Source organism: Homarus americanus, unplaced genomic scaffold, assembly GCF_018991925.1.
Source record: "Homarus americanus isolate GMGI-L3 unplaced genomic scaffold, GMGI_Hamer_2.0 scaffold5831, whole genome shotgun sequence".
In the NCBI taxonomy this organism is placed as follows: Eukaryota; Metazoa; Arthropoda; class Malacostraca; order Decapoda; family Nephropidae; genus Homarus; species Homarus americanus.
In genome coordinates this window covers 1708189-1830214 of record NW_024719604.1, presented here as the reverse complement: position 1 = coordinate 1830214, position 122026 = coordinate 1708189, and the positions used below count along the sequence as shown (strand labels likewise).

Here is a 122026-nt window from a genome sequence, read left to right as displayed (position 1 = left end):
TTTTTTTTTTTTTTGAACGTGGCCTCCAGCCTCCCACAATAGCCACACCTTCGCCACCATTTAATTACCTTAATATTAAATATCCTAATACATAAGTAGCTACCCTATCTGTGTTAAATTAGTTGAGCCGCAGATCTATGCGGCATTCAGTGACAGTAGCCTCATAGTCAATATCTGCAGCAGTTGTCGGAGTTGGGGCAGAAGCTCTCGTTCCCCTGAGGCAGAGCAAAGCCGACTGAAGGAGAGAGAAAGACAGTCGACATCTCATCCAGGCTGTAATATAACTTCTGGGCTGCTGCTTCTGTTCGGAGATCACCTCCGCGAGTCTGGCGTAGAAACATCTTACACTTGGTCCCATCCCACCAGAGGTTGTGAACACTAAAGGAGTGAAGCTGCCTTGAACAACGTTTTGAATTCTCTCCCCATATGCCCTTCTCTTGTCGTTCTCGTTCCTCCTATGTGCAGCATCGAGAGCTAGGTTACGGTGACATGGGGCCATGGGATCAAAAATCCTGATGTCGAAGAAAGCTCGCTGTCAACGGGTGCCGGAATCCTCGAGCACTGACGTCCACACGGGCTTCCTTAGATGTGTTTGAAGTCCTGTGTTGGAAAATCTCACCATCCAATGGAAGGAGGGTCGGTACTACCATGACATCCCGGCAGATTTCCTTCAACATATTTGCTGTGAGGTCCCTTACCTCAACATGCCTCATGCATATGAAGCCCCCTTTCTTGCACACCGTGGCGTGATCGCCATCATAGGAAGAGCCACACACGCATTGGGAGGGCAAACCTTCTACTGGCCGACCGTACCTTAGAGCAGTGGCATCTGTAAATTCTTGCTTATTAAGACTGAAACCATTTGCCCTTATCGGTAACGTTGTTAACCAGTTCGAGGCGCCCACCTCCTGCGCTATAGCTACTTTTTTTTTCAAATTTTCTGGTACCTGCAGCAACAGTTGCTGCAACTTATCATTTTGGCAGTGCTGTCAATTTGTCGTAATGGACCTACGAATCTTATTTACCTCACTGGTATCCACTTCCCCTGTTGCATTCTGGGCAATTATGTGGTCCTTGAGGGCTGCCGTGAGCTTAAGTGAATTTTGATGTTCAGTGGCAGCAAACTCCTCTGGATTTGTTAGTCCCATCCCTCCCAGTCTTGATGGAAGTGCATGAAGTGCTCTTTCTGCTGGGGTTAAGTCAGGGTGTTTCACTAATTTAAGAATGAAATTTACACTGATAACTTCTTCCAGAGGGTGGAGGAGGGGTCCGATATCAGGGATAGTACGCATCAGGTAGTTCCAACGATGCTTGACTCCATGGTTGAATGCAGCAAAGACTGCATGTGGCTCTGTGTTAGCAATCTCAGACAGAGTTTGGATTTCACTAACCCACTCATTCACCTTTCCCGCTACGTACTCGGTCTTGAAGTCAGCAGTGCCAATTACTGCACCTAGATGTCTTTGGCGGTCCTTAGTTATTTTGACCTCACTTCCGCCAAAAACCTCCATTGCCCGTTCATAATGTTCTGGGTTCACGATGAGGAAGGACTTGCTGGTGTTTGGGTGGTACCTTATTTGTGGACCTCGCTATGTTACCAAGTCCCACCAATTTTTGATGCCCTCCACTTTTCCTGGTCCTGTAAGGTCATCAGCATATGCCACTTGTTTGACCCCAATTGTTTCAAATTTTATTTCTTGTTGGAGCACTGATAGGCCAATTGCATACATTGCCATTGCAACAGGGTCCCCCTGTGTTGCTCCCTCGGTTGACTGTAAGATGTAATCACCTCTTAGAGCCTTGTTGTTTACTATATAGAGGTTTGATGGATTCCTATACGAATTTTCAACATACATTGCAAAGCTTGGACACTTGAACTTGATGTTGTGCAGTGCAGCCGTGCTGTTAAGTATGTTGAATGCGTTTGAAGCATCCACCAGGAGAATGGCCTCACAATCACACTGCTCAAATATCAATCTCATGGCGTGAATGGCAGCCTCCCCGCCAGCCTGGTGGCCAGCACACACTTGTAGGTTCCCTGCTGCTGCCCTGACGTCATCCTTTACCACCTTGTTACGAGTTGGGGACATCGTCCTTTACCACCTCCATTATGCACTTTCCGATAATCCGCCTCAGCACTTCCCCCACCCCTATAGGTCTACATCCTGGTTTCTTTTCCAGAGGAATAAGGCGGCAGGCCGTCAGGGCCTGGAGGTGATGGCAGCAAGAGGATGCAAGCTTTCTTGCAAGGGCGGCAATGGCAGTGCAGAGATCGCTTGCTACAGGGCCAAACTTGTTTGTGCTGAGGATGACTCTCCAACCGTTTGCATCTAGACCTGAAGGGCCGGCTCCTCCTCGAGTCTTCAGTGCCTTTTTCCACACCATCTCTCCTGTTATTTTCTCGAACAGGACAGCATTTGGTGGGATATAGTCACCCTGGAACCTGATGCCTTCGTCTTCGCTTGCAGGGGGATGTTTCTCTTTCAATAGTTTTAATGTCTCTCTGTTTATTGGCATCACCCCACCGGAGGATTCCTCTGTGAGAGATCTTACCGCGAAAGACACTTTTCCCACACGCATTTTGTTTCCAAATTTTCTTGCCACGTCATCGGTGTTTTGCTTTCCGTCACCCGTAATTTTTAGTCTCTCCTGCAGTGTTCTTGCTTCACATAGGAGATCATCTAGGGCCCCAGTCTGCCACATTGTCAATCTTCTCTTCATTGCTGCCACATTTTCTTTGTGCTTAGCCTTTGTGTGTGTCCTCTGACAAAATAGATGTGGTATTATTGCCAGTATTTGAAGAGCTAGGGGGGCGAGGAAGCGGTCCTGAGTGTAATCAGTCATGAAGTGAGTCATCTCCCGAATCATTTCTTTGGTGGCCGCACACTTGGGTGGTTCAAATAAGTTAGCAGGCGACCACTTGATAATTTCTGAGTAGGTTTCTTTGACCCATATGTCTGCATTTTCCATCGACATGCCATTCCACTGAGGTGGCTGTCTCTCATTCTCCTCGTGGACACCTGCTACTAAGGGAGCAGCATTTGTTAGTACTACATTTTCGGGTTGAGTAGACTCACTGCTATCATTTCGGATATCATCGGGTGGTTGGGTCCCGGCGATATCCACTGTGGCCGCCTGTGTCGGCTCCCTGCGACGTGGGTTCCGACACTGGTCTAGCTTCTTGCATGGTCTCGCTTCTTGCAGTCCACACATGGTCGGTTGTTTCTCGCACAAACACAATTTGTGCAGTTTTGGTTCGGGTTAGCACAGACGCAGCAATGATTGTTGCCAGGCATAGTGAACAGCACCTTGCGCGACAGTTACGTCCGCCTCCGAACAACTGATTTAGTTCCAGGCACAAGATAATACTGGTTCTAATGAGGGAAGGGCGGAGAGGTGACAGGCTGGACTGCTGTGTCCAGGTAGTAGGGGCATACGTGCGCGCGTCGGTGTGTAGGCTACCCCCCCTAATGGCGACCATCCATACATCAGAATGATACACTGTGGACAAGAGTTTGTCACACCAAGCACTTGTTTATATATCCTTGGCACAAATAACCACTATTTATATGGTCTCACTGGTGTAATATCAGTTATATATACTCACTTGGTTCGTCGAGACCCTACATTAAGTGTCCGTTACTATGGTGGGAGGGGGCGACCGCATGGGCAGCACTCTCGGCCCCATAGGGGCGATAGTCTCGGGACCACCCCTGTCAAAGTAGGCCTAACGACACTGACCTTGGCGCCGAGCCTTCTCATTATCCCACCACCGACCCAGCACAGGTCACCACTCGCTTGGTGATCGCCGGTGAACACACGGAATATTTACAATTTATGCCGTAAGGGATGAGAAGAAACCTTGGGTGGCAATGCTTAGGGTGACATCCGATATTCACCGACACATTGTTAAATTCCCGCTCCCACACAGCGAGTATGTCCCCACCAATAACACTTTAGATCAGGGAGGACGTTCCACCACACCCACGCCACGCTACCACTACTACCACTACTCAGTTGTGAATTGATACTTAACTTTACGTTTGGGGAAAGTGAATGTTTAATGAGTGCCGCCCGACCATGTAAGGGGCTGACAGGCTTACAGTACCTACTCACTTTTTCACACTTGCATCCATATCAAGAATGATTAATGTACTGAAACTTAAATCGTTCCATTTCAACGGGATCGTCTCCTTCGCCCTCTTTTCACCCCGTACTTTTACTTTACTGTACTTCATTTTAATTTATCCTCTTCGCCACTGATCGGCTTGTTCGGCGGTCGTTCCCGGTCTTTACACACTGTTGGCAGGTACTAGAAATGTACTGTACTTGCTCGCAGAATGTGTAATCTGTACCTGCGTCAGTGTTGATAAAGGTTTTCACTTTGCCCTCACTTAGGATTTTGAGCTAAGTGAGCTATCGCGGCAGACTTAAGTCAGACGTCAGTACATCCCTCCCCTGGCCTTAAATGAGCTCACACTCGGTGTCGTCACCACACTCTCTGGTTCATCTCAAACACCAAAGATTAAAGGTAAGGGGTCGGAAAGTTAATAAATTAAAGAGTTAGTTGAGGCACATCCCACCTCTAACCTTCTGCTCACTCTACCACGAAACTCGCCAAAGCAAATATGATGAACGTGGCTTTCCCTTCCCCAGACCTACCTCATGACCTGCCCAGCCCAAGACCCACAAAAACTGGTCATGCCGACAGCCACACACGGAAATTTCAATGACGTCACGTATATAATAGTGTACAATGTTGCACCCCGTTACGATGATATAGAAAAAAATAACAAAACAGTTTTCAAGGAGGTACTGTTATTTATATTACTATATAATTCAGGCCCGGCCCCTTATGGCCCCTGAAACATGGGTCTGACAGTACAGTATTGTTTTATTTACTTACTTTTATCCTCTTCACTTCTGATCGACTCGTTAGCCGCTTTGGCAATCGGTCCACATAATTTAATCGTCCAGGTATCATAGACGATAGGCAATATTAGACATTATAATTCACTGCCTATCCCAAGACAAATTTGTACCGACGTGTGGCAGGGCGGTCTGACTGGATATTACCAAACAAATCAATAATTATTTTTGCGATAGTTATGTGTGTAGGTGGGTGTGTTTCTTCATATAATTGTTTGTTGTGGTACCTGATAGTCCAGATATTTTTTTAGTTGATATTTGTATGTGTACAGTGTAATGTTTAAGTGTTTGAACAAGGTCAGTTATAGTAAAATCTTTGTTTATTTACTATAATGTCAACTTATCAAGCCTATAACTAGGCCATTGATCACGTTAGTGACACTTGGACACAGAAACTGTTGCCTTACTGAATCAGTTGATTCCCCTAACTTAAACCAACCCCAACTCGTACAAACAGAGGACAAATTAATAGATCTAAATCATGTCACATGCCAGCAATTTCCCATAAAACATATTTCCATCGTACCATGACAATTCCTTTCGTTCACCATTTGCTCTGTTAACTCCAAGCTCATTTCTCGCCAGCTCAACAACATGCTCTTCTGGGGCTCTCTCTTATACTATATATATTGATGAATGACTCAGAATGGAGGAAAAAGGTTATGAAGTACAAAGAAGTTAAATGGTCAGTTATCTTCCTTCACCAGTGTTGAAATAACTTAGAGTATTGGCAGAAGAAATAGAATGCTTGGGTGCGTCTCTCTCAAACAGCTACACTCTAACCAAATTTCCTTTTATTTTATTTAAACATGTACAGTATATATATTATACTCCAAGTCAATGCCACCTTACTAGTCACTTCATGGGACTGCGGGTGTTCTTTCAGTTACCTGCGCACTACAGTGAAACATGACATTAAATGGTAGAAATAAAGTGACCACTAACTTAACTCGAGGTCAACCAAGGCGGATGGAGTTAGTTGATATTTTGGGTGATTAAACAGCGTCAGCCAGTGTATGGTTTCTTTATATTAGTATATACAGTAATTAAACTAATCCAGAATAGAGATTATTACATTCCATTGATTTGGTGTTAAATTTTGTGGTTCGGAGTGTTTTTATGATGAGTGCAATGTACAGGTATACAGCATTAATAGTTTATCTTATAAATATTAATATAAGACCAGTTCTTTGTTTTCTGTATTATTATATGATTATCACATCCTATAAAACTTGTTAATTACTTTAAATTAAAAATTTCTGAACTGTGTTACTCTATATGCACACTTGATGCCCCCCCCCCGACTACCCTCTCTATATATACAGTATGTAAAGTATCGTACAATCTTTAAGCCTTGTCGTAAAGGAAATACTTGAGCTGCAATTTTAAGATTAGTTAAGAATAAGTCTGCTTCGGCTTTTCTTGGTAGTCGTCCTCTTCCCGGACAGTTTATTGGCTCAACTAAAAATAACACAACAGATGGCTCTGAAGAACTTAGAAAACCATATTTTTTATGGCCATCATATTACCCAGTATACGATAAATGAAATGTCATAAATGCCTCAAACTACTAATCTTTCACATCTTCGAATGCTTAATTACTGGACAAAAATTCAGTAACCAGTGTTCAGGGATTGAGTTACTCCCATCACCCCTATAATGACGAAAAACAATGACGATTATTTAAAGCTTTTACGTCCATAATTCACATAACACTGACCTATAGTCCCGGAAATTGCAGAAGAATTTGTGAATCAATTTATCAGATAATTTCATAATAGTTCGTTTGTTTCCACCGAAAGAACGAATATTTCAGAACATTGCAGAGAAACTTAAACGCACCCAAGTCACTTTATCTCGGAAAATTCATGGATCGATTCTGTTGATGAAGCTCTTCCCTCGAGTATACTATGACAACTAAACCTTAAGTTTATGCGTCAGACAACTAAACCTGCTGTCATGTCTCTTAAGTAACAAATAAGATAATAGGCTTTTAGGCTATAATGACCATTGACAGAATCAATAGCGAATGTATACAAGGACTTAATATTATAGTCACTAATATGAACTAAGGAGGCACTGTGTGGAATAACTAACATGTACACAATTACGTTTATGTTAAGGTTCCATTGATAATAATTTAATTTGTGGAGGAGAACTTGTTGCCGACACTGCACTCGACCATCCTCACTCCTTCATTTGTTAAGCATTCATTCACAGTCGGGTGGACAGTCAAGATCCTCCTGATAGTGTTCCAAAACCTCATATGGGATTTCTACCTCCTCCCTATTGACAGCATCAACTATCATCTTCTCTATGCCAAGGACGACGGCAAAACCCTTCTGTTCAAAACGCCTTGACAGTTCACTTTGAACAGTGTCCAATACTTCAAAGTGCTGATGGCGGTAGTACTCGTCAACATTTGTGTATTTGTGGCTTTCGTGTCATCATCAGTCTTCTTTACTGGGGAGAAAAGGCCCCGTGGTCTGTAAAATCAGTTGCCAAGGCTTTCGACAGCGTACCCCATAAAAGGCTGAAAATCAAACTGGAGGGGTACGGGATTCGGGGAAATGTCCTAGCGTGAATCGAAGACTTTCTTCTACCTGACCGCAAGCAGTGTGTGATGATCAATGGCATGAAATCACCATGTGTACCCGTCACAAGCGGGGGTACCACAGGGCAGTGTATTGGTCCCGCTGTTGTTTTTTTGCTTCATAAATGACATGCCGGAAGCTGTACATTCCTCCATACAAATGTTTGCGGACGACACCAAGTTATTTCGGGAAATTAAGAACCAAGCAGACTGTGAAGAGGTGCAGAAGGATCTCTGTGAGCTCCAAGAATGGTCGAAGAAATGGCTGCTGAGATTCAATGTCACGAAGTGTAAGAGGATGCACCTGGGACTTACCAACGGTAGGGTGGCATGTCATATGTCCCAACGGGATGAAGAGACTACATTATATGAGACGGAATGTGAGAAGGACCTAGGTGTGTACGTTGACAATGAACTGAAGTTCTCGTGCCACTGCAAGAAGGAGGTAAACCAGGCAACTAAGTTATTAGGTCTTATAAGAAGGTCGTTCAGATATCTAGACGGTCCATCCTTCGTAACGATCTTCAAGGGTGAAGTGCTTCCCCGTCTGGAGTAATGTCACCCCGTCTGATCCCCAAGATATGCTAGGGACTTTTTTTTTTACGGGCATTAGCCCACCCGGGCACAGGTAATGACCCACATCAGGGCCTGGGGGGCGAAAATATAATAATAAATAATTATTATAATGATAATAATAATAATATCTATTATTATTATTATTATTACAACAATTAATAAAATGAATAGCAAATTAATACAAATACAATAATAAAACTAATAAAAAATAATAACCATAAAAAATACAAAATTGAAAAAATAAATCAAGAGTGAGAAATTATATACATTATATATGTTGTGTTGTCCAAGTAAGAGAAACAATTGAGACCCTGCAATTGTGTGTAAATGAGGCAGAAAGTCAGATCAGCAACCTGGGACTTGGTCACAATTTTCGTGATGCCATATGGCAGCAGAGTCTACCATCAGACAACACATTATGCTTCCCATATCTTCCCAGGCGGTAGTACTTCCCTGTTTGGCTGTCAGTTCAGCTACCCTGAGAGATTGGAACGCCTGAACTTGCCTAGCTTATACTACAGACGGGCAAGGGGTGACCTAATTGAGGTGTACAAGCATCTCAAAGGGCACTACTCTGTCGAGTGTCCTTACCTGGAGCTGGCGGACGTTCGCCCCACAAGGGGTCACAGCTCAAGGTTGAAGAAGCCGCAAGCTCAGAAAACTGTGAGGGGTAACTTTATCGGAGTTAGAGTTGTGAACTCTTGGAACAATCTGCCAGAGAGTGTTGTGACGGCACCGAGTGTGAGCTCTTTCAAGACAAGACTTGACCAACACTGGAGCAGGTTCAGATACATTCAAGAGTCGGTGCATGCCCAGTACTTGCCAACAGTGCGCAACAGAGACGTGGCCGATCGCCCAAGCGGCTAACGAGCCGATCAGTGGTGAAGAAGATAAAATTAAAATTTAAAAAGTGTATCCTCAACAGCCTTCCCATAAAACTCCTTCAAGTTTCTTATGTTCGCTGACGCTGCAGGTGCTCTCGTGGAATCCTCTGCAGTGTAATGAACATCTGTTCGACGGCAGAGGAAACACTGCAAGATCAAGATTTAAGAAGGGGCGGAATTCTTCCATCAAATCTCCGGGAATATTCGTCCTTGATGGTGGTCAAGGTGTCAAAGGGAGTGTCTTAATTCTTCGCGTCCTCAAAAAGTGGTTACCGCTTGGGAAAATATTTAAGAGTTGGATCAACTTCGTGGAGAAGTGTAGGGCGTCTCTAGACTGACTTACATTGCCCGGCCTTGTATTGATGACTCGGGTAAGGACAGTAAACATTTTGACCCAAGTTGTCTGAACAAAAATTACTGGGTTGAACCTTATCGAGCCTACCCCCCCCCATCCGTTTCCGACGCCTAGGCTTTATATCGACACAGGCGCCTCACCGTATAGAGCTAAGAATACATATAAACCTAAATGCTCACTTGTTTGTCCTGTGTTAACCTAATTCCATATGAGCAAACAATATCAAAAGCCTAATTTGGACTAACTAGGTTTTACAGAACTGTATGTCTTGCTAGGCGTGAGAGAAACATTCGTGAGCGCTGATATTAGACACTGGTATCCTCAGCTGAACACGGACGGGGAACAGGACCCAACTGACTCACTGTGGTGATATACTGTACGTGTGTGTTCCGAGAACGTCCCACTCACCTCTCCACCCCATCACCAGCTCTGCTTATCTATTATATGCCCTCTCATCACATTCTCTCATACTTTATGGCTTTGTCATCCACTCATAAACTGTACTATATACATTAATTACTCTACTACAGTATACGCTAATACGCGAACCTACCGAGAAAGTGTGTGAGTCTTTCTTCGGTAAAATATCATAAAAGTGTAGGATAAAAGACAAGAAAACGTCAAAGAATACCATTAAATTAGAGTGACTGGTGTGCATTAGATTATTTCATATATATTTTTTCTAGCGGATTTACCTGACAGCTCGGCTCAGTCCGCTGCTCTATCAGGGAAGTTCAAGGTCAAGGCTGAATCTTGTTAACGGTGTGTGTTGGGCTTCCTCTGTTTCCACATATTATACGATAGCTTTCGGGCTGAACTTTTATTATATTTTACAATACTGAACAGCTTAGTTTTTTCTTCAGCTCGAGTCTTGCCTGTTGTTCGTCTCTCTCGTCTAGTCCTCTTATGAATGCACATTATATGACAAAGACTGACCACTAATATGTAATTTGTTCCTTGTGAAAAGTTTAGTGTGTGTGTGTGAGTGTGTTTAGACTATTAGATAACTGTGTAATAGTTTTATGTAAATATATTTCCATACATTTAGCTTAGGATATGTATGTATGTATGTAATAATAATAGTAACTAAGTGAAATTGTCATACAGATTTATAATTGGATAGACATGTTCATCAACTATGCAGTTATACAGTTCAGCATGTATGTATGTATCATGTGTGTATAAACTTGGTCTACGTCACTGGCTGCTATAAATACACTGCCACACTGACCAGGCTACCACCACCTCCACCTTCCTGTTCACAGAATGGTTCACACTGACGTCACACGGATGAGGCGGCTGTGAGGAACTGTGAGACATTTCTATACATAACTTGGCAAGGGATCCGTCACTATATTGGAATGACTCTACCTGTACGTCTTGCCTGTACATGGGTTATTTCTCAATAAACTTTTTGGTTCTATATGTATATGGAAGTGTGTAAACTTGTGTGTTCTTGTGATTGTGAATTAATGTGCGTTTTCACTAATGTAGACATGCATATTTATTTATTTCTTTTATCTACCTTTCTATCACTTACCAGCCTACTAGCCGTTCATTGTTAGTGCAGGAGGTAGCCGGTGTACAGTACTCAGAGGACTCCTGTGATGTTTTGTAATCACAATGAATAACACTCTTCCTACATTTGTTCCGGGTCAAGACTCGAGCCCAGAACACTATCGTGAAAGATACGCGCGTTAGTGCTGTCTTTATGTATACAGTACAAGTTCAGGTAGCTGCCTTCATATGTGAAAACCTAATTGGCAACACACACACACACACATTGCTCCATCATCAATGCTTCCCTCAGCCAAGCAAGATGCCCAGCTAACTGGAAGACCTTACTTGGAGCTGGCGGACGCTCGCCCCACAAGGGGTCACAGCTCAAGATTAACAACTGGGCATCCACTCTACAAACTGAATTAGTTGCCATACTCACAGCTATTAAGTTCATTGAAACCACTGTTACTGACAGTCTCATCATCACTGACTCTCTATCCTCACTACTTGCCCTTGGCACCCTCGACTCGGGTTGTCACGCTCTTGTCTCTGAAGCCAGACACAAATATGCGTACCTTGTTGACCGGGGTGTCAAGGTCAAACTGTTGTGGATCCCCTCTCACATAGGCCTCATAAAACATGACAGAGTTGATGCCCTCGCCAAATTCGCGTCTAACAAAGACACCGTTGAATACAATTTGGGTCTGTCAAAAAGAACCCTTAAAACTGTAATTAGGAAAGAACTTATTGATGAGTGTGACGCTAGTAGACAAGTGCAAACAGACACTAGTCGATCCATAGGTTACCATGATGAGATGTATCAAGTGAAACATGTATATGGAGCAAGTAACAAGATCACTAGATTACAAGATGTTGTAACCGATAGATTAAGGTTAGGATATAAGTACCTCTGGCAGTATGTTCCTCAAGCAGATGTAAACAAAACTAAATGTAAAGTGTGTGGCCAGACATATGGCCACACACTGGCAGTATGTCCCTCAAGCAGATGTGAACAAGACTATATGTAGAGTGTGTGGCCAGACATATGGCCACACACTTGAACACTACGTCCTCGACTGTGTGAAGATAGAACCTTTTAGGGACAGGTCCAAGCACACTGTGTGTGAAATGGTACAACACTTCATCTCTAATGGCAAGATAGCCGACATATTAAGATTGTATCTACTTTTTTGCACTTAGTAACTATATCAATTCTCATGTACAGAACCAAATACGCAATGTGCTTGAATACCTCCCACGTAAATGTGAATAACAAAGTGTGAGGCCAGACATACTGCCTCACACTCCTGCGGCCAGACATACTGCCTCACACTCCTGCAGCCAGACATACTGCCTCACACTCCTGCGGCCAGACATACTGCCTCACACTCCTGCAGCCAGACATACTGCCTCACACTCCTGCAACTACTGCATCACACTCCTGCAGCCAGACATACTACCCCACCAGACATGCTGCCACCTCCTGCAAACATACTGCCTCACACTCCTGCAGCCAGACATACTGCCTCCACTCCTGCAGCCAGACATAGCTACTGCCTCACACTCCTGCAGCCAGACATACTGCCTCACTCCCGCAGCCAGACATACCTCCACACTCCTGCGGCCAGACATACTGCCTCCACCTCCTGCAGCCAGACATGCCTCACACTCCTGCAGCCAGACAGCACTGCCTCACCTCCTGCAGCCAGACATACTGCCTCCTCCCTGCAGCCAGACATACTGCCTCCACACTCCTGCGGCCAGACATGACTCCTGCTACTGCCTCCACACTCCCAGACATACTGCCTCACACTCCTGCCAGACATACTGCCTCACACTCCTGCAGCCAGACATACTGCCTCACACTCCTGCAGCCAGACATACTGCCTCACCTCCTGCGGCCAGACATACTGCCTCACACTCCTGCAGCCAGACATACTGCCTCACACTCCTGCGGCCAGACATACTGCCTCACACTCCTGCGGCCAGACATACTGCCTCACACGCCTGTTCTCACGCATTTGTGAATAAGTTACCCTTTATGTATAGAACTAAACAAATAATGTAAATGAAATACTGTGTAACATTCAGTGCCATAATATCCTGACAACGGGGGTTAATTATTATGACCCTTTGTGACCTCTACTCTGTAATCCTTTTGTGCTACCGCTCACAGGATGAGTGTGGGGTGCACAATAAAGTAGCCGCTGTAAGTGGCAAAATAAAAAATCAAATCAAGATTGAAGAAGCCGCCAGTCCAGAAAACTGTGAGGGCAAACTTTTTCGGAGTGAGAGTTGTAAACTCTTGGAACAATCTACCAGAGTGTTGTGACGGCACCGAGTGTGAGCTCTTTCAAGACCAGACTTGACCAGCACTGGAGCAGGTTCAGGTACATTCAGGAGCCGGTGAATTACACGAAAGCGCTTGGGAACTTCTTGTTTTCTTCTTTCCTTGTGGTTATCAGCATATACCTAGATCACGCGCACCTACAGTGATTTACTTGCATATATATATATTAAAATGGATTTGGGGAATTTTGATCCAATCTAGGGAATTTTTGATCCAATCTAGGGAATTTTCAACCTTAGTCTAGGGAATTTTCAACCTTAGTCTAGGGAATTTTCAACCTTAGTCTAGGGAATTGTTCACCTGCACTGGGAACACTGATAGTCACTCACCTACACAGTCACTCAGATACAGTGGTGATGAGCGACTGGGTTGACGTCCAGGTGAGTCTACTTACATTACCTCTTCTACCATGTATTGACAACTATCCTGAGTCTAACAAATAGTTTAATTAAATATTGATAGTTATCTATATATTCCTTAAATTTGTTAAACCATGTAATTATCTCTTGATGTATACTAATGTTTGAGTCATCCATATCTAAAAATATTATACTGTTACCTGTTTGGAATTATTAATCTAGATTCTGGAAATTTTTTGTGTCGTTGCCGTCTTATGTATTGATAAAACCACCAGGAGAAGAGTTAATGTATAAAGGAAGGTAGAGATGTGACTAGAGTATTAGAACACCGGCTACCACTTGATCTCTTGCCCTTGAAGTGTAACCGAGATCAAGGCTGAAGAATTATCTCAATGGTCTGCTTATACATGTCATGCTGCCTCTACACTCTAAACCAGGGTGTCATGTTATTAAGTCCCATTTTTTGCTAGAATTATGATGATTGGGTAGTTTAGAAACACCCACTTTCCTCGAGACTAAATTTTAGTAGATGAAGGTCGAGAGGGAAGGATCACAAATTTATTCACATTTGTATTATTTTTATGATTTTCACCTTCATGTTTGTTTGGTTAAGTGATGTAGGTAATAGTTAATGACCTGTATTTAGGCGGCTCATTATAATTTGTTAGTGCAATGTCTTAATGTTTGTGGTAAATATCGAGAATGAATGTTGGATCTAAAAATCTGGTACTGTTTCTTGCTTTGATAGTTTTGTGCTACAGTATTTATTTATGCAATACATAGTACAGCCTGTGTTCCATAATATTAATAACCAGAGTACAGTATGAATACACCTGGTAATACTTAAGGACAGGTGCCCTGGTTACCCAGCCACCCGACAAAAAATATATACATGAGAAAACTTGTTTTGTATCTCAAAACTGAAGTAAATTACATGGAGGAATGGCACTTTCTTTAAGATTTTGTCCCTTGTTTTTCCTGTAAAGATGCTGATGTCACCCGCCCACTTCGCGGAAAATGCCATGTTGCGCTTAACAAATGACCAATGCAACGCACACCAACCAAACAACCCCGAACTTTTAATTGACTCGGCCAGCCAGCAAATAATGACCGACCTTCATTCTTTTCCAAACCTTGTTTAAGTTACAAATCTACCTAACAAAACCTAACCTAACATACGTTAAGAACAACATAAGAATGGAGGAAACTGCAGTGGGCCTATTATGGCCCATACTGGGCAGTCCCATTTATACCCAACCCCTATCCTCATATATCCATCCAACCTACTGTATGTTTGAAGCTATCCAGAGTATTCGAGTTAATGATGATGTTTGGTAACTTGTTCCACTCATCCACTACTCTATTTCCAAACCAGTGTTTACCTATTTCGCACCTAATTCTTAATTTGTTTAATTTAAAACCTTTGTTACGAGTTCGCTGCTGGTTGGATAGTTTAAATACCTTTGTTTAGCCCTGACTTCCATTTATAAACCTTGATCATATTGCCCCTCACTCTACGTCTCTCGAGGGAGTGTAAATTAAGATGCCTTAACCTGTCTCTGTACTCAAGGTTCCTAATGCCCGGAATTAGTCTTGTCATTTTCCTCTGAACTCTTTCTAGGGATTCTATATCCATTATGTAGTACGGTGACCAGAATTGAACTGCGTAATCCAAGCGAGGTCTCACAAGCGCAAGATATAGTTTTAGGATGCCCTCGCTAGTCTTGCAACTAACACTCCTTTGTATGGACCCAAGTACTTTGTTAGCCTTGTTTAGAGCAAATACACATTGTTTACTTGGTTTAAGATTCCGACTTATCATTACATCCAAGGAGAGTTAGGTTAGGCAAGTTTTGTTGGTTCATTTTCCCAAAGGTAAATCACAATATAGAACTGGAAATATTATAAGATAACATTCGCTGCAAGTGTATGGCAAGTACAGGGATATTGCTGCTGGGAAGCCTATGCTGCCATTGCCAGTGTGTTCAGAATGTAGTACAGTATTGTTAGGAAAATTGCAAATCCTACTGTCATTAATAATAACTTGACCTTTTTGGAGAAATTAATATATTATTATTCTTAATGGTAGACAGAATAATTTATCATCCACAGAATTTTTGGGGGGGTAAAGTTGCTGCTGCTTATGTTGTTATTCCTCAGTGAGGAAACGGAGTGGCATTATTGGTAAATATTTGGAAGTTGCCAACACCTGCTTATATATTGAGTTCTTATGTAGGGGGGAAAGAGAAAAAACTAAAATAATTTATTCTATAGCTTTTCCATCAGAAATTTATATTTTTCGAGTATTTTAACTGATAAAATTACCAACAATATTACTTGTTCAAAGTGGGCAGGGCTTTGTTAGAGGCAGGGGGAACATGTGGGGTAAAATACTCAAAATTAAACACGAAACAAACTTTTGAAAACCTTACTTAACCTTTCATAACCTTTAAAAATCTTAAAACTATAAAAAGTTTACCTTATTCATGTTTTCAGAGTTTAGTAGGTGATGGTGTTGTTTTTGGTGCTCAGATGAGGAGGGATCCATAAACTCAATAGTGATTCTTCAAATTTTTACAAGTTAGGAAGGGTTAGGTAAGGTTTCCAAAGGCTTGTTTGGCATAATTTTTAGTATTTTACTGCACATATTTCCTTCTACTTAAAGCGCAGTCCACTTTGAACAACTAATATTAAGGGAAATTTTTTCGGTTAATGTACTCCCAGAATATAAATTTCCAATGGAACCGCTGTAGAATAAATTATTTTAACTTTTTACTCGTTCTCCATATTACAGTATAATACTCAGGTAGGTGTTGGTAACTTCTAAATATTAACCGTGTAGTTATTAATGTGTGAAATATTAGGATTCCTCCTCCTGATGTTCATGTTAACAAAGATGGTGACTTCGTGCAGGCAGTGTGTTTGTTTACATGAACAACTGGGGACAAAACCTGAATAGGATTGTGCTAGTCCTCCTCATTTGCTTCATTCTTGAGGTAAGAAATAAGTTTTTTCTATGCAGGTACTCCCCGACTTATGATGGGGTTAGGGACCGACATCCAGGTCGTAAGTCGGAAATGCTTAAATAACACATAGAAAATCGAAAAATGGGTGTCTCTTTTTCTTCTCAGCACCACAAAACACTCACTTTTAAGCTTGCCAGCCATTTTAAAGTGAATTACAGATGAAAATTTTGTCTGTGTACTGACTTTGGGACTCAAAAATACTGTACATAATTTGACCACATTTTGGTACGACTGAGGCGGTTGTAAGTGCGGGTGGACGTAAGTCGAGTCGGTCGTAAGTCGGGGACTACCTGTAGTTGGTTTTGTTAAGCTGTTAGATAACTTCGATCATTGTTCTTAATATTACTTCCAGCATTATATCATACTTTGTGGCACTTCAGGGTTGGTAAGGTTAAACTCCTTGATACATATACCGGTAATACCTTGATTGTGTAAATAAGTACAGTCGGCCCTTAACATACGCGGGTTTATAATACACGGATTTGCAAATACGCGGATTGCCCCGCCGGAGGAATATTCTGTACATTGAAGTAATTGAAGTACATTCAAATCGCGCGCGGCACCGAACACGGGACACCGCCCGCTCCCGCAACCTCTCACACACACACACACGCATAGCTCTCCCTCACTCAGTCAGTCTCGCTGTAACCACGCTTGTGTTGAGATCAGCATTGTAGTTACAAAAATATTACATTTCCGTGAATGTATTATATCAAGCACAGTATGAATAGAATATCACTAATATAACAGTATTTTAACCGAAAACTACTAAAAAACGAGTAACATATCTTGAGCATCGGAAGGCTAGGTAAAGTCTTTTGTTTTCATGTAGTTTATCCTAATTTACATTGAAATGCATTACGTTTCAGCAAAACTACTATTTATTTCTGAGAATATGGAAATGTAATATTTTGCTGAAATGACGTACGTATTACAGTGGAAAGTGACGAAAGCAATGACTCGCTTTCTTTCGTTCAAAAGATGTTACCGTAATCGCTTTTCGAATGGTTTTCAGTTAAAAAACTGTTGTATTACAATAATATTCTATCCTAATTCACTTGTGATGCAACAGTTTTTTTAACTGAAAACCATTCGAAAAGCGATTACGGTAACATCTTTTGAACGAAAGAAAGCGAAAGTCATTGTTTTCGTCACGATTTCCACTTTCCACTAATACGTACGTCATTTCAGCAAAAATATTACATTTCCGTGAATGTAGTATATCAAGCACAGTATGAATATAATATCATTGTAATATAACAGTATTTTAACCGAAAACTATTAAAAAAACGAGTAACATCTCTTGAACATTGGAAGGTTAGGTAAAGTCTTTTGTTTTCGTCATGTATTTTATCCTATTTTACATTGAAATACATCACGTTTCAGCAAAACTACTATTTATTTCTGAGAATATATTCATTCAGGCACAGTTTAGGTAAAATATACATGTGCTGTAACATTTTTTTAATTGAAAACGATTCGAAAAACACGTACCCTCTAGCCCTGTTCAAGGAGAAGACTGGGAGGAGCTGTTTGGTGCTTAAGACGATGACAAGGAAAATGATTTTGATGGATTTTAATGAAAATATTCAGAAAGACCCTGGCACTGTCAAGGAAAGTGGCTGCTGAAGGCTTCCAGGACATGGCAGAGGACGAGATTAGGGAGCTAATTGAAGAGCACGACACTGAGCTGACCGAGGAGGATCTACAGGAGTTAGTAGACTCAGGCAAGGAAGAGGAAGCGAAAGGGAAAGAGGATGAGGAAGAGCACCAAGAAATAACGTTGGAGAAGTTGGGGGAGATGACCAGGAATATTGAGGCACTGAAAAACCTGGCCTATAGTATGGACCCCTCCATGGTGCGTGCCCTGAAATTCATGCGAGGGATGGATGACGTTTTCGCTCCATACAAAAACATCATGGAAGAAATGAAAGAAAGAGACGACAACTCCTCATCACCATGTTCTTTGATCACCGAAGGAGAGATTTAACACCATCAATCACTGGCGGCAGTGAGGAAGCAGCTGAATCCACCGTCGCCCCCACTTCACCACCCGTTATGGAATTGAGTGACGATGAGCCCGATGACCCCCGTCCTGTCGCCGAGGATAGGTACTGTACAGTAAAGTGAAATTTTTATCTCTTTTTTTTAATAGCTTTTCTTGCCATGTTTATTGTTTGTAAAAATGCACAGCACAGTACAGTTCAGTACTGTACATAGGAAGTGGAGGTGCAGTTATTCACAAAACATTTGTGTTCGTTGTCGGCAGTAGTGACGGGGAGGAGGCAGAGGGGGTGGAGGAGCAGAGGGAGCGAGTTGGGAGGAGTGGTGACCTTGGACGCGGGAGCAGGGACGAGTGGAGATGCCAGCCAGTACATTACGGGTGTATTAATTGTTTTTATAGCTATTTTTGCATTTTAATATTAAATATTGTACATTACGTTTCAACAAAACTACCATTTATTTCTGAGAACATGGAAATGTAATATTTTTGCTGAAATGATGTACGTATTACAGTGGAAAGTGGGATAAAATTGTGACGAAAGCAATGACTTTCTCTTTCTTTCGTTCAAAAGATGTTACCGTAATCGCTTTTCGAATGGTTTTCAGTTGTGGGATTATAAGGCTAATGATAGGATAGAATATTATTGTAATACAGTACGAGTACAACAGTTTTTTAACTGAAAACCATTCGAAAAGCGATTACGGTAAAATCTTTTGAATAACGAAAGAAAGCGAAAGTCATTGTTTTCGTCTTTCCACTGTAATATGTACGTCATTCCAGCAAAAATATTATATTTCCATATTTATTTCTGAGAATACCTATATTCATTCAGTCACAGTTAAGGTAAAATATACTTGTGATGTAATATTTTAATGAAAATACCAGGTATTTAGAAATACGGTATCGTAGTTTTCTTTTGTTTCAAATTTAATTAACAAAGATTGATGTTTCAAATGTAATGAACAAAAATTTATGTACAGTATCTATAAATAAACTTTAAAAAATGAATACTTTATGTTTTACATCGTCCTGTGCATACCATACCATGCATTTGGCTACTTTGGGCTTGCTATGATGACGCAAGAGATCTGCCCTAGCAACTGTACCGACACTCACAGCTGGTGGTGCGTCGTTTCCATTGTTTACTGGTAGTTACTGGTAAATATTTTTCAACCTAACGAAACTATTACCCGTTTAGAGGTCGACCCCCAATTTTTTGCCAAATAATTTGGTCTTAAAAACTTGAACTACACACAGGTATATACGGTAAATAAGGACATGGGGGGACCAGGTTTTTTTTTCGGGGGGGGAGGGGGCAGCCCATATACGCGGATTTTTAACATCCACGGGTATCTCTGTTACGTAACCCCAGCGTATGTTAAGGGCCGACTGTACAGTAGTGCGACTGGTGGAAGATGTACTGCTACTTGGGCACTTAGAGCTTGTGGTTGCATCATGCCTCCTTACTCTAACTTGCTTTTGTATACTGCAGCTACATGAGTCGCCTGAGACCAGCACTTTGTTACAAATGAAGGATTGATCTTGAAATCCTGTTTTCTCACTGAGTCAGGTTCAGGTGACATTGATTGTCTTGATCCCTCTGAGGTGGCAGAGTGGGTAGGAACTGATTCAGGTGATTAATCTTGCATTGTTCTTTGTGTTTAACTTAAACAGAAGAGGATTGAAGAGTGCACTTGTTTACCTGGTGTTGAAAACTTGCCCTCCTTCATCGAGGGAGAACGGCCATGAGCGTCTCTATTTGAGGTTTTCAGTGTTGTCGGGAAACTTGATTTAATTTTGTAATATTATTTGATTTTTAGACTCAAAGCACAAATTTTGAGTCCTGGAAAACTTGATTTGCAATCCTCTAGACTTGTTGACTCATTAAACAGGATTTCAGGATGAGTCACTTGAGGTGCACACCAAAACATGTCATACAAGACTGGTGAAAAACACTTCCAAGAGCAGACAGTATTCACAGCTTTTACTGTATATGTATGGTATGCCTCCGTTGATTAAATGTTGAAGTTAAAGATTGGTTTTGGCCATCTTTACCCAGGTTAGGATATACAGTAGTCATATTTACTTGAGAATTTGACAACAAATATTGATAGTCTCTCATAGTATAAGACAGGCGTGTGAGTATTACGAACCATCACATAAAATAATTTTATTATCTGCAACAAACATTTATTCATCTACTGAATGTCTGTTGTATAAAGGGACCTAATATCTCTGCTTAAACTGTTTAAGACAAGTTTTCACCCGGTCATCAGCAGGCACCCCTTCAGTGACCCAAACACATGAAACTTGTCAATAGCCAAGATTTAACTGTAAGTAACTGTAAGAGAACTTTACAGTCAAGATTCTTCAGTTTGTGATGGGCCGCTTGAGAGCATTCATTACCTGGTCGAAATGATATGTTCAAGTGGCATAATCAGGGCCGGGAGGTTCTTCCTCACCACTCCACACATTCTAAACTTGGCTCATAAATTATACCTGTTTTCAAGCCAGTAACGGAATGACTAGATGGGCGGTGATTCTAATTGACAAAGTTGAAGACCCATGTCCTCAAATGATTCAGGCAGAGGAACAGTTATTACTACACTACTGGCATTCAGTTGCATGTACAGGTAGTTCTGCTATAACGCGATAATTGTGTTCTTGTAAAATATCGTGTTATAGAAAATCGCGTAATAGAAATAACAGGGCTTATGGAGAAAATAGGGTTAGGTGCAGATTACTCGAAATCGAAAAAATTTAGTAGTTAGCCTAACACAAAGGATAGCACAGTCTAAATAAATGTTACATTCATATCTAATAATGAAATCATACAGTAAATTTAACACTTTACCTTGAAAAAATATGAATGTAACTTGATGGGGGAGAAGGGTGATTTTGAGGTTGATAACATCAAGCTTCTCTTCAAGTGTTATATCCTTTCTTTTACGATAATCACCGGGAATTCTATCATCAGAATGCTTTTTGGAGATATTCTTCTTTACCATATTCACAGTTAATACCACAAAATTGGAGAAATAGTAAGCAAAAATCGCGTTATAGCAAACAAGCGATCGAGTTATACAAATATTGTTCCGAATTCATAAATCGCGTTAGAGCAAATTCGCGTTATCAAAACACGCGTTATAGCAGAACTCACTGTAGTACAGTACAGTACAGTACTGCACATTGATGGGACGACAGTTGCATTACTGAACAGAGGAAATGTAAAGAAATTGGGGAAGGTTTGTAGCTTTATAACTGACTTGTTTAAACAAGAGTCTGAAGATGGTTCTGGAGTACAGTACAGTACAGTACTCTCAACCTCTACAGGTATTCATAGTACAATACTTGCCGACAATTACGCTTTTTCATTCTCTTGGTACAATTTGGCTCTCGCTTCAATCCAGCCAAAGATTTTATTAATCACACTTGTATGATGACACTTTGAATGATAGAAACTCTAAAAGACTTAATTATTAAGAAGCATATCATTTGTTAGTTCACATAATAGTGCATTATTAATATGTCTTGAATATTTTAGGTTGTGGCGTAATTGAGTTGGAAAACTGCTATTTCTTAAGACCTACAAAATGGATCATGTCAAGGTATGATTGGTGTGGCTTGGTTTAGCACTGAATCAGTAATTAATGCTTGTTGTTTCTCTAGTGAAAAGAGAAAGTATTTTAGTTGACAATAATCCAAGTTTTAATGGAATGAAACCTGCTTGTCTTTGGTTTGGCTCCAGTTTTCACAGGAATGAAACTCGTTTAACCCCAGTTTTAAAGGAGTAAACTTTGTTTTGCTTTGGTTGAAAGGAGTGTTAATGATTAACAGGTTTCCATTTTTACTTGGCAACCCATTTAATTATTGTATTCACTACTGACTAGTCTCATGTCAGAGCCTGATTATCTTTCTTTAAACATAATTGTCATATAAATAACCAATAAGGCAGTGTTTCTCTAACGCCACCATAAACAGTGACAAGATTATCACCAACTGGTAGATGGGAACACTACTTCTTGACCTGCTTCTCTCATTTCCATCATTGACTCATCTTTTTATTAATATCAAGTCCGCAGATACTTGGTAATCTGTCACATTTTCTCATTATTTTTGTAAAACTACATCAATTTCTCAATAACTTACTACAGTATTGTCTTTTTTCATGCTTCTCTGATTTCTTTAAAATGTAACAGTAACATTTAATGTTGCTCATTGAATTGATTTGCTTTATGTATTTAAAACAATACAGTAGTACTTTATCTTGTTTCTGACAATGCAAGCTTAGTGGAAGTAATTAATTTATCAAACTAGAACAAAATTCATCAAATGGGTAAATGATGTTAGGAATGCCTAAGTGTTTTATGATAATTAGCCAAGAATAATCCAGCTTTAAATATTAGTTGTCTTTTCCTTTGCTCTTCTCTTAAGAAGTGGAGAGAGACATTTTTGTATGCCACCTGCTGTTGTCTTGTGCCTCCACTATCTTACTTGGGTTAACACTAGAGACAAGGTGTATTATCAGTTAGTACAGTACCGGTGTACATGGTGTCTTGAGTAATGCATTTTATAAGATTGTGTACTTGAGGCACAATAGTACTGTACAATATAGTTATTAAGGTACAGTATTGTATTCAGAACACATGAGAGAAAGGTCATAGGCCATTAAACCAATTATATCTAGAGTATTAACCTAAAAAAATATAAATGGAAGAAACAAATAATACTGTAGTGACATCCGGCATGTTACATACTGTACTGCTATACTGTATTAGGTTTGAGAATGTGTGACAGACCACCAGCATTGAACTCGGTCTAAGTTAGTGTTATGACGTACATTAGTTAAAATAAACACTTGCTGCTGTAATTTCTGAGAGTTGTCAGTGTTCTCCTGCCACTGACATAATTCACTTAAGTTGTTGCTAAGTGATTGGAGATGAATAAGTTGAAGAGATGATGCTGTGTCATTACCACACGTTGAGAGGGAACTTTCTGTATGATGAGCAAAACTCTACATGTATTTGCATAGACTTGAACTAACCATATACAGTACAGTATAAAATTTACAGTACTGTAGTGTGTGAATAACATTTTCCTGTTTTAAGAGCTTTAAATATAACAGATAATCTTGCTAACTAAACCTTATATACGTATTATGCAGAATAATGTTATACTAATTAGGATTTTATTTAAGCTACTGGGCATTTGTTTATGAAGGGAAACCTCTATTTAATGGACTAATATATTGAGAGGAAAGTGTGTTATATTGGGGGTCTGTTTGATGTGGAAACCCCATCTCACAGATCATATGAAGAGATATGTCCATTATGTGGAGGTTTCACTATAATTCGAAATTTTTTTAAATACTGTACTGAATTTCATTAATTTTTAGTTTAACTTTGATTTATGTTAATTTACTGTTGCTACAATATATTGTTTAGAAACTTGTATTAGTACAGTGTTTGGTGATGCTTGTGATGTTGTCTTGCATTCATGGAGTGTATCCAGGCAGGGGACTTGAATTTAAAGGATAGTGAATCTGTCCTCATTAATTATGTATTGTACAGCTCTTCGTTACTTTCCATAATGCTTAACACTTCATGTGTAAAGTATGGTATGTAAATTAAGCGAAAGTAGTGCAAGGGAGAGTTGGTTATACAGTACTGGAATTTGTTTTGTACTGTTAATCTTGTTAATTGCAAAGAAAGTATGTTGTGGGGTCTAGGACAGTAAACAAACCCCTAACTGGCAACTGGGACCAATCTATGCCCATCACTCAACCATCTCCCCTAAAATGGAGGCTAGGAAACTGTTTATCTTTCTGAGACAAAAGGTCTAAAAATAGCTATGTCTTTTAAGTCTGTATAGACACCATACCAGTTTCAGCCACCATCTTCATTTCAAAGTCAATTTGCCATTTTGGATTCGGTCCCCAGCTGCCTACGTTTAAGAGCAGTCATCCCTCTCCAAGCTTTACCTGCTGAGTTGAGCAGTGTCATGGTGGGTAGTGGGAGGTTACTGCAGTTCTTGGTGTTATTGTGTCCCTGAGGTTAGGCTGAAAGTCCAGGTTGGGACATTGGCATTTGGACTAACCGTGACAACTATGACAATAGCTGCACCAGTCAAGCAGTACCTCAGGCCACACTATTTTGTAGTTTTGTTGTGATTTAGTGAGGCTGCAGAGAGCTGGCTTATGGTTTCAGAAAGCTGTGTACTGTACAGTGCTAGTATTGGTCCATGTGGGTGCAGCACAACATTGCCTGCATGTGATTTCACTCTTCCTGTAACCAAGAAGATATTATGTGTTTGTGTAATTTATTTGGTTAGATCATGATTACACCCTTGAGGAGGATCTGCAACAGGACCTGGATAGATCAAATCTCTTCAGTAAGTGGAATTTTGTTTACAGGGAAATTTAAATCTATTATTTACACTAACAGGTTATCCTTCCAGATACAACACCAGGCTTGGTTTAAAGTACAGTACAGTGTATTTGTTTGTACAGTACAGTACTTGGTATGCTCAAGTATGTACCAGTTTTTAGGTACAGTACTTATGTTTATACTTGAATTTCACAATAATCTGAACTTGTACTAAATGAAATGTTTCTGAAAAATTCAAGTACTGTACACTACAATATTTGATAATGAAAATCTAGGTTACTCAGGCCAATGTTTCCACTTACAAGGGAATTTCCATGAACTACGGTAAGTAAATTTAGTAGGTACGCAAAAGGATATTGTCGAGAAAATGATACATCTATGGAAATCAAAAGTTGGGAGTGAAATAAGGCCAATTTTATTTTATTTTTCGTCAAGGTGTATGGAATCAGGTAATGAAAACAGAAAAGAGAAACTGTAATAATTGTGGTCAAGTTCTTCCTGTCCATGAGGACAGTATAAAGTACACTATGGTGGAAGACTCGGCCATACAGAAAGAGGCACAGGCAGTAGTGTCTACAGTCAAATCCAGCATCAGTATAGCTTCAGGACATCTGGAGAAAGTCAGTGCATCCCACCAAACCTTTGGGAAGGAAGAGAAAGCTGGTGGAAGAATTTATTGGACCACTTAACACTGGAGACAGAAACAAGCTCTGTATTAATCCTAGACCAGATGACTCACCTGGTGAGAAACTGTCGTATGCCCTGAACCCCAAGGTGTGGAATATATCCCTGAAATTTGATTCAGGAATGTTAGAATACCCAAAACAGTATAACTCCCGTGGAAAAAAAGATTTTTGACCTTTTTGGAAAATTTACATTTACACATTCAACAATCGCCAGGTTTCATAGACCTGATCATCTGTTGACACACAGGTATGAATATCTAGTGGCACACCGTCTCCTCTTTGAAACCAGAGACCACTGATCTGCTCTCAGAAAATGTGGTCACAACATTCTCCTGTCACCAAACACTTTTTGCACAGTATATCTAATGACATAGTCACCCCCTTTAAAAAATAGGTCACTGGATTGTCTTAGGTTTTACAGTAATATAACCTGTTGGTCACCAAACTTATGGGTATGATCCAGTAGTGGTACTGAAGTTGTTTATTCACCTGACTGAAAAGCTGGTTGGTGTGACCTGTTTCTGGAGATTTTACAGTATATTTAGGCCACATGTTTTTTTTCAACTCAAATTCTATACTATATCTCCTTATAGTCACTATTCTTCACATACATGATCATCTAATAACATTTATGTACAGTAACCTGACTTGATGGGCATACAGTACTGTAGTGATAAATGGTCAGTCCTCTGAAGAACAGGGCACTGTGACTCTTTAATTAGGTCTCACCATGCTATAGTTACTAAACTTCATGTACAGTACACAGCAATAAATTTGTCACCTAAAATCTATTTAACAAAATTTAAGAGTACAGAATGATTTACTTTAATTTTCAACAAATTGAAAAAGTGAAAGTGGGTACCATGTGCATGATTGCTCATTAGGGACAGTGGATACAGCACATTGTATACGGAGTCTTCGGTACTGCCAAACCATAAATTACTTTTACCCCTTTGGTGTTGAACTATATAACACACCAGTTAAATTTTCCTTACTAAGCCCTGGCATCTGGGTTGACATAGATAGTCCTGCTGTCCTTATAGGGAGGTATGTGGAGCCGCCAGTGTCACTATTGCTGTCATAATGTAATATCCTTTTCTGTGTAAACCTAAAATGGTTAAGTTTATTGTTAATTAAAGAATATAGATTGGATGTAAACAGCATATCCTGAGAACATTGTGGACTTCTTACATTATCAGTTTGAGGAACATGTAGTACAGTATTTCAGTGTATGTTTATTATTATATCAGTACAGTACATGCAAACAATAACAGAGACGATGGCATTAATTGCTGTCATGACCTGACCTCGGTATGAAGACTTCTGAGACAACCAGAGCAGCTCTCCACAGGTGTGTACAAGTCCACAATAGTTCTGTGGTTTAAGTGTTCTTAAAACACTGGCGCATCACCACTGATGATCAGCCAAGGTAATGGAGACTGGAGGTACTTATACAAAATATTAATTAAATATAACTGATGATTGAATATTGTCTGCCTATCCAAGAAGTGAATAAAGACCGATCAGAAATACTGAAACAATACTGTAAATATAAAACATAATTTTAATTTCTTTGATTTTTCATCTTCAGAGAAACCAGAAGTACTAGTAAGCCTTGAAAACCTGCCTGGCAACTATAGATGCACAATACTGTTGCCAGGTCCTGAAATTTCATTCTGACTTTTTCCACTTCATTTCATGCCACTATAATCATACCAGTATTAATGTTTGTTTGTTAAACATTCACAAAGAATTTTGTATTTGTTGTTTAATAATGTGACCAATAGCAAAGATAAGTAAAAATTGACAATACTGTATAACAGAATTTATTACGAAGACAAACTTCACTCCTGAAATTTTTTTAATAAATTGATCTTGTGATTTTTTGGGTGTTGAATTTGCCTTATTTAGAATTGAACTCATTTTATGTTCTGAAATATGATTAGACTATTTTATCTAACAAGGATAAGGGAATTGATGTCTTAATCATGCCTACCAACCCTAATGAGAAGACAGGTGAGGTATTGTTAACTTTGAAATCCCTGACACCCAGGGATGAAAGTAATTAATGGTCTGGTTCATCAGCACAAGGAGGCAGCATGGCTGGTACTGCACTCAACCATTTTCACTTTACCAAGTTGTAAACTTAGGTACCCATTTACAGCTGAGTGAACTGGGGATTGAACCACTGACCCATGGAACAGGAGGCAAGTGTTGTATCCACTCAACTGCTGCACTACTCCTATATATTACATGAGAGTAAATGAGGAGAAATTGAAGTCCGGCAACTGGCTGAGTGACTGTGTGTGGCGGTGTGGGTGACAAGTCTACGTGTGTTTAAGATGATTGTTGGAGAAGGACGACAATGACAGCTTATTTGTAGACTTACCATAATAACATTGTGGGTGTTAGAGAATAAGTTAGTGTACAGGTTCAGTATATGAAGGAAATGATGATAACCAAACTTAACAAGTACAGTACTATGGTTTATTACATGCTTCCCTTGGTCACATGTTCATGATAGTATCCACTTCACTGTACTGTGTAATTATCCATTTTACAGAAGCCTCTTGGTCCCTGACTTCTCGGTTGACAGATACTTTGCTGTACAGTAATGACTTTGAAAATATAAATATATATATATTTTTACTGGTACCAACATTTTGGGTTTTGTGTGGTATTAAAGCAGAACATAGTTACCAGGCATTATGGATTTCATCAACTATGGTACGGTATCTAGTCACCTCTCTTAACACACAAGATCGCTCATCACTGACTGTTGTACAATAATGCATCATGTTAGTCACCAAATTTCATGTGAAGGAAATGCATCCATGGCCAAGATTTATTGTCTTCAGATAACTCTTATTAGAGAATATAACAGAAGAGTATTTTTTAGATACATTTTATTTATCCAGGCCTCACTATACAGGAGGGTACTGGATGAATACATACTTCTTCCAAAATCATTGTACAATATTAAATAGTGCTTCATTCCCCTGGTGCAGGCCATCCCCCTGGTGGTGGGGCTGGTGATAGTGGTGGGTACAGCTGTTCTTACCAAACTCTACCTCTCCAAAAAGCGAGGTCCTCCTCGTACCCTCCAGGACCCTGGTGTCAAGTACCCACTAGAGCTGACTGAACGAGAAGAGATATCCCACGACACAAGGCGCTTCCGCTTCAAGCTGCCATCTCCTGACCATATTTTAGGTAAACTTTGTATTTTATATTTTTTATACTGTAGTATATGTATGTGTAAATGGACAGGTTGCCCATCTTTTTCTCTTCTTTTATCTTATTGCCATAGAATAGATCCTCCTCCAGCCATTCTTACAACATAATCACACCGCCACAGTTCTCTGGCTCTTACTTAAGGATCTTTCCGGCCACAAAGTTTTATAGTGACATTATTTTTTTAATCCTGTTTTCTCCCTTGGCACAAGTTTTAAGACAGTCCATCATATAGGATTAGGATCTCCTAGCCATTTAAGTACTCATAACTGTTCCAGCAAGCTTGACCATAATTATTTCCCATTTATTTCATCTTTTTATTACTTGTTAGGGTGAGGGAGCAAATCATCTTCCAAGAGCTGGTCACATCCCTCTCCCCAGACATGAGATTGGTCACCCCTTGTTCTTGTGTTCGGTCGTCTCATAAGAAAATTGGTGATTGAAATAATGATGAGGGAAGGAACTTATATGGAGTGTGTGTGGTGAGGCCGAGTGTTCTAGTTTTTATCTCTCCTTCCCCTCCCCGTTTTTCTCATTCTTTCTGCCCACAGTTATATTTTCCAAGATAACGATCATGAACTGTTTCCATTGTTCATCTACCTCTTCTCCTTTCAACTCTCTCTTTTTCACTTTCCATGTTCTACCTTGACTCAATCTCTTCTTTTAAGTCTTTAAGTTAAACTATCTTTACTTATATCCTCACATTTTATAACCTTCTTCCCACTTTGAATCTTGGTCTGTACAGTCACCTACACTTACACCTGGTACAGTGGCTATCACATTTTGTGAGATGTGGCAGCTCTGTGGAATGCTTTTCTAACATCCTTAGTCTGGCTACTATTGTGAGGTTCCTTAGGGGTTATTCCAGGAGTTTTAATACCATGTAAAATGGACACATTCCATGTACGATCTCTTTAATTCCATTCCTTTTTACCTCTACATTTTCTCTACATTCTCCTCCACTACCCCATTCCCCCCAACATCACCTCATTATCTGTCATACTGAAAATATCAGTGCAGTTAATCAGGTCGTCTCAGAACCTCTCTCTCGTCCATCTTAGTGTATTTGTTCTCCCTACAACCCGCCCTTCATTCACTAATAGTTTGTCTCGTCCATAATACTTTAGGACTGACTCTGTTATGTTCTATCATACAGCAAGAGTTCCATCATTCAGAAACACCGGGACACCATCTGGTCTCATGTTTGGTGATACTCTGTACTGTACTTTGCTCCCATAACACTTACCAACTCCTGTGCTCTTCAACTTGGCTCTATACAAAATAGGGACATCCGGGTTTCTTCCCGTCGCCACAGTTTGATCCCAATTTTTTGTTTTGATGTAATGAGTTTCAAACACCTCATTATTGTTGGGGATTCTTTTTTCCCTTTTTTTTTTAAATAACTACAAAAATATGAGATAACTAGGAGGGGAGGGAGAGGCTGTGTTATTATTCATTATATGTATAGCTAATGTGGGGGCCGAGTGTGGAAGAGGAGCATCAGTGATAAGGCAGTTGGAGGGATAGAATGATAGCAGATGAGGAGCAGAGTTGTGTTTGATTATGGTCTTCCTGTGCCCTAGTGGGAAGAACTTGGCATGAAGGAATAAAAGTTATATCTATTATACTACATTGAGTAAAATATAGACTTTTATAGATTTATTTTTTACTTTGAACTCACTCAGGCTTGCCCATTGGTCAGCACATCTACCTCTCAGCCCGCGTCGACGGCCAGCTGGTGGTGCGTCCATACACTCCAGTCTCTAGTGATGAGGACAAGGGACACATGGATCTTGTTGTGAAGGTAAACCAACTTAAATTTTGATTACCTTTAGCTACATAATGGATAATCAGTTCTCACAACCACATAAATGCTGTCCAATGTGTAGCACTGTTGTGAAAACTTTAAAGGATGCATAAACGAATTTCAGTTAACACGTGAACCTCAGGTAATGCATCGCTGACCTTCAAATGATATATTAATTTACAGCATGCCCTCAAATTTGGCAAGGGTTAGGTTCTCAAAATGCCCACCAATAGCCAAATCCGCGAATAACATATTTACGCATGTGCAAAGAAATACTGTATATATTTGTGTTTGTCCTTAGGACGATTATTTCTTTTACCTGTATTGTATATATGTGTGTGTGTGTGTGTGTGTGTGTGTGTGTGTGTGTGTGTGTGTGTGCGGCAGTGCAAGTGCGTCTCGGCGACCTAAGGTCAACTTTTCTCAGGATCCAGGTACAGTAGTGACCTTAGGTGACACATCTCTCCCACCTGAACCCAAACTTGAGTAAAAATTTGAGACCACAGATGTCCAAGGCTTAAGACCAAAGCACCTGAGACCTAGTGTTGCAAATTAGAGGCATTTTTTATACTAAAATTAGAGTCCAGTTACTATATGCCAAATTGAATAGGCTCACATTTCTTTTGTCTAAGAACTCTGTGCAAGATATTCCATCAATCTAGTACAAGAATGTGTGTTGCTGTCTTTTGGACGATAACTTACATTTCTGCTGCATTCTGGCGACAAAAACAAAACACCCTCTTGGTCCCAAGAACATGCTGATGAGGAAAAGTTTCACACCTTTCCTCTGTTGGGTGAAAAAATTCCTTTAAGGGAACTCCTGGATGAAGTAAATCAACAATGAAGACTAAATCACATGGCACACAATCTTCCCACCACTTGTGTTCCACCTGAGAAATCGTCTCTTGGGAGGCTCAGAAAGACCTCTGAGGCCACTGACATGCTTATGAGATAAGTAGTGGTGAGGACTCCAACAATGTCTGTACAGGAGCAGAAATAAACAAGACCTCAACCTCCTTCAAGATGTGTCGGAACGAACCGTTCACCACCGACTAAAAAAGGAACTGAACATGTTATTTCATGCCACCAAAAATAAGCTGTCCTCAAGAAGCAATGCAAAAATATTCAAGTGCTAGAGGAGCTTGGAAGCTCAGTGCGCCTGACAGAGAATGCATGGTACGAGATGGAACACAAACTGTCAACAGAGCATCAGTACCTCACCTTCAGGAGGAGGTCAAGTAGATCAGGATAATGGAGATGGGTTTTGATTTGTTTCCAAGCACCTACTGGATCCACGCCAAATCAACTTCATCTGGTGTTAAAATCAAAGGAAAATGTGAACAAATATTAGATATGGAAATAAAAGTTTGTACTGGTATGTTATATTCATCCTGGATTTGTTTTTTGCTGGAATTCATGCCAAAAAAGGGTTATAAAGCTCAGTATTTTTTTGGCAGACACATTAAGGTCTCCATAATCCAAGTTGCTTTCGACAAATTGTGTTTGGATTCTGGAGGCCCATAAGAGGTACAGTGTCAAGGAACAATGCAATAAACAATGAGTTATATTCTTGAAAATAACTAAATTACCTGGTAAGTACAGCACAGTTTAGTGCCGAAGTCCTAGAACATTTCCCTAAAGAAACTTTTTACCATAAATTTCCTATAATAATGGTAGACTGTGAAATATGAACACAGGAACTTAAATTAGTGAACAGATACCATACAGAAGGTATATTATGTACACAAGAGACAAAGGAACTGTTATTTTAGACGTGAAAGTATGGCTGTGTTGAGTTATTTTGACGGGGAATGAGCTGTAGGTATCAACAAAGTCCTAGGCTCAGCGATTAACATAATTTCTTGATGTTTTCATATTTTTTCATCTGATTTTTTTCCCCGTTCAAAAGAAAAGCACAATGTTTTATTTGAAGTACGGTACTGGTAAATCTCGACGTTTCTCAGTGTTTGACATAATCCCCCCCACCAAAAAAAGAAGCTTCATTTAAATTAACTCGACGGTTATCTACAATTATTATTATTTTACCATTTACAGGAAATAAATTCTATACAGTATTCAAAGTTTCATGTGTTTTTATATGCAGTGCAGAACACAACCAAATATGAAAGAAAAATGTCATAAAAAATAACCCCCCAGGAGTGTTAACACCTACTGAGCATTAATAAGGTTCTCGGGCCACAGTAACAGCCCAACTGAGATACATTCCTGAATATTCTCCCCTTTATCTTTTTCTCCTTTTTTATCAATAACACTTAATAATTTTGCCTCCCAAATGATTCCTACCAACTCTACATTAAGCAGACATGTATTGAGATATCTTGGTTCCTTACCTTAAATTATTGTATCCACTTGCATAATGAAATTGAGGAGTACAGTACCCAGTAGTTACAGATGGAAAGATAAATTATTGCTAAGAAGGGCAGCTCTCAGCGGGGACTATTATGGTGATCATTTTTTCCTCAAAAGCTCCGTCTCTCTTGCTCTCCTTTCTCCTTTTTTGCTTGTAGTACTGGAGGGTGCAAGAAAAACTGTAAACACTCGTTGTCAAGCGATGAATACAGTTCTGTAGTTCCTTTTCTGTTTAGTTAAATTTTTTCTGGGGTTACACCTTGTAGTAAAGGAGTTTGATCTCGAAGTACAGAAAATGGGAATAATTTAGGGAACCTTGAAATAACAAAAGGGAAGTCTTGAATCACAATATATCGAGGACCTGCTGTGTAGGGGGGGGGGTGGTACATGCTTGTGTGTGTATACTTACTTTTATTTAATTCTTTCTGGTTATTAAGAAGGATAAATAATCAGTCTGGACAGATGTATGTCTTCAGTTGTCATGATTACTGTAATTATTATCAATTCATGCTAAGTGCTGTTGATGCCCTACAGTCTACACAGTATCGGGCCAAGGGGACATTCCAAAGGTACTCAAACTATCCAACCAGGAGCGAACTCGTACCAATTGTTATAAATTAGACAAATTTAGATTTAGGTGCATAAGTGGGTAAACATTGGTTTGGAAATAGAGTAGTGGATCAATGGAACAAGTTACCAAACCTCATCATTAACTCAAATATGCTGGATAACTTCAAACATAGGTTGGGTGGATATATGAGCAAAAGTGGTCGGGTGTAAATAGGACTGCCCAGTATGGGCCAATAGGCCCGCTGCAGTTTCCTCCATTCTTATGTTCTAATATTATATAGTTTGTTTGTAGTGTCTGCCATCTAATTCCATTTTATTATTACTAGATACATATTGTCTCTTTGTGGATAAAGTGCAGCACTTGAGTTACAAAGAGTTGAATCTGGATTATTGAGAGGTCCCTAGTACTCAAATAAGCCCCAAGACCTAGTGAGTTAATCTATTCATACAAAATATAAATGGCAAGTTCAGATAAGCTTCCACAGCAGTTATTACTCTACGAATGTGACTGATGGACACCAACTCTGTCTCCCTGCGGCCATGTAACCTCCTCTGTTATTGGATGGTAATTATTTTAACTGTCATATTCATTTCTTAGAAGCTTGTACAGTACAGTATATAGTTTCCTTCATTTTTTCTTCATATATTAAATGTAAACTGTCAGTAGTCTGATCGTTAATTTTGTAGGCACATATAATTGGTACTGTATTAATGATAAATTAGTTACTCTTATCTTAGGTTTGTCAATTTGTACAGAATAATAAATGTGATGTACAGTATCTTCCCTTTATACCTGTACAGTAATAGAAAAGGAATGTAATGTGTCTGTATCCTCTGCTGCACATCATAGCTGTGAGACCTGTACTGTAACCCAATGCATCTTACCAGCATACTTACTTGTGCACCTGTCTTGTATAGTATCACTTTTCCTAACCACACAAATTATACCCAACAGACTGTGATTTTATCCAATAATATAACTACTTCCCCAAAATTACACATAATTAGTTTACAAAAAGACTCGCCACGCACACGAGTATCAAGACCCGATAGCGAGAGTATTATTTTAGAGGTGAGCCCAGATATTAATAAGTCACTTGAGCTTAAAGGAACAGAAGTTGACAGAGAGAACATGTACACACTTTTCTACATGTCATTATTACCATAACTTATGTAATTCTTGTGATGGTGGGTACTGTAGTCTTGTGGTGGAGTCTTGTGGTGGTGGGTACTGTAGTCTTGTGGTGGTGGGTACTGTAGTCTTGTGATGGTGGGTACTGTAGTCTTGTGATGGTGGGTACTGTAGTCTTGTGGTGGAGTCTTGTGGTGGTGGGTACTGTAGTCTTGTGGTGGTGGGTACTGTAGTCTTGTGATGGTGGGTACTGTAGTCTTGTGGTGGTGGGTACTGTAGTCTTGTGGTGGTGGGTAGTCAGTTGATAAATAGGCATGAAATGATAAACATCCCTTTCAGTTGTACATGAGTTTATAATGTATACCATTTCATGTATTTTGTTATGTATTTCATGTATTTTTAAATGTTTCCCGTGGGGTTAATATAAAAGTGTTTGAGGACGACTGTTTTTACAAGAATTATCAAATTAACCTGAAATATTGAGTTATGAACATTGAATTAGTGTTTTGAGTGGTATAGGGTGGGAGGTCGGTGCAGTTACCGACTTGCACTGTTACCACCTTACACAGTTATGGCCCACAGTGAGGTGACATTCACACCATTTGTTTGATTAATACAGTTTCATTGAATAAAGTAAAGTATTTGTGGAGTTTCTTGTATATAGTGAGGTCTTGTTTTGAGTATACAGTATAACCTGAAAAATACACCTCAGTTGGTATACATGTACAAGAACTACTGTAATTGTGTTGATGTTTGGCTCATTGTTGCCAACTTACTGTGCTAGATGGCTGCTGATACGTGCTGCTAAGTCTTAGGTGATCACAGCTAGTCTTACTTAGTGACCACATGACTGCCCGAAGAAGGGTACAGGACGGTGAATATTATGGTATGTTAGAATTCTTAATCCACCCAGTCTCAGTGTTACAGTTCATCAGTGCACAGTTTTTATATTTACATTAAAGCTTTACTGCTTTAATACAGTACAGTACTGTTTTAAACCCGGCTGGCACATGACATCCACTAAACAGGCCTGGTAGGATGTCAGAGATGGCCGTCAAAATGAAATAGTTTGAACTATTCTTTGGGGTGCAGTACTGTATGGCAAATTTTACTTATATTTGAACAATTCTATGCTGCCTGTAGTTTAAGGTTAAACTGCACTGTACTAGTAGGGAGGAGATAACAGCAAAAGCTTTGTTATACAGTATTGGAGTTTGTGCTGTTCCAGACCATTATTGTCCAATAATGAAGCAGGTAAAAGAACCAACTAGTCACTGTACTGTGTATGAAAGTATAACAAAAATGCACACAGCAGAAACAACAAACTGCACTTGTTGGCCATGAGCGATCCTCTGAGGTAAACATCACCAATGATAGGCTTGAATGCTGATTCTCTAGGTTCTTATGATGAATATTTCTTGTACTGAAGATGTAACAATGTATTAATACCAAAATTACATGTAGAGACTATCTTAACTAGATAACACTAATTAAGAAGGTAGCATTAATATTTGGAGCCTTGAGAAAGATCCTCCTGCACAACACAGACTCTCTTCTCCTCCATCAGTGAGAGGGTGAGCTGTGATGAAGTGAGCACCAAACTCTATCTCTCTACTCTGCTTTGTTTTCTGCTGCTTCACTACAGGTTATTTCTTTATGGCCTTCAGTCCTCACTAATGACACTTGACGTACAGTACTATGACGCGACAGAGGTATGGTTTTTTTATCCTTGGTTTATCATCACTTCTTCTTATCCTTTATCTGGCACCTTTTGACCTTGCCTTGTTTCCTCCTCGGCTCACTCTCCCATCATGTGGCATCATTGCACCTCATCCTTGCCTTACAATCCACTCACCCTTGACAAATTCTCCTTTTGATTTTATTTTGGCTGAGGTGATGAACAACCTAATTTGTTATTTATTATTTTTATATCAACAGGTCTACTTCAAGAATGTCCATCCCAAATTTCCCGATGGTGGTAAGATGAGCCAACACTTGGAGGCAATGAAGATAGGGGAGACAATTGATGTACGTGGACCTTCAGGCCTGCTGGAGTACCGAGGACGTGGCGTGTTTGCCATAAAACCAGACAAGAAGTCGCCACCGAATTTGATCACAAGCAAAAAAGTCAATATGATTGCTGGTAAGACTGTTAATCACTGTAGTATGTTGGAGTAACTTGCTACTATGTACAGTAGCTACTTCTCTCGTATCACAAATTATCAGCCTCTACCACCTACCGGTTTCTCTTCTCTTTTCTTCCTTTTATCTTAATCTCTGTGTTCTTCTTCCCCCTTTCACCTCCATCTTATTCTCAGTCTTCCTTTTCTCTGTTTCTTTATTATTTTGTTCATTTCTCCTTATTCACCCTATTAATTTAGGAAGGCAAGACTATAGCATAAGAAACATCAAAAGTGTGTAAAAAGAGAGCGAGGAAGAGGCATCAGTACAGTATACAGGTATTCTTAACATGATAGCTATACAGTGAACCCTCAAAGGTCCGGGCTAAAAGGGGGGGACCATCTGTCCGGAAAAGCCGATTGTCCGAATTTTCCGGCGAATAATAAATTATATAAGAAACGCCAAAAATACAGTACTAATGTAGTGATAAACAAATTACTGTATATAAACCATGTATTTACCTATGATAACATAATAAGAAACATTGTATCATTACTAGAGTCAATGAAATAATATTGCCACAAACAACAATTGTCAACTCTGTTTCCCACCTCCTCGGGCACCTGTGTCCAAGCAACTGACGGGTCAAGCAGCGCCCACTGACCTAAAATGTTCTTTGCTCTGGTTTGGGGATGTTTCTTCGGCAAACTTCTAGGAAGCTTCTTAGCCCAGAACCCCCAAAATTTTTGTCCGGATCTTCCGAAATCCGGATTTCCTGGGTCCGGATCTTTCAGGGTTTACCGTGTTTTTAAAAAGTATCATGCTAACCAAAGACAAGTAAATTGAAAATACTAATCCTATAGGCAAACATGTGATAGGTAAGAGAGAGAAAGATATTCGTATATGTAAACAAATAGTTACACTTTATATCATCCACACAGTAATGTATGTATGCTTAAGGTAAATGAAATAAAATGAAAAATAATTCTAATGCAGCCAAAGCTAATAATCAAACATCTTGGGACCAGATAGAACTTTAAAGGACCAGATAGAACTTTAAAACTTCAGTACTTTTGAGTAGTAAATGCATCCTTATAGCCTCATGTTGGACTGTTCTGTTGGATAATTAGAAGTTCTCTGTACTGTACTGTTTTGTCATCCTCTCCCAGTTTATGTGAAGAAAACTGGAGATGAAGGAATTTTATGGGAACAATATTTCAAATTGTAGCAAGTACAGTATGGCAGAATATTAGATAAGGTAGTGCCTCATCTACAGTGTTTAATGGACATACTGGATAGAACAGCAACCTGTGGCATAGGTAAATGTGGTATGTTGAATGTAAATGTAGTTCTGCTGAGTACAGTTTCAGGAAATGCTGACTGTTTTTGGTGTTTGCAGGTGGTACAGGGATCACCCCCATGCTTCAGTTGATGCGTCAGGTGGCCCGTGATGAGGGAGACAAGACACAGTTGGCTCTCATTTTTGCCAACCAAACTGAGGCTGACATCCTACTGAGACATGAGCTGGAGGAAGTACTAGCTCAGCACCCAGACAAATTCAAGCTCTGGTACACTGTGGATCGTCCAGAAGAAGGTGGGATTAATGATTTAGTTCAGTAAAATGTTCTTACATATGTTTCTCAGGTGAGCTTTTGGAGTTATTAAATGAACTATACTGTGTCCTTCACTGATCTGGATTTACAGTTTCCATATTTTAATGTAGTTTAGATGAGAGAAGACTTTTATCTTCTGAGGGGTAACTGTACTATATTGTGCATGTTTCTGGGAAATGTATTTTTATGCCCCTGCAAGAGAGGGCATGCAGCATTACTTCTGTTTATGGTCATACAAGAATATAATAATGAATCATTAATAAAATTCTTGTTCTTTTCATAAGAAAATTATATAATTTTATCCATTTTTTAAAACCCTCATCTTTCCCCGTCAGAGCAAATAGTCTGAGTCAAAAGTTTGCCGTCATTTAAGGGTTAAGATAGTACATACTACAACCAGTAAACAGGATAGAACAGGACTTACTGTCTGTCTTGGTCACTACCGCTCATGGGTGACAAGCACAGGAAGATGTGTTGCCATTATCACCATTTATTGTGGGTTTTCTTTGTCTTCCATAATTAGTTTGTACAGATTTTTGAGATGATATTTAATAGTTTTTCAAAAGAGTAAATGTTTAAGTCTGGCTTGAAGATGGTAATTAGAATAAGACACAACCCTAAAGTCCCAAGGGCATTGTATTTGGGTCTTTGTACTGTACAATATTTTACTCTGGGACCCAGTGTGTCAAATGGGGGAGTCTTTTTCTATACATATGTAGTATTTTCTCGATTTAACGAACTAATTCGATCCACCCCTTTCTGTTAAATAAATATTTCCACTAAATCGAACTTTCCGTTATTTTTGCTCGATTCGGTGAACTAGTTCACTAAATTGAGCGTGATTGTTAAATTCTGCGTCAAATGTGCTGCTTGGTGCGTGTGGTTTGTTTACATCTGCTCGGTCTGTGTCCTGCCGCCACCGTGTGTGTTGTTCACTGTTACCTCTTGGTCTACATCTCAGTCAACTAACTACTGTGCTGAGACATCATGCTGAAAGTCTCTCAGAAGTCTCAGAAAGGAAGTGGAGTGGGGTAGAAAATCAAAAGAGTGCGACTATCAATTGGAAGAAAGTTTAAAAAAAAATGAAAATAAACCGTGAATAATGTTTCTATGTACACATCATGTGTTGGAGGTGTCTTCGTAGGTGGAAGCATATTAACAGAATTAATCTCGATTTAGCGAACTAGTTCACAACACAAATCAAGCAAAAAAAAAAAAAAAAATTCCTTCAGCTAAATTGAAAGTTCATTATGTCGGATTCCGTTAAATCGAGAGTATACTGTATACAGTGAACCCTCGCTTTACGCGGTTTCACTTTACGCGTTTCTACATTTACGCGGTACCCTGCCAGAACCGGAATTCCCACTTTACGCGGTGCATCTACTCATATACGCAGGTGAAGTATAATTTTTTTATTTAGCTCATAAAATTCATACAAATTATCCGGCCAGAATATAATTTCCATTGCTGGAATTCTTACAATTTGATGATCATTTTGAATATAAGCATCATAGATTTTGCATTAGACATAAATTTTAGATCTACTTTAAGTATTTTGTTTACTCTGAGTAAATATGTTATCTTTTGTGCAAAATAATATATGACATTTATATTCAAAATATTCCTGGTCTTACAAGGAATCCAGCAATGTCAATTATATTATCCTAACTTTAGTTTGAGGTATTATTTGTTACTATACCTTAAAATCTAGTGGTTTTCCCCCAAACATTTCTCAGAGAGGGAAGAGCCAGGAGTGTGAGAAGAGGGGGAGGGAGTCGAGTCCATTATTTGAATCGACATTAACTTGGCGACTGTATTTCTCTATTTCTCTTTAGTATTAATTGTGTGCATGTACCATCATAAAATTAAGATGTTATTTTTACTAGAACATAGGTATTGTCGGAAAAAGTGGAGTTTGGGGGTCAGCCGGTCTCTATTTCATTTAATCCCATATGTTATGTTGTTCACTTTATGCGTTTCTCGCCTTACGCGGGCCTCCGTGGGTTCAATTGATCGCGTAAAGTGAGGGTTCACTGTACCATACTTGATTTAGAAAGTCAGACCGTCAGCAACTAATCCCCTTCCCTCCCTCCCCTCAGTTAGTCTGAACAACCAAGGGTTTACTTGAAGGAAAAGGGCAGTAATATAGTCAGGCGTGAAATGAAAAGTCGCAACAATAATTGATGCACTTGTATATTAATTACAAAGTCATCAATAGTACTATACAATATTTGACTATTGATGTAAATAACCTGATTTATCTTTTATAAGTACAATATTTAAATGTATATTGTATTTAACCCTACAGCACCATAGCATTTATCAAATACTGTACATTACGGTCCATTTCTGGGGATTTACTGATGAAACTTATTTCATTTAAAGGATGGAAATACAGCAGTGGATTTTTGAGTGCAGATATGATCTCAGAGCATCTATACCCTCCCTCTGATGACACCTTGATCCTGATGTGTGGGCCACCTCCCATGATCAACTTTGCCTGCCTCCCCAATCTGGATAAACTGGGTTACTCGCCCAGTATGAGGTTTGCTTACTAGACATAGTAGAAAAGATTCTCAGTACTGTGTGCTCAAGTGAGCCCAATGACTATAGATGCTAACCCTTCAAGATCCAGCAACTGACAGCTTATTTTGAAGAGTGTTAAGTTAATAATTTTATTTGCAGTAAAACTATTTATTGAATGCATTTAAATGCATAATAATATAAATATATACAGTATATATATATATATATATATATTGAAAAGATTCATATAACAAGAACATATAGAATTTTTTTTAGGTAAACCCATTAAATTAAAGAACAGGGTAAAATATAAGTAAAGCACCAGGCTAACCCCTCCAAAAGGTTACTCAATCAGGTGAAAGTTACAAAACACTGGCAATTGGACCTGCATCAGTTTTGCACTCTGGTTGTGTGGCAAGTCTTCACAAAGTTAACGGTGTTGAATATCATTAAATTTACCAGTTGTAGTTAGTTTGATTTATTGTGGTAAAAAGCATGAGGTGATTAGGTAAATGCAAGAGTTTGTTCATTATTTTAGTGTGATTTTTAAGTACATGTGTTTGTGAATAACTTAATATGTCAGCATTGTTCCGTTTAGGAGTTCCCTATCCTGAGTGTTGTCATCTGCATACTAGTTTGGCTCTTATAAAGTGAAACAGTCATCACTTGTATAAAAACAAAAAACAAAAACAGTGCAATAAAGAATTACAGTAATTGAAAGGAAGGAGAAAAAAAAAGAATGAATAGAAATAAGACAGAATAGAAGACAATGAATAACTAAACAGAGTACAATGGAGATCAAGCAAAGAGGCATTTGAGGGTTGTTGTGTGAATATGGTCTAGAAGAGAAAGGACACTCCTCATTGTAGAACTAACCAAGTCAACCAATCTTATGTTATTTATAGCAGATATAAATGTAAAATTAAAGTATCGGTAATATATATGTCTCGGGTGAAAAATACTCTTAATATATATTGAAGTCAGATCATATATTGGAAAGATTACTGTACTGTACTGTATATAGTCTTGACCTGGGTGTTGTGGGGTAGGAGAAGAAATTGTTTTAACAAGAAGTATTTTATCTAAAATTGTTTGATAGTTAAGGTTTGAAGCGAGTTTGTTCATGTTTTTCAGACGTGTGTGCTGTACAGGGTATTATAATATAACTGTGTGGAAGCTTTATGCTTTTTATATTTTAAGTAGAAGTACTTAGGAGCATTATCTGATCTGCTTTGGAATATACGTTTTCATAGTCTGTAGTACAAGTATGAGCATTGTTATGTCTTGATTTTGTCATTTTTCACACACTTAAAACATATCCGGGTTTGTAACTATATTAAATCGATCCGATATGAGACTTCCTTTCTTGGTTCTTCCCTAACCCTTACATTAAGATCCTTTGTGGTTTTTAAGAATGAGTTACTTGGTTTGACTTACAACCTAGCAAAATTTAACTTAAGCCTTATGATATTAGTTTATTTTTAATAAATTTCACTACTGTATATGTTTACTGGGTAATATATATTAGGCATTAGAGACCTTATTTATCTACTGTACTTGTATTGCCCTGGTGACAGTGTAGGCCATAGTTAAACTAGGTTGACTAGTGTGAAGCTTCGACAAACACTAATCACTAATTATCAGAGGCTCTGCAAATCAGTGCTTGAACCACTGTGAGCTATGCTGTACAATGGTCTTGATCAGTAGCTTCAGTAACATAATTCTTGAAGGAATGAAGTTAAAAGACCCACTAAGGTAAATGTGATAAGTGCTTTTACAGTGCATCAGGTTATACAGTAACTAATGCTTCCATTTTTCTCAGATAGCAAGACATAAAATATGACTTGAGGAAATACTGGATTCTTATAGCATTAACTGTTATTATGATGCACTGCCACCTCATCTTTGACTCAGAAGTTCCTAAAGGAGTTCCCATTTCTTGAGGGAATGCCTTTCTGAAAACCACTTCCTTGAGTAGTTAACCATAGATAAGATCTCACTCCATGACTAATTTCACATCGCAAGTCATATGTCAGCACCTCGAGAAACATTTACTGAAAAATTTCACCTGCTGTTAAACTATCACATATGAGATATACTTCCCTCTTTCCAGTGATGCTCTCATATATACAAAGCACTCGTCACCTGTAATACTCTTGTCTCTTGTTTGTTAAGCCATCACATGTAAAACACTTGCTACTCCTGCACTGACAAACATGAATTTTCGGAAAGGTTCAAGCAAGCCTCCTCAAGCATATACATTTTCACAAGTAGAATAAGAAAAAAAAATCAACAAATTACTGAACGTAAGAGAATATTGTTTAAACTAATACAGTGTAACGAGATGTCTAAGGTGTTGTATACTACTGTACGCTAATGTGACTGTGGCCCCCAGATAGTGGCACCAGATTACTTCTCTCATGACAAAGCCTTCATGCAGTAGGTAGCTGAGCTAAGCAGTTTATGTAGTTTAATTTGGGTTTTTACTGATTTTGTTTTGGTTTAGAAAAATGCTCTTGTTAAAGTTACTGTATGTATCTTGAAAGTTCTCATCATTACTGCCAAACAAGATACAACTTGGCTACATCATAATTTGTCATGCAATTTTCACTTGATTACTCCCAGAAGGTTACTATACTGTAGTAAGTTATAAAAATCTGTCCTCTTCGAAGTCTTACAGTTTTACCTTAAATTTTTATCATTAAAATAAAAGAAAATAAATATTTTTCCTTGACAGGTTTGGTATTCAACTTTATAAGATTGTTATGTATTTTAGAAAAAAATAAATATGAATATTTTCTTCATAAGTACCATAACCTAAGTAAAATAATGGTGTGCATAATATTCATATTAAACTCTGTAAAGTACTACTTGGACCAATTCCAAGGTGAGAATAATCCAATCTGATATTAAAACTGTACGGAAATTATGTGAAATTAATTTGTTAGAAATAAATATTTGTTCAGATAATGTTTTTCTTTACAAAATCTCCTTGAATGTTACAACATAAAAATCATGAACATGGGAAACTGAAATCTGGATTCATCTGGTATATAAATAAAGTTTATAAAGCTTTGCCATTATCTTTAAGCTTTGTAGCTGTTATAACTCCAACCTGTTTGAGATAAATTATTAGTATAGTTTGGATGGATGACCCAACGGTGAGCAGATATTACATCAGCTCAGTGTGTTCTGTAATACTGTGGTGGTTATGCATACATTACCATAGTACAGTACCATATAACAAGTGGCGAGTACAGTACTGTACATATGTGTACCTGATGAACATAAACTTACCAAATACTGTAAAGATTTATATCTAAATACAGTACAAACATACATTGATTATGAGAAGGTTCTGCTCCTAATAACCATTCATAAATTTTGTGTACTGAATGTGATATTTCCATTGACATCCATTATATAATTAGAGGTACATTGTTACAAAAAATATCTGCCCCAAACCTTACTCATAATGACATCTCAGGCAATTTTAAGGATGTATTTCATGGGAAACAAGAATTATATTATGAATAAATAATAATATGGGCACAAAACTTTATTTACTGATAATTAAAGTACAGCGTAGTAGAGAGATGATCGTGCTAAACTCCTCTACAAAGGCTGATAACTCCAATGTTATTGTAATTTTGGATAAAAGCGACTATAAAGATAAAATGAATTCCTTACTAAGAGATGAAAGCACTTATTGTGAGCTTAGAGAAGATCCCCTGGAAAATGTTAATAAGTTATATAATCCTAAAATGAAGGAGTTATTGAAAGAGAACCCAGATCTCATTAAACAGTTCTCTCAAATCAATCCCACTTTACCTTGTATGTATGGATTGATCAAAACACACAAGCCTAATAATCCATTATGCCCTATCGTGAGTTCTGTGGGTTCTGTTACGTACAAATTATCCAAGTGGTTAGGATGCTATCCCCTCTTACAGGCCAGTATATCTAATTCACATACAGTACTGTATACACAACAGCAGTGATTTAATTGATAAATACAAGAAACACAATTAACCATGTGAATTAATAAGTTTTGATGTCAATTCATTTTTCACTAGAGTACCAGTGAATGATACTTTCATTCCTTAAAGATAAATTGCATCGGTTAGATTTGACAATTGAACATGATACATTTCTCAAATTGATAAAGTTATGTATTACTGACAATGTTTTTAGAGCAAATGGAAAGTCTTACAAACAAATATTTGGCATGATCATGGGTAATTGTCTTTCTGCTCCAGTAGCCTGTATTTATATGGAGTTTTTTGAAGCTAGATTACTACCCAACAAAAGTGACTTTATTCCTTAATGGTATAGATATGTAGGTGATGTTCTTTGTCTTTGGCCGAGAAACAGGGACCCACTGGAATTTTTGGACAAGCTTAGTGATCTTGTCCCTAATATTACCTTCAAAACTTAAAGAGAAACAAATGGATCCCTTCCATTTCTTGATATGCTTATCATGAGTGAAGGTCATAGCAATAAATTTAAGGTGTACAGAAAGCCGACACAGGTTGACAGCTTCATAGATTTTTTATCGAGTCACCATGAGTCTACCAAAATGTCATTTTTTTCTGCCATGTTGATGAGATGTTTACGTATTTGTGACAATTTATTGAAGAAGAACTGCAACACATTCAGTCCATTGTGCAAAATCTTGGCTACCCTTCATTGTTTGTTTACCATTGTCTTAAAAGGGCTAAAACATCCCTTTATTGTACTCATACTAGACAAGTTCCTACATTTAAGAATATTTTGACTACCTTATCGCAATGAATTTGTTCCGCTAGTTCGGTCCCTTAAATTACTAAACATTAATGTTGTTTTTAAGTATGACTCAACTATTACTAGTACTGTGTGTTAATTAAGAATAGCCCAACCTTGAATGTAAATGGAAGTGTTTACTGCATTCCATGTAGCAATTGTAATGGTAATCATGTCGTTCAGACTGGGAAATCATTACAACTTAGAACAAAACAACATAAGTACAATATTAGAACAGCATCTGAAAGCAGTGCACTGTTTGTTCATATAAGAAACAATAATCATCTCATATATATTGGGAAAACAGTTTAGAAGTATATAAATAAAAAATGTGTCACAGAAAGACTTATGGTTGAAGCAAGTTTAATTAGGGAAATGAATTCTATAAACCCTAGTGATGGTCAGTACAAAACTGATAATATATTACACAAATATATTTGTCAATGGCCCAAGGTTAAAAATGCTTTGAAAGCATTTGAGGTGGATGAATAGTGGGTTGTAGGGTTTTGTGATATAATGTTGTCTAGCACTCAGGATGGATGGAAACTCTAAGGTGGTTTTCTTATATAATATAAGTTATATGGTAGACAGTCTGGTGCTGGAGGTGCCGTGTGGTGAGGAGCTGCTCAGTAGACACGTTCGGTGAGTAGCGTGTTGAAGGAGGTAGATGTGCAGGAGCTTCGTTAGGGAAGATGTTGCCTGTTGCTGGCCTCCAGGTTGAATGAGAACGGGACAGCGAGGAGCTTGCTTGGAGGAGGTGTTGCGTGTTCAGGAAGAGAGGCCAGAATGAATCTCAATGGAGAGACAGAGCTTATATACACAGCAGCCGTGAGTCAGCCGTGAGTCATGGTGGGAAACCCCTGGAAGTAGCCGGTCTTTTGGCTCCGTTGCTAGGATACTGTGGCATCTGGTGACGCCCCCCCGGGCCGCTCGTTTGGTTGCTAGGGAAGACGTAGCAGGTGGCATGCAGCTACGCAGTTGTAGGGGAGACGTCCACTACAATACTCCCCCTCCCCTCCCAGCGCGGCGGGAGGCTGGATGTTGTCCGGGTTGTGTCTCACACATAACACATACCGGGCAAGTGTACGTACGACTCGGCCGCTACGTGTAACAACTCCGTCTAGTGACACAAAACCTGTGGGAGAATTAGGAGGAGATAGAGGGTTTGGGATTAGAGGAGGTTGTACAAGCAATGGTGGTTGTGCTCCTGCTGCTGCAGGGGCTGCGTCAGGAGGAGGGTCCATGGCAGGAGCAGGTTCTATGATAGAAGGGAGGTCTATTACAGGTTCAGGTTCTATGACAGGAGCAGGTTCTACAGCAGGAACAGGGTGTACATGAGGGTGAAAAGAGGGTGCCCAGAAATGTCATGGGCGTGGTGTTGCTGCCGGTGGTAACTGCGGGTAGACTGGTGCAGGCGTAGTTTGTTGATGGTGCTGCTGGGCTGGGGGCCCGACGGGTAAGGTGGCCGGTTTGACTCGGTCTATGCTGACGGTGTCATGTCTGCCATTCCGGATAATTGTCAGGAACTTTGCTGAACGGGTAACCACCTGGAAGGGTCCATCGTAGGGGTGTTGTAATGGGTTGCGGTGAGCATCATGCCTGACGAAAACATACTCGGCTGTGAGTAGTGCAGGAGGGATGTGTTCAGGGCGCCGAGTAGGCTGGCGTGGAGCAGTAGTTCTGAATGCAGAAACTGCTTGTCGTAGCTTTTGGAGTAAGTCGTGACGAACGGCTTGAGTGGTTTGGTTGGGATCAGGAGGAAGTGAGAAATCCCCGGGTAGCCGAAGGGGCTCGCCTAGTGTCAGATCTGCTGGGCTACAGTCCATATCCTCCTTGTGTGAGGCACGGATGCCGAGGAGCACTAAGGGAAGCGCATCAGTCCAGCTGTAAGAGTCGTGCTGTGCCTTGAGTGCGTCCTTCAGCTGCCGGTGAAAACGTTCTACCATGCATTGGAATACGGCTATGCAGTTGTAGGGGAGAGATCCACTACAGGGTTTTGTGTAGTTACTGGTGGTCGACAGGTTATAAAATGTTCAGTATTTATGTATAATTGGAATGCCATACCGTAGTTGAAATAAATAAATAATATTTGTAATTTATAATCTGGCGCCTCTACCTCTGATAAGATAAACTCAATATCTTATCACTTGTAACCACCACACAGGCTCAATCTTTCTCCAAGGTTCGTCCATTTGTGATATTTATGGTCTCATTTATGGGAAAATATATGTATGTTAAATAATGATAAGGTAAATAACAAACAAACGGGGAGATTTGTGTCAGATTATTATATACTACAGTTATAGTATACTGTAAATAAGAGTATAATACTTGTACTATTATTTACAAAAAATGTTTGGGTTACAATTGATATATTTTTAAATAATATCATAAGAAAGGGGAACATAAAACATTTCTAAACAATTGCATAGTTATCCTATAGTTAATAAGAGTTTAAATACTTCATAGAGGAACAATCCTTCCTTCTGTGGGGGGGGGAGGCCTAAGAGCTAGTGTTAAAATAATACCACAAACATAATCACCATTCACGTAAATATTTATTCTATTAGTATTTCCAACCATATAAACAAAAAACAAAACTAGATTAATAATTATTTTTATGATAATTAAGTTAAATATCATTAAATTTAGATAATAATAGATTAAAACTTGAAAAGTATATCGGTTTTGTTCGTGGTAGATTTTCAAGATCAGTGGTCTTGTTAAGGCAACATTATCTGTAGTGAAAGTTGAGCAACACGTGAGTTTTTGTGTGAGTTTTTTTCTCGTTTCCAGGTTATTTTCAGGCTACTGTCATGTTCAGCTTATGAGCACTCCATTTAGACAAAGTAATATCGCTCCTACAGTAACAAGAGGTTAAGAATATGAATACATTGTGAAGTACAGTACAGTATTGGTGAAGGACACAACTGGACATGCTAAGTGTACTTGTAGGAGGTCTTATCCTCAGTAACAAACTAAACAACCAAATATTTTACCTGAATATTGTTAGTGGACAACCTATATTATCTACGGGATGCAGTTCACTAATTACATATCTTATTTTATTGATGTTTTTCAAATAATATACAAGTTGGTTCAGTAAGTAGGCTGTGGCGTCCCTCAACAGCCTCCTCCCTGCTACTGCAACTCAGCGGCGGATCCAGGAATATCAAAAGGGGGGATCCAAGAAGTGGTACATTTATAGCAGTTCACACAATTATGTTAGAAAGTACAAACTATGTTTTTCTACATAAGAACATAAGAATGGAGGAAACTGCAGCGGGCCTATTGACCCATACTGGGCAGTCCCGTTTACACCCAACCCCTATTGCTCATATAAGCATCCAACCTGTGTTTGAAGCTATTCATCGTATTCGAGTTAATGATGATATTTGGTAACTTGTTCCATTCATCCACTACTCTGTTTCCAAACCAGTGTTTACCTATTTCACGCCTAAATCTAAATTTGTCTAATTTAAAACCATTGTTACGAGTTCGCTCCTGGTTGGATAGTTTGAGTACCTTAGTAATGTCCCCTTTGTTTAGCCCTGACTTCCACTTATACACCTCTATCAGGTCGCCCCTCGCTCTACATCTCTCGAGGGAGTGCAAATTAAGATGCTTTAACCTGTCTCTATACTCAAGGTTCCTAATGCCCGGGATTAGTCTTGTCATTCTCCTCTGAATTCTTTCCAAGGATTCTACTGTATATCCATTCTGTAATACGGTGACCAGAACTGAACTGCGTAATCCAGGTGTGGTCTCACAAGAGCAAGATACAGTTTTAGGATGACCTCGCTAGTCTTGTAACTAACACTCCTTTGTATGAACCCAAGTACTTTATTAGCCTTGTTACGAGCAAAAACAAGGCTAATAAAGTACTTGGGTATGTGTTTTTTTTTTGATTGGTTCTGACCTTGATGTCTGTCGGAAATTGCCTGGTTTTTTTTAGTTATCGCCCCCTCCTACCCCTAACAAGATAGGTCCTGTTGGTAACTAGGGTTTGGGGTTGGGGAGAGAAACAAGCATTTTCCAACAAAGATGATGGCCAAGTGAATACAAAACACACCAAAAAACACGAGAAAAACATATAAACCTCATACCAATTATGAATGACCTAACCTAACCTGACGTATCCTAACCTAACCCAACCTAACTCAACTCATGGTGTTTTTATGTTACCAGACTCTGACAACACCATAAGATCTAAAAAATGCTATTGCTTGTTTGTGTTTTCCCCCCCAAAATGCTCAATTAACTCCATATACTGTAATTGAAGTGACACCCATCGCGGACTTCAGTGGTCAGAAATGAATTTAAATTTCGGAGCATTGAGACCCAAAATCACAATCGAATCTGATTGGATAAAAAATACCGTGAATTCTAAAGGCAGAAATCACAATTCATTTTAATTGGTGAAAAAAAAAATGAATGCTTTTGATTGGCTGCGTGACATGTACGGGAACTCACGCGCATGGCGATTTATGAAAGGAACACCCTGAGTGGGAGGTCGGGTAGTTGATAATGGCTGAAGATTAATGGAGTTAAATAGAGAAAGATTGGCATGTGGGATCTCTTGTTACTCTACATTCCCGAGAGTAATGTAATAGAAGAAAATTATCTTAAAATTAGACGTCTTTTTCGAATATGATAATAGATCTGGGGTAGGAATGGTGTGTGAACTACAGGTACTATAAAAATACCCAAGAAGTTGTGGGTGAGGGAACATAGCGAGCACAGAGGGTGCACCCGCCTGGGGGGGGGGGGTGCATTTTGAGGCCATTTTGAAGCCATGTTCATTTTATATTAGAAGATATTCTTAGGTCAATAGTAATTACTTTTTACTATATAAAAAATGCCTGAACACAATACTGGGTTAATATTGATGAATGACCTGCTGACGTGTTATATGTTTTGATGATTATTTTCTTACTATATTTTCATCTGTGAGTTCTGATATGATGATAATTTCTTGTGCAAGTGCTTCGTTTGGTAGACATTTAGGCGGCTATGTGCGCACTAATTTGTCTTCTGAGGGTAATGCGGCGGTGACGTCTCATCCCAGGATGTAAGCGGCCAATCATATCGACGTATTTCAAAACACTCTACTGCTTGGGCCAGATCAACGCCAATGCTCAGTGTATGCTTTATGAACCTTTCTGTAAAGTTACACCATATCATAGTAAGTCCAGCTCCCGATTACCATAGGAAGTTAGGTAGGTTTGATTTAGAAATAACTTCTTTTTAAGACATTTGCTCCAAATACGAGCGTCCACTATAAAACACAGTGAAATTGCATCATTTTTATAATAATTTTCTATGAAAAATCGGACGCGGGTCAGTCTTCAATAATTATCGTGCATTTTACCCATAACTGAGATATCGGTAGTTGAAAATCACAAAACTAGTATTGTAAATGTAACACTTTACCTTGAAAAAATATGAATATAACTTGATGGGGGAGAAGGGTGATTTTGAGGTTGATAACATCGAGCTTTTCTTCAAGTGTTATAGCCTTTCTTTTACGATCACCGCCGGGAATGCGATCACCAGAATGCTTCTTGGAGATATTCTTCTTTTCCATATTCACAGTTAATACCACGAACTTGGAGAAATAGTAAGCAAAAATATCTGAGGACGCTTCAAAACAACCCACGTGTTTGAACTGATCATGTGATGGAAACAGAGCGCAGGTGTAAAACGCTATTAGTCCACACTGCGAAACATTATTTTTATTTATTTTTTTCATGCAGTATTTATGGGAACAGCTAAATTTGCAAATAAAGGATGAAATTTATAGTCCTTATCAAATAACACTTCACAAACAAAACACATGAATCAATTGAACATGTGATGTCGAACGCAAACTGTAAACACTGCATAACCCCGCGACAGTACACTTAAAACGTTCGAGTGGAATCGCGTTACAGCCAACACGCGTTTTACAAATATTGTTCTTCTATTCATCAATCGTGTTATAGCCAATTCGCGTTGACAAAACACGCGTTGTAGCAGACATGACTGTACCTCCATTGTAAGTCGTTCGGGGAGGGAAACATCATAGAAGATAAGTGTCTCGGAATCTTTTATATATTTGTCAATCATTTGCTTGACAACAATTATTTCAAGTTCTGGAATAATCAGAGACCATGCACTCCTCTCAGTCTCAGACCTCCATAAAATATCATGGTGTGAAGGTGTGGAACAACTTACCCCCACCCATCCGAGCAAAGACTACGCTCCCTTCCTTTAAATCATCTCTTAAAAAATATCTATTGTCTAAGTACAATATGAATATTTTTTTAATACAGGCATCCCCCCCGTTACGGAACCCAGGGTTGCGGAATTTCGCTCGTATGGGATTTGTAAATTATGACCAATAATTTTGCGATACGGCCCGCAAATCCGCCCTTACGGAAATTGGGGTAAATTTTAACAATTAAAAAAAAAATCTATATAAAAATAAATTTTTTTGTTAAAAACTAGAATTTGTTTGGTGTGGATTTCTTGGTGTTTGCTACCGCCAAATGTGGCGTCGCCATGCGAAGTGACTCCATTGTTTACATCCAGTGTGCGCGCATGTTTCTCGCCCCAGCAGTTGGATTTAACTTTTACAAACATACAAGAAGTGCAGTACAGTGCAGTACAGTACAGTGCATTACCCTTATTCAAGATGACTGGAAAGAGGCCATCAAGTGGAAGTGACCACAGTAGTGCAAAAAGAAGCCACAAAGGCATTACATTGGATATTAAACTTGATGTTTTAAGAAGATATATCATAAATTATTTAATGTACTGTATTGTATGTATTTATAAATGTTTATTTTCATTCATAAAAGTGCTTGAATTACTTTTTGGGGGCCGAAAAAAATTCCTTAGGAACGCATCTCCAGTTTTATAATGGAAGTCAGTGGGAAAATAGGTTTCTCGTTACGGAATTTCGCGATACGGTCAATTTTCCGGGGACGCAACCCTTCCGTAACGCTGGGGATGCCTGTACCTACTTTATATTCCTGCTTTTATTATACAGTAAGATCTCATATTTCGCGCGATTTCATTTTACGTTTTGAATTTTACCATCATTACCTAATGTAACCAAGTCTTATATTTGGTGAAAAATATCGTGAGTTTCATGAGATCCAGCCAGCTGAATGCTGGCCACCGTCTTGAATGACGTCACAGCCTTCATACCAGTTACAGTCATTTCTGCTACAACGCGTGTTTTGTCAACGCAAATTGGTTATAATGCAATTGATGAATAGGGGAACGCTTTTGTAAAATGCGAACTTTTGCATACGAATGTTGGCTATAGCGTGACTCCATCCTCAATGTTTTGATTCCATCCTCAACGTTATAATCGTGGCGCGGGGTTATGCAATGTTTCCATTTTACGTTCGACATCACATGTTCAATTGATTCGTGTCTTTTGTTTGTGAAGTGTTTTTTGCCAGCAGCACCTTAAGGTGTTAATGCAACCCAGATATCAACTCCTTTGTAAAATATGCACTATATTGTATATATTCTAATATAAATGTAAAAAAATACTGTAAATAAATAACGAAGTGATACCGTGGTAACTTTCTGGCATGTTATACTACCACCATGTAATGTGTACTATTCCAGATGATACTAAATGTTACATAATACTTCCTTGAGATAAATGTATAGTATATATGAGGCACCTTCAAGAGAGCTTAGGCTCTCAACTGGCTCAGCCATGTTAATATTGTTATTATTATCCACTCTAACTATTTCTTTCTGGCTAAAAAATAAACTGTTTCAATATCAGTACCTTTAGTTTTGTACAGTATATTTCTTAGCCAGTGTTTACATTCATAACCTCTTTTCTTTTTACTTATTTACAATTTTTTCTTGTGTTTCAGATGAAATGTTCACTCAAAATGAAACTAGTTTTACTTCAGTGTCCAAACTTCAAAGGTCATGGGTGCCAGTAGAAGCCCGTCAAGCATGGAAGAACCTCCGGATCTGTTGGGTCAGTGAGCTTTGTCATGTACAATACTGTTGTGTCGCTTCTTACGTGCATTTAACTTAAGAGCTCGACTTAGGGAAAAAAGAACACAGTGAGTGTAGGAGCGTATGACTATCGACCCTTAGCAACAGTTGCTGAGGGTTGGTAGGCAGAAGCAGAACATCACAGCTGTGCTGCAATGCAGTGTGTGCACTATCATGTATAATTTTTGCTTTTGTATGCTTTCATTATTTTTCCTAAATATTCTCTGCTGAACTCAACTTGACAATCAGTGGCAAAGAGGATAGAGTAAACTTACAGTGCAGTGTATTGGGTCCATTGTTGCTTGTTTTATGAATGACATGCCAGAAGCTATACACTCTTCCATGCAAATGTTGCGGACGATGCCAAGTTATTCAGGGAAATTAAGAACCAAACTGACTGTGAGGAGCTACAGAAAGATCTCTGTGGGCTTCAAGAATGGTCAAAGAAATGGCTGCTAAGATTCAATGTCACGAAGTGTAAGAGGATGTACCTGGGACATACCAACTGTAAGGAGGCGTATCATGTCCCAACAAGACGAAGATACTGCATTAATTGAGACTGAATGTGAAAAGGACCAAGGTGTGTATGGTGACAATGAGCTGAAGTTCTCGGCCATTGTGAGAAGGTGAATCGAGCATTAAAGCTATGCTATGTCTGCGCTAACCTGGCCCATAAGCAAAGCTGTTACTCTCAAAAATCATGTTAAATATCTAGACTATCAAAATTCAAATGTTTTCAAGGCATTAGCACTTCAGAGAGGATGTTAGAAAATTTTAAATATTTATCATAAAGGGTCGAAGTCAAAGATGAAATTCGCTTTCGATTGAAGTCATTTCATTATTTCTTTGTTTTGTACCAAACATAACCAACAGAAACAAATGACACCAGACATAACACAATAGGTAATGTACTACAGTGTGTATGGCTGGATGTATCCCCAATCATTTGTATAACTGATAAAACTCTATATAAATATGTGCAGTCTGGGGGGAGGTAAAACTCTCAGGGGAACAGCCACTGGATTTGGCAGGAATTTTGCTCATCTTGAGGCACAACAGCCACCAGATGTCAGCTGTCAACAGATGAATATAGAAGGAAAGATAAAGCATTTGACCACCAAGATAAAGTTTTGTTATAAGCATTGATGATGACAATAATGATTCAGACAGTGTTACTAGTAAGCCTACACTTATCACCTTACTAGCTGTTTGGGTGCCCTATTTAGTGTTAGTAACTGGGAAACCTGTGGTGTTTGTTAGTGAGGGTCACACTGGATAACACCCTTCTCACGTGTGTCTGGGCAGAGGCTCAAACCCTTGACATATTGGTGAGAGATAAGTGTGTTGCCAATATTATTTGTATTCATTTACCATCTGTATTTATTGTAATATTACATAGGATATTTCTATAATAAAAAGAGAGAAAAAAGAGAGGAAAACGTTGGCTCTTAAAACTTCTTTTCTTTTAATGATAAAAACAAAACAAAACTATTTACACCCACAGTTCTCAAAACCTTTAATAATAATAACAACATAATTACCACTGATAAGTTATGTTTCATTACCTTATTTACCAATTGGCCACCCAATAAAGATGGCTACTGCCGAGGGAAGGGGGCCAGTAGCCTGTGCAGGATCCCTCCATTAGTTTTGATAATTATGTCAAGGGCTGGTTTGAAGTCCAGGGCAGCGTTCATTTATAACACTAAGCAATGGACTATCTAAGCAAATGCAACCTGAGAAAAACACTTTTTTTGCCTTAAATAAAGTGGTTTAAACCCAGTTAGTCTGGGTGGGGTTTTAAAAGTTTGTAAGAAAAAAGTATTGGCTAAATAACTTTTGAAAAGCTCTTAAATTAAACTTTTTACTTCTATATTTTTATCCTTTATCGATCCAATTTTGCTGTGATATATTTTAACTTGCAATAAGAGATTAATCTATGTACTGTACTGCTTAATTACCATCAGTTGTTCCTTGGTGGAATGAGGCTACTTTTGAAGAGCATCAGAGATCATTGTCTGAAGAGTTACAGTATTATTTCTCTTGAGCCACAAATTATATTTTATAAGCTCATCTTGTGTTATCTATTGCTTGAGTAAATGTATTTTATAAATAACTAGTGAATTAATTTACAACTCATGAAATACTGTTGAATGCTTGTACTAAAAACATGCTGTTTTTTCAGGTAGAAGATGCTGGCACACTGTGGGTTCGAGAAGCTCCCTCGGAGTCATTGTCTCGAGAGATGTTGGTATTTCAACAGATGGAAAAGGATATGAACAGTTTTTTTAACAAGAAACAAAATGGACATTCATATTTGCAGTTTTCAGCCAGAGCTGGAGATGTGAGTCTCAGTTAAGGCTGTTGTCATGACTATACAGTACAGTAGGGTCGGGATATATTGCGAGATGGGGTCCAACGATGTTCGCTATACAGTATACTAAATTGCAATATATAATTACATGTAATCAATGGGGAAAATAGGGTTAGGTTCTGGAGGCCAATAAAGGTGATTAAACTTGACTTATGAGTTTATTTTCTTACTAACTAAAGCACCAATGATCACTAGACTCGAGAACAACAGGCTGTTTCAATGTCAGTATCAAGGAACACCAGACTCGGCAGCTGACACACCATCCTGGGAACACCGGACTCGGCAGTAGACGCCACACTGCCACCCTCACTTGACAATCCCACACCTACATAAACGAACACCAAAAATATTAGTTACTGTATTAAATCTTTTCTCCATTAAGCTTTCCATTATCTTCAGTTCACTTTTCACGTCACCAGCAACCCATTTACACTCACCTTAGAAGTTGTAATCTGCAGCAGAGTTGGCTGCTGACTCATCGCTCACTCAGAAAGACTGAGCGGGTGAGCGTGAATGCGTGAGTGAGCAGCCACGGTGGTGCCTCTGGTGACCAAATAATGCATTTGTTTGCCATGGCGGTACATTTGAAATATTTCCTGCCCGATTTTCCTCGCGAAATAAAAAAAAATTATCTCTTAATAAAGTCGCAATGTATCCCGACCCTACAACAGAATTATTTATTTATACAGTAGATTAATTTACGCGTATTTTTCTTATGCAGTTTCAACTATACGCGGATTACCCCGGGGGTTAGGCTACAATTTCCAATTTCAAACTCAAAATTTTCATGTCTAGTGCAAACTATAGCATGTTTATATTCAAATTAATTACTATCTTGTAAGAATCCCAGCAATGTAAATTATATTCTCCCAGGTCAGTTCAGTGACATGTTCAAGAAATTTTTGTGGGCACTTGATGGAAAATCTCTACAGTAAACACCTGTATGATGCAAATTACACAAAACATCATATCATGGCAACAGTGCAAGGCAAAATTACTACAGTATATTATTGCTTCCAAGTAGAAATGAACTTATGTATTGATATCGGTGGAACACCAATTACCCCATTAACGTCGCTTCGTTATAGTGTCGTTAAAAAAGAAAAGAAAATATATATGAAAATGATAAATGTGCTAAAAGTGGTACTTCATTATCTGTTACAAAGTTTACTGGTAACAGAAGTGGTATTATGGAATATATGGAAAGAATGCTGAATATGTGAATCGAGGATCAACATCAACAAAACTTTCCGTGTTTATTGCTCTCCATACAGGTGAAAGCTTCAAGTTTATTTGACACTTTAAAACAAAAAAAGGTGATAATGCTGAAAGGGAAACAATTGTGGCAAGTTGTAAGAAACGTACCCAAGGAACATAACTCCTATTTATGTCATCGTGTCTTTGGTACAAAAAATTTCACCTAACTTCGTTTCACTTGAAGTCGTGGTTTTCAGGAACCTGACAAGGACATTAATGGGAGAATTGGTGCAAAGATTTGGGGAAATTCTCAACATGGAGGAAACCTTAGAAGACTGACCCTCATTTGTTATGTTAACTCTTCCTTCTTGACTAATACAACTGTTTACCATGGAACCTTTTCAAAGACTGGTTAAGCTCGGGTATCGGTGAAGCAAAACCAACAAATGAAATAACAGTATAACTAAACTATTTACAATACATACAAGAAACAATAATGACAAAATAACTAAATAGGAAGTTTGTTCAGTTGGAGAATTTAGCCATTGACAAAATAACACTATTAAACCTACAATTAAATCGGTTACAATATACAGTACTTAACCTAACCGGAGCAGGAACACTTATAAGTGATGACAGTTGACATAATACAAATAACAATTTTCTCATCACTATGGAGGAGGTGAGACCCACAGCCGGCAACCGTACTATCCACCATCTGACTGACTGTTCTCGTGTGGTTGATCCAACACCAAACCTCGAATGAATGAGTCGAAGCATTAAGACAGTCCAGTGTGGTGACTCTTGGTAATCCTCACTCGTGCCTTACTTGTGACTCTTTGTTTCAGTATATATGATTTTTGTGTGTACTTTATTCACTTTGTAAAGCAACTGACAATAAGAAGAGAAAAGTGCCGAACCTTACGAAAATTTCATATTTTGCGGGTTTGCCAAAAATTCATGTCCGGACCTTACGAAAAATGCTTTTTTGGCCGGTTCGCCAAAAGTGCCGGAACGACAGGTCCGGACCTTAAGAAAATTTCATTTTTTGCGGGGTCGACAAAAATGACAAAAATTCATGTACGGACCTTACGAGAAATGCTTTTTTGGCCGGTTCGCCAAAAGTGCCGGAACGACAGGTCCGGACCTTAAGAAAATTTCATTTTTTGCGCCAAAAATGAAAAAAATTCATGTCTGGACCTTGAAAATGGTTTTTGGCGGGGAACAGGTCCGGACCTTAAAAATTTCATTTTGCACAAAATTCCGGACCTTACGAAAATGGTTTTGGCGGTTGCCAAAAGTGCCGACAGGTCCGGACCTTAAGAAAATTTCATTTTTTGCGGGGTCGCCAAAAATGAAAAAAATTCATGTCTGGACCTTACGAAAAATGCTTTCTTGGCCGGTTTCGCCAAAAGTGCCGAAACGACAGGTCCGGACCTTACGAAAATTTCATTTTTTGCGGGGTCGCCAAAAATGACAAAAATTCATGTCCTGACCTTACGAAAAATGCTTTTTTGGCTGGTTTCGCCAAAAGTGCCGAAACGACAGGTCCGAACCTTATGAAATTTTCATTTTTTGCGGGTTCGCCAAAAATGACAAAAATTCATGTCCGGACCTTACGAAAAATGCTTTTTTGGCCGGTTTCGCCAAAAGTGCCGAAACGACAGGTCCGGACCTTATGAAAATTTCATTTTTTCGGGATCGCCAAAAATGACAAAAATTCATGTCCGGACCGTACGAAAGTGGATTTCTTGAATTAGTTAATGAGACGTGAGAGTTTGGCTTCTGTTGGATGCCATTACCATGAGGTACACAAAAAAGTGAAGAGATAATAAAGTAAGTGGTGGTGCAAGCCTCCATGATCCATCCTTGGAGAGAAGGAGATATTACTTATTGTTGGGGTTGAGGAGTAGAGTGAGTGAGAACTGAAGATGAAACCAAACAAACATTTATATTGTAGTTATCAAGTTTTGTGTCATTATTAATATACAGTACAGTACTTTCTTTCAGGTAATTTATTTACTTTTATCAGGATAATGTAATAAGTATCACGAAAACAATGCTCTAATATTTTAATTGAAGTGTACAGTTTGGCAATAAGTTGAAGTCCCATACATATTTTTCACCATTACCACATAAGGTTTGCACTTGATGGCTTTGGGGTTTCTAGGGATTTTTAAGAGCCTCTCCCCTGCTAGTGGTAATAACCTGCTGTATTAACTAAGTTCACCTTTCTGACCAACAGACTGTGGCTGTCCACCATAAAGCCAACTGGTTCAGAGGGAGAGTGAAGAATGTGATAAAGACTATGAAGGACCAGAAAGTTGAGGTGTTTCTCCTTGACTATGGAGTTACAGTTATTGCTGATGTAAGTCAATACCATAATGGACTCGGTGAAATTTTTACTGAACTTAATATAAATGGTTTTAATCAATGTGGAGGCTAAAAAAACATTTTTGTATGCAGTATAATATTATGATATTTGAGGATATGAGCAACTGTATGTAGACTTGACTATTTTTGTTTTCCATTGCCTTCCAATTTCTACACTTGTCTTGCACCTTTCTGATGGCAGCTCTCCATGCCGTACAATATCTCGTAGTCTCTCTTATTAGGTTCTTAATTCTGATTTAATTTCTTGTAAAATTTCCTCATGTCATTTTTAGTCTACTGTCCCTGGCTCTCCTTCCCTTCATATTTAGGCTCTTGTACCTCTTGACTCAGCTGGTGTCATCTGTTCTCTCCACATACCCAACCTATCTCAGCCTGCTAATATACCTTCAATACCCAGCTGCCCCCTCAGATCTGAATAAGGTTTCCTATTTTTCTGTGTCACTTTACACATCCATCTTACCATTCTCATTTCAGCTCACTCAAGTCTACTAATGTTATCCTCTGTAACTGCCCATGATTCACTGCTATATAACATCAGTGTCACACTTCTCACACTAACAGCACACATCTTTCTTTTCTTATGAAGAGAAGGTCCTCTTGCCACCAGTAAAAGCAGCAGCTCCCTAAACTTCCTTCAGCCACTTCTGTCTCTTGCAACTGAGTTAGTTTCAGCTCCACCTTCAGCACTGATCATGTCACCCAGGTAACAGAACTTATTGACACTGTCCAGGGATATATCCCCAATGTTGAGTTTCTACAACCTTGCTAAGGCCACATGATTACCTGCTTATACAGAGCAATTTAAATCAGCAACATCCTGCAGTCTACCATTTACATCACTGTACCTCTTGTATACCCATCTTCCACAATCGCTGCATCACAAATCTAAACTCATTTCTTGGACCATTCTTGAAGCTGACAGATCTTTACAGTATGCAGCTCTTTACATTCCATTTTGTTCTTAATTTTCCTGAATAACTTGGCATAATCTGCAAACATTTGTATGGAGAAGTGGATAGTTTCTGGCATGTCATTTATGAAACAAACAAAAAACAATGGGCCCAATACACTGCCTTGTGGTACACATGACAGTTTTGTGCCATTAATTACTACACACTGCTTTTGGTCATTAAGAAAGTCTCCGATCCTGGCTAGGACAATTCCCCGAATCCCGTACCCTTTCAGTTTAATTCTCAGCCTTTTGTGGGTTATGCTGTTGAAAGCTCTGGCAAAATCCAGGTATATATATATATATATATATATATATATATATATATATATATATATATATATATATATATATATATATATATATATATATATATATATATATATATATATATATATATATATATATATATATATATATATATATATATATATATATATATATATATAGATTGCCACCCTGTTCCAGAATTTGAGTCCAAACATCCAGCACCTTGAGTAATTGTTAAAGCATGATTGTCCCGGCATAAATCCATGTTGGCAATCCTTCACAAGGCACCCCTGTCCTTTTAATTGTGAGCTATTCATGGGTGATTGAACCAGAGGAGAAAGTCAGTTAAGTATGATTTCACATTTCATATTTTTTTAAACAGCGTTATATACAGTACAGCTATCCCTCGTTTAACGATCGTTCACTTAGCAAATTTTCAGTTTAATAATTTAAAATTTATAACACCCTTTCTCATTTAACAATCGTAAATTTTTGGTTTAGCGATCTTCGACTCGCTTGGGAAAATTCGGGAGAGGTCGTAAAAACTGGGGATTCTGTGCTCCTTGTGCACATCTTTACAATACTGTACTGTGATGTGGCTTAGAAATAAAAAAAAATACTGTACTGTACAATATTTTATATACTGTAGTAGTTTTATACAGTATACTGTACTGTACAATATTTTATATACTGTAGTAGTTTTATACAGTATACTGTACTGTACCATAGTACTGTACTATAAAATAAAAAAAATGAAGATCATGGGTGTGTATGTGTGGGAAGTGAACATATGTATTGAGGTAGTGAACTGTAACTGTGGCCAGCTGCACTCTCCCTCCCCCCACCCTATGTGATGTCACAGCATACAGCCACACACGTTTCTTGAGTCAGCTTGGTGACTGCCCGGATCAACTGTGTTACGTGTACAGTACTGTATACTGTACCAGTGAATGCAGTAAATGTCAGAAATAAAAAAAAATAAATAAATAAAAAAAAATAAATAAATAAAAAAAAATTTCTTGGAAGTTCCAGAAATTGCCCATTACATCATCTCTCGCACCCGGAAAAATATCCCTCATCTCCGGAATTTTCCGGGTACCTGGAAAATTTTATCAATTTTTTGGAAAATGTGCTCCTCAGAAAATCGTTCCCAAAGCCAGAATTTTCCGGAAAATTGGCTTTGGGAAAGATTTTCCGAGAAAATTTCATTTCCGGCTATTGGAGAGTTCCGGGTTTGAGGGATTCCGGCTATTGAAGATATTACTGGATGTGATCTTTGTTTCCTAGACCTATGTCCTGTGTGCTACTTGTGTACAAGAGTTAAGTATTTGTTTTTCTCTCACAATAGGTTTCTTCTATTGTTTGTCTGAGTCCTGAAGAATGGACAAGTGTTCCCTACCAAGCTAGAAAAGTCCGTTTATTTGGCGTTACACCTTTGTCACTCGGCTACTCATTAACTCCCTTCACCTTGAAAGTTATGCCCAAGTAAGTTTCTTATATTTTGTCATTTAAATTGTGTGGTGAATGTGAACGTGCATATGGCAGTGTTCTAATAAGGATAATTGATATCTTAGTAAATCAGTACATTGAGATGTATAATTTGTACTCTTATCACCTCTTCATCATCATGTCATTTTCATTATCTATCACAGCAAAGAATAGTAATAAGAATAACACCAGATTGGACATAAATGTTAGTGTAATAATTTTATCTGATGGTAGTTTGGAAGTGAAGTATAACCTGAAGGATTGTTTAAAAGTTCAATTATTCACAGAAAAACAATAATGTTGGGAATTAACTTTGCAACTAGGGTGAAGGAAAATAATATACGACATGGTGTCATTTAAATGTTGACATCTTTAAATTAAACTGTATTTTACACAAATCTGAATGGTCATTTATTTCTCTGGATCTGACAATACAGGCATGAAGGTCAGCTCCAGACTCTGTCCTCAGTGTCCATATATGCTCCAAACATCAACACTTGCCTCATTGTCTTATATCAGTTTTCGTGGCATCCGTATGTTAGACACGAGTCCTTCATCCTTCCTCCATTTTGCCCACCCAATCCCTCACATCTTCTTCACCTTTCCATCTTTGTCATCATCTCCTTTCTCATGTCCACAGTCCTAGTCTCATCCTGTCCCATCTTACCACTAGGGATGCACTGGAGCTTAGTTCCGGCCAGTGCCTTGATTTTAATGAAGTTTTTGGTCCGGCCAGAACTTTGGTAAGATAATGGTCATGAACCAGAACATTATATAGTGGTATAGGAAAGCCTCCGATAATGACGGTTCTACTAATGACGGTTCTACTAATGACGATTCATATTTAAGACCCTGGTTGATTTAGGATCCAATTCAATTTACACCATTATTTTCTTCGTATTTACGGCAAAAATATAATAAAAAATAAAGTAAAATTACATTTTCATATAAATAATAACTAAATCCTGATACGTATTGTACACAAAAAAAACACGCTTTGCGCACGGAGGCTTCCGGGCTTGTGAGTGGTGATACCAGCATCACTAGTATAAACTTTCGCAGCTTGGCGGGCCTTTTGTTTTCACGCATCTGCACAGGAAAAGTAGAAACTTTCTCAGGTTTCTTATGGCATTTTTGTTTCTCTATTCAACATAAACAAGTGATGTTAGTGCTGGTTCAAAAGCTAAAAGAAAGTGTATAAGCTTAGCTGAGAAACTAGATGTGAGAGGTCTGTGGATGTTATATGGAGCAAGCAATGAACATATTTTCTGAAGTGGATTCATTCACAGAACAAAGCATTAAAATTAACAGGGACGTGGAAAATGCATATGACCCCTACATTAGGGTGTGACCGCTGCTCTCCAAAAATAAAAAAATGGTCCTACAATGCTGTTCAAAGTTTTAGTGTTGTGTATTTATCTAGGAAACACCCCTGTAAATTTTCTTGGGGATCGGTGCATGTTTGAGCTAGCACCGTCGGCTTTACAAAATAACAAGGAATATTATTATCTAATGAACAAATTTAGTGGAATTTCTTTTATTAGACTTATAAGATATACTAACACCAAGCAAATGATCGATCATATCAATCTTAATACCCCTAAAACAATATTATATGCCTGGAGTGTTTGAGGAGCGCCAGCAGGAGATGGCTGACTTCTTCCGTGAATCTCTAGCCCAACCATTTACACGTGGCGACTACAAGGAGCTGGTAGAGCTTTGTCTGCTGCTTGTAACTAAAGGATCCGAGCCAGTGAACTTCACGATGGTCTACCCCGGCGCACTTCACAAAGCAAGGTGGATGGCTAAACTGCTCTATACCCTCAAGATTGTTCTTTTGTCAGGCCAGATCAAAGAGCAGTTTCCCAAAGCCGAGTTGTGACTAAAAGTCAAATCAGCAAGTTAGAACGGTTTGCTGTGTTCACAGTCGCTGTTTATGTCCCATGGTGGATTGTTTGCCCCGTTCCAGCAAGTGCGCCACTGAATGACTTGAATTTGGTCGAAACCTTGGCTGAATTTGCCCCATATGACGCCACAATAGTTGACAAAGCACGTGTGGCACTCGGTAGACACACTTGGTACCTAACTGAGGAGTTGGCCCCACTGGCTTTGTTCTCATCCCAAGTACAAGAAAGGACAAAAGAGGAGATGAGGAAGGCCCTTCTTTGCCATGAAGGCACTGAAGTTACTAAGAGAGTGGGGCTCAATCATGGGGGCTATGGAAAGCCATATCTTCCCCCTGTCCCAGAAAGTGGCACTGCCATGGTGGACCTAATTGGACCTGACTCAAGCCGGTTCTTCACCATTTTAGGCATGCCCTATCAGTTTCTCCACAGTCCAGCCAGTGAATGGGCGGATCATGACGACTACCTGAACATGAAACGGGTTGTGGACAGGCTTCAGGTCGTCAATGAGGCTGCAGAGCGTGGTGTAAAACTTTGCCATGACTTTCTTAATGTTGTCAGGGATGAGGAGCACTTTCAAGAAGTCCTTCAAGTAGTTGAAAATGACAGACTCCGCGTTGGTAATCGGCGAAAATGATCATCTGTTTCCCAACAGAAATCATGGTTTCTTGCTCTAGAGAAATAATACCTTGTGAATATATGATAAAACCCCTTAATGTACCATGAGAGAATAAGAATGATTAACTTTTTTGTGTTAGTGATAACAGCTTTTTATTAAGACAGGCAAATGATTTGTGTTAATATCCCTTATGATGGTTGTGTAATCCCATATATAGGCGCATATGCCGTATAAGCAAAATCGCTATTTTTCAAATTGCTTGTGCTCACTCAAATATGTATGAATCTTCAAAAAATTGCACTTGGGTATTTTTTATGTCAATATGCAACACCAAAATTTTGAACAGCATTGTAGGACAAAGTTGGGGCAACTGTCACACCCTACCCTACATAGAGATGTATAATGAGAAAAGAAAGCAGTTGTGCAAGGTTCTTTAGACAGTTTTATTATTCATTATTGAAAGGCCTAAACCATCAACTTCAGCTACACCACCAAATTTGGCATCATAAGCAGCTTCAGTAAAAACTTCAGGTTCAGTAACAATTTCAGCAACAACTATGACATCTGCATGGAAAGCTTGAGCCAGAGTTGAACCTATAGCTTGAGTCAGAGTTGAACCTGATGACTTCGTCATCTGAGTAAGAACTCGCACAGCATTCATTGACTGTCCTTATGTTTTAGACTTTACCACTATTGGTGAGTAAAATTTTTGTTTTACATTCGTAAGTATTATAAGCAACATATATGAACAGTAATAAGTAATGCTTTCATATTCTTATGGAGATAAATGACGATGTTTTCACATGTACGCACTTACATCCGATGGCGTTCACAATCCATTTACTTTTTCTTTTATCCTCTTCACCACTCATCGACTCGTCAGCCACTTGGGTGATCGGTCATGTCTCTGTTACGCACTGTAGGCAAGTACTGGGCATGCACCGGCTCCTGAATGTACCTGAACCCGCTCCAGTGTTGGTCAAGTCTGGTCTTGAAAGAGCTCACACTCGGTGCCGTCACAACACTTTCTAGTAGATTGTTCCAAGAGTTCACAACTCTCACTTCGAAAATGTTACCCCTGACAGTTTTCTGGACTTGCGGCTTCTTCAGTCTTGAGCTGTGACCCCTTGTGGGATGAGAGTCCGCCAGCTCCAAGTAAGGACACTCGACTGAGTAGTGGCCCCTGAGATGCTTATACACCTCAATCAGATCTTCCCTTACCCGTCTGTAGTATAAGCTAGGCAAGTTGATGCACTCCAATCTCTCAGGGTAGCTGAGGAGCCGAAGTGCAGGCACCAGTCTGGTGGCCCTCCTTTGAACATTTTCAACCAACTGACAGTCCCTAGCATATCTCGGGGACCAGACGGGGTGACAGTACTCCAGATGGGGAAGCACTTCACTCTTGAAGATCTTTACTAGGGACTGACAGTCTAGATATCTGAACGACCTTCTTATAAGACCCAATAATTTATTTGCCTGATTTACCTTCTCGCAATGACCCGAGAACTTCAGCTCATTGTCAACATACACACCTAGGTCCTTCTCACATTCAGTCTCAAATAGTGCAGTTTCTTCATCCCGTTGGGACATATGATACGCCTCCTTACCGTTGGTACCCCCCAGGTGCATCCTCTTACACTTCGTGACATTGAATCTCAGCAGCCATTCCTTCGACCATTCCTGGAGCCCACAGAGGTCCTTCTGCAGCTCTTCACAGTCAGCTTGGTTCTTAATTTCCAGAAATAACTTAGCGTTCATCGGCAAACATTTGTATGGAGGAGTGTACAACGTCAGGCATGTCATTTATGAAACAAACAAACAAACAGCGGGTCCAATACACTGCCCTGTGGTACCGCACTTGTGACAGGTACGGATGACGATTTCGTGCCATTAATCACCACACACTGTTTGCGGTCATGTAGAAAGTCTTCTATCCATGCTAGGACATTTCCCCGAATTCCGTATCCTTCCAGTTTGATTTTCAGCCTTTTATGGGGTACGCTGTCGAACGCCTTGGCAAAATCTAGGTAAATATTGTCGATATTACCACCCTGTTCCAGAATAAGGGTCCAAATATCCAATACCTTGAGCAATTGTGTTAAGCAGGAGCGCCCCAGCATAAAACCGTGTTGGCAATCCTTTACAAGGTTGTTTCGTATTAGATATTCCATTGCGGCATCTCTAATAATACTCTCAAGTACTTTACATATTATGCTGGTCAGGCTCACCGGTCTATAGTTGCTCGTGGAGTGACGATCGCCCTTCTTGAAGATTGGGCTCACATAAGCCACTTTCCATTCACTTGGGACCTTTTGTTCATCCAGGCATTTACAAAACAGGATTTTCAGGGTTCGTCAAGCTCGTTGCACAACTCTCTTAGCACTCTAGGATGCACCATGTCAGGGCCGGGACTCTTATGGACCTTTAGCCTGGACAGTTTATTTCTAATACCCTCTTCTGTGAACACAATGTGGGTCAGTGTTGTGTCGAACCGTCTATCCTCAAACGCAGGAAGGTTAGTTGCATCCTCTCTTGTGAACACCAAGGAAAAGAAGCTGTTTAATGCCTCAGCTTTATCCTGGTCAGAATCTGCGTAACTACCATCTTCAAGCCTCAGGTCTGATACTCCTACTCGAGTTTTCAATTTGGACTTTGCATAGCGGTAAAACGCCTTTGGGTTTGACTTGGCCTCGCTTGCAACCAGCCTCTGGAACTCCTTTTCAGCCCTTCTACACTCTATCTTTGCTTGGTTTCTGGCTCTTGCATACACTGTCTTGCTCATCGTTTGACCCAACCCAAGTATTGAATTTCTGGGTTTTCTTCTTAATTCTGTCGACCGTCGCATGGTTCATGTGTAGGGATCCCCTCATATTCCTAGAGGCACTGGGTTTGGTCTTGGGTATATATTTATCGATCAAATGGGTCACATTACAAGTTATGATATTCAGCGTAGTGTCAGCGTTCTTGTGCCTTAATGAGTCAGGCCAGTTAATACCTCTCGTCTCTTCCCTCATCCCATTGTAATTTCCCTTGTAATATTTGCACCTTGGCCTGACCTTATCCTGAACTAGGTAACAGTTAAATCTGAATGACAACACTATATGGTGACTGGTGCCAACTGGGGCAAGGTGTTCCAGTTTGGCCACCATACCCTCCTCGTTTGTTATGATGAGGTCAAGTGGCTTGGGTGTTTGCTCCCCTCTGTATTGTGTCGGGTCTCTCACATGTTGGAACAGAAAATTATCTCTCAGAGTTTCTACAAAAAGAGTAGCAGGGTTATTCAAGTCATTTGGGGTGGACTCGTTTCTCCAGTCGATGTCGCCATAGTTAAAGTCCCCCATGATAAGGAGGTGGCTAGGGTTGAGCATCGCCGCATTGTTTATTAAGGTTCTTAAGTTCCTTTGATTTAGTGGGCCACAGTTTGGGGATCTGTAGATACACCCGACGATAAGTAAGTCCCCTCCCTTTAATTTAATTTTACACCACTTGGACTCTTCAAAAACATCCTCTCCCTGTACCCTCGCCTGGCTGGCTCTAAGGTCTTGCCTAGCATAGATAACCACACCCCTCTTGCAAGTTTCTTGAGAAAGGTTCGTAAATGAGTCATATCCAGCAATACTGAACTCACATTCCTCTGGGTCGATTCTCCTGTTCTTGTACAACAGTTCTACAACTCCTACAATATCTGGTTGGTGTACTCTTAGTAGTGTTTCAAACTCCTCTCTCTTATCAAGGAACGTGTCAGTATTAGTGTACATGACATTCAAGCCAGAATTTGTTCTCGGTAACGTCTCTGCTCTTAGTAATAAACCCGCTCCACCCACATTCTCAGAAGCTGCAGCATTTGCTAAGTACACTGTATTTTGCAGGGTGTGGTTAGAAATGTCATTGTTTACACGGCGCTCGTTCCCTCCTGTCCGGTAGGCTGAGCTGGTGCCGCCTCCCGGGTGGGGGGTTGAGTGGGTGGAGGGTGCACTGCTGCCCCCTGGCCCTGTGTCGGCACACTTGTTTCCACTACCCTCCCCCTGAGTATAACCCATGTACACCTGTCCCCGTTCCTCCTCGACTCCTCCCTCTTCTGCTTCAAGTCCTGCAGGAGCTTCTTGTGCTGTTCCCTCTGCATTACCGTGCGATCTGGGTGAATGAATACATCCCGAAATGCCTCGCTCCTTGCTAAGTTTTTTGCCTGCCGAATAACCTGCCATTTCTCCTCCTCACTCACTAGTGTGATCCTGAGGGGGCGAGGCTTAGCCCCCTGCTTTTGTCCCAGCCTCCTCACATCCTGAGGGGTTGATGGAATCTTCAGAACCTCTGTACAAATATTTTGAAACAGCACCTTATCGTGTGTTTCCTTACTCACAGTTCCCTCCGCCTGGCTCTCTGGGACTCCAAAAACTATTACATTGTTCCTGCGCTGGAGACGTTCCTGGTGTTCCTCCTCTCCCCTAACAGTAGGTCCGTTAATTTTCATTTCTTCGACACACTTCTTCAGAGTCCCAAGCTGTTGTAGAACCTGTTCTGATCCTGCATTACTCTCCGCCCCCTCCCGTGGCCCTGCTAATATGTCAGCATAACTCCTCTTAGCAACCACCTCCATTCTATCGGCTACTTCCTCAGTCTTAGCAAGGATCTCTTTCCCAACTTGCTCCAGTTTGTCAACCAGCAAGGCTCCAGCTTCATCTATTTTCGTCCCTAGAGAACTCGTTCCCTTATGGCTTGCAATCGCCTCATTCACCTTGACTGCAGTTACGTCAATACCAGCAACAGCCATCATATTTTCCGGCAGTTAGTAGCGTCCTAAATATTGCATTAGACAGGCCTGTATTCTCCATATCCGACGTCTCCCTGCAGTAATCACATATCAAACTCATGGTTGTTGTTGTCGTGGGGGTGCAGACTGTGTAGATTACACCTATTTAAAAAAAGTAAAGAGAGAAAAAGAACAGTACTTAGCTACTCTCTGTTGCCTATAGAGTTGTCGTCTGTGACTGCGTACACTGTATCTCCCTGTGAATGGTGTAGTTTAGGCACAGTTTCAGTCCTTGAGAAAGCACACAAACAAAATAAAATTTAAAGTCTCTGTGGCACCTATGACACTAATAGGCTGGCAGTGGTCCTTACCAGCTCGATTGCCAATATGTATTCACTTAAAGTTATTTACAGCCTCTTCTGCGGACACTGATGACACTATGAACTGATATACCTAAAATCACAGAATTATGCTCTTGATACAGATGTTCATGCTTGTTGTATGTTATATTGATAACTTGTTTCAGTGGTAGGATATTTTTTTACCAAACTGTGTATGCTGGTGGTCCTTCTTTCCACTCACATATGCTTCCAACTTCTCTTAAGTTTGTAAAGAAGATGATGGAAAAAAAGTAGCCTCTGTAGGTCATTTAAATTTTGTAGGTTTTTGTTTGTACAGTACATCCCTGGATTATTTGATAAGATATGGCATTTTTTTTTACTTCTTGCCAGAACATGTCAGAATTGGGACGAGGCGGCAGTTACTTTGGTGAGAAGAATATGCGAACTAAAACCAATTGCTGAGTTTGTGCCTATGATGCTTGGTCCTGATGGTAAGAGAAGTTAGCCACAGATGTGATATTGGTTGATGTTACAGTATAATATGGATCTATCTACTAACATAATATCTCTTCAGCCACTAAGTACAAAGTTACATTCTTAATTTTCTCTGTATAACTTTAACTAGTCAGACCTACAATGGAAACTGTTGATGTTAATGAATTTTATCATAGAAATTCCACAGATTTTAGACTCCACCCTGGTAGTGCCTACAGATGTGCTGCCATAGAAGTGTATTCTTTTTAAAGGGAGAAGAATATATGATTGTGTTTGAATAATGATAATGGTTCTTTCTGAAACTTCTAATCTATATCTGCCCTTTAGTCTTAGGTAGTCCTTTATACAGTTTACAGGTATACATAGGATAGTATACAATTATGTACACTTAAATATTATAACTGATCAAACTTTGTGTGATTTTACAATGTGCTTAATTTTTAAGTTGCTTTTCACTTTTTATAATTTAAATAGACCAAGTGGCTGGAGGAAGTTTAGGGAGTTGCTGCCTTTATTGAGGCCAAGAGAACCTTCCCTCTGAATAAAAGGAAGAAGGTGTGTGGCTGGTGTGAGGAGTGTGATGATGTATGGCAGTGAGTCATGGGCAGTTAAAGATGACAGAAGTAGACTTGAGTGAGCTGAAGTAAGAATGAACAGGTGGATGTGTAGTGTGACACTGAAAGACCTGTTCAGAGCTAAGAGGGCAGCTGAGTACTGACAAAGTCCTGTGTAGAGGCAGGCTGAGGTGGTTTGGACATGTGGAGAATTAATGAAAATAATGGGGTGAAGACGAGCATGAGCCTAAATGTGGAAGGGAGGAGAGCTGGGGGTAAGCCAAGCATGGCATGAGGAGAGGGAGTAAGAAATGACACAAGAGTTAAGGACCTAACAAAAGAAACTGCAAGAGACTGGTTAACATAGAGAGCTGCCATCAGGTAACCATGGCTAACATGTAAGTCTGGAAAAGGGCTGTAAAGTGATGATGGTGATAACCTTACTTAAGATACGGTGCTGAAGTTGTGGTTTTGCTGTACATTATTATTATTATTGTTGTTGTTATTAACCCATAATATTATTGGTCCCAAGGACTTAAATGTCACCCACTTGATGACCAAACGAGAGAGAGTGTGTGTGAATGTGTGTGTGGTGTGTGAATGTGTTTATTTTATTGTTTAGGCCCTGAGATAATTTATGGGTCGTGGCTGCCACCAGTTGATCAAACAGGATGGGTCTATTTGACCATAAGATTCAAACTATGGGAGGGAAAATTATTATCGCTTATGGTGTGGCAATCACACTAGCGTTGTTGACCACATATGAAGTGAGAAGTGGATCAAAGGGGTTATGAATGTACTCAAATGTAGTGCACAGAACAGTGTGTAGAGATTTATATTTAAACCTGTTAATCTATGTATGTGTTGGTATTGAAATGCATTCATTCTTGAATATTTGTGTCTTTACTAATATAATGCACTTTATTTCTCTGCTGGTCACAATGTTATGCATACTTTCTTTACTTAAACATGTGTTTGCTTACTGAGTAACTCACTGCACATATTTATATAGAGTTTTATCAGTTATACAAATGATTGGGGATACATCCAGCCATACACACTGTAGTACATTACCTATTGTGTTATGTCTGGTGTCATTTGTTTCTGTTGGTTATGTTTGGTACAAAACAAAGAAATAATGAAATGGCTTCAATCAAAAGCGAATTTCATCTTTGACTTGACCTTTTATGATAAATATTTAAAATTTTCTAACATCCTCTCTGAAGTGCTAATGCCTTGAAAACATTTGAATTTTGATAGTCTAGATATTTAACATTATTTTAGAGAATAGCAATGTCTTCTTACCAATTGTGAACAAATTTAGTTTGAATAAATGGACAGCTACAGTAGGTTACTTCCCAGTACTTGTTGTACCCTTTACTGCTTGCAAGCGAGGTCAGTACAAACCCAAAGGCATTTTACCGCTATGCAAAGTCAAAATTAAAAACACGAGTAGGAGTATCAGACCTGAGACTTGATGATGGTAGGTACGCAGAGTCTGACCAGGAAAAAGCTGAGGCATTGAACAGCTTCCTTTCCTCGGTGTTCACAAGAGAGGATGCGAACAATCTTCCTGTGTTTGAGACTAGACTGTACGGCACAGCACTGACCCACATTGTATTCACAGAAGAGGCTAAAGGTTCATAAGAGTCCCAGCCCTGACATGGTGCATCCCAGAGTGCTAAGAGAGTTGTGCAACGAGCTAGCTGAGCCCCTGAAGATCCTGTTCAGTAAATGCCTGGATGAACAAAAGATCTCCAGTGATTGGAAATGGCTATGTGAGTCCTATCTTCAAGAAGGGCGATCGTCACTCCACGAATAACTATAGACCGGTGAGCCTGACCAGCATAATATGTAAAGTACTTGAGAGCATTATAAGAGATGCCATGATGGAACATCTACAATGAAACAACCTCGTAAATGATTGCCAACACGGTTTTATGTTGGGGCGCTCCTGCTTGACACAATTATTCAGGGCAATGGATATGTGAACCCAAATTCTAGATCAGGGTGGTAATATCTACAATATTTACCTAGATTTTGCCAAGGCTTTTGACAGTGTACCCCCATGAAAGGCTGAAAAGTAAACTGGAAGGGTACGGGATTCGGGGAAATGTCCTAGCGTGGATAGAGGACTTTCTACACGACCGCAAGCAGTGTGTGGTGATTAATGACATAAAATCATCATCTGTATCCGTAACAAGCGGGGTACCGCAGGGCAGTGTATTGGGCCCGCTGTTGTTTGTTTGCTTCATAAATGACATGCCTGAAGCTGTACATTCCTCCATACAAATGTTTGCGGACGACGCCAAGTTATTTCGGGAAATTAAGAACCAAGCGGACTGTGAAGAGCTGCAGAAGGATCTCTGTGGGCTCCAGGAATGGTCGAAGGAATGGCTGCTGAGATTCAATGTCACGAAGTGTAAGAGGATGCACCTGGGGCGTACCAATGGTAGGGTGGCGTATCATATGTCCCAACGGGATGAAGAGACTGCATTAAATGAGACGGAATGAGAGAAGGACCTAGGTGTGTACTTTGAAAATGAACTGAAGTTCTCGGGCCATTGCGAGAAGAATGTAAACCAGGCAACTAAGTTATTAGGTCTTATAAGAAGGTCGCTCAGATATCTAGATGTTCTGTCCCTCGTTACAATCTTCAAGGGTGAAGTGCTACCCTGCCTGGAGTAATGTCATCCCGTCTGGTCCCCGATATGCTAGGAACTGTCAGTTGATTGAAATTGTCCAAAGGAGGGGCCACCAGACTGGTGCTTTCTGCTGCACCTCAGCTACCCGGAGAGATTGGAACGCCCGTACTTGCCTAGCTTGTACTACAGACGGGTAAGGGAAGATCTGATTGAGGTGTACAAGCATCTCAAAGGGCACTACTCAGTTGAGTGTCCTTACCTGGAGCTGGCGGATGCTCACACCACAAGGGGTCACAGCTCAAGGTTAAAGAAGCCGCAAGTCCAGATAACTGTGAGGACGAACTATTTCGGAGTGAGAGTTGTGAACTCTTGGAACAATCTGTCAGGGAGTGCAGTGACGGCACCAAGTGTGAGCTCTTTCAAGACCAGACTTGATCAACACTGGAGCAGGTTCAGGTACATTCGGGAGCCGGTGCATGCCAAGTACCTGCCAACAGTGCGTAACAGAGACGTGACCGATTGCCCAAGCGGCTAACGAGCCGATCAGTGGTGAAGAGGATAAAAGAAAAAGTAAAACATCCGTTGGATCACCTGAAGAATTTCCACCCCAGCTTATTTCACCTAAATATTGACCATTTTAATGTTAACCTAACCTCATCCCCCCAAATAGTTTCAGGATGGTTGATCTTTAGGTCAAATAAGCTGGGGTGGAGATGCTTCAGGTGATCTCATCCCTTTGGTCATCATTCTGTGTTATTAGTCAAAGGCAAAATATTGTACAACTAGTTGGTATAAAGGAGATTCAACACAAATATTGTTCACTCATGGACGTCTTGTCAACATCCAATAAATGTAGGTGTACCCTGACTGGTGACTGTTGTTGAGCAAAGTGGTTTTTTTGTGGTGCTCTCCTGCTTAGATGATATACAAGTGACTGCTCATTGTAGCTCTTATATGTGGCATACAAAGCTGATCATTAATTGTTGTTTATCAGTCATACTAGATGCTTGGCTACCATCTGCTGTTACTCATGATACTTCCAGCTATGCTTTAATAAGAAAAAATAAAGTCCCTATGAAATTTTGTAGTGATACAACCAGATACAATGCTGAAACACTCAAATCATCAAATTTGGACTATACAGTACTTAACTTCTCAATAATTACAGGTTGTATGCATGGCTCATTGACTGTACACATCAATGACCACATTTGGAGTAATGTGATTCCATTGTCACCAATTTTCCATTATCGATCTGAAGGAGGAGTCACACCAATTGATCTTGCTTTGATTTTGGTGTCTCTAAAATATGCAACCTGGGAAGCAGATTTATTACACGAGATATTAAAGGAAAAGGAGGAAGAAGAAATGAGTAAAAACAGTGCAGGAAGAAGAGGTAAGTATTGTAGGATGTAAAAAACAAATTGTCAAATATTAAAATTTTTGTAGAATTTTTGTTGGATTGTTTCAAGTTAAGGTGAGATTAGTAATTTATCACTCATCATCTACACACACACACCCACCCACCCACCCCATTATAATGTGAAGAAACATCCTAAAAGTAAATAGATATATCAATGGACAAAAGGTCTATAGAAAAAACTAGATGATCTGAAGGGCCAGATGAGAGGAGGTAGTCTGCCCATGTAAGGAGTAACATGTCATCAGGCAGACTGCAGCATATTTACCCCACACCACCAGTCAAGAAAGAGTCATGATAAAAGTTTTTCCAGTGTAACCCATCTACTTTGTTTTAAGACACTGTGACAACTCAAGACTTGATTGACCCAAATTTCACTTGTCACTGTTACCTAGTGTGGTATGAGGAACCCCAGAGACAACTATTTGGTGACTTAGAATATTATTGATATGCCTGCTTTGTGCTTTGCTACACTAGTATCTCTCCAACTGATTAGGTCTGGGGATTCATAGTACTTGTCTATTTGCTCCTCTTGAGACAAATGGTTTTCACACACAAATTATTATTATGTATCGTAATACCCCAGTTATCACAAAGGATGCATCCTGAAAGTCATTGCCAAAAACCAATTTGTGAATGTCGGGGTTATTTTCCTCACAAGAATCAATGTAATTAAGGAAGTGGTTCTTCACATATTTGGATATGTATCCTCTGATTTAGTCTCCTTGTCTACAATATTCTGCTTTAATGATGATGATGATGATGATGATGTATTAAAACTACCCCCCCCCCCCTCCTATTTATGATGCAAACAATCTGTGTGAATGATAGTCAGGCCAACACAGACACATGGCCGTGATGGTGTAGCTCAACGATTATATTATCGGTCAGTATCTGGTGGTGTTACTTTTTTCCCTCGACAGGACGACTTTTAACAGAACTCTTGAACAGTTAATTGGTTAATTGATGGACTTAAAGAAAAAAAAAGTGAATAGAACCCAGTAATGAGTCACCTAGGAAATTAAATGTTAATCTTTTTAAAAAGGTTTAGAGAAAATTCTGGGGGTGAGTTGTGTGTTGTTAACTTAATTACTTTAATGATGGAAAAATATAAAGTAAAAGTTTTGTTGTTTCAGTTCCTCCAGATATTCTTTCATCAGAAGCTAACGTTGGAGTCGAGGATAATTCAGTGACACAAACACATCAGTATCAGGTAAGTTTGGGAGCTTTTAGAAAATTACTTTGTCAGCCATCTAAAGTAAACCTAAGTATCTTAATACCAAATTCTCTTCTAGGAGATAAAGGAGAAATTTACAGCCCTTGTTAACCTTAAAATATCTCGTCTCTTTCTAGCTTGAGTTGCAGAATGATGCTGCCCTGCCTCATCTAGAAGAAACGTTACTCTCCAGTGAAGGAATGGACGGTGGAAAAGACGAGGGGTTAATGCAACGTTCATTTGGTCAAGGCCGAGCGCTAAAGAAACTTCTTGGTTCGACTTCAAGTAGACATTCAGCTCCTCAGTCTTCAGATGTATGTGATAATCCTTTGAATTCCAGGTTAGTAGTAGACTTAATGTCATCCTTTTCCTGATTTATTATCTCCTTCCCCTTGTGGATTAGCTCGCTCTCTGAAGCCTCACAAATACACTCTAACCATCATATTAGTACAACCTTGATATTCATTCTTTAGACAAAATGTTTCATTCCCTGAATCACATCAGACTGTATACAGTTTTTTATTTATTTATTTTTTTTTTTTTCACTTACAAGCCCATTCCTACTATAGTGTAGGGTTGACAGAACCAGGAGTAGGATGGGCTCTCCCTTCACTTAATCTCACCTGATCTCTCTTGTGCTGTCGTGTTTTCCTCTGCTTCATTGTCAGTTGTCACAGGACTTTCAGACCGAGAGGAAGGGCTTATGGAAACTCGTCGTGTAAAAGTGACATATATTACACTACAGTATTTACATTCACAGAGCAAGTTATTATGTCCAAATATCTCCAATTACTTCACACACAACTCGGCGGCTATCTTGTACCCCGGGTCGGTGTGTGTGTGTATAAGGCCCAGAGTTCCTGGTTCTCCGTGCTGTCCAGTTCAGTCGGTGGCTCTCGCTGACCGTCACCACCACCACACAAATATGGCTCGGTTGCCAACTAATCCTAATACAATACATCAAATATTTTACACCTTATACCCTACAAAACAGAATATGGCTCTTACATAATGTCTTAACAACCAAAACTAAATAACAATGATATAAAGAAACATCGTAAATCAAAACATTTGAGAATTTATATAAGCATACAGGCCGTGAACCACCCTCCCTGACATTGGTCGCTCTCCGGTGTCACCTAACTAGCCAATCCTAGAGAGCGGTGTGGGCCGACATGTGACACCCCAGTCATTCGTCTGTTGTATTTCAGTCTCTTGTTTCTCGCTTAATTAACACAGTTGGATGGATAATGTGCACAAGCTTCTCACTCTATATAATCTGTATTTAACAACATTGTTCTTTTCTCTATTAAAAATTTCTCCAATGTGGGTATTACGGATGTGGTATTATAAACATTCTATTTTGTGAACCATGTGCATGACTCTTATCACACCAATAAATTTGACAATGTTTATGCATAAAAATCTGTTTTAAAATAAAGTGATTCACAGGAGTTGAAATTTGATTTAAGGATATACGTACAGTGAACCCTCGCCCAACGTGGGAGTTAGGTTCCTTGAAAACTGCGTGTTGGACAAAATCGCGTTTGGGAAACTTAACTTAGCTTATGGGAAAAATGGGATGGTGGGATCGTGGCCAAGTAAGGGCTTTTACCACGTGAAATGCATACCTTTTAAACATTTAAGTAATGCACAAATATGATAATAATAGAACTAATATACCATAAAAATTGAATCATATTCATTGTAGAATCACATTATTGTATTCATGGTTAGATGATTGTAATGTAACTATGATGATGATAATATAGTATACGGTAGGGTCGGGATATATCGTGAGATAGGGTCCAAGGATGTGTGCTATGTACTAAATCGCTATACAGTGAACCCTCACTTTACGCTGTCAATTGAACCCACGGCGGCCCGCGTAAAGTGAACAACATAACATATGGGATTAATTGAAATAGAGACCGGGCCGACTCGTTAAGTGGGACCGCGTAAAGCGAGGGTTGGCTGTATACTGTATAATTACATGTAGTCAATGGGGAAAACAGGGTTAGGTTCTGGAGGTCAATATAACTGACTAAACTTGACTTGCCGAGTTTATTTTCTTAATAACTAAAGCACCAATGAACACTAGACTTGGGAACACCGCCCTAGGCCCCGTTGTGGGTCGATTACCTGTGCCCGGGTGGGTTATTCCCTAAAAAAAAAAAAAAAGGAACACCAGACTCAGCAGCTGACACACCATCCTGGGAACACCGGACTCGGCAGTAGACGCCACACTGCCACCCTCACTTGACAATCCCACACCTACATAAACGAACACCAAAAATATTAGTTACAGTATTAGATCTTTTCTCCATTAAGCTTTCCATTATCCTCAGTTCACTTTTCACGTCACCAGCAACCCATTTACACTCACCTTAGAAGTTGTAATCTGCAGCAGAGTTGGCTGCTGACTCATCGCTCGTGCCGCTCGACTCACAGCCAGCCTCCTTCTGCTTTCATTAAATACATCTTCTTTGGCATCTTTTACCAGTTTTTTCCTGTCTCATCACAATTCCACTTTTTTTCCAATCTATCTTTACTTTTTCCGCTGCAGCTGTGTCGGCCGATGCAGCTTCCCCCGACAGAGACATGCAGCATAATCTCAGCTCTCTTGATGAAGCAGTGAAGCCAGCCTTGGCGCGCTGTGAATTTACATTCACTTGCTGGCTTTCCAACTCTCTGAAGGAGAAGTGTCTGTACAGTATTTCCATTGCCTCATTCTTTATCATTGGACCCGATATAGCAACATTATTGCGTTGCATGTTTTTAAGAGCTGAATCAGAAAGACTGCGGACACGCGTGAATGCGTGAGTGAGCAGCCACGGTGGTGCCCCTATTGAGCAAATAACACATTTCTTTACCATGGCGTTACGTTTGAAATATTTCCTGCCCTATTTCCCTCACAAAAAGATTTTTTGCAATATATTGGAAAACGTCGATAATTTTGGTAGTTGCTAGATAAAAAAAATCATTATAAAATATGGCTATATATCCCAACCCTACTGTATGTTGTGAAGCCTTCTGGTGATGGTGGTTGATGAATAAGACTTCGACGATGATGAAATTGGGATGATTTTTATTTCTTAAGTCTATGAATCATCGGGTTCATTGGCTTCAGATTGGCAGATGATGTTCATGGTTGGGGTGACCGTTGCTACACACGCACCAACTGTTCTAAAGTCTTTATTCTCTCGGCTAATGTGTCATCACTTTTATTTTCTCGGCTAATGTCATCACTTTTATACTTTTCATGGGTGTATTACCACCTCTAGCATCACCTCTGTGTTTGGGGGCCATACTGTAAGGGCAAACACACAAAGCAATGCAAAAAATACCAAAAGTTCCAAAACCGCTAGAGTACGATGTTGACAGTACTAGCACGTAAGCTATTCCGGCGGGCGTCTCCAACTGGAGCGTGGCCGAGGAGGAGGAAGGAAGGCGAAGGCGGAACTTTGTTAGCTCGCTTATATTCAAATTTTCCGTGTTGGTCAAGTTATTTGTTCACATATATTTAAACGCATACAGTAATATTTCCGTTAGCTGGAATCTCTCAAACCTGGATCTCTGATAACTAAGAATAAAAGTTTTCCGGTACTTGGAATATTCCAGGTATGGGAGGTATTTTTCTGGGTTTGAGAGATGAAATAATGTATCATTCTGGAACTTCTGAAAAAAAATTTTCATTACTCGGAAAATTACAGAAAATTTCAGGAATGAAGGATTTTTTTCCGGCTTTGAGAGAGTCGTCTGGTTACCCGGAAATCTCTCATTTCCAGAAGTGCTATGCACCAATTGTTCCGGCTAACGGAGATATCTTTGTGTATAGCCAAAATCGTATTGGACAAAAACGGCATTAAGTGAGGGTTCAGTGTATTGGAAATCTTTATGTTCTTCACCGTGTGACTTAATCAGTGAATTGTAAATTTATTGCAAGGCAGAAAAGTAGCCCTTTATATTGAACTTTATTATTAGTTAGGGTTGAAGGAAGATGTTTTCTTGTAGTACAAGATTTGAAAAGAATATTAATCGATAGGTTATGGATTGAAATGACATACATGAGAAAGACAAGGTGAAACAGGAGTTGATTGCTTAGAAAAGGTTATTATGAGAAATGAAAGTTAGGAGAAATACATAAAATGTTTTGAGATACTCTGTATAAATAAACTGTGTTTTTTCTTGCAGAATAGCAGACCATGTGTCAAGTGAGTCCACTAATTCTAGTCTTTCATTCGAGGCAACCACTCAACCTACTGTAGTGGAGACTAAACATTGTGGTCATTCTTCATCATCTTTGTTTGAATTGGAAGAAATTCCTGCTCCTGTGAAATTACTCGAAAGCAAACTCATGGCGTCACGGTTGGTTCAAGCTCCACTCACTGAAGACGGAACCTCTGATAATGAAAGATATCTGAAGTGCTCATCAGTGACAGACAAGATGGATACTAGAAGCACCAGAGAGGAGGCAGCTTCTCTATACACAAGAAATTACACTGATGTGTGTCTTAACAGTTCCTTTGTAGGGTCAACTTCTCGATCTCAAGAACTAAAAGGAGGAATTGGTCAAAGGATTATTAAGAAAAGGGAGGATTCATCTGAAACTTCTCCCATTCTCCCTTCTTGTCAAGATAAGGAAGGCTGGAACTTGAGTCAAGTAGCTGATATTGTTGACCAACAGGATAAAGGTTTGACAGCAACAAGAGAAGAGAGCCAACTAACTCCATCAAAAAATAGTAGGACAGTACTGAGGAAAAAGAGTGTGGACGACACACATTTAACTGAACCTTGTGAAAATAATACTTGCAATGGTATTCAAGGGAGAGAAGATACTGCAAAGGGTTGTGATAAGGTAAAACCTGAATGTTTCAGTAAAACAGATTTTCCCTTATGGGTGTCCTCTCTCTTGTTAGAAACTGTACAGGCTGTAGGTCACCCAAGACCTAATAACAGTTCAGACAAGTTAGACCCTGCAATGAAATCCTTAACTTCTGTCCACTTAAGCCAGAACACTGAAAACGGAGATAGAAATCACGATGCATTTAACAAAGATGAAGAAAACGGCCAATTATTTGGGAGAAAAAATATAATCAACCATCTGGAATTGAGTACCTGTTTTATTTCTGATAGCCGGGATATTTGGTCCAGTGAGATGGTCTCTGACTTTAAGGAAGGGGAATTTGCACATGTATTCGCACAAAACCCCAATTCAGAAGCACTAAACATTGCTAAGCTGTTTCGAGTGTTTGTTGCCGGTGAGTCGCGCATTGCAGAAGAAGAAGTAATACTAAATGAGTATATGATTAGTTCCACTTTGAATAGTCATATTGTGAACGTCCTTAGTAATGTAGGCATGAAAGCCTCACGGCTACAGGCTTATGCTTGGCCAGCAATTACTCGTGGCAGTTCAACAATCATAGTAGGTGACAGATCCTGTGGGAAAACGGTAGGGTATGTTGTGCCACTGATTTCCACCATCTTAGATACATGGCGACACATCAGCCTTCGTCTTGTCCCTGGTATTGGGCCAGTCATGGTGGTAATATGTAGTAATTGGCGTAGTGCAAAATGTACTGCCGAGAGCATCGTTAGCCTGTTACCTGCTGATGTTACCTTCAAGGTGATGACAGCATGGGGTGGTTGTGGACATAAAGAAGCCAAAGATACAAAAATGCTTCTACACAAAGGGTGCGATATACTCGTCACCACACCCCCTTGCCTTGTAAGACTCCTTACATCTGTGTCTGTCACTAAAGGGGAAAGCCTTGGTCCAGAGGAAAAGGATATGCCTGCCACATCTCTAGCCAGGTGTTGCCACTTGGTTATTGATGATGCTCATATAAGTCTGAAATTATTTTCTGAAGAAATAAAGCAATTAATTATTTCATGGGGAGAGGTGAGGAAAGAGCAAGGCCGGAGTGACTTGAATCAGCAAATAGTATTGGTCAGTTCTAAGTGGACCAAATTATTTGACTCTTTGACTAGAACTTTATTGCCTCTTGTGGATCCTACAGTTATTGTTTCAGCACCTGGTGAGGCAGCCATTGGTGCAAGGGTGTTAAGCAAAGTACACCTGGTGCCAAGTGGGGATGCATCACTCATAAGAGCTGTTGAGCTTGTACAGAACTTGTATAGAAGACCCCAGAAAAATATAATCTTTGTGAGAGATGACATGACAGGGGACAAGATAAAAGCCTTGCTAGAAGCTGCTTCCATATATTCACTAATTGTCCCTAGCACCATTCTTTTCTGGAATTTAAGAAAGATAGTGTATACATGGCACAAAATGCAAGCTGTAACTTTGGTTGTGAGCAGAGGTGCAGAACTCCTTCTCCTGCAGCACGACCTTGCTGATGCTGATAACATCTTCCATACTTACATAGCTCAACCAGTTTCTAGCTTTACACTGAAGTACGCCTTTATGGTAGATAAATTTTCTCCCGACCTGAACCGGGAATCTCGGAATTGTGAATCACACGTGATAGTGTCAAAAGCAATGCTCCGCACGGTCCCTAATATCTTGACGGAACTGAAGAGGGTGTGTGGTCATATCGATGAGGAAGTTGCTGGTTCTGTGACAGAAGAGGGCAAACTCTGCAAAAACAAAGCACTCTGTTACTACCTCAAGGCATATGGTAGGTGTCCCATTGTCCCTTACTGTGGGTTTAGACACGAGGTAAAGATAACAGATATTCCACAAAGCTCAATAACAAGTGGGGAAGTTACCTTCGATGTTGTAAAGGTACTAAATGCCTCACGGTATTTAGTTCGTCTTACAGAATACCGTGACAAGGCAAGAACATGTAGGTTAGATATGAAAAACCACTATATATCTTTATTTCTAGATCTCCAACAACACTTTTCAGATCCTGCAAAACGTGAACCCCTAACATATGTTGAACCAGGCCTGCTTTGTGCTGTGGAAGATAAAGGCAGTTGGGCTCGTGCACAGATTATTAGTGTAAACTACTCAAATAACATTCCTATGATTGCTGTGTTTCTTGTGGATGAAGGAAAGGAACTAACTGTTGAGCTGAAAGCTGCTTGTTCTCTCCCGCCAAATTTTGCAGCTTTCCCAGAACTCATTGTTGAGGTTTATCTGTGCCATATTAAGCCATTGGATCATGACAAGGAGTGGACACTTGAAGCGTCCCAGTTTGTACACGAAGTCTTCACAAGTGGTAGCAAGAACAAGTTTGTTGGCCAAATTGTGTTGGCTCTTGGTCAGACAATCTGGCTAAGTCCAGTCAAAGAACTTGTGCAAGTAGGGAAGTTATTTGTGTCAAGAGGATCAATCAGAGGGAAACTAATTACTCATGGATATGGAATTGACAATCCTACTCATCTAAAAATATTAAAGCAACTCTGTACAAAGGCTGGCATTTCACTGCATGACCAAGATTTGTTGTATCAGAATGGTGAGAAAAGTGCTTTGAGTAAAACTTCTGGTAAAACACATCATACCCAATCAGAGACAGAGTTAATGAGCAAAAGCATAGAGCATAAAGACAACTTAGAATTAGAGATGCCAACTCATTGTGTAATAAAAGACAAATTGAGATGTGGCACAATAACTGATACCTGCCCTGAAGAAGACCAGAAGACCCACAAGTATCCTAGTGAAACATCAGCCATTATCTTGACACAGGAGGACCTACCACTTGCTGTAGATATAAAGGTGAAGATTGGTGAGGTTGTGTCACCTCATTGGTTCTTCCTTCTTCGAGATGACAAAATTGCAAGGTTAGAAAGGCATTGTACAGTATTTCCTGTTGATTTTGTTATTGGTACACATTGACATTAGAGTTTAATATAAAATAATACACTGAACCTATGCTAATTTGATATTCTGAGAATATCAAATATCTTCCTAATCTGAGAATGTTTTCCTAATCTGAGAATTCTCCTTGTAGCTTGAATAGTCTTGAGTCAGGACTGGAAGATTTTATCCCCAAACAAGAGTCCAGTTGTAAGGAAGGTGATGATGAAGACCTTCAGTTGGACAAGAACACTAACTTGCTGCCTTACCAGTATTGTGTTGCCAAGTTCTCAGATGACAGGTAGGGGGAATTTAGGTTTGCTTTGGTTTTTATGGCTGCTATTTTTCACCTTCAAGTACAGTACAGCCAACTCCCAAGTATTCACAGATCATGGATGGGCTAATACAGTATGCAAGTAATTGATCAAAGAAATTTATTGGGAAAACCCGCAACAGGCTGTGTTCTGGACTGGTCAGTTATAGTAAAAATGTTAATGAATTTATGAAATTATTTTATGCTAAATGTTATGGCATCAAAAAAATTGTGACCAAGTCCCAGGTTGATGAATCTGACTTTCTGCCTCATTTACACACAATTGCAGGGTCTCAATTGTTTCTCTTACTATTGACAACACAACATACATACTGTAAATTGTTTCTCACTACTGTTTTTTTTTAATTTATGGTCATTTATTATTATTATTACATTTTTGTTTTATTAACTTTTGTTAATCTTCATTTATTATTATTATTTTTTTTGCCCCTCGGCCCTGATGTGTGCCATTTACCTGTGTCCTGGTGGGCTACTGCCCGTTAAAAAAAATAAATACTGTATATATAGTATAGATTAATACTATAATATACAGTCTATGTACATTCTTACATAATAAGGCATCCACTAAGGTTAGAGTTTAAGACTAGGGTAAAAAAAAAATATACGAGGTTTGTCTGGAAATTATCCAGCCATTTACTATTAAAAAAAATATTGCTTACCTAGGACAATGGTGCCTTAGTCCCCTTCAAGGTACTCCCCTTGGGACCTCACACACTTCTCCCAGCATCCCTTCCACTTTTCAAAACAGTCTGCAAAGTACTATTTCAGGATCTTCATCAGCTGCCTCGTCGCATTCTCCTTAATCTCGTCCACGGTCTGAAATCTCCTCCCTTTCAATGGCGATTTTAGCTTTGAGAAAAGCCAGAAGTTGCAGGGAGCCAAATCTTGGCTGTTGGGGGGTTGAGAGACCTGGGTGATGCGATGCTTTGCCAAAAAACCCTGCACGAGACGTGAAGAATGGGCAGGCGTGTTGTCATGATGAAGCTGCCAGACACCACTTGCCCACAGCTGTGGTCGTTTTCTTCTTACCGCATCCCTCAGCCGGCGAAGAACTTCGATATAGTACTCCTTCGTTATTGTTTGGTCATTGTAAATGCGACGGTCACACAGCACCCACGCTCACTCAACGGCGTCTGCCGGGCATCCGAGTTGTCCCACGGGAGTGTGGCTGTTCACGCATGCGCAGTACGGTCCTCTCTGAGTGGCTGCCAAGTTACATCAAGGCCGCGCGACCAGTTCTCACAATATTCACAATGGCTGGATACTTTCCGGGCAGACCTCGTATATATAAAATAAAATAGACCGCTGTCATGTACAAATAGTGGTGGCATATCATCACTACCGGAGAGGTGAGTGATGGCTGGTTTGGTGGATGTGGCGAGAGAAGAGGAGGAAGTGTGTGGCAGTGGTGCATTATGGGAGGAGGGAGGAATCTACCAATCCAAGACAACTGCTATATTCTTGAGATAATTTTCATAACTTCATTTCCTTATTTTCAGTTCTCATTCAGTATGGGAACTCGTTATGAAATTAAAAAAACCCCAAGGAAAAATGACTACGCTACTTTTTTCTTTGTAATTTGGCACAATATCCCTCATCTTCATATTGTCCTGGGAGCAAGTTTGTGGTGTAAGGTAAACGGCTCTGTCTTGTGGGACTGATCATAACATATAAGAGGCTGCCACCACCACCATACTACTCATTGACACACACACACACACACACACACACACACACACACACACACACACACACACACACACACACACACACACACACACACACACACACACACACACACATACACACACACATTCTAACACCTCCACACTCACACCCCACCCCACCCCACCCCACCACCACCCCACCCCACCCCCACACCCCACCCCACACCCCACCCCACACCCCACCCCACCCCACCCCATCTTCCCCACCCCTACACCTCTACACTCTACCAAAGTAATATTGTACCTGGAGGTGAAGAGTAGAGGACCTGGAGATAAGCATTCTTGGTTGGAGGTGACTTTGAATAATTAAATGTATGTTACTTGTTTCAAATGAACTTGTCTTTTCATCTCTAATTTACAAGAACTTTTAAGGTAAAGTTTTTTCTCTAATATATTACCTTTGATATTGACACAGGTACTACCGGGCGCGGGTCATCTCCAACGAAAGGGATGGCGGGAAGAAAGTGTTTTTCGTGGATCACGGAGAAACTTTAGTGGTACCGAGTCATCAGGTAAATTGCACATTAGGCTGCCCGTCGTTGGAGCTCTTATTGATTAAATCTTCTTTGTGTGTGGCATTTAGATGGTAATGTATCAGTTCTCCGGTGGTTCAGCATGGTCCGGTGTAACCCCCATATGTCCCATAAATTACTCTTCATTTTCAGTTAGGTAAAAGATATGTCAGGGTAACACTCCCAAAGCTGGTAAGTTACTCAGATTTAGCCTTTCCGGGTATCTGTATGACCCGATATAAAACAATATTAAAATGGACATACAGTACTTCAGTTTTCAGCTGTACTGATTATCTTGTTTAGTCATATATCCTGGCTTGGTACAGTACAGTATAATTATTTAAGGTGTTCAACTGAGTGAATGTTAAATATATATATACTGTATATGAAAAAGGTTGGATGATATGTCCAGCAAAAGTTTAATTTTGGTTCCATAAACAACACTTATGAGATTATGGCAGTTGATACAACAAGGTTAGTGTCAGAATATTTAACACCATCTTTATGTTACATGGCCTATATAAGAAATACTGCAGTACATCAACTCACATTCAACTGGTATTATAGTGTTAAGACATCTTTGTGGGTCATGAAGTTATCTGCAGGAACGTACCTTACTTCCTATCTCTCAATGTCTGGTTTAGTTTTATTGTCTCTTCAGTACCTACAGTGTATGATTTCCCTATATTGAATATTTTCAATCATGTTGATTTCATCTTATAGGAATACCACAGGGCATTTTTTTTTTTACGGGAATTAGCCCACCCGGGCACAGGTCAAACGACCCACAACGGAGCCTGGGGGGGGCGAAAAAAAAAGAACGGAAAGAAATTGACAATATAGAAAAAATGGTCATACTGTATTAATCTACACCACGAAGATGCCGGAAAACCAGCTTTTTAAAGTGAGACAGATTGTAAGAGCATGGAAACACAGAAGAAGGCAGAGCATTCCACAGTTTGGCTGTGTGAGGAAAGAAGGAGGTACTATAACGGGTTATTCTTGTGTGACCGACATCCACAGAGAAATGGTGGGCACCGCGGGCAAGACGTGTGTTACGAACCCACGGCCTTGCCGGCGGTACACAGGATGCCAAATCCACTGAACATTGCCCGTTAAAGTACCTGTAAAAGAGAGAGAGTGAAGCAACATTGCGGCGAAGAGAAAGGGAAGAAAGATTATAAACTAAAGGAGGAGAGTTAATAAGACGAAATGCCTTTGATTCCATCCTATCTAATAGTTGGACAGAAGAAGAGCCACCCCAGATATGAGAGCAGTACTCCAAGTTAGGACAAATGAATCCCTTATATACTTGGAGCAACTGCTCAGGAGTGAAGTAGCTGCGGCATCTGTACAGCATTCCCAACTTTCGGGAGGCAGCTAAGCTTTTCTACAACTAAATGTGTAAATAATTGTGTGACTAGACACAACTTGGTTTGTATTGTTGACTTTATCTTTTATATGAACTTCAAACACTGTACAGTACCAGTTTCCTTTTAATCATCAGACCCACATCTGTTTCCTTCTATGTTATTATTTAGCTTTATTCACTCACTATGTCTTGTTACTGATCTGCCAGTAGTCATCATTTTACATATATGTCTAAATTGAAAAGTCATTGATTTTTAGTGAAAAAAAATAGAAAGATAGATAAATATTTTACAGGGATCAGCTGTGTATAAATGTATGTACAGTACAATATTATTCATTATCCTTGTATTGTACCACAGGTTCATGCTAGTCCTCGGTCCTTGGTGGAAAAGCTTCCTGCCCAGGCAGTCCTGTGTTCTCTGGCACACATCACCATCCCCAGTCACCTGCAAGAGAAGGCCATCACAGTTTTTTGGGAGTTGTGTCATAGTGCTGACACCTGGACTGCTAAGGTAGTTTATTGAATAATTTTTATAAGGTAAATAGACTAGTACTTGGTTATTTAAGGTCTATCTGTATTTTTAACTAAAAATAAATTCAGATACCTTAATATACTTGGCACCATATGCAGGGTATTTACAAATTTTGTAGCTAGTTTATTGTGGATTCTACTACATAATTTTTTATTTTTTTATTTTTTATTTATTAATTGATTGATTGATTGATTTTTTAATAATGATGCCTCCAATGAGTCAAGTTTATTAACAAGGTCACAATTCTCAATATATAATAAAGCCTCTATTGTTTGCACATCTTTAGGTCTGACCTTTTGGTGAACCTGTCAGTTATGTAAACTATAGTGTGACTGACATACAGTATTATGATTACTCCACAAATATAATTGATTACGATTGCATAAAAAACTGTAATCATGGTTCCCGCGATTCCAAATTAGGTAAACAAAAGAAAACAACATATAATCACTGTCATGACTGGTGTGTAATGTTGGTAACTTGTTCCACTCATCCACTACTCTATTTCCAAGGCATTGTTTGGCTAAATCTACATTTGCGTTATTAAAAACCATTGCTATGAATTCACTACTGGTTGGATAGTTTAAGTACATTTGTTATATCACCTTTGTGTAGCCCCGACTTCCATTTATACACACCCATCCTATCGCCCCCTCACTCTACGTCTCTCGAGGGAGTGCAAATTCAGATGCTTTAATCTGTCTGTGCTCAAGGTTCCTAATGCATAGAATTAGCCTTGTCAGCCTCCTCTGAATGCTATCTAGGGGATCAATATCCAATATGTAGTACGGTGATCAAAGTTTAAGGGTAACCTCGCTAGTTTAGTAACTAACACTCTTTTGTATGAACCCAGGTACTGTACAGGTATCCTTCGCGATATGAACGTTTATTCTCTATACCTGTACCTTGTTAGCCTTTTTCTCGAGCATTTCTATCTTGGGTTCCTACTTATCATTACCCCTAAATCTTTCTCACTGTCGGATTTCTCTGTAGCAGCATTGTTTATCTGATAACAGGTTCCCAATGTAGTTTCCTATGCTATATATTTTACATTTTCCACATTAAATTTCATCTGCCATTTTTCAGACCATGAGAAAAGTTTGTTTGGATCTTCCTGTAATTTTTTGGAGTCCTCGTCAGATTTAATTACTCACTCTGTTTATTGTTGTCAGCAAATTTTCTTCTGTTGTTGTTTACACCTATATACTTTATATTATATATAGTATACCAATATTTTTTTTATAAATTCTATGTCGCCCATATATTGTACTAATGTACAGTATTTATATAAATTCAGAACATCATAAATTTCTGTTACATGCTGCTGAGTAAGACTAATTTTCCAGTGTCATGGGAACTACTAAGCCAACAGTTGTCCAAACATCACCAGGGCACCTCCCACTCTTCACATTGTTGGCCAATAATATAACTCAGGTAATGGGGTCGGGTGAAGGTGGGATTAGAGAAGCGCTAAATCCTTTGGGTATTGGCTAACTCTGTGTCCCGTGGCGTGGGAGAGGTCCAGCCTCACCCACCTTTGTACTCCACAGTGTCAGTTTAATGTTGTGATCACAGAATGTGATCCTGAGTGTGATTCCATTTGTCTTGAAAATTATTACCATTCCTTGGTTTTCCAAGATGATGGAATCAATTATGATTACGATTCTTTAAAAGTGAAATCAATTCCAATGATTATGATTCTTGATTATAATTACTACATGTCTCTACTCTACTCATCAAGAGATAAACTACACATACACCCTCCATTTAGCCAGGGATGTAATTACTTCAGTCAATCAATCCATTAGCCTTGAGTTAACATCTATTATTACACTTTTTTGTTATCTCATACTGTTACTACACAAGATCCATGACATTAGTTGGATATTTGAGCAGTGAGAAACCTTTTTCAGTAATCATTTTTTTTATGTATTCGCTCTTTATTGTGACATTTATTGAGAATCAATCGACAGCTGCAACTTTCCCCAATATTTCTTCCCCAGTGTTTTCTATTCAGTTGGCTTTCTTTTCACATCACTGTCATCTGGAGGATGTTTGGGTGCCTCCTCCCTCTCAGTTGAATATTTATGTCTTAACTTATGGATCAGATCACTGGTGGAACATCCTCTGTACATTATCATTGCATTACAATTTTTACATTTTGATGATATCAGCCTTATAACTTTTTCAAAATACTACCATACAAATGATTTATTATTTCTTAGTGAATCAGCAATAGTTCATACTCTGTGTTATTTAAATTTTGTAACTTAACTGCAAGTTACAACTATCAGAAACAAAAGAATAATATATAACCATATGTAATACAGTAACTTGCTAAAGGAAACTTGTATAGATATTAGAAGTTATGAATACATGGTCAATTTACCATGTGGGATCCCAGTTGAGAAGCCATAGTGGAAACAACACAAGAAGATCTCATCCATCCATGCATTACTGTGTCCATTATATTCCTTTGGCAAATTCTTAACATTTTTAAATGCTCAGGAATTTTTATATTTTCCAATAACAAGAAATTTACCCTGGTGAGTTCCAGCACATGTGAGTGTGGTAAATCGTCTTTATTCTTCTTAAACCCTGCAGCACCAGCTTCAGTAATCCAGCAAGTGTTGACTCTGGCAGACACTTGTACAGTAAACCAGTTTTCTCTGGTGACTGAAGTGTAGGTGAAACATACAATATTAGTAAGTTTATTGCTTAGACTCACTGAGTAGTTTGAGTGTGTGAGCCAGATATATTTATTGATATTGTGGGTACATTGGTGTGACTTATTTTCGTATATTACAGGCAGTAGAGATTCAAGAGACGGCAGATGGGCAGATATACAGTGTAGAGTTGACTGGTATTTCATGCAACCCACCCAAGGAAATGTGGAGAGAACTTGTTGAGGCAGGAGTTGCTGTTGGTACCAATAAGGTGCAGTAATTTAATATTTGGTTTATATGTTTTGGGTTTTACCTGCTCCAAAAATTATGACTTTATTTAAAACTTCTGATTAATTGGGAATGGTTAACATACTATCATATTTGTGCCCTGTTATGTATGTGGAAGGACCATACAGTGTTACCCTTGTCCCTGTACAGTATATATGTACGGTTACAAACAAAAGATCACTCCCTCTCTGGGCCTCCCAAACTGAAGCAGTATCAATCCCAATGAGATAAAACAGCCCACCCACATTAGGCAACAGTCAGGGTAAGCCGGTCTTAATATATCACATAGAGACCCAAGGTCACTTAGATGTTGTTCCCAGTTGAAATTATTAATAACAGTGTTATCATAAGCGAATGAAAGTAGCACAAGCTGTTTTGAGACCAAAAGGCATTACTGTAAACTGCATTGAACCTCTACTGTATGGAGTGGTAAAAGCTGTGCTCTGTAGACTGTTCAGTGAAAGGAATATGCCGATAGCTCATACATAAGTCAATTTCTGTAAAATAAACATCATTTACAAAGATTCATCTAGAGTGGGTATTGGTGCAGCATCAAAGATTGTCACATGGAAAGCATTTGAAGTTTTTCCAGGCATATGTTCTGAGAGAATTAATTTAATCTGAGTAATTTGATCACCAGAAAAAGTACTTTTGATGTTCTGGACCACAAGGATAATCTGTCAGTCACGTTAATATCTGATGAGCCAGGTACAGCCACAATCCAACATTTGTATATATCCTGGTTTTGTTGTAGCTGGGTGACCTAACACTGCCCCCTCCCATGATAGTTTAGTGAGGTGTCAGGTGGTGCCAGATGGGTGTTGTTTTTTATAATAAACACTTGAGGAAGATGTAGTCAGTACTGGTGACCCCTAGGGTTCTTGTCTGCATTATTTTGTTGTATTAACGTTGGTAAAATGACTGAAAACCCATTTCTGTGTTTATACAGATTAAGTATTTTCTATGTTTACCCTATAGTACTGTACACTGTAGAGGTGTCGACCGTTATATGATGGATCTATAGTGTATTCTACAGATTGATCAATTTTATGATGTTGAAAAATTAACACCATTTACTGCTGTGCAATGGCTAAGATCAGTTTTACGATGGTAGCGGTCTCCAATGTTTGTTTACAAAACCATATAAATGCTAACAAAATAATTTTATAAGATATTTTTATTAATTTCTTTCTCTATACTATTGTGTATTGTATTATGAATTTATGTGTGACAATGGCATGTATATAAAGGCAGCTGTTGACTGTTAAATGATTCTGCTTGCTGAGAGACATTCAGTGAAATTCTTAATATGGTACACTTGTCAAAGTACAGTACAGTACATTATAATTTACAACTTGTATGTGTTCACATATTCTTATTAAATCACACACACACACACACACACACACACACACACACACACACACACACACACACACACACACACACAGTATGTTTCCTGCATTTTCACTATGAAAAAGTTATGTGTAATAACCTTGGCAACCCCCAGCTGCCACTTGTAGTAACAGCTGGGGGTTGCAACTTACTACTGTACACATACATGTTTTTATGACTTATCTAGACATTATTTAATCATTATAGCAGCAGGATATAAAACTTGTTTGGGCTCCTCAGGGCCAGAACCTATTTTCCCCCATAAGTTATTAATATCGATAAACGATCAATCACCAATCGATGGCTTTTTTGAGGTCCCTAACCCCATCATATAATGGTCAACACCTGTGTAGAGACAATCTCATTTCTCTGGTCAATTAACCAGTTATACAGTATAAGTTTTGTATTGGTGATAGTATCAGTAAAATCATTCATTATGTTATTATTTAAATGACAGGGTGAAAATTCTTTAAAAGTAATTGTCATGAAATCATTGAAGAGGACAACATTTTATTCACCTTATGGAGTGCCTGTAGTCTTCTCAGGAAACTCATTACATATATATTGTATTTATTTGTTGAATAAGTTGACAATCTCTTACAGTTCATGATAAGAGGCTGTTGTAGTAAGGAGCATATAGTCACACTGTACTGGTGAATGAACAAAACAGACAGTAATCAATATTTAGCTCAGTATATGGAGTATTATGTTTGTGATACCGGCATAGAAGAGTCATTTCTGCTTTGATTTCACATAAAGGTATTGAATAAATTTTTTTTTTTTTTTTAATTGAACTTTATGAATAGTAACCCCAAAATGGTTGTCACAGCAGGTGGAAGAGACTAAGGATAAGAAGCATGAGTCATTGGACACTATCAACACAGCGTTCATAGAGGGCAAGGAAGCTGCTGATTTCCTCCTTAGCATCCCCTCCATCAGGGTGAGTCTTGATTATGAAGTGTATAGTACAGTCAGCTCTTGCTTATACATCCTCCAGTCCCAGACAGTCAGCTCTTACTTGTAGATACTCAAGTCCCAGACAGTCAGCTCTTACTTGTAGATACTCAAGTCCCAGACAGTCAGCTCTTACTTGTAGATACTCAATTCCTGGACCCAATTATACAAGGTGACTCAGGCAAGTCACTTACTTAAAAATAAAGTAATAATCACTCAGGCTGACAGAAACCAATTATTGTGTTGCTGCACAATATATATGTTAGCACAGCAGCTGCCTAGAACATAAAACACAGCATAAAAGATTTACTCTGACCATAGGGAGAAGCACTGGGCTGTATACTAACTATCCAAAGTTTGCATCCAGGTCCTCAGTGAAGCCGGGGATCCAGAAGGGCCCGGTGACCCCTCCATGATAGGTAGAGTGGTAGTTGAGACGGCGGGAGCAGCGGTGGTTCACGTCCACGACCGGGATTATTGTATGTTGTTAAGTCCGTGTTTGTTGCTTTATTATGAGTGATACCGTGATGCAGAATAATTACATAACTATTGTGTCATGAGTCGGACTAAACAAAGTGAGTCATTCAAGACCTAAAGTAAATGAGGTACATTTAAAGTGCACTATACCCTCGTTAGTTTGACCAAAAAAGTGGCTTGGGTAACTCAATTTGCCGAAAAATCCTAATTAACCGAGTTCAGAATATTTTTACATTCGACATTTCCCAAATTTTGTTGTTCAATTATTCATTATTTTCTGTTCAGTTTTTGCACCTTATTCGGATCATTCTGAAGATTGTTCCTTATTATATCAACCAACAAACATACTCAGTTGCCTTGCCTTGGCTGCCATACTTTTTACTTTTATCCTCTTCACCACTGATCGGCTCGTTAGCCGCTTGGGCGATCGGTCACGTCTCTGTTACGCACTGTTGGCAAGTACTGGCCATGCACCGGCTCCTGAATGTACCTGAACCTGCTCCAGTGTTGGTCAAGTCTGGTCTTGAAGCAGCTCACACTCGGTGCCGTCATACTGTACTGTGCAAACAGGCAGGCAGAACCTTTTTTTTTTTTTTTTTTTTAACTGGAGATTAAAGTCACCTGGGCACAGGTCATTGACCCACATCAGGCCTGGAGAGGCAAAAATATAATAATAATTACGATAATAATAATAAATACAAAATTATAATAAAAATATAATAATAATAAAGAGCCATAAAAAAAAAAAAGATCAATAGTGAGAAATGATATATGTATGTTGTGTTGTTAGAGAAACAATTGAGACCCTGCAGTTGTGTGTAAGTGAGGCAGAAAGACAGCCCATCAACCTGGACTTGGTCACATATGGCAGCAGGGTCTACCAGTAGACAACACATTATGCTTCCAATATCTTCCCAGTACCTCCCTGTTTGGTAGCTGCCTACTACTACTTTGGTGACTCAGAAGGATGCAGAGGAAAGGTTATCTTACTGTACATGGTAAGAAACTGTGAGTCCATTATTGAATGGAGTAGAGGGGGCGACTTATAATGGAGGTGGAGGTGAGGAGTGAGGTTGAGATAAGGAGTGGGGGGGATGTACTGGTTGCTCATGGCAACCACTTAGCTGCAATTTTTGCAGCAAGCAATGATCACTATGTCCTCTAGTGTTAACCTATTAATTTATTTTTCAGGTACAAATAGAGAGAGATAAAAAGGAGTTTAATGAACAGATCTCTAAGACGACAAAGGGAAAGATCAATGGTGATAAAGCAACAAATGATGATGTAAGTAGAAGAGACAGCAGTGAGGCTCCTGAGAGAGAAAAGAATAGTCCTACAGTAGCAGAGAAGAATATTGACTCTAAAGTATCTTGTAGCTCAGTGGTGGAGGCTCGTGATACTAACAAGGTGCACCAGGAGAGGACAAATAATGCTTATGTGCCACATAGAAATCGAAAAGCATTTGAACAAACATCAGCTGTTTTTTATGAGAAATGCCTTCTTGTGCCTCCTCTGCAAGCTGTGGAAAATGTTTCCTCTAAACTGTATCCAGAAACATCTTGGAATCAGAACGAAGAATCTGTCTTTGTGAATATTCATCTCATGGGGGTGGAGATATACAAGTGTCGTTTTGGATCATCTCATTTAACATTTATGTAAGTTTCCAAGTTATCTATGCTTTGTCATGTGTAGTTTAAAACATTTCATGCTCAGTCACAACTCATTTTCCCTTGGTGCATCGTAACTCACTGATGGGTAAGGCTTTGAAGTAGAGGGAAAATATGGGGGTAAAATACTAAAAAAAAACATTAAACAAACCTTTAAAATCCTTATCTAACCTTTCCTGACCTGTAAAAAGGTTAAGAATCACTTTCCAGTTTATGGATCCTTCCTCGTCTGAACACCGAAAACAACACCACCATCACATACTGAACACCAAAAACATGAATAAGGTTAAGCTGTTTATAGTTTAGAATTTTCACAGGTTAGGTAAGATTTTCAAAAGTTTGTTTGTGGTTATTTTTAGTATTATGCCCAACATTTTCCCTCTACTTCAAAGCCAGGTCCACTATGAACAACCAATATTGATGGTAAGTAAGGGGAGGGGGTGGCATATTTCCACACTGGCTCTTTTGTGACCAAACTGAAGGTCCAGATTCGCTTGATGCAACATAAAATACACTTGGAAAACTTTTTTTTGTTAGTAATTTCCATGTGGTCAACCGAAAACCAATCTTTATCTTTTTCTTTAACATCTGAGAATCAAGTTTTATATTTAAACATGAAAGGCATAAGAATGGCTTTCCCTCACGTCTGCCACAAAATGTTGCTACATTTCAAGTTTCATTTCTCATACATTTGACACCTCATTGGTTGAGATCATCTCTTTTTGCTTATCATCATCTTACCAGCTGCCTCTTCCAAGTTATTAGGTGACTTTTTACCAGAAATAATTTGCTGTCGTCTTTCCAGGTCTAGATTTATCTATAGGTGATCCAGTGAGCAACCAAAATACAAAAGATTCCTTGAAATATCTGAGGACTAATGGTGAAGCACTGGAGTGATTATTACAGAGAACCCAAGTATTTACTCATTGGTTATACAGACTGATCACTTATACTGTACCTGTATCCTTGTTGTAAAATGTGGGATTAAAAAAAAATCTTGGTAGGCTGACTGACTATGAACAATACTCATTCATATATTGTACCATTAGTCATCATATGTTTAATCATATATCAAGTAAATACATCAACAATCATCCATTATGAATCATAAATACAGTAACCCACTAACTCTGCAGCAGAACATAATAGGTATGTTACTTGTGCAAGATGTCCTACTGATGGGGCACTATTTTTATTGTTGCCAGAGGCTCCTTTTACCTCCAGTAATATATGCGTGCGATCTTGCTTCAGTGGCTCAAGCAGTACTGCCATGGCTGCACCCCAGAGTTCCCACACATTGAGGGGGGGAGGCTGCTCTTCTGCCAGTCGCATTGAATGTTTTAATGTTGATTGACTCAATTTAAGTGTTTACACAAAGGACTCACAATGAGGGACTTGGCCATTAATGCGAGGCATTCCTGCCCTTATAGTTGCCTCATAGGATGTGCAGGAAATATGTTGGTTTTACTCTTCAAGACTTAATTAATCAAGTGGAAGGTTCAAGAGTATTAGGTTGGTCACACACATAACATGAGTTAACTCTGTCATGAAGGATTTGTCTGTTGAGAATATTAGAAATAAGAAGAGATTGGACATAATTATATACTATACTGGAAAATGAATGGTCTGTAAAATTGGAACAGTGAATGGAGATGAATTTTTTTTGTAAAGTGAATACTGTAGTTGTGATGCTACTATTGAGGAAAGATCAAATTTTTTTCATTTATTCTTCTCAACAAACATAATTTTAGGATAAATTGACTTCTTTAGGATTTTTTATGAGGTTTGGTGTCATGGAGTGATATAAGAATGATAGAAGCAGTCAAGTGTTCATGCTGTGCCACCAGTATGGAAGGGGCATACAGTGTTACCCTTGTCAGTCTGTACAAGCTGACTCAAACAATATTAGCCTTGTAGATGAGAAAAATTGTCGTACATATGATCTGTGCCTTTTGCTTATTTCAGGGAGTTAGCCATTGTGATTGATGCAGAAGGCAGAGCATCTGTTAATTGTGAACACAATTTCTGGTTTAAAGTAGCTCTGCAGCCAATCCATTTAATAATGCAGTTGCCATTTAGCAGAAAAAGGCTTGAAAAATTAAAAACAAAAAATTATGAATGAATTTATAGGATGAAATATATCTATCATAGTTTGAAGAACATAAGTGTATTAGCGCCCCCCCCAAAACTCCCAGGTTGGGTGTGTTCGCTCTGCTTGCCGTGCTCCCCAACGCAAAACTTCTTGGACCTCTCTACCCCTTTTGATATTCCTGGATTCGCCCCTACTACAGTATATTTATTTGTATGTTTTTGTTTTTTTTAACAAGTTATAATATATTAATACATTAGTTATGTTTTCTTACTCTCAGTTGGCTTGAGTTCTTTTATTTGTTTCAGGACCGTAAAAGAAGATAGGTTTTATATCATAGATGAAACTCTACAAGGAAACATAGATCCTGATAAGTCAACAATACAAATAAGGGGAGTATGTGTTTCCGTCACCCTCTGGAAGGCTGAAAAGGGTAAATATGTGAACAGTTTCTGTCTTTGCCTCCATTATTGATTACAACAACCCAGATAGACACTGTATCAGCCATTGTGGTGACTGAGCATCATCCAACACCATCATTGCTTCAGATTAATGTTAGAGAAGGTAAAATTAATAATCTCTTCAATATATCTGCCCAATGTGTTATGAAATTTCTGCTTAGATCCATCTGGTACACTCACACATACCTCAAGTAACAACATACATCTTGCATATATATTCCCTTAAACTTTTCTTTTATTTTCCTTTGGTTACACATTGATCCTTCATTTATTCACTTTTGACCACATTAAAGACTGTTTTAATTATTAACTTATATCCAGAGTATGCTCAGGTGAACATGGTAAGGGTGAAGTGTGAGGCTGTCCTCTCAAACAATTTTCCTGTACTCAGTCTCATGTTGTTTCGCCAGAGCCTGTGATGTAATCATAGGATGAATTGAAGGGGGGGGGGTAGGTCAGGAAGTGGTGGAAAGAGAATGAAACAGGTCTGATATTACTTTTATCCTCTTCACCACTGATCGGCTCGTTAGCTGCTTGCACGATCGGTCACGTCTCTGTCACGCTGTTGGCAAGTACTGGCTCTCTGTTTTGCACTGTTGGCAAGTACTGGTCATGTACTGGCTCTCTGTTATGTACTGTTGGCAAGTACTGGTCATGTACTGGCTCTCTGTTATGTACTGTTGGCAAGTAGTGGCCATAGAAAGATCAGAAAAGTGGTGTTATCACAACCATTCACTGAGGTGTCCCCTTGCCAAAGACTACAATAATATGAAGCATGTATTAGGTGTATTACCAGCATGTATAAGTATATTTGGTTAAGCATAATTGAAATGTGACAAATGATATCATGTAGATAAGTTGTGATAGACAGAACAAAGTCTTTACCTATTTCAGAAACTCTGGTAAATCAGTACACAGTTTTTTTCAGACAGTGATAACATATTACCTCAGCCTCCATCTGTTCTCTCTAGATACTAACTTTTTTTTTCTTTGCCTTTCAACTGTGAACTGAGGGATGTGTGTGTGTGTGTGTCCTGGTAAAGCACAAAACCTCATTGCATTCGAGATTGTTAGATTTAATATTGTTTCACAGTCAATACAGTGAAGAGGATAAAAGTAAGTAGATGTGACTCATTTAAAAAATTTCTGAGTATGCTCAATAAATTGTTATTGATATGTGTAAATTATTAGGTTCTGAACCATGAAGTTTTTTTATAACATTGCTTTATGTACTTTTGTTGTAATTGTTATTATTATTAATTGTAGTAGTAATAGTACAGGCATCATCCCCCACGCGACGAGCATTCAAGTTACAGAAATTAAACCTTAAGAAACTCATAAATTAAGACCACCAAATTCAGAATACAGTACAAACAAGAATATTTACCCAAATGGAAATGAGGTTATTTTAATAATAAAATTCCACATAAAAAGTGGTAAATAAAAAACAATCATGGGAGAGGAACAAATATGTGGGTACCATAATGCTATTGTTCACCATCAAATATGCTCCTCTTGTGTGGGAGAGGAACAAATATGTGGGTACCATAATGCTATTGTTTACCATCAAATATGCTCCTCTTGTGTGGGAGAGGAACAAATATGTGGGTACCATAATGCTATTGTTCACCATCAAATATGCTCCTCTTGTGTGGGAGAGGAACAAATATGTGGGTACCATAATGCTATTGTTTACCATCAAATATGCTCCTCTTGTGTGGGAGAGGAACAAATATGTGGGTACCATAATGCTATTGTTCACCATCAAATATGCTCCTCTTGTGTACACGTGTTTAACTTACACTCTCTTGGGTCCTAAACTTTAATATTATTGCTTTAGGTTTATATTGTGTTACCAGTGTGTGGGTATCGAGGTTGATGTCACCATCCCTAGACACGAGGGTTATCTTGAAGACGATACAGAACCTCGAGTATTAACGCAGTACAGCAATGTTTACATAACCCCCGACCTGACAATTTGCCAACGTGTAAGAGCTCAAACACAATTGAAAGAGTTATGCAGTGAGCCATTAGCTATATGAAAATGCTTGGCTAAGGATCAGAAGAGACCAAGTAATGCATGCTGTACCTTTAATTAATACTACTAACTCAGAGAGAACAAAACCCAAAGGGAAACATCAGTGATTCTACTAACCTTTTTGATTCATAGTCTTCTGAGAGGACAATAATCAAAACCAGGCCAATCACACGTTGGTACACAAATGCCAGAAGTCTAGTTATTGAGACTGATGTATTGAATGCATATAACAACCAGAAATCATTGGAGTGAGTAAGTCAAGGAGCCGACAAGACGTATCATAGGTTGTATTTTATTACCAGGGTGTGCAACTGTATGTCAAACAGTACTGTAAGCTATTTTTAACACGCATACACAAAATACACACAAACTTTTCATTTACTCATTTACATTGTTCTAAAATTGACACATTATCATCAAAATTGGTAACAAGTTTCTCCAAGGAAATTAACTTTACAAAAACATTATGGGTAAGTTACCACTCTAAATGAGCATTGTTTGTACATTATAGATTGATAGATATCAAACTGTTAAGACTAAGATATTGTATTAAGTGTACACCTTTTCAGGAAAATGGGGCAGTCTGTTAGCAAACAGAAAACGGCGACATTGGTTAAGAGCAGAGTATCAACTACGTTTACCTTTCACTGATGACGATGATACACAGATTGAGGGTGAGAAGGGAGGTAAGGCTTCATCTTATATAGCTTCTTACTGTTTATTTTTTAATGAATGTGTTTTAAATATATATTTTATTGTATTTGATGATCTTGTTCATTTATTTCTGTTTTGCATAGATACAATATGTGTAAAAAGATTTTACTTTAGACATTAGTTTACAATATATCTACAAATTGATCTGAGTTGTTTTAACACAAGCAGACCCAGAGTTTCTCGACTCCAAGAAATATCAAGAGCAGTCATTTTGTCTGGTCATTGAAACTCTTATGGTTTGCCTTAGAAAACAAGGTGGATTGAATAAAAGGCATTCTTGTTGCTTTTAGTGAAGAAGAACATCACACTTCTTCAGGTACAAGTGTGGAATGTAAAGATATGTACTATTTAAATGGCTAGTTATATTATAGAGAACTATAGTAACTGGTATATATCCTTCAAAGGGAACAATTACATGTCTTCTTTAATATAGTCTGTTGGGTAATAACAAGCAGTGCAGCTTTCAATTAATGAATTCCATGCTTCTGATGCAAGAACAATTAATTTGGTTTGAAGTTACTCAGATCTTGTAGTCTTTTGGTCAAAACTGTCATAACTTCATCTGCCCTATTTCTTGTCTTTAACAGAAAAATGTACAGTATTGCTCTAAATATTAAACGACAAGTCCTGAAGTTTTGGGCTTCTTGTGCTGTATGTTCCACACCCACACAAAATTACTCTTAAAATCCTCAGGTTTATTCAGGGATATACACCAGTCATTATGCTTCAGCTGTCTGTGGGCCAATCACTATTCCTTTATTTTGTTTTTGTCGATAATTTACATGAAGTTCCTGGGACCACATGTACATTAGCTAACACAACTATCTGTGCTTACTTTGTGGGAAACAATATGAGACCATGGACGATAAATTTTGGTATATGAGGGCTGTCACTAGTCACACGTAAAACTTCGGAGCATATCGACCCCTACTTGTACAGATAGTTGTTTTAGTTACTATACAATGGCTCCAGAGTAAACAGGACTTACATTTATCTCACTAACTGCCACTGTACTGTATAGAAACAAGAGGGGGGGGGGGTACATTTTCACTTGTGTACAAAGAAATGTATATTCCTTTATGTGTTTGCCCTTAGAACAGTTATTTCTTTTACCTGTAGTATTGTCTGTGTGTGTGTGTGTGTGTGTATGTAGACTCACACACAAAAACAAAACACATACAATTAAATAATAATGGGAAAATCCTCTCACAAATAATCAAAAACAAATTTATTACAATTGTGACAGTCTACCCTCAAGTCCGTGCTCTATGAATAAAGTACTGTAATAGAGCACGGACTTGAGGGTATACTGTCACATTTGTAATAAATTTGTTTGATTATTTGTGAGAGGATTTTCCCATTATTATTTATTTTTATATGTTTTGCATTTGTGTGTACACACACACACACACACACACATATTTACAATACATGTAAAGGAAATTACTGTCTCTAGAACGAATGGCTCCCTGTCCCAGCCGAAAAAATTCCGGCAACTTTAAAACTACTCACAGACATTCTTGGGTACATCCAGTGTATCCTCCTCAAATAACCGAGAACCCCGAAGTAAATATCCACGAACTTGGGGGGAGCCCTGTATTATTGTTGTTGTTATTAAATTACTCACTGGTTGAGTGTGTAAGCATCTCTGTTTTTTACATGTCAAGTCTCCAGAACTGCAAAAGTTGTTGATTAATGAGTATGATCACTGGAGTAGGTTAATTGTTTCGTACCTGTTTACTGAAGACATAAGTGTCAGTAATGGACTAAACAAAGATCAACATTTTTCAGAAAATTTTAAGTGATTGCATTTAGTTATAAAAATTAGGTTTGATAGTATTCATGAGTGATAATGACTAAGGCATTATGCATTCGTAAAATATTAATGCTTTAGTAAGATGTCCAGTAACTCTCTGTCCTTGTATCAGATATAAATACTTTGTATGTTGCCATTGTCTTCCCAGGTGAATGGTGCACAGCAAAGTCAGATGCCCCTACAAAGGAGTATGGAGGACTGCCTGCAGGGATAAGTGAGAGTGATGTATCTGATGATGAAATATCAGAGGAAGATTTCATATCATGATGAACATTTAGGAAGAAAAAAGGAAAACTGAAGACTATAAAACTGTATTGATAGTAATATTTTAGTCTTTTTTTATGTCTTTGTCACTTACCTTACTAGCCAGTCAGGTGGTTGGTCAATGCTGTTGGTATTATGGGCTCTAGATCGTACCTTAACTTACACTAGGTCCTGTCAACTGTTTCTGGCAGGTAATTCCAAAAGTCCACAACTTCAGAGCAGTTAGAATTCATATTAAAAAACATCTTTACTGTGGATGGAAGTGTGTTGAGATGGAGTGAATAAGTAAAATATATGTTTAATAGATAACTGAAAAACTCTATTGTATTGTGTAATAAAATGTGGACGAGGAGCCACACAGCCAAGACACGGGTTGTCTGGGAAGTGGGGGCAGCTCTCCCAATAACAGATACTTTTGGTGCACTTCAATAATGATCTCAAGCTAGTTGGGAATTTATTGTTCACCTCAGTTTAATTAATTTAATTTAAGAGTACAGAGTATTGAGTTTTATTATAATTTAATTTTTATAATTTTTTGTTATACGCCAGTAATATCTCTGTTAGCTGGAATCCCTCAAACCTCGAATTCTCCAATAGCCGGAATTTAAATTTTCCGTAAAATTCTCTGAATTCCGTGTTTGGGAAAAAATTCCAAGTTTGAAAATCCGGTGCATTTTCTGAAAATTCCAAGAAAATTTTTGGAAAATCTGAACACATTTTTATTTCTGGGTCTGGTAATAAATTTCCAGGGCATTCCAAAAGATGGTCCAACACATACCAGACTTGTGGGTGGCCCAGCTGCTTGGTTCACTTGGTTCTGCTGCAATTGTAGAAGGTTGTTCCCTCGATATATTCTGTTCTTTTGTACACTTTGTGTTGTGCAGTGCTGTACATTGTACCAGAACAAAATCAGCCAAGAATTCAATGTTAAAGCAGTGTTATGAAAACAATTCGTTCTAGAAGGTCATTCATTAACTGAAACCATTGTTTCAATGGGATTTTGGGTAATTGGTTCCAGCTCACCGGAAATTACATACAAAGTAAAAATAACTGCAGTAAAGTACACTTACTTTGAGGTGTGTATGTAGAACGGTCCTGGTTGATGATGATGATGATGAGAATTAGAAGTGGGGGTGGAGGAGAAGGGAAAAGAGAAGGAAGTGGGGGTGGAAGAGAAATCACCCCGTGCTTGATGCCTTCATTTCACCCATAAAATTTTAAGTTCACTTGGTGTAATTCAAGATTATTTAAATCAACACTGCACTGCACTATATATTGTCAATATGTTAAATAAATTTCAGAATGATCAATAATTGTACTGTAAAAACGTAAAAATAGTTTATGTTCAAGAGAGTCTCAAGCAAGATGTTACCTCTACTGACCAGAGATACAAACTGACGCCTGTTTGGTGAGTTGAGTGGCTGTTTGGTGCACTAAAATCTAGTTTCCTGTACTTCAATTATGTTAGATAATTGTTAAAATAACTAAAAAAAATTATATAAAACTTGGAAAATTATTGAATAGTACAACCTCCTTGATATTTACTCAAATGGGAACGAATTTAAGCCCTAGAACCGGTTACTGTATTGGCCGACCAAATTTTTTTCGTTAACCGAATTGAATATTTGAAATTTATTTTATATATTGACAATATATAATGCAGTGCAGTGTTGATTTAAAGAAAATAATTTTGAATTACACCAAGAGAACTAAAATTTTATGGGTGAAATGGCACCATGGGGTGACTTCTCTTCCACCCCAATGCCTTCTCTTCTCCCTTCTCCTCCACCCCCATTCTAATTCCCATCATCATCATCATCCAGGAGCCTTCTACATACACACCTCAAGTAAGTGTACTTTTCTACCTTTTTTGTTGAATTTAGGCAATTTTCGGTGAGCCGGAACCAATTACCCAAAAACCCATTGAAACAATGGTTTCTGTTTACGAGTTTTTCGGTTAACGAGCAACCTTCTAGAACGAATTGTGCTCGTTAACCGAGGGACCACTGTATATTAAATGCGTCCTCCGAAAGCGTGAACTTGCTACCAGAGTTTTACAGTTAATTCAAGTATAAGATTTCTGTTAAACTTCCTACGTGCTCATGTTTGAAAAAATAAATGTATATAATTTAGCTAAATATCTCTCTCGTCAGAAACGGTCATCCCACCGATTATGAATAAACTCATTTAGAAATACATTATTACTTGAGTAATGAAATCAGACAGATTTGAAACAGCCAATCAGCTGTAACGCTTGAGGAGGGGGTTGGGCATCTCTTCTCAGCTGATAAATAAATGCACTATAGATATAGGGTGATTTAATAGAAGTCTTTAAGCACCCTAGGGAACATTATTCAATTGAATGTTCATACCTAGAACTACCAGTTGCCCACCCCACTATAGGTCACAGCCTCAGGTTAAAGAAGCCACGGGTTCAGAAAATTGCTAGGGCAAACTTTTTTGGGAGTGAGAGTCGTGAACTTTTGGAATAATGTGCCAGAGAGTGGTGACCAGACTTGACCAACACTGGCACAGGTACAGATACATTCTGGAGCCAGTTCGTGCCCAGTACCTGCCAATGGTGTGTAACAGAGACGTGACCAACCACCCAAGTGGCTAACGAACCAATCAGTGGTGAACAGGATAAAGAAAAGGAGATATGCATTACTCTTTATTTCCATCAAAATATGTATTTGGTTGCTTATGTTTACACATTTTTTAACTTTGTGTATTTGTATCATGAAAATAGTGATGCCATTAACCCTTTCACAATTCCCGCACTTGCTATTTTATTCTGGTTACCGCCAGACCATTTTGTTCAGCTTAGGTTGACCTGTAGCCAAAGGTTTAAGATTTTTTAATTGTTTATTTTTGTACAGCTTTGTGCTGATCTATTGGTAAGCATCAGAAAGGAGCAAACTTAATTTAATTTGTGTTACAATAAAGATATGACCAGTAACTTCTGCATTTGATTTTTACACAGTACAGTACTGTTTAGGAAATGGTTACAAACATGGGTCTGGTTTTTAATAAGTCTTTGCTAGAGCTAAGTAATGCTGTACATTACTCATTGGAGGTCAATTTGGTTATTCATTTAATGTTTCACCACATCAGCTGACTAGCTATTCATGCAGTGGGTCTGTTCTTTATTGCTATTATATGAACTTTATATTTCAGTGTTAGACCAGGAGGAAACTGGAATATAGTGCAGCAACTAAAGGAAACTTGTGATAATATTGTAACCCCCCCACACACACACACATATATAAGAAAAATAGAGTCAACATGTAGATTAACTTTAGATCTGGTACTGTGGGAGCTGGTCTGCAGACATTCTTGTGACCCGATGTCAGCGCCAAGCCTGACTGTTAAGCCGCTACCTCACTACAGCTGCAGATGTACCACGTGGTCTGGGTCGGTCCTTCAGCTCACACAGGGTGTTGGAGATGGCTCTTGTTCCTCGTGTGATGTCATTAGGAATTCATAGTTCCTCACCTGGGTGGAGTAGGAAGTCCTCACTTCTCTCCTGGTGTAGTTTGAAGTGTAATAGCCCTTGTTTCATAAACAGAATGATTATATAAATGGGTTAATTACATATTGATTTATATACATAATCATCCCTGTAACTTTCCACTGGGGGAACTGTGAGTAAGGTAACACACGATAAGATGCTGTTTCAAAACATTTGTACACAGGTTCTGAAGATTCCATCAACCCCTCAGGATGTGAGGAGGTTGGAACAAAAGCAGGAGGATAGACCTCTCCCCCTCAGGATCACACTGGCGAGCGGGGAAGAGAAATGGCAGGTTATTCGGCAGACAAAAAACTTAGCAAGGAGCGAGTTATTTCGGGATGTATTCATTCACCCAGATCGCACGGTAATGCAGAGGGAACAGCGCAAGAAACTCCTGCAGGACTTGAAGCAGAAGAGGGAGGAGTCAAGGAGGAACGGAGACGGGTGTACATGGGTTATACTCAGGGGGAGGGTAGTGGAAGCAAGTGTGCCGACACAGGGCCAGGGGACAGCAGTGCACCCTCCACTCGCTCTAACTCCCGCCTGGGAAGCGGCACCAGCTACGCCTACCGGACAGGAGGAGGCGAGCGCCGTGTAAACGATGACATTTCTAACCACACCCTGCAAAGTACAATGTATTGTACTTAGCAAATGCTGCAGCTTCTGGGAATGGGGGGGGGGGGAGCGGGGTTACTACTAAGAGCAGAGACATTACCGAGAACAAATTCTGGCTTGAATGTCATGTGCACTAATACTGACACGTTTCTCGATAAGAGAGAGGAGTTTGAAACACTACTGAGAGTACACCAACCAGATATTGTAGGAGTTGTAGAACTGTTTTACAAGAACAGGAGAATCGACCCAGAGGAATGTGAGTTCAGTATTGCTGGATACAACTCATTTACGAACCTTTCTCAAGAAACGTGCAAGAGGGGTGTGGTTATCTATGCTAGGCAAGACCTTAGAGCCAGCCAGGCGAGGGTACAGGGAGAGGATGTTTTTGAAGAGTCCAAGTGGTGTAAAATTAAATTAAAGGGAGGGGACTTACTTATCGTTGCGTGTATCTACAGATCCCCAAACTGTGGCCCACTAAATCAAAGGAACTTAAGAACCTTAATAAACAACGCGGCGATGCTCAACCCTAGCCACCTCCTTATCATGGGGAACTTTAACTATGGCGACATCGACTGGAGAAACGAGTCCACCCCGAATGACTTGAATAACCCTGCTACTCTTTTTGTAGAAACTCTGAGAGATAATTTTCTGTTCCAACATGTTAGAGACCCGACACATTACAGGGGGGAGCAAACACCCAAGCCACTTGACCTCATCATAACAAACGAGGAGGGTATGGTGGCCAAACTGGAACACCTTGCCCCAGTTGGCACCAGTCACCATATAGTGTTGTCATTCAGATTTAACTGTTACCTAGTTCAGGATAAGGCCAGGCCAAGGTGCAAATATTACAAGGGAAATTACAATGGGATGAGGGAAGAGATGAGGGGTATCAACTGGCCTGACTCATTAAGGTACAAGAACGCAGACACTACGCTGAATATCATAACTAGTAAAGTGACCCATTTGATCGGTAAATATATACCCAAGACCAAACCCAGTGCTTCTAGGAATACGAGGGGATCCCTACACATGAACCATGCGGCGGTCGACAAAATTAAGAAGAAAACCCAGAAATTCAAGACGTGGGTTGGGTCAAACGAAGAGCAAGACAGGAGGATGTATGCAAGAGCCAGAAACCAAGCAAAGATAGAGTGTAGGAGGGCTGAAAAGGAGTTCCAGAGGCTGGTTGCAAGCGAGGTCAAGTCAAACCCAAAGGCGTTTTACCGCTATGCAAAGTCCAAATTGAAAATGCGAGTAGGAGTATCAGACCTGAGGCTTGAAGATGGTAGTTATGCAGATTCTGACCAGGATAAAGTTGAGGCATTAAACAGCTTCTTTTCCTCGGTGTTCACAAGAGAGGATGCAACTAACCTTCCTGCGTTTGAGGACAGACGGTTCGACACAGCACTGACCCACATTGTGTTCACAGAAGAGGGTATTAGAAATAAACTGTCCAGGCTAAAGGTCCATAAGAGTCCCAGCCCTGACATGGTGCATCCTAGAGTGCTAAGAGAGTTGGGCAACGAGCTTGCCGAGCCCCTGAAGATCCTGTTTTGTAAATGCCTGGATGAACAAATGGTCCCCAATGAATGGAAAGTGGCTTATGTGAGTCCTATCTTCAAGAAGGGCGATCGTCACTCCACGAACAACTATAGACCGGTGAGCCTAACCAGCATAATATGTAAAGTACTTGAGAGTATTAACAGTGATGCTGCAATGGAACATCTAATATGAAACAACCTTGTAAAGGATTGCCAACACGGTTTTATGCTGGGGCGCTCCTGCTTAACCCAATTGCTCAAGGTATTGGTTATTTGGACCTATATTCTGGAACGGGGTGGTAATATCGACAATATTTACCTAGGTTTTGCCAAGGCTTTCGACAGTATACCCCATGAAAGGCTGAAAATCAAACTGGAAGGGTATAGAATTTGGGGAAATGTCCTAGCGTGGATAGAAGACTTTCCACATGACCGCAAGCAGTGTGTGGTGATTAATGGCACGAAATCGTCATCCGTACCTGTCACAAGTGCGGTACCACAGGGCCGTGTATTGGGCCCGCTGTTGTTTGTTTGTTTGTTTCATAAATGATATGCCTGACGTTTTACACTCCTCTATACAAATGTTTGCCGATGACGCCAAGTTATTTCGGGAAATCAAGAACCAAGCGGACTGTGAAGAGCTGCAGAAGGACCTCTGTGGGCTCCAGGAATGGTCGAAGAAATGGCTGCTGAGATTCAATGTCGCGAAGTGTAAGAGGATGCACCTGGGGGGTACCAACTGTAAGGAGGCGTATCATATGTCCCAACGGGATGAAGAAACTGCACTAGGTGAGACTGAATGTGAAAAGGACCTAAGTGTGTATGTTGACAATGAGCTGAAGTTCTCGGGCCATTGCGAGAAGGTAAACCAGGCAAATAAATTATTGGGTCTTATAAGAAGGTCGTTGAGATATCTAGACGGTCCGTCCCACGTAACGATCTTCAAGAGTGAAGTGCTTTCCCATATGGAGTACTGTCACCCCGTCTGGTCCCCGAGATATACTAGGGACTGTCAGTTGGTTGAAAATGTTCAAAGGAGGGCCACCAGACTGGTGCCTGCACTTCGGCTCCTCAGCTACCCTGAGAGATTGGAACGCCTGAACTTGCCTAGCTTATACTACAGACGGGTAAGGGAAGATCTGATTGAGGTGTATAAGCATCTCAGGGGGCACTACTCAGTCGAGTGCCCTTACTTGGAGCTGGCGGACGCTCACCCCTCAAGGGGTCACAGCTCAAGATTGAAGAAGCTGCATTCCAGAAAACTGTGAGGGCAAACTTTTTCGGAGTGAGGGTTGTAAACTCTTGGAACAATCTACCAGAGAGTGTTGTGACGGCACCGAGTGTGAGCTCTTTCAAGACTTGACCAACACTGGAGCGGGTTCAGGTACATTCAGGAGTCGGTGCATGCCCAATATTTGCCAACAGTGCGTGACAGAGACGTGACCGATCGCCCAGGCTGCTAGCGAGCCGATCTTTAGGTGAAGAGGATAAATGAAAAGGAAAAGTAATCAGAGACATGACCGATCGCCCAAGCGGCTAACAAGCCGATCAGTGGCGAAGAGGATAAAAGTAAAAGTATAATACACAGTACTGTACTTAACCACTTGTACAGAGATTTTGGGGAATCCCTGTGGTGCTTTGTGTTATAATGCTCATTTTTCTCACTGACTTTATTTTGACTTGTCACTGATGGTTTTAAGAGTGTTGCAGCCTAGCTGTGTGACCGCATGTTGCAACAATGTTTAACGAAAGAGTTTCCGATATTGGACGACCTGTCTGCAAGGGCATCAGTTGGAACTTTTCTGGGGGGAGGGGCAAGGTATAGGCAAGCCCCTGTGGGCTCGGTGGGCTAATATTTTAATGGTTTGTTTTTCATTCCCTTCGTTTTTGTTAGATTCTAAATCGCCTTCTTTATTGGGCATTTGTTGCTTAGATATTTTGACAAGCCTGATCGGGGGGGGGGACTGCCCCCTAGCAGACGCCCCTGCTTGCTTGGTTGAAGTTACAGGACACTCTAACACCTCTGTCCTTATGCTTCCTGGAGGAAGTCCTTATTTGGCTCTACATGGCCCCTGGAAGGAATTACAGTTTGGCTTTCTGTGTGACCACCTGTCTTTAATTTTGGTTACATGGTGGAGGTTTTCCCCTTATTATTTGTTTTATTCATACGGATGTTCGCCGATAAAGTACTGGTTATATACTATCTCTTATTATTTCATATTACAGCTGTATTCTACGAAAACAGTAAACAGTATTATTCACTCGTTGTATTGGACCACATCTCTCTTTTACGTATAAAACGTATCACAAAGAATTGCCACACATCAGGGATAACTCGTATATTTGTACATGTCCGCAGTGTGCCACAGTCCGTACATGTAACTGAAGTATTTATATGTGATAATAAGGGAAAATTCAGGGTGCCCATATGATTGATGTGGAGGTTCAATTTGTACCTAATTGTGAAATATTGTGAATGCTATAGTTGTGTCTGAGACTAGTGATATTTACATGTGTTATTAGGTTGCGTTTTTTGTTTTTTAATTTTATTCCCTTCGCGCAGTCTACCAGGCAACTCAACCGATGACGGTTGAGTAGCCACTGTGTTAATAAAATAGTTACACTGACAGGAAAACAAATGAAAAAGAATTAAGATCGGCAAAATTTCTAAATACTTGTAATTTAGAGAAAAATAAAAATGAGAAACTTTGATCATATAATTAGGAATGAGAGGATAATAACAGAAATATTAATGAGCTAAGTTGAGGGTAGGAGGACCTCAGGAAGGCAGAGACTGGGATGGATGAATTAAATTAAAAACTGGGTCCCTAGAGAGATGTAAAACTTCAGAGGATTGGTGACAACAGCCCGAGAACGTTTACTTTTACTTTACTTTTATCCTCTTCACCACTGATCGGCTCGTTAGCCACTTGGGTGATCGGTCACGTCTCTGTCACGCAGTGTTGGCAAGTACTGGGCATGCACCGGTTCCTGAATATACCTGAACCTGCTCCAGTGTTGGTCAAGTCTGGTCTTGAAAGAGCTCACACTCGGTGGAGGACTGTGGTCGTCAACACTCAGATAGGAGGACGGTACTGTGATTCATTGAATCCAATTTAGAATGTCTCTTTCAATTCCATGAGCCTCTACTTTAATAATTGATCTTTAGTTGGTGCACCCGGTCGAAGGCTCATAATTGTTTCCATCGTCTACTGATAATAGATTTGTTAGTCAAAAACGCCTTCAGGTAAAACCACACTGAAAATCATTAATCAAATTGTGATAAAATTATTCCTATGAATAATGAGTCTTCTCCTTGGCCCGTAAGGGGATCCAACCCTCGACATCCGCGTTATTAGCACGGGCAATATTTGATTAACATCATATAATCATTTAAAGGTTGATTTTAGCCCGTATAGTCTTTACTTCACATGATATAAATGACAAAGATCGTTAGATTGTATGAAATAGAGAACTTAAGAGGCGAAGCAGTCACCTGGTTAGAAATTTGGTATCAAAAGAAGAACCAAGATGATGAACAAAAGGTCCCCAGTGATTGGAAAGTGGCTTATGTGAGTCCTATCTTCAAGAAGGGCGATCGTCACTCCACGAACAACTATAGACCGGTGAGCCTGACCAGCATAATATGTAAAGTACTTGAGAGTATTATCAGAGATGCCGCAATGGAACATCTAATACGAAACAACCTTGTAAAGGATTGCCAACACGGTTTTATGCTGGGGCGCTCCTGCTTAACACAATTGCTCAAGGTATTGGATATTTAGACCCATATTCTGGAACGAGGTGGTAATATCGACAATACCTAGATTTTGCCAAGGCTTTCGACAGTGTACCCCATGAAAGGCTGAAAATCAAACTGGAAGGGTACGGGATTCGGGGAAATATCCTAGCGTGGATAGAAGACTTTTTGCATGACCGCAAGCAGTGTGTGGTGATTAATGGCACGAAATCATCATCTGTACCTGTCACAAGCGGGGTACCACAGGGCAGGGTATTGGGCCCGCTTTTGTTTGTTTGTTTGATAAATGACAAGCCTAACGTTGTACACTCCTCCATACAAATGTTTGCTGATGACGCCAAGTTATTTAGGGAAATCAAGAACCAAGCGGTTGTGTCTGGCGTTCCTAGTCACTGGAATAGCGTTCTTATTCAATTTATACAACGCATGAAAACATACACTCAGACTTCTACTTATTATTTACAAGTATAAGGGTGAATGAAAAATTACGAAAACTTTATATTATAACTAAGCTTTGTCATCGGTAAAAAAAAGGGAAAGCTAAATATTGGTTCATCTCCTAGAAAGTGTACAGGAATGTTGTGTAAACCTTTAAAACCTGTCTCATTATCAGGAAACTTTATAATTAGAAAATAAACGAAATAGTCTCTAAGTCACATGAATCTAAGATATAAATAATAAGACTTCTTTATTTAGAAAGACGTATTCCTTTAAATACTGTCAATGATAGTTCGATTGTTAGATGTTTCTCTCAATTCGTTAAGTACTATTAGTTGTGTCTTCTATCTACCAACATGGTCATTCTTGAAATAAATATTATCGTAATTTACTAACACTAACAATGTATATAGTTACATCTTAAAGTTTTTGAAGAAGGTGAGAGTTAGTGTGGCGTCCTGATCCTCACCGTCCTGGCCACACACAAGATGTGGGTCAGTCACTTATCATCAGTTGTGGTGGGGAGTCGTAGATATTTTGTGTTTAAAATTCAACGATGGCAGCATCATTTCTACGTTATTTACTACCGTTATTATTAGTGTTATATGGTAAGTATTATTTTACATTAGTTTACACGTTATTATGTGTTGTGTTAAGGTGTGTACAGATAGTGTGGGAGGTGCGGGTACCGGTTAGACTTCAATGCTGTGGCAGGACGAAGCTACACCAGCTGGGACGTCCAGGAGGTTAAAGTTGTCTGGACTTAAACTTCCTGTCCATTCATCTAGACTAAAATAACTCATCACCACCACCACCACCACCATCATCATCTCCGACATATTAATAATCTGGATAATTTAGGAAAACTAATCGAACTGAATTCATTAGTTCTTGTAAACATTAGTACAGGTAATTGGTTTATATAGCGGGGCTGCCGTACACGTTAGCGCGGTAATACTTGTGAAATTTAAATGTCACCAAAGCGTAATGTTGCAAATAATAAGTTTGTTGTGGTGTTAGGGTGATAAGTTGTGGTGTTAGGGTGATAAGTTGTGGTGTTAGGGTGATAAGTTGTGGTGTTAGGGTGATAAGTTGTGGTGTTAGGGTGATAAGTTGTGGTGTTAGGGTGATAAGTTGTGGTGTTAGGGTGATAAGTTGTGGTGTTAGGGTGATAAGTTGTGGTGTTAGGGTGATAAGTTAAGAACATAAGAACTTTTCCTTAGTTTAAATTTCCGTTAACTACTATACCAGTGTAAACAGAGGCTAAGTTAGATTGATATATCCAATGGTTCTTGATGTGTGGAATGATTCTGACCTCCATTTCTATTGTAAATTACTAGTTTTAGTGATTTTCCTCAAAAACCATCGGAAATATCTACCTTACCTTACTCAAACATGAAGTTGTTCAGTGTTTAAACCTAGTCCACTGCCCCCTACCTCAGTCCACCGCCCTTCCCTCCTGCCCTACCTCAGTCCACCACCCCTCCCTCCTGCCCTACCTCAGTCCACCACCCCTCCCTCCTGCCCTACCTCAGTCCACCACCCCTCCCTCCTGCCCTACCTCAGTCCACCACCCCTCCCTCCTGCCCTACCTCAGTCCACCACCCCTCCCTCCTGCCCTGCCTCGAGTCGGTTGAGCTCGTTTTATCATATCACGAAGTTTCTTACTGAGAACCCCCGAAGAAAATAGCGTTATTCTTCTCTCTCGTACACAACTTGGGACCACCAGAAAGCTAAACTCATCTCTAGTTTATGTAGCCTGGTAATTAAACACCCTAACGCTACTTAAGGGAGTTAGTGTTGGGTCTTGTTAAGGTAGACTGGCGTTAAGATGTTGTCGCGTCGGGACGGGGAGGGACGGGGAGAGAGAGAGAGAGTTAGCCAGACCATCGTGTTGATGAGGGAGGGAGGGAGGGAGGGAGGAGTCGGGGTCTACGAGAGAGTGAGTAAGGGTGACGTGTATTGCTTGAGTCACGCACTCCATACCTTACTACTCCACCCACCGTCACCACCCCACTAAACTTGCCACTCCACGAACTTTCTCGTGCCGCCAGCATGACACAGCAGTCTGGTTGATCATGTTGGTGGTCAACATCGCCCCCGGCACTATACACCGGTGTAGCCTTAAGCCGTACACCTGCGGTACATCAGATCATGAACCTGTCCAGGGAACTTTGGCAGCGTTATAGTACAGCGGAAACACGAGTGTCTCATTAATGTGTCAAGGGTTCGAGTCCTGCGACACACATGAGAAGGGTGTTGTCCAGTGACCCTCACTGACACAGGTTCCCTTACTCCGGATTCCTTCTGTACTTAATTATACCTTTACTAACACTGGGTAGACCAACACAGCCATCTGAGCAGCGAGGAAGCTGATAAGTGGTGAGAATTATATATGTATTACAAAACAAGGTTTCGTGTCTACTTTTATCTTTTACTTAAATACATTACGAACTGTAGATAACCTTGTTTGGGTGTATCAGCTGTGTACTGAACTGTAAGTGTATGACCTATGAGTTTACGGAGTGCTCCTTACGTGTGTTAATGTCATCGTGTGTAGGGCTGTTGCCACGCCAGGTGTACTTTATACAAAGCAGTAAGTCGAGTGTAGACTCTCGTCTTGTTCACCCGTGTGGTCAGGGTCCGTATCACTGCCCATACAGTCCTCCTACTGGTCAGCACCCCGAGGTGTGACGGTACACGTGTCTGAGTATACATGGCTCCGGGCATCTTAAACTCCAATTACCAAGTTGTCCTGATATACATTTTCATTTGTACGTGGTCAACGGCTCCATTTAGTCAGGCCTTCATCGTGTAAAGATTGTTTTACCCGTGGACGCAGTTAAACCCTGTAACTGTATATAAACATTCCTACTTTTCTGTACTAAATTACTACTACTGTACTAGGCCATGTTAGTTTAAAATTACCCCCCCCCCCCATTAAAGAGTGGTCCCTGTCCAGATAGTCAACGCTCACCTTCCTCCCTGCATTTGGACATTGCTCTCACCTCTAGATGTCAACACCCTAACTCAGCTCGTCTCTGTTTACACCCCCTCGAGAGACGTAGAGTGAGGGGCGATATGATCGAGGTGTATAAATGGAAGTCAGGGCTAAACAAAGGTGATACAACAAAGGTACTCAAACTATTCAACCAGGAGCGAACTTATAGCAATAGTTTTAAATTAGACAAATTTAGATTTAGGCTCGTGATAGGTAAACATTGGTTTGGAAATAGAGTAGTGGATGAGTGGAACAAGTTACCAAACATCATTAACTCGAATACGCTGGCTAGCTTCAAACATAAGTTGGATGGATATATGAACGATGGGGGTTGGGTGTAAACGGTACTGCCCAAAATGGGCCAATAGGCCCGCTGCAGTTTCCTCCATTCTTATGTTCTTCTGTAAACGTTCCAGTGCATGGCGCAGTACTGCTCCCGTTAGAGTGTCAAACACCTCCATCACGGTCAGTGGACTCGTATCTGTAGTAACAAGCAGGTGAATGTCGCCCTCGTCTCTAGATGGTTAACGTTCTTTAGGACTTTTAACACTCAATTCATCCTTCTGCAGACTGTCAATGCTTCCCATGTAAAGTACGCTAACTCCTCTAGCGCCAGTAAACACTATATGCATCTAAGCTAGACCTCTCCCCCTCTCGGTAAATGGCAACTGTGCCGCTGTTTGTCTTAACTGAACTTGTGCTCCTGGACACTGGACGAGTGAGCGAGGTGGCGGTAAGTGTTGCCGAGCGGCATTCCTTGTAACTGTAAAGAACTTGCCGCTTCATAGCCAAGTAAGCGCCGCACCATAACGTTTCCTGTACGTAAGAGTATTTCGAAAAACTCCGTACCAATATTTACATTTACGACGCGAAATTAATTAGCCTTTATTTCAACGTGGAATTAAACTTGCATTTTGTTTATTCCTACTGGGTATTGAAACTGATTGCGTTGTTGATTTTTGTGCTTTGTTTAAACATTATGATATCCTTTACTGTCCACGGCACCTACTCTGTCACTGAACACAGGAAGATACGCTTTGGTGAACCTGGGTGGTGGTGTAAGGGGTCACATGGCGTCATAAGGTTCACATCATTGTACACAAAGTGGCGAGCGATGAGCTACAGGGAGCGGTGCGAGGGGCGAGGTGTACGATGTAGGCAAGTGACTGGACAGGATGGATGCTATTTTTTATTCGTTTAGTCTGCTTGAACAAATATCCATGTTCGTGATACTTTTCTTAACATTGCTCATCTTGTGTGAGTGAGAGCAGAGGGCGGCGGTGCACCCGGGCGTGTGGCGTCAACAGGAACGGTCATGCAACTCTGCAGCCGTGAATATTGCAGGATTTGGCCTCGAGTAGGAGTTGCAGACTGAATTCCCCGGTAATTTAAGATATGACGAAACTGTAATGCTAGAGAAAGGCGGTGGCTGTAGTCTGCTGTGAGATAATAACTACAATATTGTGACATTCCTGTAACACTATTGTTCCCGCGTTCAGGAATTTAAGTAATATTCTTGGGTAGACAACAATCTGTTTAGTTAACTAATAAACCGTTCGGTTCACTGTTAATATTCATGAAATAAAATCTTCTAATTAGGACATAATCACTCGCGTGTATAGTATATTTACCCTTAAGAATGTTGCAAAATATGTAGCAGGTTAATTGAATATAGGTGAGATAAGGAAGGATGTTAAGTTTGGTGCGGAAATATTGTCATAGCATTATACTCTAGTGACGCTACACCACTTTCACGTCAACAAAACACCTAAGAACATAAGAAAATAAGGAGTCTGCAATAGGCCGGTTGGCCTGTGCATGGCAGCTCTTGTCGAGAGTTACTACCACTCTCTATCATCCATGAATCTATCTAGCCTCCTTTTAAAACTTTCCAGAGTTCTAGCACTTACTACAAAGTTGCTAAGCTTGTTCCACTCGTCCACCACCCTATTTGTGAACCAGTTTCTTCCTATCTCCCTCCTAAACCTAAACTTATCCAACTTGAATCCGTTGCTCCGAGTCCTATCCTGCTCGGATATTATAAGAACTTTATCTATATCCCCTTTATTGATTCCTTTCACCACTTAAATACTTCTATCATATCTCCACTCTTCGTCTTTCTAGGAATGCAAGTTAAGTTTCTTTAACCTATCCTGATATGGAAGGTTTCTAAGTCCCGGAATAATTTTTGTCATTCTTCGCTGCACCGACTCTAGTGAATTTATATCCATTCTATAATAGGGGCACCAGAACTGAACCGCATAATCGAGGTGCGGCCTGACTAGCGCGAAGATATAGTTGCAATAAGACCTCTGCATCTTGTTACTTACACTTCTAGATATAAAACCCAATACTCTGTTTGCCTTATTTCGAACATTAACGCACTGTTTTCTAGGCCGTAGGTCCGGGCTTACAAGTACCCCTAGGTCTCTTTCACAAGTCGACTTCTCTAGGTTGATGTTGTTAAGGCTGTATACATTATAAGTATTTGTTCTTCCAATATTAAGTACGCTGCACTTGTTGGTGTTGAATTTCATTTGCCATTTTTCAGACCACCCATGCAGTTTTAGATCCTCCTGTAATGCATTTGCATCCTGCCCTGAATTAATTTGCCGCCCTATTTTGGTGTCATCCGCAAACTTGCTTATGCCACTGCTGATCCCAGTATCTAGATCGTTTATGTAGATTATGAACAAGAGTGGGCCTAGTACTGACCCCAGGGGAACCCCACTCAGATTTAACACCATCTACGCTGACCCTCTGCGTTCTATCGGTGAGCCATGATTTTATCCAATTTAAAAATTTCCCCTCGATACCATGAGCCTTAATTTTTCTCAGAAGCCTCTGATGCGGTACTCTGTCAAATGCTTTGCTAAAGTCTAAGTAAATAACATCGTAATTATCGTCATTATCTACTACCTCGAAGACTTTCCTAAAAAACGTTAGCAGATTTGTTAGACAAGATTTTCCCTTTGTAAACCCATGTTGAGAGTCGTAGATTAATTTGGCTTCCTCTAGATGCGATCGGATGCTATCTGCTATAATTGATTCAAGAAATGTCCCCACTACTGACGTCAAACTGATCGGCCTGTAATTTGACGGTAGTTCAGTGTATGTGTCTCAGCGGGAAAGTACTCGTATAAATTATGTGTTATACAGGCGTGGACTTACCTACTTACTGTTGGGTAGGGGACAGCGTACAGTGTTTTATCCCTAGCCAGTGATAGTGTAGTGGTGGACCAGTCAAAACTCGAGCTCAAACCTTCCCTCACGCTTTACGCTCTTGTCACAATCAGTTCGTTTGTTGCTTAATAATTTTTTTTTAAAGATTTTGGGAGTTTTCTCATTAACTGAAGACTTTATTTCACGCTTACGAGACCCAATTTTATATAAGATTCGTATCAATGTCAACTTGGTTTTAACGAGGACCCCAGTGTTGTTTTGGCCATTGTCACTTCAGTTCAGCTGTTTGGTGATATATGAACCAACATTTCCTCGCTTTAATGTTCCCGTCTTAAGTTAGTGCACTAGAAACATGGATGTAAAGAACACCATTTTCCCTCCTGTGTTCGTTACCAGCGTTAGGGATTTATGTAGTTACCACTGATGGGTTATTTGTTGTAATTCTTAAGTTTTGCCGTGGTGAAAAAATTGTTGACTTGAATAAAGGAAGCGTAAACATGTGGGTTATGATATTAGGAGTGGTGAGAAATACGTGTTTGTACTTATTAATTTTCTGTCACCAAGTGTTAAGTGGGTAAATATAGAATTTTTTTTTTATTTAAGACAAACTGAGAGAAAAAGTGAAAATCCATATGTTGGTATGGTACCCAGCTCATACACACACTCTGGTGGTAGGGCTGCAGGTCTCGTGGTGATACGTACAGTAATAATACGCGACTACTCCATCACCCCTAACCTAACCTACACTATCAATTTATTATGAGTGACCCATCGCAAGGTGAGTTCACTATCTGTCCAGACTTGACTCAGGGTAATGTGTAGATAGTTAACTAACCTATTACCAATAGCTGAGAATTATAACTGAGGTGAAGTTTTTGACCCAATAGGCGCCACTGTAACTCCTGGGTTCTATTTATTTCCCGGAGTACGCAACATAATTCTCTCGGGGTGGTTATGACGTCGCAGAAGATGTGAAGATTTTAGTCTAGGTTCTTTACAGGTGGGTGCTGTTGTGATGGTTGCTTATACCGAACAGTGTGTGTGGATGGGGGTGACTCTTGGTAACTGGAAATAAGAGTATGGTTGCTGTGCTGAGCTAAAATATAAATAACGAAACGTATTAAACTGTTTTATTTATTTTTTAACATTACCGGTAAAGACTATGAGTTGGTTGTGTGTGATTGTTAAGAGCATATTAGTTCCTTACGTCAATACTACACAATGATCAATTATCTCAGAAAACAACGGCCATAGACGAAATGAACATAATTATATTCAACATAAGTAATTTCTCATTTGCTATCTAATGTATAATAACTTTTCCGTTTGTTAGTACTTAAAATAACACACACACACACTCCGGGCTTGTCACTCACCTGGAAGGGCCCAGCCACTAAGAGGTAAACCACATCAAATGCACACACATCCACACTTCATTCTCCCACAAATAATTTATGGCAAGTTTGGTGGAAATTGACTAACTGGTTCTCCAAGTTGTTTGACTCCTGGTGGACGATGGATACCGAGTCATGGTTGCGTCTCACCATGAATTAGTGAATTTTATCAACACATAAAATAGTTCCTCTCAGCTGTTGTTGGCGAGAGGTGATGACTTTACGTCTGAACCTATACACCTGAACCTATATACTTTAAAACGCAGTACAGTACACGGGCGTCGTCTGGCAACTTACATCGGACATCACACCCGCTGCCTCACTCCTCAGAGCCAGCGTGACCTGTAGTGTCACATCACGACACCTCACACTACTAAAAGTGTCACTTCTTGGCAACATTTCATACTTCAAATTGCACCTGGCCAACAGTTACACTAATTGGCTGACAGGCAGTAGTGTGGGGTCGTGTGTCGCTCTCACTGCATCAACCTAAAGTTAGATTATCAAGAGTGTGTGTTGTGTTGTGGTAAGCAGGAGAGGAGAGTGTGTTGTGGTAAGCAGGAGTAGTGTGTGTTGTGGTAAGCAGGAGTAGTGTGTGTTGTGGTAAGCTCACACCGGTATTATCAGACTAGCTTCACCATTCATTACAGCAGTGAGAGGAAACCGTGAGAACGAATGTATTGAGGTGGGCTTCGCTCGGGCGGCTGGCTCCAACCTACACAATGGATACGAGGCTGCTAAGGACGCCGTGTTGGCCAGGTGGGCTGAGGAGGACACCGAGGGGCGGCCCGATTACGCAGGACTCTCCCCCCTCCTGAAGAACGTGAGTATATATTCTTTAATACGTTTTTAAGGTCATTAAGGCACAATATATCTTGCCTCCTTCAGGTAACATCCTACCTCCTTCAGGTAACGCAACATCCTTCCTCCTTCAGGTAACATCCTACCTCCTTCAGGAAACGCAACATCCTTCCTCCTTCAGGTAACATCCTACCTCCTTCAGGTAACGTAACATTCTCCCTCCTTCAGGTAACCACCTCCCTCCTTCAGGTAACGTAACCACCTCCCTCCTT

The 122026-nt window shown here is 39.6% G+C and overlaps 3 protein-coding genes across 4 annotated transcripts in view; all 3 read left to right on the top strand.

Annotated features, from left to right (window-relative positions):
- Positions 1-13452: 13452 nt before the first annotated feature.
- Positions 13453-43986, top strand: LOC121860125 (NADH-cytochrome b5 reductase 2-like). Of its 2 annotated transcripts, XM_042357159.1 has the most exons (7): positions 13453-13567; positions 22122-22185; positions 28658-28859; positions 30566-30684; positions 36698-36902; positions 38280-38474; positions 40879-43986. In XM_042357159.1, exons 2-7 carry the CDS (start codon positions 22171-22173, stop codon positions 41049-41051), a joined length of 909 nt encoding a protein of 302 aa, XP_042213093.1. In that variant the 5' UTR covers positions 13453-13567; positions 22122-22170; the 3' UTR covers positions 41052-43986. The 2 variants fall into 2 exon arrangements, with proteins under 2 accessions (XP_042213093.1, XP_042213092.1); XM_042357158.1 differs by lacking the exon at positions 22122-22185 and having other exon boundaries at positions 13468-13567.
- A 3959-nt stretch (positions 43987-47945) lies between these two features.
- LOC121860124 lies at positions 47946-104552 on the top strand. The gene is made up of 19 exons (XM_042357157.1): positions 47946-47983; positions 53688-53797; positions 56003-56161; positions 59634-59756; positions 62350-62486; positions 70494-70594; positions 74966-75193; positions 76354-76430; positions 76571-76773; positions 80628-84182; positions 84353-84499; positions 86675-86771; positions 88502-88654; positions 91484-91612; positions 93854-93964; positions 95647-96110; positions 98520-98644; positions 101280-101396; positions 103389-104552. Exons 2-19 carry the CDS (start codon positions 53693-53695, stop codon positions 103505-103507), a joined length of 6150 nt encoding a protein of 2049 aa, XP_042213091.1. The 5' UTR covers positions 47946-47983; positions 53688-53692; the 3' UTR covers positions 103508-104552.
- A 9311-nt stretch (positions 104553-113863) lies between these two features.
- LOC121860123 (peroxidase-like) overlaps positions 113864-122026 on the top strand; it is a 36543-nt gene continuing 28380 nt past the window's right edge. Inside the window, exons 1-2 of the mRNA XM_042357156.1 lie at positions 113864-113983; positions 121604-121776. Of these exons, the coding sequence (XP_042213090.1) occupies positions 113932-113983; positions 121604-121776 (225 nt within the window). The 5' untranslated portion in view covers positions 113864-113931. The remainder of the gene's footprint in view (positions 113984-121603; positions 121777-122026) is intronic.

What these genes read in the sequence shown, in the direction of transcription:
- LOC121860125 (XM_042357158.1), top strand. Translation starts at nt 13,544, where the DNA reads ATGAGCGACTGGGTTGACGTCCAG. An exon ending in GCGACTGGGTTGACGTCCAG is followed by an intron (nt 13,568 to 28,657) that starts GTGAGTCTACTT and finishes CCCCTGGTGCAG; the next exon opens with GCCATCCCCCTGGTGGTGGG. An exon ending in AAAAGTCAATATGATTGCTG is followed by an intron (nt 36,903 to 38,279) that starts GTAAGACTGTTA and finishes TGGTGTTTGCAG; the next exon opens with GTGGTACAGGGATCACCCCC.
- LOC121860124 (XM_042357157.1), top strand. Translation starts at nt 53,693, where the DNA reads ATGTTCACTCAAAATGAAACTAGTTTTACTTCAGTGTCCAAACTTCAA. An exon ending in GAGTTACAGTTATTGCTGAT is followed by an intron (nt 59,757 to 62,349) that starts GTAAGTCAATAC and finishes CTCTCACAATAG; the next exon opens with GTTTCTTCTATTGTTTGTCT. An exon ending in CACAAACACATCAGTATCAG is followed by an intron (nt 76,431 to 76,570) that starts GTAAGTTTGGGA and finishes GTCTCTTTCTAG; the next exon opens with CTTGAGTTGCAGAATGATGC.